The sequence below is a fragment of the Malus domestica genome, chromosome 11 (genome assembly GCF_042453785.1).
Source record: "Malus domestica chromosome 11, GDT2T_hap1".
In the NCBI taxonomy this organism is placed as follows: Eukaryota; Viridiplantae; Streptophyta; class Magnoliopsida; order Rosales; family Rosaceae; genus Malus; species Malus domestica.
In genome coordinates this window covers 8,495,140-8,639,318 of record NC_091671.1, presented here as the reverse complement: position 1 = coordinate 8,639,318, position 144,179 = coordinate 8,495,140, and the positions used below count along the sequence as shown (strand labels likewise).

Below are 144,179 nucleotides of genomic sequence, written 5' to 3'. Positions count from 1 at the left end.
ACCGGCCCTGCTTGCATTAGATGCAGATTGTTCTCGTCCCTGATTTGGTGGAGTTTCACTTCCCATATTTCCTTCAGTGGTATGCTACAAATTATCAATAAAAGAGTTACACATACATTTGTCTATAAATACAAGACTAAAATTTAAAATACCAAAGTTTTCAATGAGCACACCATTGTGTTTGCCCACTTTAAGTAGTTGGTGGGTTATGGCCAATTTCATTGGCCGCACAAGTTTGTCCTATCCCAGCTTCTCCATAGGCCTATGAGATGATATTCCCCAATTTATAACAACCATATGTGACTTAAAATGCAGATAAATGGCACTTAGATAATGTCCTAACATAAGATCTGCTCCAATAACATGCTGGTTTGTCATCAAACCAACTTATAGCCAATCCATCTTCAACTTCCATCTTAGTCACCTCTGCTTTAAATCTTGGAATGGTGGTTGCTCTAGCTGCTGACCAAAGAATTTGTTTCAATGCAATGCCAACGTGTGTTTTCTTGAAATTGTTATATAAGTGTCGAACACAATGTATGTGTTCAGCAGTTGGAATAAGGTCCTTCACAGCTTTTATTAACCCTTTTTGTTTTTCTGACATAAAGACCCAAGCAAGCCCATTTTCAATACCCAAATCAGCGATGAGTAGCTCGAGAAAAGTCCAAGTTCTTCTATCTTCAATTTCAACAATTGCATATGCTACTGGATACTGGATACATGCCATTGTTGGCATCTATACCAATGGCAGCAAGCAACTGGAATATGGCATCCATCCAATCCCACCACTGGCCTACAACCTTCCAAAAAGCCCTTTTTCCAATGCTACAAAGCATAAAAACAACCTCTGAAACCTAGGCCTTCCTCCTTCCATTTCAATCTTCACCAAAATTGTACATCCAGGATTTCTTCGCTCGAGCTCCTCACAATAATCCCATAACCTTGCATATTGCTCCACATAAGCACCTTCACTCTTCTCAGCTGCCAATGACCGTGCTTTATAAAGTTGAGCCAGTGTTACATGCAAATTGTATTGTTTATGAACAGTTTGTTGAAATTTTAACACTTCCAATTTAGGATTGTTAAGCAAATCCTCAGCATACCTATGTGATAACCAAGTTGAGGTGCATAGTCTGAGCTTTTCCTTTCTCGGGCATGTATGGACATCATTGAGTGTCTTCACTCTAAGTGCAGAGCTCCCATCTATTTTGCTTGCATAAATCACCCATGGACATCCCTCCTTTGTATACTTACCCTACTTTATAACGCTCTCATATTGGGAATCTTATTTTTCTTCCATTCACACAACCATAATATGTCACTGCTTGTCTGAACTCTTTTTTATTGGCAAATATCATTCCAGTTCGGTTCTTGATATCCATATCACTTCTAAAAGGAATGAGTTTGGGCATTTTCTTCTTTCTTTTCCGCTTCACTGGTTGTTCACCTTCAAATGATGAGCTAGAACCACTTCTAAAGTCATCAGAATCTTCGGAGTCTGTTTCAACATCTCCAAATCCTAAATCAGGGAAGTGTTGATTATTGACTCAAACATGTAGTCAAAGTCTAAATCTTTGGGCTACTTTGTGGTAATGGGAGGCAAACAAGATTTGTGCCTAATTTGTGCCTAACTCCTTTTGACTTGATGGTAGGCATTTGGCCATTGATGTCTTTGAGAAGCTTTTCTTTGGCTATAAAAGGAGAGCAAGGTGCAACCCATAAGCATGGAGAATTAGAGAAGAACAAGGAAGAGAGAAAAATAGCAAGAAGCCATTTGGCATAAAGAAGAATTTTCTCAAATTGTCTTGCTTTGTATTTTTGGTTTTCTCTTCCTATTGTAAGTGTGAGAGCTTGGGGTTATTTGGGTCTTTGGGAAATTGAGTGATAAACACTATTGTATGTTCTCATTGATTATAGTGGAATACTCCGTTGTCTCCAAACTGGATGTAGGCATTGCCGAACCAGTATAAATCTTGGTGTTCTTGTTGGTGTTGTTTTTATTCTGTTCTGTCTTACTATTCACTTACAGTCGAATGCCGCTTCCGCACAACAAGTGGTACCAGAGCCCAGTTCCGTGAATAGTGTTGGCGCTACAGTTCCGTGAACAGTGAACTGCTACAGTATCTGTGAACAGTATTGTACCTGTGAACAGTGCCGTATTTGTGAATAGTGCCGAGCAGATGGCTGGAGATAAAGATGAATCTGTAAAGAAGGGGTCAGCACCGTCTTCATCCAATAGACATCCAACCACTACTACAAGGTTAGAGGTTGATAAATTCAATGGCTCTAATAATTTTGGTATGTGGCAATGTGAAGTTATGGATGTGTTGTATCAACAAGAGTTGGATATGGTTCTGGAAGATAAACCAGAAGATATTGATGACAAGCAGTGGACGCGAATTAATCTTCATGCTTGTGCTGCTATTCGATCGTTCCTTGATAAGGAGTTGAAATACCCGTATATGAAGGAAACTTCTGCTAAGGAGTTATGGACCAAATTGGAGGAGAAGTATATGACCAAGAGCGCAAAAAATCGTCTCTTCCGATTTCAGTATCGTCCAGGTATCTCTATGCACGAACACCTCAATGATTATAATAAAATACTTGCTGATTTAGCAAACCTTGCTGTGAAAATTCTTGACGAGGACAAGGCACTATGTTTGTTAATTCATTGCCTGATGATTATGATCATTTGACAACTACTCTGTTGTATGGAAAATCCGAGGTGAAACTTGATGAGGTGTCTGCGGCATTGGTGAATCATGAGTGTCGTAAGAAGGAACTGAAGACTCACAATTCACAAACCGAGGCATTTGTTGCAAGGGGTCGAACAGAGGAAAGAAAATCTGGGAAGCGGGGAAAATCTCGTTCAAAGTCACGAGGGAAGTTTCCTGCTAAAGATGAATGTTCTTTTTGTCGCCAAAAGGGTCATTGGAAGAAAGACTGCCCCAAATTGAAGAACAAAGAGAAGGAGAAAGCGGTTTCTGAAGCAAATATTGCAAAATCTGGAGATGATGATTTCGAGTTTGCTTTGGCTAGTTCATATGCTGATGGTTACTCCAATGAGTGGATTTTGGATTCAGGTTGCACCTATCATATGTGTCCCATTCGGGAATGGTTTTCTAATTTCGAGGAGCTGGATGGTGGAGTTGTTTTGATGGGTAATAATAATGCCTGCAAAACACAAGGGATAGGCAAAATCTATTTGAAGATGCATGATGGAACAGTCAGAGAATTAAGTGATGTTCGGTATGTACCGGATATGAAGAAAAATCTCATCTCACTGGGTGCATTGGAATCCAAGGGTCTCAAGATCACCATGGAGGGTGGAGTTCTTAAAGCTGTGTACGGGGCACTGGTGGTGATGAAAGGTACAAGACGAAATAACTTGTATTTCTTGCAGGGGAATACAGTTATTGGTGGAGCAGCTGTCACCGAAGTTGCTGACGCAGATAGCTCAGACACCACGAGGTTATGGCATATGCGTCTTGGGCATGCTGGTGAAAAAGTGTTGCAAGGATTGGTGAAGCAAGGCTTATTGAAAGGTGCAAAGGCATGCAAATTAGAATTCTGTGAGCATTGTGTGTTGGGTAAGCAAACTAGAGTAAAATTTGGCACTGCTATTCACCACACTAAAGGCATTCTTGATTATGTTCACACTGATGTTTGGGGACCTTCCAAGAATGCATCTTGGGAAGGTAGCCATTATTTTGTCTCCTTTGTTGATGACTTCTCTAGAAGAATATGGGTGTACACCATGAAGCGTAAAGATGAAGTCTTGAAGATATTCCTGAAGTGGAAAAAGATGATTGAAACGCAAAGCGGTCGAAAGATCAAGACTCTCAGATCAGACAATGGGGGTGAATATAAGTCTGATCCTTTCTTGAAAGTTTGTCAAGATGAGGGTATTGTGAGGCACTTCACGGTTAGGGAGACACCGCAACAGAATGGGGTGGCGGAGCGCATGAACCGTACTTTGCTTGAGAAAGTTCGGTGTATGTTGTCTAATGTTGGATTAGGCAAGGCATTTTGGGATGAGGCAATCACTTATGCAAGCCATCTCATTAATCGATTACCAGCGGCTGCGAATGAGGGCAAAACGCCCATGGAGGTATGGTCTGGTAAACCTTGTACTGATTACAAGTTTTTACACATATTTGGTTGTTCTGCTTACTATTATGTCAGAGAAAGCAAGTTGGATCCAAGAGCAAAGAAAGCTCTATTTATGGGCTTTAGCACTGGCGTGAAGGGATACCGACTCTGGTGTCCAAATGAGAAGAAATTTGTTGTAAGCAGAGATGTGACTTTTGATGAGGCTGCTATGGTTAATCAGAACAAGCATGAAGGTGAAACTAAAGCGACCGAGACCATAAGTAGCTCAAAGCAGGTGGAGTTACTGAAGACTCCAGTTGTTCCAGTAAGGTTTGATGTTACAACCACTAGTCCTACAGTTAATTCTGATGATGAGGACGAGGATGATGAAGAGGAAGCACTTACCCAAGAGCCTCCACAGCAACAAGACTATATTGCAACCAGAAGATCGAGAAGGGAAATTCGAAAGCCTGCTCGATTTACTGATATTGTGGCATATGCACTTCCTGTTATTGAAGATGATATTCCATCCGCCTACAAAGAAGCTGTCATGAGTTCAGACTGCGAGTTGTGGAAGAAATCTATGGATGAGGAGATGAAATCTCTTCATAAAATGAGACTTGGAATCTGGTTCAGTTACCAAAGGGGAAGAAAGCAATTGGTTGTAAATGGGTGTATGCCAAAAAGATGGAATCTTTGGGAAAAGACAATGTAAGTTTCAAAGCCAGATTGGTAGCTAAAGGCTCCGCTCAGAAGGAAGGCATCGACTACAATGAGGTATTTTCTCATGTAGTAAAACATTCTTCTATTCGTATTTTGTTGGCTTTGGTTGTGCAGTTTGACCTTGAGTTGGCCCAACTTGATGTCAAGACTGCGTTTTTACATGGTGATTTGGAGGAAGAGATTTATATGTCTCAACCAGAAGGTTTTAAGGTTGCTGAAAAGAAAAATTGGGTTTGCAAATTGGAAAAATCATTGTATGGCTTGAAGCAGTCTCCAAGACAATGGTACAAACGATTTGATCGATTTATGATCGGGCAAAAGTACACAAGAAGTCACTATGACCATTGTGTATACTTTCGCAAACTAAAAGATGGAACCTTCATTTATCTGCTTTTATATGTTGATGATATGCTTATAGCATGTAAGAGCAAAGTGGAGATTGAAAGGTTGAAGACTCAACTAAGTAATGAATTTGAGATGAAGGACTTGGGAGAAGCTCGGAAGATACTAGGTATGGAAATTGAAAGAGATAGAGCGAAGGGCAAGATTAGTCTGTGTCAGAAGCAGTATTTGAAGAAGGTACTACAACGTTTCAGGATGAATGAAAATTCAAAACCGGTTAGTACACCTCTTGCCTCTCATTTCAAACTTAGCGCTTCTATGTCTCCTAAAACTGTTGAAGAGAGTCAGTACATGGCTCAAATTCCTTATGCAAATGTTGTTGGTAGTTTGATGTATGCTATGGTGTGTACTAGGCCTGATATTTCACAAGCTGTTAGTATTGTCAGTAGATATATGCATAATCCAGGAAAAGGGCATTGGCAAGCTGTGAAATGGATTCTACGGTATATTCTGGGTACTGTGGATGTTGGTTTATTGTTCCAGTAGGATAAAGTTACTGGTCAATGTGTTGTTGGATATGTGGATTCTGATTACGCAGGTGATTTAGACAAGCGTAGGTCCACTACTGGTTTTGTATTCACTATTGCTGGAGGTCCAGTAAGTTGGATGTCGATTCTGCAATCTACAGTTGCTTTGTCGACTACTGAGGCAGAATACATGGCTGTGACAGAAGCTATAAAGGAAGCCATCTAGCTTCAAGGGTTGCTTGATGACTTAGGGGTTCAACAAGACCATGTGGATGTTCATTGCGACAGTCAGAGTGCTATTCATTTAGCAAAGAATCAAGTTCATCATGCACGTACGAAACACATTGATGTGAGGTTCCATTTTGTTCGTGAGGTTATTGACGAGGGAGATATTCTTCTTCAGAAGATTGGGACCGCTGACAATCTTGCGGATATGTTAACAAAGCCAGTTTCATTGCACAAGTTTAAGCACTGCTTAGACTTGATTGGCATTTGTAAAATTTGTTGATTGCCCCATGGGGGATTGGGAGACGACTATTAAGAGTTCTACTTAGAGGGTTTGAGTCAAGGTGGAGATTGTTGATTATTGACTCAAACATGTAGTCAAAGTCTAAATCTTTGGGCTACTTTGTGGTAATGGGAGGCAAACAAGATTTGTGCCTAATTTGTGCCTAACTCCTTTTGACTTGATGGTAGGCCTTTGGCCATTGATGTCTTTGAGAAGCTTTTCTTTGGCTATAAAAGGAGGGCAAGGTGCAACCCATAAGCATGGAGAAGTAGAGAAGAACAAGGAAGAGAGAAAAATAGCAAGAAGCCATTTGGCATAGAGAAGAATTTTCTCAAATTGTCTTGCTTTGTATTTTTGGTTTTCTTTTCCTATTGTAAGTGTGAGAGCTTGGGGTTATTTAGGTCTTTGGAAAATTGAGTGATAAACACTATTGTATGTTCTCATTGATTATAGTGGAATACTCCGTTGTCTCCAAACTGGTTGTAGGCATTGCCGAACCAGTATAAACCTTGGTGTTCTTGTTGGTGTTGTTTTTATTCTGTTCTGTCTTACTATTCACTTACAGTCAAATGCCGCTTCCGCACAACAGGAAGGGTTCAGTATTACGTGATGCTTACCTATTTCCATTGCATTTTCCACTGGTATATTTCCCTTTAGTTTTCTCTACGTTGTTGTCAAATAAGTTGTCATCGACATCACTTTGTTCATAGTCTAAGTCTCGATAATCTGAATCTTCCGAATTGCCATCATCATCTTTCTCTTCATTTTCCATGTTATGTATACCTACCTCAACAAAATTGTCTTGTTCCCGATCTCCTTCATAAGCTTGCTCCAAAAATCCCTCAAATATGCCAAAAGGATCAGACATGTGAGGAATGTCAAAAGAGTTTGTTGAAGCTTGAATTTCAATGTTTGGGGCTGACATGTGAGGAATGTCAAAAGAGTTTGCTGAAGCTTGAATTTTGATGTTTGGGGCTGAATTGATCAGTTGGACATCATCAACAATGTACACAAGTACCACTCTATTTAGGGGCAAAACAGTAGCTAAAGTCCAAAAATCACTATCAGCAACCAAGGCTTGTAAGTTCTGTCATTTGGCAATGTGTAATAGTACTTAGCAATCTTAGTATACCCTAACTTCTTGGCACAATCCTCAATATCCCACCTGGACATTAAATCACAGTTCATATTGTCAAACCAAGGAACATGACCACCAACATAAGTCATTGTCCCATTACAGGCTTCTATAAAGTGACCTCCATGGTGCAATTGTAAATAACTCAGATTTATCTGTACAAGATAACTGATCAAAGTTTAAGCAATTGGTAAAATGACAAATTAAATAAACATTCCCTACTTAGATACAAAGTAACCATTGCATAAAAGTGCATGGACATGAAAATAGGTTTCAGTACTTTAAATTTTGAGATTCAGAGTGTTCAAGTCACACTAAAGTCTGACTTGCCCCCACAATCACCAACTTTCATTGGACGCCATTTATATGTCTGAAAAAAAAAATATAAAAACTCTCAATTTCTTGTCTCGATATGACACGCTCCGACCCTGATATTCCTCGAATACCAGGACCGACACGTGCTGGCCGACACCCGGGGGTGACGAAAGCCATTAATTGATACAAAAGCTAAGAATAAGAAATAAATAAAGGTTAGAAATTTGAAATACAATGAATTAACAATTTAGGAACGTGTTCAGAGCATACAACTAAACCTAGTCACTAACAAGAATTAAGATAAGATTGAATGAACAAAGGAGTGGGTCCTACCCCGAGAGGACTCGAAGATGCTGCTGCGGAAGTGCCTTGACGCTGGGATTATGTGCCTTGATTCTAAGTCCTGAATTGGGGCGCAAAACAAAGGTGAGTGAACCAAGTTTATATATAATATAATAATAAAACAGTTATCAAGATACTAACCCCCACAGTTATATAATGAAAACTACTAGCATAATAAATGATGGATTTAATAAAAATCCTAGCATGCCAAAAATATCTCAAAAGCCATATCGCGGAAACTCATCGTGGAAATCAAAACAGTAAGCGTCTCATAAATCGTCTCGTAAACGCGGTGTGCTGCTAGTAAGATCACCGAATAAATATAACTCCCGGCCCAATGCCTGCACCTAAGTCTCTGCGCCCGTAGCCAGAGATAACTACCACCCGGCCCAATGCCTCTTCATGTCCCTCAGCCCATAGCTAGGGATTATTTCTCCCGGCCTAAATGCCAACACCAGATCATCGCCCCAGGCGGCATAGTGTCTACTAGGTACGCACAAAATGCTACGCCTCTCGTAAATACCACTTCATAGCGTAGGTTATCGATCATCGTCTACACTATAAAGAGGGGTTCAAAAACATGTTCTAGCATCCTATCGTCATCTATCAGATAGTCTACCAGTTCATGGTTTTTTTATAGAAAATATGATATATTAAAATATAGCTCAATATAGGCTAACAATTTATTCCTCACAAAAACACGAGATGAAAAATCAATATATTAAATCATTAGGCTTCACATAAATCACTTCATAAATTCGTAGGCATGCTAATCATTTATGCAATTAAATTATCAAATCATGAAATTTTAGAAGGGGTCCACTCACAGTACTTAGTTGCCAAAAGCTGCGCCACTAGCAAAGACGAAAACGTCACAATAATTGCCCCTAAGCACATAAAGAGTCCAATAATTAAAACTATATAATAACAATTGAATTTGGGAAAACGGACATTGCAAACGGATTCAGAACGTCGAATTACCCTAAGAAGGGTCCCGGACGAAAACTCGAAAAGTCAACTCTAAAGTCAATGTTGACCGGAGGTCAACGGTCAAATTAGGTCTAATGGGTTTTAGACTTGAAATCCGGATTAGGGTTTAGGTTAAATAGGATTAGGATTTATTGGGTTTTGATTTTAGGGTTCTAAGGTTAAAAGGGTTTAGGGTGAAAATGGGTGGTTTGGGCTTAAGCCCAAACCCAAACAACTAACACACACACACACCTAATACACACACATAAAGCCTGGCCCTAAGGCCTCACAAAAGGGCTGGGCTCGGCAGGGAAGGCCCAAAGCCTTGGGTTTTGGTGGGTCGCCGGACCCAATGGGAGAGAAAGCCGGAAATCGGCCGGAAAACCACACTTGCTTTAAACGGCCATAACTTTGTCAATACTTAACGAAATCAAGCGAGACAAAAACGAAAGTTGTAGCCCTGGAAGAGACGAAGAGAATGATACCTCACACGACGTCTAACTCGCCGTGGTTTGGCCGGAAATTTCCTCGAAAGCCTCGGAGGTCGCCGGAAACTGGTAAGATTCAAATGAGTATAACTTCTTCAATACTCAATGAAATTGAGTGAAACAAAAAGGAAAGTTATAATACTCGACAAGACGAAGAGATTGATACCTTGCACGCCGGCCAACCCGCCGTGGTTTGGCCGGAAATGACCTCGAAAGTCGTCGGACTCGCCAGAGGTTATTTTCTTGGTTTCGCCGAGTTGCGCAGAGGCAAGAGGGAGAGGAAAGGGACGAGGTTTAGATGGTGAGTTCTCAGCAGATGGCGTGGCTGAGTGTTGATCGGGGAAAAGAGTTGCAGCGAGGGAGAGAGATGAGGTCCGAGAGAGAGACACAGGAGAGTGAGGTAGAAAAGAGAGCTGAAAGAGGAGAGAGACCGGGGAAAAACCAAAAAAAAATCATAAGGTGGGCCCCACGGGCTCACCAATTAAGGCTTTAAAACAATTTTTTAAAGTATAAAAGGGGTTGGTGTGCTTCACGATACATAAAATGTTAAACAAGAGACCTTGTCCTCACAATCCAATCCGCCCTTTGTAAACAGACCAAATCATGTTGATTTATGTCATCTTTTATTTGAGATATAGATGGGAATACTTTGTATCCCAGTAGGACTCTTTGTAATCCAATATATTTATACACTATCAATGAATGAATATGAGCTACGGCTTCTACAATTCAATTTCCATGTTACAAGTTTTCTACATAAAAGCATTAAACAAAACACATGAAGACATTAATATAAAACAATTAGTCGACATTCTACACACATACATTATTTATGTGCGCAGGGTCTTTGATTGGTGGTGACCCAGAGCAACAATTTGAATGTGTTGTGAATGTTTGCAGATGTGCTTCAACGTTGAGGTCAATTAATTTCTAAACTCATGATTACATTGACTAGCCTAATAGCTAGGTATAATGCGAAAGAGTGTAGCCTTAACCACACATGTGCATAACGTTGTTTTTACTAACCGAAGCAACTGCTGACAGTGTTGTAAACTTTGCTTTTTCCTTTATTCTTTCAACGTTTAGGATTATTTGGTTGTTTGTATACAATCAAAAGTTGGTCATGAAACATGAGTGATACGTTTCTATACAAGTTTCGGTAGGGCACCCATAAACAAATTTTCTGTTAGTGTAGCAATGTAGTTGAAAGCTACCATATTTTCTGTTTATGTTGAGCAAAACTATGATCAACATCAGCTATATCCATAGAAAACAGATCATCCATCGTGTCCTTATTTGTTATGCTACTTTTTTACAGTTTCATAGAAAACAAATTGATCGCTTTCACTTTTGAAAGCAACCAAACTGTTTACCAAATCAAAATCTCTTTTTCAAGTTTTAATATTTCACTTTAGCTTTTTGTTTTTGCCTTTTTGTTATTTTGGAGACTTGCTACATGAATGCATTTATACATTGTTGTACTAACAAATTATAAATTTTCAATTTCATATCGAAATGAGTATATTTCCAATCCAAAGTCTGGGTCCATTTGAAGCTAGCAAAACATTTAGAGTTTTTGTTTAGCAAAATGTGGAGACAAAAAGTTTTCAAATCTGATATTCAGTTTTCTCATTTGCACTGCATATTGGTTGATGCATTGGTAAGAAAAATATTTACTTACACTATTCAAATGTAAATATTAGTTAACTATTTTTTTAGTTTAATGGCTATTTGGATGCAGAAAAATGTTTTTTTGTTCAAATGTCTTTTTGAATGGATAATCAAATCTATATAGTATCTTACTTATTTGAGCTAAACGCAAATCCCATTATTACATAGTTAAGCCCTGAAATTAGAACACAATTTCTTTACATGAAACTAAAGTTTTCTCTAATTGAGAACTCTCTTTTTGTTCAAATTGCATTACAAATTTTGTGTTTTGTTTTCTTTTTCTTTTAACAAGTGGACTTAAAAGAGATCAAGTATGCAAGGGATTGGTAATATCAACATATAAGAGGTAGAGGTCAACTCTTTGTGATCTTTTTGTTATTAAATTTTGGTGGAAACATTGTTTAGTATAAACCTTATCACAATACAATAGGAAGATGGATTAGAGAGGTGTTAATTTGATTTTCTTTTTTACTTTAGTGATTCTGGATAATGATCATGAATGTTGGTGATATTGCATCTCTGTTTTTTCTTTTTACACCACGATTATGCGTATTGTTTATTTCAAGCATGTTATTGTTATAGCTAAATGATTCATATTGCAGAACATGCTTAAAAAATTATAGCTTTAACTGATCACTCATCTTTAATCTCTTTTCCTCCCTCTCACTATTGCAGTAACTCCCGTTGTATTCCGTTTGCTTTTTTTGATGCCGGTCTACAAGTAAATCTTTACCTTTCATATAAAGTTTGCATTTTTCTATTCCTGATACAATTATTTGACACTATGTTTTCTTTCAAGTTGGTGTGTGAGTGCATCTTCCACTGATCTTTCCGTTGAACTCTCACTATGTTCCGATTTTGATCACAATATTTTTTGAATTTTCTCCTCTGTCCTACGTCGTATTCCACTTATTTCAACTTTTAATTTCTCCACATTAAATGTTAATGGTATAAGGCCATTGTTCTAATATTATATTATTTTATTTATTTTACGAAAATTGCAGACAGTATACTTCTTTCAAAATAAGAGAAAAAAAGTGTGATTGTCTGCAAAGCACTTACCAAAGACAGAAATATAATATGTATGTATATCTTTTGTATGTTTACATTTTAAATTTACCAGATTGGGTATTGAATATGATTGAATTTATTCCAGCAGCTTCTATCATGCAAATATGATTGATGAACTTGACGTTTATCCCATTAACCTTCTCTGCAATGCATGACATGTTTTTGGTTTTCTAGCTGCTGAGTATGGAACGCCAAAGAACCCACTTAATCAGGTAGCTCCACATATTTTGGGAGATATTTCTTTAAAAATTTATTTTTGGTTAGTTGTATATTTCGATTTTGCTTCTCTTGAGGCAAAAATGAGATTATCGACTCTCGCTAAATAAGTGTCTTTCGATTTGTTTTTATTTTATGTGTTCCTTGGATAAACAGCTACATCAACATCAACGGTGTGTTGCCAATTCAATTTGCAAGGAAGTGTTTGAAAATGCTCAAGGAGGAGGAGAGGTCAGAAATTTCGTCTGGATTTTATACTTTGGAAAATGTTCTATTCCTGTGCATATTTGATTTTTATGAGGTCAAATAGGTTCTGTATTAGTTGTGTGTGTTGATGTGGAGGTGTTGGGTTGTTTGAGTTGATCCTAGCTTATTTTGATATTATTGATTCCCCAATGTAATTAAGTTGATTGAATTCGATTTTGAAGCTTGGGAAGAGAATTGGGTTGTTTCGTTTTTGGTTTAGTCAATTCTTTGCTGAAAGGTTGTATTCCGTTGAGCTACGATTTTTTGTGTGTCGCCTTTTATCGATTTAATCTTTGGTACATGAACATCTTTCTAATGTTTTCAATGTAAATATTATTAATCTTCTATCACAATGAGCAATCTTTTATATCTTTCAAACAAAATTTTTCTTACAATTTTTTATCCTACAGCAACGCGCATGTAGCAATTTCTAGTTATCTATTCTAAAGTTGAGGAATGAATTGACTGTAGCTTAAAAATTACAATTCTTTATCCCGCAGCAACGCGCATGTAGCAATTTATAGTTATTACTTTAGTCTAAAGAAGGTTTTTCAATTGCACTGTACAAATGAACAGTGTTTTGAAGCAGAAGCACATTTCAGTTTATTTACAAGATTACCACTCGGATGCTTTTAACCACCTTTCACTTAATTTACAAAATTGCCACTCAGGCCTAAAAACCTATTTTCAACCGTTGGCTGCATTTCACGTTTGACTCTACGACGGAGAAGGGAGGGGAACATCACGCCTGACAAATTGCAGAGAGACAATCGCTCCCATTTTTTACTCGAAGACAACTGGGTGTGCCTCTGGCGAGCGGAGAAAAGGAGATAGAGCGACTACAGAGGAGGGAGACACAGAGCCTGACAGATTGGAGAGAGATGGGAGCTACAGGTTTGGATTGAGTGAGAGAGATATTTAGGTAGGTGCTCTACCAGGCTCTCTCTGCCGCTAATCTTGATGCACACGTGTTGATGATCGTGGGAAGGGAAGAACGATGGTAAAGCTGGCCTTTTCCATTTCCTTCTCAAACCCTCATTGCCTCTTCCGTCTCGCAGACCCTACGAGAACGACGGTCTCGCCTCCATCCTATCCTTCAGTCGTCGCCGTCTCCCTTCTCTAGGTAGGGTGTTGTGCGTGTGCAGTTATGCTTGATGATCGTGGAAGCCAGCGATTCAGCTTGTCTACGACATAGCCTCGACTCTGCTTCCATCTCCATTTTCTCTCCTCGCCTTCTCTCTCAGAAATCACCAACGAGCTTAAAAACCACCAAGCTGTTAGAAATCTCTTTGATTCTCTCTCAGAAACTACGAAGCACAACGACCTCTTGCTGAAAAACCGTGAATTTAGTCCCATTTCGAAGGAAATTTTAAGCCCATAAAAGCCTTGGTTTCCTGGTGAGTTCTCCAGCCGATTTGGAGTAGGTAATTTTGTGATTTGCAGTTTATTTTGGGAAATGATTGACTGGTTGGCAGTTCATTTTACCATTTCTAGAATATTTGCAGTTTATTTTGGGGGTTTACACTAAAATTGAGGAAGCATATATGAACGCAAAGGTTCGAGGATGTACGACAACTTGGATATAATAGGGTACAAGCTATGACATTTCTGCAAATTCAGTTTTTTTTTTCTTTTCATTTTAGGGATTTTTTTTACTGTTTAGGTTTTGGGTTTTGTCTAATTTTTGTGGTCTGCTTTATAGATTGTTCTATTTGGAAGCTTCTTTCCAGCCTTGAGCTTCTTCTTGCCTGGTGCCTTCTCATTGAATATTGGAGCATTAAACCACATGTGTGTGTGTTTTGTCAATGTAAGAGCAACTCCACCCTTGGAGCCCTTCCCCCTGGCAATTCACTATTGAATCCACCTTATTAAACAGTAACTACCTTTAATGAATAGTAACTACTATTAATGAACAGTAATTACCTTTTGCATCTCCACCCTTGGAGCCCTCCCCCTGGCAATATGTAATAAAATATTAGTTGTTTTTGTTTGTTTAAATAATATAAAATATAAAAAAACATTGGAAATGGGGCTGCAGGCCCACGGGCTGACACAAAAAAAATTAAATAATGCCTGGCCCTCGGGCTATAGGCTGGTGGATTCCTCACGGGCCTTGTGCTCGGGCTCCCACCCTCACTCGGGCTCTCCATGACTGGAGCACTGTCCACCGGGCCTCAGGCCCTTTCTTCTCCCATGTCCCCCGAGCAATCCACATGGGTGGAGTTTCTCTAAGAGGAGAACGACATAAGAACATTCGTCTTTATATATATATATATATATATTGTGCTTTTTCTAACCCATCAATTTCTTTTGAGTCAACCAAATAGTCCCAACTTGCAATTTATGTTGTGAAGTATAATTGTCTGAAAAATTAAGTATGCATGTATATTTTATGTAAGCATAAATTTAATGATTTACAGAAACTTTTAATTGTTCCATCCTAAATATCTTCCTTTATTCTTGATGCCATGCTACTTGCTCGACCCTTTCTTGCATCAGCTGTGTCACCTAAAATTAAAATGAAATGAAATAGTTTCCCTACATGCTTAATGTTGTGAATGCTGGTGATGTTAGAAATTTAGTGATTGTTGCTCTCTATAATATATCCGTACTCATGTGTTTTACAGACGCTCAGTTCAAAAGAACTGGTTGCTACTTGGGTGAGAGGTGTATAATTTCATTAAAAAAAAAAAACTGTTTTGGTTGCTGGTGGTGGTTTATCTGTATTTGATTGGTAATTTCAACATTTGATGATTCAATAATATTTTGAACTTCCATGTCTGTTGTCAGAAGATAATGTCTCCATCTCGATTATGCATGATCAAAATGTATGTTTGGCTAAGACAACCATGCTTTTACAGGTAGAAAGGAAGCTGCAATTAGAAACAATGTTGAGTGACATTTAAGTCTTCATTTGACAAAAATAAAATAAATAAATAAATAAATAAATAAAAAATAAAAAAAATCTTTGATTCAGATATCTATATTTGTTGTTTTATTCTATTGACAATTCGTTGTTTGATTGGTTTTGTTTCTTTCCTCCACTTTTTAACTCATATTCGTTAATCTACATATTTTATTTGGGTGATAAGTTCACTCTTTTAATCTTATTAGCTAAATGAAGATATAGGGTGTGGTTTTGTTAATAGCGGTGGATGATCTGGAAGAAAGTATGTATCTTGGGGATTTTTTTGCTTGCAGTTGTTTAGGCCTAGACTGAAGAAGTTTTGTGGAATGAGATTCTTATCAGATTCTTATACCAAATTGTTTCTCCGTTTATAGCAGTTAATAAATGTGGTCCAACCAGTGGCTGATAAAATGTCATTGTATATATGCTTTTGTTGATTTCTGCTACGATAATGAGGGAATACAGAGGATCGAGGCCAATCGATCTGAGGTTTGTGCTACTCTATCCCTTTCTTTCTCTCTTTCTGTGAATTTCTTGAAATTGACGACCCACGTTCTGATTCTTGTTGTGTTTGGGAGATGAGAAAGCTCTAGATTGGCTTTGACCACTTGAATTTTTTCTTATTTAGTTCAGCACAGTCGGACTACATAATCCTACCATTGGGCTATTTCTAGGGAGGGTTTATGTTTACTTTTGTTAGTTTGTTGACAGTTTGGTATGTCTATCATATTGATGGAACTAAATTGTGAGTTAATTATCGTTTAGGTTGTTAATAGTGTTTGTACAGTTAAGACAACATGTGTGCTTTATGCACAAAGTTCAAAGGTTTTTGTTCCTGGCTTAGTTTTAATGTCGAATAATCATTCTTTGATTACATTGTATTATTATTAGTATGTTATTTTAATGATTTCATATGCTTCTCTTTACGTTAATTGTGTTAGATTTCTACATTTTTGGCTTTTGTTTTCTTTAATTAAATGAAGTTTGTAATGTATCTGGACAGGTACCAATCTTCTTAATGAAGATTAGAGCAATCAAATGGAGCGTCACTGGATAAGTTTGTGAGGGTGAGTTTTTTTTTTTTTTTTTTTTTTTTTTTTTTGTTACTGTATTTTTTTCCTTCGTGGCATGCTTCTTGATGGTTTTACTTTTACTTAAGTATTCATTTCGGTTCCTTGCCCAGGTTATACAGAACTCAGTTGGTGCAAACCTTGCTGTAGATGTATGGAGTCTTGGGTGCATTGTCTTGGACATGGCTACGACAAAAACCACCTTAGAGCCAGTATAAAGGGGGATGAATTTAGATCTGAAACGAATACTTTTGTATATTTGGTTTTGTAGTTAATTTCACCTTTTGGGTTTATGTTGGGTTTTAGTACAATTTTAAGGGGAGGTATAATCTGGTGAGGTTTCTCAAGACCATGCAGAAGGCAGGGCTCTATGCTCGCCTTCGCATTGGCCCTTATGTTTGTGTTGAGTGGAACTTTGGGTAATTTTTATTCTCTAGATCTATAATTTTGGCTTTCTTTCTTTCTTATTTTTTAGGATTTTCCACTCTTATTCTATTTTCCTCTCCTAATTTTAGAAAAAAAATAATTTAATTTTTCTGATTGTGTGGTTTGTAGGGGTTTTCCTATTTGGCAGAGGCAAGTTTTGATTTTTACTTTTCTTTTTTCTCACATGGGACTCTCGGAGAAGCATGTAATGGAGACACCACTTCTGTCATTATCTTTGGAAGTATTTGATGGTCGACTGGATGATCCTATTAGTGTGTCCATCCGAGGAGGTTTGTATTCATCTGTCCACTCTTTTTGGAAAAATGTTTAGAAATCATAAAGATGATTCTGAAGATACGTAAGCAACAATTTCCAAAATTTTAGTGTAATCTTTTTTCATTATGAAGTTGTCCTAATGGTAATTAGTGATTTCAAACAAATTATGTGAAGTGAAAAGTGAAATTTTGTATGTTTATCATTCCAATTTATCTTTATGCAGACTTTTTCTGTTGAATGGAAAGCATACGTTTTTTTGTCTTTGTTTTTTATTTTTTAGTTTATTGGTTGATGCATTTTATAATTGTTGATATGCAAGATGAAAAGATAATTTCTTTGTTTCTATATATTGTTACTATAATTCTACCAATAGAAACTGGTATTGCGATTGTGGCAGTAAATGAACCAAGTCATTGCGGCAGCAGATGAACCATAACCATGCCAGTTTGTAGCCTGCGATTCTACGTGTGGTGGTTTAATTTAGTTCTGTTTTCAGTTTCAAGAGACCCTGGTTTTTCATTCTTTGGGCCTTTGTTTACAGCCTCCGAAGTTGTCTCTGCTCATGCCTTATGATTGCAGTGGTGAGCTTCCCTTTCAAATTTTTTTTCTTTCCAGTATTTAGGGATTATGAAGTGATTTCTCTGCTTAATATGGGATTAGGGTTACATTTTTCTTATAATAAAAATCTCTGTATGCCATTCGGAAGCTTCCCTTTCAAAGATTCCTTCTTTCTAGTATTTAGGGATTATAAACTGATTTCTCTGCTTAATTTGTTCCAAAGTATTATGTAGAGATTGCTTTAATATCTTGGCTTATTGGCTGTATGTCGGGTGTCTGAGATAGGATTTAGGAGATCTGGTTTAGGTTTTGCAAAGAGAGAGAGAGAAAGAGATAGGGGGTGTCCGAAAGAAATGTGAGAGGATTTAGGCAAGGGATTTCAGGGATTTGTTTAGGGTTTCTTTTCTGCAATTTGCAGACAGAGAGATGGGACAAGGGTGAGAGAGAGATGGGAGGATTTTCTGTGAGGGTAAAGGGGCATTTCGTTTTCCATTTGCTTCATGAAACCCGAGGGATTTCTGCGATTGTAGAGAGAGAAGGATGTGGGTGTCCGTCAGGTGCCCTTTAATTGTCACTTTTGTGATTTGTCCATCCTTGATTGTTGTGTGATTCATTCTCATGAACGTTCTATGCACAAGGTTTCATATTATTCCTTCCTTTTAATTTTGATATTGTTGTGCTTAATTATGTTCTGTTTTATTGGGTGATTAGATTAACATACCTTGGATATTTTGGTATAATAATTTCACATCACGTGTTGTCCTTTTGCATCACCATAATTGTTCGTCAGATGATGTTTTCCTTGGGTCAGTCTCCATCTGGTAAATTTGTCCATCCTTCTGGAGTGGAGCACTATCTTTCTCACAGCATAAATGCTCTGAGAAACTGCTATGGAGACAAACACTTGTTTACTCCGTTGTAGGTATGTTTTTCTTTAGTATTTTAGAGGGATTCTTAACTCTTCCCCATTGTAATCTTAATGTTTGTATCTATCTCTCTCAAAAGACGATGAGAGTAACAACTGTTGAAAAGCAAATTCTCAGATGTATCTAAGCTTATACATACATTGGATAAAAACCGAATCTTAAATTGGGGCAGTGAGTTCTGCAACATCCTGGTGCTGCATATATTGTCACACTTTTAAAAGTTGTATATCTCAGATATATTGGGAATTTAATTAGTTTTATGTCATTTTTGTAGGGCAATTTAGTAGAGTTTAGCACATAAAATAAGATGCGTGAATCAATACAATTAACCTAATAGTGATTTGGTTCAACGTAAAGACCACTGCTAGGGCACTCAAGTCATTTTCTTAATTTATGCGCATATATATTATACGTAACCAACACATGTTTTCAAAGGCTGTTAGTGTTCAAGCTCTGCTGATATTTTATTATGTTCATTTTGATTTTGTTTTTCAATTGTGGTTATAGGATTGTTTTGTCTCTTTTTTTTTCTTTTTTTTTCCCTTATGTACAACTTTTCTAAAATTCAAATGTTCTCAATTTGGTTATTTGAACCGATGCCAGTTAGGCTGTGCCTTTGGTATGTCTCACTGCTTTTAAAGTTGAATAGTGCTAACTGAATATAATGCGTTCATTCTTCAGTGTGTGTAAGCGTATGTGTATGCAGTGTATGTGAGTGCATGCAGTGTGTGCAGTGTGTCACTTGGGCCGTTGGCTTTTTGAGGTATGCTCATTTATAGAGATTTTGTAACTGTATTGTTGAATTTTTAATGTATGCTTGGATTTTAAAGGGGCACCGTACTTATGGGTTGTTATACGATTCTAGGGAGATATAAGGGATTGAGAGGTCATGCTAAGGAGAGTATATTACTTGTCACTGAGGAATATACTTCATATAATAGCAATGTGATGATGTGTGGCATGCTTTAACTAAGGGATATTTTTTTGTAGTAAGAAAGCCATATAGAGAGTCACATTTTTGTTTTTTTTTTGGATTTGGTAACTGAAATTTTGTGTGAACTTATGTTTCTTCTGTTTTTTAAGGAAACAGAACTTTTTTGGAAACCATCTCTTTCTAATCAAAGACGTTCAGTTTCTTCCCACTCATTGTACAATGTGTTTATATGCCAGCTCACTTGAATGTATATAAAAAAACTATTTGTTCATAATTGTGTTGAATTTATTCAACTTAAATGTGTTTTATTCATCCGATTACACCTGAAACAACAGGTTCCCGCAGCAATGCGCGAGCATATTTTCTCGTCTATTCTAAAGTTGAGGAGTGAATTGACTGTAGCTTAGCTACAGTCAATTGTTTGCCACTTGAGTTTACTTTATTTACGCCACTGCCATCAAATTGGGGCTGGGTGGGTAGTGTGTTTTGGGGGTTGGGTTACTTTGTTTTGGGCCGCCCATAATGTGTTTGATGGGCTTTCCTAGATTCTTCATAAGGCCGGCCCTTAGGGTGCTAAAATGGTGGAAATATCTATCTAGGTTAGGATCACGCGGCTGAAATTGAAGGGCTGCAAGGCATTCGGATCGATGGGTAGGGGATTATAGAGCAGACAGAGGAGGAGAAAGAGACAGAGAGAGTGACAGAGATTTGGTGTGAATCTTCGATTTCGGAGTGGGAGTGGGGTAATGAAATTATCATTTTCCCTGCTTGATTCCACATCCAACGGCCACAAGTTGTGGGCATTTCTGTAATTCGCGCTTAGGAGGTTTGTTCCGTCGGTCTCAATCAGAGTAGGTTGAGGGCAGTTCGCAAAGTGACAGAGGGTGGGGGAGGGGATTTTCGGCGATTTCCGTCTGGCATGGGTTTAAGGGAGAAAGAATAAGGGAGAAGTATGGGGGTAGGCTGATTTCTAGGAATTTCTTTTCACCCCAAATTCAAAATCTCTGTAAATCCTTTTCACCCAGCTGATCGATTATTCCATCCGGCTCTCTTCTTCACTGCAAGAAGTTGCCAGAAAAGTAAGTCCAAATCGTGATGCATAATTTACTTTCATGTACTCAATCGAGCACTGCTGATATCCTTCCCCTGTTTTTGTCAATTGTTTTATGCTGTAACATACATGAATGATTTGGAACGGTTAGAGAGGGAAAGGAACATAAGGCTGGATCAAGAAATTGATGCATTTATGAAGGTTTGTTATTATAATTTAATTTTGACACAAGAAAAAAGAAAGAATTGAATTTTGCATTTTGTAGTTGTTTTAGTTTAAATAAAGTTTTTATTTTATTTTGGTCCTTTTCATTGCAGAGTTTGCAATTGGGGTGTGTATACACGTGTTCTGTATGCTGTCTTGAAACATGTGATCATGTTTACCTTTTTGATAAGGACTATGATGATGCAAAAGATATCTACGGGAAATCCATGCGTTGCAAATTCCCATATGATCAGAGAGGTCAACTTATCTTGGAGGTAATGCTAATCAAAATATGCCACTAACCATCAGTCTCATCTCTCTAATTCCACCATGCTTTTATGGGTGACGTGCCGATTTAGTCTTTGAATTATCACCTTAGTGAAAATTAGGTCCCTAAATTATTTTTTTGGTAAAATAAGTCCCTAAATTCATTAGAAATTGCTAATTTCATCCATACTATTATATTTAGAGCTATTTTATCTAATTTTTTGTCAAATTAAGTCACTTGACACACTTTAGAGTGTAATATCATCATTTTCTCGTCTGTAAGTGCCTAACATTTCATATATGTTGCAAATTTAATGTCTAATTTACCCTCAAAAGTTAACTTACACTATTTCTTTATGAAAAACTACCAACTTCTCCTCCAAAGTCAATTCCATACACTATTTCTTTATGAAAAACTACCAATCTACCTTCCAATATGTATCATATGCAAGTAACGTGACTTAAATTGATGAAAAATTGAATATAGTAACTTCGAATATAACATTATGGATGTAATTGACAGATTTTTATAATTCAGGGACTAATTTTTCTGAAAAAATAGTTTAGGGACCTAATTTTCACTAAGGTGATAATTCAGGGACTAAATTGGCAGTTTACCCTGCTTTTATAGTGTTGCCTTTGATCACATATGATGGTGGTATGCTCTCCATTGTTGGAAGTCTTTAACTTCTTTTTCATTTTGCTTGATAGCCATTTATACCCTGGAAAGCAATAATTATGCCGTGTTGCAAACAAGCACATAAAAAAACATAACTTTGATTTGGTGGTTTTTATAAGCTCAGGATGTTTTCTATATCGAAGATTGATTTTTCTGTCTTAACCATTTGCTAGATAGGAAAATTGCCTGAGATAGTTCCCACTTAAATCATGCTCTCTCTCTCTCTCTCTCTAAAATAGAGACATGATTCAAAATTAACATCACAAATATTGTTGAAAGACATGTTGTTAAGATCCTGAAAGATTGAACAAAGTTATTTCTACATGATTATATCAGTTTTAATATTACCAACTACCCAATATTTGAACAGTCAATGCTTGGATAAATAGTACAAGACACGTGCATGAGGCAGCACAGAGGAAAATCCTTCCAGCTTCTTCCATGCTCTGGGTTCGCAACCTCTGCCGCTTCCAGCTCCGAACTCGGGTCTGAAGGCCTCATGGGTGGGTATATTCGCTCACACTTCTCTCTCTTATTTCCCTGCTAATCATTCCAAATTTCATTTTTTGTGTCGAATTTTAAATTTTGAAATCAGGGTAGATTACAACCATGTGTTACATATTTGGGATTTTGAGTACATATAGTATTTCTATGTTTTCCCTCTTTGTTTTAGAGATAATCAACTGTTATTAAGCAGTATTTGAACTTCCTTTAAAACTAATGAATCAAGTGATAGCGAGATAAGCTAATCGAAACAGCACAAATATGAAGGAAAACAGGTTCTTCTTTCTTAAGGTTTCAAACTTTTTCAAGTTTGGAGGCTTATGTCAATCTCTAACAATTGTTCGAATTGTTGTATCTCTTACATGGCCGGTCCCAAGCCCGGATAAAGGAGGAGGGGGAGGGCGTCAGGTAGTCGACAGCCGGCACTCCATGATCACGTCGAATCCTTATGAAAATGTTGTATCCAAGTATGCATTATACATTCAATTGAGCCAATGAAGCATGTGTGCCAATGAATTTTGAAGAGTTCAGCTTGGTTTTCTCTCTTTGGTCTTTAATATTTAAGTGTGAGGCATCTGTTTGTTGACTAATTGAGTCCCTTCTCTAAGTTTTTAGTGGATATTGTGTAATTTGCTTTTATGAGCACTTTTTTAAGCTGTCATGTTCCCAAAATGTACAAAGAGATATCAAGTTTAACAAGTCACGAACTGTGATCAATCCAAATGCAGTGAAATTAGGGATTTTACACTTAAAAACTCAGTTAGCTTTAGACCATATATAGGATTAGCATTTTGTACATGTGAGTATCATTGACTTGCTCATTTTATTTTTCTGGATAGAAACAAACTGTCATTGAAGGGAGAAGAAAGTGTGCAAAAACAAAGTTTATGTAAGCTTGCACTCATATGCCTAATATTTTAATTTCTTTTCTTGGCAGGTATTTTCTCTGATATTAGAGGCTATTACTTGGTGCTCAACACTGAATGGCCTATTTTTGAGAAAGGCATGGATTACTTTCAGGCATTTTCCATATACAATTGGGTCATGATAATATTTTGAGGCATTTCAAATTATTCCACATGTGAATAGTTTTGAATTCAAAGTTTAGTTTTTCGATTTCAATCTGGCATATGATTTTTGAATAGCATAAGCATTGCCAATGTCATTCTAATTTTCTAAAAGGTAACTAAGTAAAACAATATTTTGTCATTTTTCTTCAGGTAAATAAAACAATGTTTCGTAATCTTTTGTATGTAAGTACTATTGTCGATCCAAAGCCACAAGAAATACCATTCAAAAGGGACTCAAGAAAAGCGATATTGTTGTTGGAACTGAATATGAATGGTTTCTTATAGCATGTATATTCATATATAGCAATCAAAGTTTCACTTCATTGGTTCTTAGTGTTGGACCGTCTTTTTAGTTACTTTCTATGAAAATTATTCACGCCTGTTGTAGATAATGATTTCAAAACCCGCAGCAAAAGTGCAGGCAAATTTTCTAGTTCAAACTAAACAAAGAACCAAATAAAAAACCATTCAATCTCATGGTAAAACACCATTCCATAAAAAAAGAATGCAAATAAACATAGAAAACGGGACTAGCTACAACTAGAAGAATCAAATTTCTTATTGTCGCAGACAACCATAATAAATAATTTCATCCAATTAGCCATAATAAATAATTTCATCCAACTTTATCATATAGATTGGAGGGTTCGCAATGACTCTATTCTTGAGCCATCTTCAATTCGAAACACACATAAGCGCCATTGTTCTCCTTTTTGAATGAAAACTCTTAGACCAAGCATCGTATATTAGTCTCTTTTTGTGGCTTTAGAAACCCTGTAATTATTTTGATTGAATGCAACTTAATAGAAGGAAGTGAGGTGTTAAAATGACAGAAATAACCCTGAACACAAGTCATGTGCCTCGCATATGACTTATTTTGAATGAAAAACTTAACGGAGTTAGGATGAGATGACAAATTGATGATTTTAGAAAGTTAGTGTGACAAATTGCTTAAAATTTTAGTTTTTTTGACAAACTGAAAAATACGTACAAGTTTATATGACATTTCAAAAATTTTTCCCTTCCTCAAAGGAAAATTAATGAAAAGAGTTTGAAAATTTTGAGTTTTAACGATAAGGATAAAATAAAGGGTAAAGTGAATAGTACTAGGATTGACTTTTTAATGTAAAAATATGGTTTTTCGTTAAAGTGAACAATACCGGAAGATTTTCGTTAAAGTTCTATTTTCTCGAATTATCTATTATAAAGTTGAGGAGTAATTGATAGTAGCTTTGCCACTCAATTTCACGCTATTTACAACAATGCCAGCGAAATAGGGCTGGGTTGGGAGGGTAATTCTCAAAAGTTGATAGGATAATTTTGTCCATATGGTTTAGAACGGATTGCGATGGGTTAGAACGCGTGCGCTCTTCCTCTCATCTCTCACTCTTCCTGTTTCTGTCCTTCTCTACAATCTTTCATTTTCCTCTGCTTTTCCTCTCTCTCCGCTCCCCCATATCTCTCGACATGAAGCACACAAACCAAGTAGTGACGGTCGAAAGCCTCAAACATGGCGGAGACAAAATGGAGGTACAGTGACGGTCGACAACTGCCTCCGGTGTCGATGAATTTGGCCATCAGAAAGCGTCCTCGCCCCCGATTATGGCATGTTGAATTTCTCAAATTACCCTTTATTTGAGTCTCCTCTCTCCTTTTGCGTTTTATAAATTAGGGTTCTTAGGGATTTTAGGGTTTTCTCACTTTTTTTTTCCTTCAGAAATTGCACTGTATTTCTTAGATCGGAGCTGTTCTTATTTTGAAAAAAATGGACTAATGTTGATTCTAGCTTTCGTCTCTCTGGTAATTACTCTGAACCCCCAAATGATTTGAAATTTCTGGTAATTGTTCTCATTGTTTTTGACAATTTGCTGTTAGAATTTGTATAAATTGATGCCATTGTGTTGTGTTGTGAAATGTTATGATTATTTCAAAGAACACCGATTCTATCAATTGCAATTCTTCATTTGAAGGTTTGTTCGATCTTAAATATGTGGAATATGTGGATATGCAACTCCAAATGTTCAATTTTATCAAATGAGTGTTGGTTGGTTGGCTATTTTAATCATGAAAAGCAATTTATTTTAGTTGAGCAAACATTATGCATGGACTTGGAACTTCTTCCTTTGAATTGTAGTTGGAAGGGTGTATGATAAATTTAGTGGGATTTGAGCATAAGCCGGTTGCCAGCCCAATACAACTGATTGCATCCTTTAAATTTAAATTGAGTGGGATTAATTTATCCACATTGGAGAATTTCTCATTATACAATTCTATTGCATTTTTTTTTTCAAATTTAAATTTAAATTTTAAAATTTTGGTTTTGATTATGCAGTCTGTGGATTCCGTGCTGTTGCGGTATATTTAAATGCTGCTTTCCTCCACTGTTTGAGCCTAGGCCTCCTCCACCACCATAGTGGTACATTTTCTTAGGAGCCTACTTGGCATGAATTATTTTATGTAATTGGTTGACTTAATTCTTTATTTGATCTAACTATTCCAATTTGGCTAATTTGTTTTTTTAATTTGGATGCTTAGAAAGATAGTAATTTACTTTTGTCTTTGATTTTTCGCTAATGGCTAATGGGATGTTGTGATGGGGTTTAGTAATTTTCAGTATTCTTCAATTATTTTGAATTTGCAAAATCAAATAACTTATGGAAATAAATTAATATTTCATTAATCTGTATGTAAGAGGACTTTACAATATGTCATCAAGTTTAGACCGACAACAATGAATGGCAAACTTAGGATTAATGCCTCTATTAATTTGTTGTTTTCTCATGGTCGAGAAATATATACAGCTGTCTTATTTATTGGACAACATTATTCATCCTCTATATTTAATATTAATTGCTTTTCTTAATCTATTTTTCCGTCAATCTTTTCTGCTACATAATCTCATTTGGTTTTCGATTTCGTGAAATGTTTTGGAAGCGAGAGTGTGTGAAATGTGTTGATGCTGATGATAGTGCCAATTTGGTGACACTCCTCAACTTAGCAGAGCAGGTAACAGAGCTTATTCCAACTCAAATTTAATGATTCAAGCTGCCTAAGATTTGCATAACATTCCCAAGTTGTAGTCGATGTGCCTGAGTGGTTGAGTGCTTGACTAATGAATGTCTGTGTTATGTGTGTATTGATTGACGGATGAAAAAATGTAGCCATAAAATATTGATTTTCACAATTTTTGATTTTGAGATTGCCTCTTTATATAATGTAAATTTTTGTAGTTGCCTTCAATGTTATTGTCATTAGCTCGGGTGCTCAAAAGATCTATACAATGTCGTTTTGCCAATAATGTGGGTATTGGGTTGAATATCATAAAACTGAACATCTGTAAGTTCTAGACTTGGCATTTTCAACCCGATCCGTTAATCTGACCCGACCCTGTTAAAATTAGTATTCGGGTGAGTGCTAAACGGGTTGGGTGGTTAACGGGTCAACCCGTTAAATAACAGGTCTTTTTGGGTGAACCCGCGAAACCCGTTAATCACCCGTTATTGAGGACTTTTGTGTAATTTCAATATTCTTAATAGAAAACCCTCACTCTCTGTCGAATTTCGTAAACCTAAGACTACCAAAAAAAAACGAAAACAAGAACTTTAATTAGCACTAGGAACTCTGCCTGGAACCTCAGGTCCTCAACCTCAAACTCCACTGGAACCTCAACCTCAGAACCCAAATCCCTCTCTCTCTCTCTCTCTCTTTCTCTATCTCTCTTTCTCTCTTCATTGTAAAATCTTTTGGGTGTCTCTGAAATGCTGAGACTTTTGCTGTTGCGATAGAGAGAGAGTACAAATCTCAGTGTTACAAGCAAAGAACTGAAATGCATAAAAATATAATATATATGTATATATATAGAGGTATATATATGTATATTATAATGATATAAGAATTGGAGGACGAAGTAAAGCGTACCGGGACAGGGTCAAGACTCGGGTTTTGAATCGCATTAAAGAGATTGGTTGGCGGTGATGGAGTCGGCTGCAAGGGAGACTTGGGTTTTGAGTGAGGTAGCAGAAGAAAACAACTGAAAGCACCGATCTTTTCTTGGTTTGGATGAAATATGAAAGCAAAAAAAAAAAAAAATTGTTAACGGGTGAAATGGGTAAAACGGGTGACTTAATAGATTAACAGGTTGTGTTTGGATGACCCGTTAGTTTAACGGGTTGGGTTCGGGTGACCCATTAAATTAATAGATCGGGTCGAACCTGATCCAAACCCAATGAACCCGACTCATTTACAGGTCTATCTATAACGATAGATCTGCAAATGTTTGGTAGATAGAGCAATTTGGGAATTTGTTACCAAAACATTGATGGATAACATGTATATCATTTTTTTTAACTTGAATGCTGAATATTGAATGCCTTACCATTTTGGTTTTTAACATGCCATTGTTTATCGATATCCAAAATGAGTCTGAATCTTTTCAAATAAATGTTACTTTCTAATTTGAGAAACTGTAATTCACTTTTTATTGATCTTTTCCTATATATTTGATTTACAGAGCTCTTGTGTTGTCAATTGTGACTGGAAATTCTACTCCTCACATGAATCATAGGTAAAAAACACTATGTTCTTTTCTTATTACTTTTCCTTCAAATGTGTTTTATTCTGAGATTGTCTCTTTATATTTTGTAAATTTCTAGCACTTATGCAAATTTCAGAGCATATAGGAAAGCAAATGTTTTCCATTTTAGGTACAAAGAAACAAATATGTTATCTATGTCTTCAATGAAATGCTTTAGTGTTATTGTTTTTAATTGTTTAGTTTTAACTGATGTTTGGATGCTTAAAAATATAGGAAAACTAATAAAAAGGGCTTGAAAACTTTGAGTTTTAATGATAAGGACAAAATAAAGGGTAAAGTGAATAGTACCGGGATTGACTTTTTAGTGTAAAAATATGGTTTTTCGTTAAAGTGAACAGTACCGGATGCTTTTCGTTAAAGTTCCCTAAAAATATTCTTCGTTTTGTCTTTTTGAACTTGAACGGATAATCAAATTGGAATAGATTCTATTTTTTTAGTTCATTTTGCTTATCAATTTATCTTACTTCTTAGAACCAAATGCAAATTCCAATCTTGCATTGTTAAGCCCTGAAATTAGAACAAAAAAACTTGCATGAAATTGAAGTTTTCTTTGATTGAGAACTCATTTTTTTCTACTTGAAGTTTTCTCTTATTGATTTCTGAATAATTTAGAAATTGTATGTTAAATTATGGGTTACGATTTCAAAACCCGCGGCGGAGCGCGAACATTTTTTCTAGTATGAAACCTATTTGGCACAACCATTAAGAAGCTTGCTAAAGACCAACTATCACACCAACTAACTTAACTACTACTTATATTATTGGGGTGATTTTTAATCATCACCCTCAAGTGGTGGCTTTATTTGCTTTGATAATTAATATTTTGGGTAACAATTTATGATGAGATTCATTAAATACTAACAATTAGAGGATGATATTAATTGGAGTGCGTTAAAGATAGGGCAATAAGTTAAAAGGTCAGTGACATAGCTATAAGCAAGGATTTAAATATCGAAAATATCGGCGAAATTCGTTTTTTTGAGTTATCGATATTTTAACAAGTATCCAATGAGTTATCGTCAAAATATCGCGATATTATCGATAATATCGCGATATTAACATAATATCGCGACATTAGTTATAATATCGCGATATTATCGCGATATGACATCCAAAAATTCTTAAAATTTTCTGAAAAGTCTCAATTTTGAGACTAAAGGGATTCGAACCCCCTCCCATTTGAGTCTTAACGCCTTAACCACCATATCACTTATGTTGTTGTATATTGTTTTGTTTTGAATTCTTTTTACAAGAAACAAATTTGCACATATTTATGTATATTGTTTTGTTTTGAATTCTTTTTACAAGAAACAAATTTGCACATATTCCAAATTTTTTGTGGTATTATATTTTAAATTGTGTCAATTAATTACTTAGTCAATGGCATGTGGTTTTTAATTTTTCTATTTTTTATTTGGTCACTTACATAGGGCTGGAAAAAATTCTCGAAAATCCCAAACAAAACCGAAAAAGTCCCAAACCCAAACCGAAAAATCCCAAACCAAAACCATCCTGAAGTTCTGGAATCCCATCCCGAAAAATACCGAAATTTTCGATATGGGATTGGTTTCCAAATCCCATTTGTTTGGTAATCCCGAAAAATACCGAAGTATTCGGTTTCCTATTGACTTTTGGGTTTTGGTTCTTGAAAACCATTGCCATGGTTGCTGACTACTCTTCACAATACACTTACTCTACAAATAGAGATGATGAAGATAGTGAAAATTTTGAATCTCATAGGAACTCTATGTGGTACTAAGTCACTCATGTATCTTACCATGCAATTTATAAAGTGTAAAATATTGTACTAATTCATTATATATAAATGATTATGGTGTGTTTAAACTTCTTTCATTAATTACTACATATTTTCTACATTCACAATGTTTGCCATCTCGCTATATAATCAACTTAAATCAGTTAAATCCATCATGCAATGCATTTCCTTCCAATTTTTTGTGATAAACTAATAGATAATTGACTAAATAAACATCCTGCAAAGTTTCAATAAAAATTTCCAAGTTTTTCTTACAATTTCCGTGGTTTCCATATAATTTTTATCGATATCGATATTATCCCGATATTTCCATCGATATTTCCGTGTTTTCGGACTACCGATATTTCCGATATTACCGATATTTTCTTCCTTGGTTATAAGTGACATTATCGTGACATATCTTTGTACTAAAAACAAATTTGTTAGTATCCTATTGATTGCCAAAAAAAAAATCTCTATCAATTGTAATAAATCTAAATTCAAATCCATTAATGAACGGCTGAGAATTTTCATTTTTGCAGGTTTAATACAAACATTTTCATGCCACTTAGTACTACGGTCTAGTGATATTTTCTTCACTTGTAAATGCGAGGTCTTGGGTTCGATTCTCGTCAAAGACGAATTTGAACAACATTATTGTTAGCCCATTATAAGGTTCAACTTATCTCCTTCCTCTTAGTATAGGTAATATCATTTGTTCGAACAAAAAAATAAAAACTCTTTTAGATTAGTAGAACGACTGCTAAAGCCATTAGATTAGAATTCAGAATGCCAGAATGCGCATGGGAGAATCTTGATAACAACAATGCTAGAAAACCTTGATTTGTCAGCCCATGGGCTTTAAAGTTGGGGTTAAAATTCTACAAGTAGGGGTTAAAATTCTACAAAAAATGGCCATTTGCAAACCCTATTAACCATACCAACCAACTTGAACCCAATTCCCTTCACTTATATGGAGGAGTTCATATAAGTAACAGTCTGAGATTAGTCTACTTTCAAGAAACATGTCCAGTCAACTTAGTGTTTAGAAGAATATTGTTTGGCTTTAGATCACAATGAATTTTCCGTGTTTTGCTATGGTTATGAAAATAATCCAATGCATAATAGCAACACCAATAACAATATCTAGCCCTTGAAAGAAGATTTTAAATTATTGGATGTATCGAGCTCTTGCTCTTCAATTACAGGAGGGGGATGCAACCACTCCTCTAAGCTCCTTTGGTGTGCATCAACTCATAAACTAGAGCCTTGAATCATCACTGCGAAAAGATGCAGATATGACCTTGACGAGATTTTGATGCTTGATATTTCTAAAAGCCTCATATTCGGCTATGAAACTCTTTGATGCTCCGTGACTTTAACATGTTAAGCACCTTCATACAAACTCGAAACTGCCAACACCAGTCAAATTAACTGAAGAAAACCGATCATTGGCTTTTGAGAAAGTAGCATATGACACTTGCAAGTAGAGCAAGTCCGAAAACTAAAGGGATTGTTAATTTCAAGCTATGAGCTAATCTTCTTTTCTTGGAGCTCCTTAGACTTGCCAATTGGGCAGCCTAAGATTAGGAATTCCCTTGCAGAATCTAGTGTTGTCAACAATTGAAATAGCACTCTGATTTTTTAAAACACCTTACACTGATAGTGGTCAAGTCTGATAGGAAACTCAAATCACCATCTTTACCGCTTCCAAGATGATTTTGTTGAATGTAAGTTGAGGGTCTTGAGGTTATGAATCTTTCGAAATTTGGAATCTGTCAATGTGTATATTCAACAATTTCGTGGCACGTACTAGACGTTAATAGATGTGAATATTACACAAAAATACCAAGTACAAGAAGTAGTAATACACTCTTCACACAATGAACCTCATTGGTGATTATTTACGTTGCAAACTTCCACATCTACTGTGGTAACATAAAAGCTAGACTTCACAAGCAGTACATGAAATATCTCTATTACAAAAGCACATTAAAAAGAGTTTCTATTCCAAGAAAAGTATTCCTAATGGAATGAAGTTCAGATGCAGCATCATTGATATTCTTTAGTCGATCTGTTGCGGATTCAGCAGAACAAGCAATTCCAATTCTAAATATTGAACTCAAGCACACCTCAACTCTATGAATTCTCACTCTGCATTGATTGAGATTCTCGTTCATGCCTCCTTGAAGAAATGGTGCATCTATAATCTCAGTAACTTGCTTGGGGAGAGCCATCTTGACAAAGCTGTAGACATCACCATTCGTTGACACCTCACTCCCCATGCCATACTCTACAATTCAAACATCACATTTTTGAATTTTGTAAATTAAATACTCCAAAATAAAAAAGGAAATATATATCTAACATATATATACCTGGAGCTGCATAACCAACCGTCCCTCTTATTCCAACGGAACTTGTCTGACTCTGAATTTCTGAAACATTACTCGTTACTTGTGAGAGAATCCTTGCTAATCCAAAGTCAGAAACATGGCCAGTCAATTCATTGTCCAAGAGAACATTGCTTGGCTTGAGATCACAATGAACTATTGGCGTTTCACAATGATTATGAAGATAATCCAGTGCGCAAGCAACACCAATGGCAATTTCTAGCCTCTGAAGAAGACCTAACTTCTTGGGTACATGATCTCGTAACTCTTCAGTTCCAGTAGGTGGATGCAGCCACTCCTCTAAGCTCCCGTTGTCCATGAACTCATAAACTAGAGCCTTGAAATCATTACAATAAAAATCAACACTTGAACACACGGTTATAATCTTGACAAGATTTCGGTGCCTAATATTTCTCAAAGCTTCACATTCGGCTATGAAACTCCTCGAAGCTCCATGGCGTGACAAGTTAAACACCTTCACGGCAACAAGTTGAGCTTTATCATCCTCATCAAGAACTCCTTTGTACACACCCAAAACTACCAGCACCAATTAAATTAACCTTTGAGAACCCGTCAGTAGCTTTGAGTAGAGTAGCATATGACACTTGCAAAATAGTGTTCCCGAAAGTGCTCAATGAAATTTCTTTCCCTTTCTTCCCTGACGAACAAAGAAAGAAAAATGAGAACACCATGGCTATTCCTAGAAGAGTAAGTCCAAATACTAAAGGGAGTATTTGTTTCAAGCTACGAGACAATCTTCGTTTCTTGGTCTCTTTAGACTTGCACTTGGGAAGCCTTAAATTAGCAACAGGGCTGCATAGATTAGTGTTGCCAACAACTGAAATAGCACTCGCATTTTTGAAAACACCTCCAGTTGGTACCACTCCCCAAAATTGATTGAATGATACGTTCAGATTATTCAGGATTCTAAGGTCTTCTAAAAAATGTGGAATTTCCCCTGAAAAATTATTGCGAGAAAGGTCTAGATCTCGAATCCCTCTTACTGAACTCATAGACAAAGGAATGGACTCGTTGAAGAAGTTTCCTTGCAAATGCAGGACTTCTAAACTCTCACAACCACCAAGGCTACTGGGGAGTTCTCCAGATAACATGTTATCAGAAAGATCCAGTTCACTCAGACTATGGAAATTCCCAACCTCCAGAGGAAGGGAACCTGTGAAGCGGTTATTATTCAAGTGCAAAGCAATCGATAAGGAGGAGAGTCTAAAAACTTGTTTGGGTATTGTGCCATTTAGGAGGTTATAAGAAAGATACAACAATTGCAACCCATGGCATTCCCCCAGACCTGAAGGAATGCTACCCTCAAGATGATTTCTATTCAGTGCAAGATAGAATAACTTGGTTAAATTTCTTAAGGAAGACGGAATATTTCCTGATAATTTGTTCATGAAAATATCTAATTCTCCAAGGTTTGAAAGCTTACCCATGTCAGAGGGGATGTTACCTGTGAAGCTATTATTCCCCCAACGCAACGATAGCAAGCTCACCAGATTCCCTATCCCGGATGGGATGCTTCCATATATTTGGTTATTTAGAACCCAAAACATTTCAAGTTTGGTTGAGAGATTGCATACTGACATGGGCAATGTCCCTCCAAAATTGTTGTCGCTAATAATCAGCCTTTTTAACTGGGTGGCATTGGTCAAGGTCGAGAGAAAACTTAAGTCACCATCTTTACCGCTTCCAATATTATTATATTGAATGTTGAAAATCCGGAGGTTGTGAAGCTTTTGGAGATTCGGTACCTGTCCGATTAGGTTGTTAACCCCAACTTCAAATAATTGAACACTTGCGATGTTGAATATTGAGGGAGGTATGGACCCAGTGAGTTGGTTTAAGGCGACGCTGAAGATTTCGAGATTAGGAAGACTTTTGCCAATATCTGATGGAATACTCCCTTGAAGTTGGTTACCTGGCATGGAAAATGTAACAAGAGAAGAGAGGTTATAAATGGAGGATTGGATGCTACCAGACAACTGATTTAACCCCAATCCCAAGAAGGTTAATTTTTTCAATTGGCCAAGAGAACTAGGGATGGTTCCCCAAGGAATGAGGGACCTGTCCCGTTACATTATTATAGAATGATGCAAATTTTTGCAGTTTTGACAGCAATCCAATTTCTGAAGGAATTTTACCCACCAACTTGTTCCGAGAGAAATTCACATGGATAAGGTTGAAGCAATATGATATATTGTGTGGAATACTGCCACTAAACGAGTTAATGTCTAATCGCAATACCTGCAATCTACGCAAATACCTGCAATCTACGCAAATTCCCAATTTGTGGACTACTGGGACCTATTGTCTGGCACTTTCCGTACGCCAAGGACCAAGACCATTAAAGCACCTTGACTCCAGAAGCTGACTGGAAACATTTGGCAACCATCCAAAATGAAAAAAACAAATACAAGGAATCCTATTTTTGGTTACATCAGACGTCACGCTGGTGTCGATATGAAAGTTACCTTGCTAGGTGACCCTAGCTATGAATGGAAATTTTGAAGTCTACGTTTTTTGAGGGGCTGGACTGTGAGATTGCTGATTTTCTTATAGTTCCCCTAAAGTACCATTGCAAGAAAGCTTGGTGTGGATGCAACCTTTCTAAAAATTGTAATAGTTACTAGTGAGATCAAGCTTTCTTAATTTTTAAACTTCATGGGGGCCTCAAGACTCGAGAACATTGATTGAAAATTGTAACATGAAGGTTTAAGTCCCCATTAAACACGTTGTCAGTGGTTCTCTTCCTTGTAAACTTCTCCTACAAGAGAATTTCAAAACTGTAGACATATCCAGTTATCAACGCCTCACTTCCCATACCATACTCTGCCATTCAAATATAAGAAAATATTGTTAGCAAACTAAGAACAAAATAGTTTAATTATGCAACAACAACAAAGCCTTTTTCCATTAAGTAGGGTCGGCTATATGAATCCTAGAACGCCATTGTGCTCGGTTTTGTGTCATGTCCTCCGTTAAATCCAAGTACTCTAAGTCTTTTCTTAGGGTCTCTTCCAAAGTTTTCCTAGGTCTTCCTCTACCCTTTTGGCCCTGAACCTCTGTCCCGTAGTCACATCTTCGAACCGGAGCGTTAGTAGGCCTTCTTTGCACATGTCCAAACCACCGTAACCGATTTTATATCATCTTTCCTTCAATTTCGGCTACTCCTACTTTACCTCGGATATCCTCATTCCTAATCTTATCCTTTCTCGTGTGCCCATACATCCAACGAAGCATCCTCATCTCCGCTACACCCATTTTGTGTACGTGTTGATGCTTCAACGCCCAACATTCTGTGCCATACAGCATCGCCGGCCTTATTGCCGTCCTATAAAATTTTCCCTTGAGCTTCAGTGGCCTACGACGGTCACACAACACGCCGGATGCACTCTTCCACTTCATCCATCCAGCTTGTATTCTATGGTTGAGATCTGCATCTAATTCTCCGTTCTTTTGCAAGATAAATCCTAGGTAGCGAAAATGGTCGCTCTTTGGTATTTCCTGATCTCCGATCCTCACCCCCTAACTCATTTTGGCCTCCATTTGCACTGAACTTGCACTCCATATATTCTGTCTTTGATCGGCTTAGGCGAAAACATTTAGATTCCAACACTTCTCTCCAAAGGTTACGCTTCGCATTTACCCCTTCCTGAGTTTCATCTATCAACACTATATCGTTTGCGAAAAGCATACACCAAGGAATATCATCTTGAATATGTCCTATTAACTCATCCATTACCAACGCAAAAAGGTAGGGACTTAAGGATTGTTGATGCACAAAATCAGTGAGGACTTTGGTACAACAGAAAGTATTAAGTTTGTGATCTTCGCTAGATTGCTCCGGTCATTAGTGTGGATAAGTATGTAAATGGATAGAGACAGGAAAGCAAACACAAGATGTACGTGGTTCATCCAGATTGGCTACGTCCACGGAATAGAGGAGTTCTCATTAATTGTGAAGGGTTTACACAAGTACATAGGTTCAAGCTCTCCTTTAGTGAGTACAAGTGAATGATTTAGTACAAATGACATTAGGAAATATTGTGGGAGAATGATCTCGTAATCACGAAACTTCTAAGTACCGAAGTGTGGTATCGTCTTCACTTGCCTTATCTGTCTCATAGGTACATGTGGCATCTTCTCTGGAAGTACTCTTCCTCCATCCAGGGGTGGTATCTTTAACTGGTGGAGATGCACAAGGTAATGTATCAATTTCACTTGAAGCTTACTTGTAGTTTCAGGCTTGGTCAAGCGCGATACAAACCATGTAGTAGGAGTCCCCCAAGTCGCAGAGCTAGGGGATCTGTTGAAAGAGGTGACAAATAAGGTAAGCAATCAGAGCTCCAAGCAATCAGTCCCAGATCAGAAGTTTGATTTCGAGTTCCGGCTGATTGTTCTCATTCTCCATATCTTGCAGGCAGCATGAAGGATAAAGAGAAGAAAAAGGAGAAGAGATGATATGAGATACTTTTTCTTTTGAAGAAGTAACTTTCCACAAGCTTATTCTTGAACTGGGCTGGAGGGTTTTCTGGTTTCCTCCAAAGTATAAGGCCGACTGAAGAATTTGAGGGTCAAAACAAGTCCATCAAATCTAGAGTACGTTCGACCCTGCTGATATGGGATACTTTTGCTGTTGACGAAGTAGTGGATGTATCGGCACATATTCTGTTACGCTTGTCTCCACATGCTTCCTTGTATTCTTCTCACTTGCCTTATCTGTTCCTCAGGCAGATGTGGTATCTTTTTTGGAAGCATAAGATGTTGAAGATGAGTACTCGAGAGCAATGTCAAGTAAGTAATCAGGTAAGGGGTTCCAGGCAGTCAGTTCCTGACTGGAAGCTTAATTCCAAGTGCTGACTGATTGCTCTCTTTCTCCTTGTCTTGCAGGTAAGAACAAGGCCAAAGGAAAAGATAGAGAAAAAGCATGATATGGGATACTCTTGCTTTTAACCCTGATGATATGAGATAGTCTTGCTCTAGTGTAGCTTGTTTACAGAGGTATTATCGGGGGGAAAAAAAGCTGAGTATTTCGAGAGGCTTCGTTGGGAGTGCCCTCCCAGATATGAGGAAGGGTTGAGCATTTTTGCAGGTCTGCCTGTCCGTTGGGGATGGAGGTCGACATATATAGGAGTCTCTCTAACAACAAGTAGTAATGCTATTCCTTTATCCTGCTTGGTCATAGCACGGTAGTGGGAGCTGCCAGCTTCACGTGTTTTAACTCTGTCAGAGCACTTTGAAAAAGTGGTCTGCGGTATCTGGAAAGCTGATGTTGCGTGTGACGATTATAGACAAGCTTTATCCAATGAGATTTGGCTCTCGAAGTTGAGAAAGTGGTGCCTCTTCGGTTTTTGAACAAGCAATCCTGTCGGGGATCTGGCTCTCGAGATTCGGAGAACGGTGCCTCTTCGATTTTTGAGAAAGCAATCTTGCTAGGAGTCTGGCTCTCGAGATTCAGAGAGTGGTGTCTCTTCGATTTTTGAGAAAGTACTCATGTTGGGAGTCTGGCTCTCGAGATTCGGAGGGCGGCGCCTCTTCGATTTTGGAGCAAGCAATCTTGTTGGGAGTGTTTTCTCGAATGTGAGTAAAGGTTGGGCATGTTTGCTAGTCTACCTTGCCACGGAGCACAAAGGTTGACACACAGGGACTTTCCAATTATCCAGCAGTTGTGCTGTTCCTTTACCCTTGTGGGTAATAATATAGTAGCTAGACCTTCAAAATTTATGTGTCTAAACTTTGTTAGTGTTGTTTCTTTACTCTTCTTTTACCCTTCTTTGGCAAAGTTATCTGTGGTACCCATGAGCTAATGTTATCTGTGGTACCCGTGCTTTCTACTTCACCAGAAATCTTCGACAGCATGCCTGTAATTTCCGCAAAGCTGAGTGTGCATATGACAGGTGCTGACAAGGCTGAAAAAGCAGGTGCCTCTTCGATTTCTGAGATCGGCCCTTGTGGTCTCTGAGCAGCCCAGCTTTTGAGAAAGCAAACGCCTCTTCGATTTCTAAGATTGGCCTTTGTGGTCTTTGAGCAGCCCAGCTTTTGAGAAAGCAAACCCTCTTCGATTTCTGATATCGGCCCTTGTGGTCTCTGAGCAGCCCAGCTTTTGAGAAAGCAAATGCCTCTTCAATTTCTGAGCAGGCGCCTCTTCGATTTCTGAAGCTCCGTCGAGTGTAGATTTTTATGGGGGCTGGCATTAAGTTCCAAAGCACACTTGAATCTCCACCAATAGAAGCTCCATTCTTGCACTTCTAAGATCCTGATTTGTCTGACCTCTTCTCTCTTCAACACCTTTGAAAATGTCTGGCCCCTCCGACCGTCGTTTTGACTTGAACCTTGTTGAAGAGGCAGCCACGCCTTCTCCAGACAACATATGGCGCCCATCCTTCTTATCCCCTACTGGTCCTCTTACCGTTGGGGATGCCGTGATGAAGAATGATATGACCGCTGCGGTGGTGGCCAGGAACCTTCTCACTCCCAAAGATAACAGACTACTTTCCAAACGGTCTGATGAGTTGGCTGTTAAGGATTCTCTGGCTCTCAGTGTTCAGTGTGCAGGTTCTGTATCTAATATGGCCCAACGCCTATTTGCTCGAACCCGCCAAGTTGAATCATTGGCGGCTGAAGTGATGAGTCTCAAATAGGAGATTAGAGGGCTCAAGCATGAGAATAAACAGTTGCACCGGCTCGCACATGACTATGCTACAAACATGAAGAGGAAGCTTGACCAGATGAAGGAATCTGATTGTCAGATTTTACGTGATCATCAGAGGTTTGTGGGTTTGTTCCAAAGGCATTTATTGCCTTCGTCTTCTAGGGATGTACCGCATAATGAAGCTCCAAATGATCAACCTCCGATGCCTCATCCTTCTAAGGTTCTGTCCAGTACTGAGGCTCTGAATGATCCCCCTCCGGTGCCTTCTCTTTCTGTGGCTCTACCGACTGCTGAGACTTCTCCTAAGCAACCTTTGTGAAGGCTCCCTCTTGTTTGTTTATTTTGACTCATGTATATGTACATATTTGTAACTTATCGGAGATATCAATAAATAAGCTTTGCTTCATTTCAACGTATTGTGTTAAATACCCCAAAGGCTTCGTCACTAAGTTCTTTGAATTTTTCTTTTGTTGAAGCTTGTATGTTGAAGCTTTGTGAGTGGAGCATGTAGGTTGAGGTAGTGTTCCCTTAATTTCCCAAGTAAGGAAAACTTCTCGGTTAGAGACTTGAAAAATCTAAGTCACTGAGTGGGGTCGGCTATATGAATCTTAGAACGCCATTATGCTCGGTCTTGTGTCATGTCCTCCGTTAGATCCAAGTACTCTAAGTCTTTTCTTAGAGTTTCTTCCAAAGTTTTCCTAGGCCTTCCTCTACCCCTTCGACCCTGAACATTTGTCCCGTAGTTGCATCTTCTAACCGGAGCGTCAGTAGGCCTTCTTTGCACATGTCCAAACCACCGTAACCGATTTTCTCTCATCTTTCCTTCAATTTCGGCTACTCCTACTTTACCTCGGATATCCTCATTCCTAATCTTATCCTTTCTCGTGTGCCCACATATCCACCGAAGCATCCTCATCTCCACTACACCCATTTTGTGTACGTGTTGATGCTTCCCCGCCCAACATTCTGTGCCATACAGCATCGCCGACCTTATTGCCGTCCTATAAAATTTTCCCTTGAGCTTCAGTGGCATACGGCGGTTACACAACACGTCGGATGCACTCTTCCACTTCATCCATCCAGCTTGTATTCTATGGTTGAGATCTGCATCTAATTCTCCGTTCTTTTGCAAGATAGATCCTAGGTAGCGAAAACGATCGCTCTTTGGTATTTCCTGATCTTCGATCCTCACCCCTAACTCATTTTGGCCTCCGTTTGCACTGAACTTGCACTCCATATATTCTGTCTTTGATCGGCTTAGGCGAAGACCTTTAGATTCCAACACTTCTCTCCAAAGGTTAAGCTTCATATTTACCCCTTCCTAAGTTTCATCTATCAACATTATATCGTCTGTGAAAAGCATACACCAAGGAATATCATCTTGAATATGTCATGTTAATTCATCCATTACCAACGCAAAAAGGTAAGGACTTAAGGATGAGCCTTGATGTAATCCTACAGTTATAGGGAAGCTTTCGGTTTGTCCTTCATGAGTTCTTACGGCAGTCTTTGCTCCTTCATACATATCCTTTATAGCTTGGATATATGCTACTTGTACTCATTTCTTCTCTAAAATCCTCCAAAGAATGTCTCTTGGTACCCTATCATACACTTTTTCCAAATCTATAAAGACCATGTGTAAATCCTTTTTCCCATCTCTATATCTTTCCGTCAATCTTCGTAAGAGATAGATTACCTCCATGGTTGAGCGCCCTGGCATGAACCCGAATTGGTTGTCCGAAACCCGTGTCTCTTGCCTCAATCTATGCTCAATGACTATCTTCCAGAGCTTCATTGTATGACTCATTAGCTTAATACCCCTATAGTTCATGCAATTTTGTGCGTCGCCCTTATTCTTGTAGATAGGCACCAAAGTGCTCTTTTGCCACTCATTTGGCATCTTCTTCGTTTTCAAAATCCTATTGAAAAGGTCAGTGAGCCATGCTAAACCTATCGGTATATCGTCTGAGCCCACTGCTTTTCTATGCTTCATCTTCTTTAAAGCTACAACCACTTCTTCCTTCCTGATTCGACGATAAAAGGAGTAGTTTCTACACTCTTCTGAGTAACTCAACTCCCCTAAAGAAGTACTCCTTTCATGTCCTTTATTGAAAAGACTATGAAAATAACCTCTCCACCTGTCTTTGACCGCGTTCTCTGTAGCAAGAACCTTTCCATCCTCATCCTTGATGCACCTCACTTGGTTTAGGTCCCTTGTCTTCTTTTCCCTTGCTCTAGCTAGTTTATAGATATCCAACTTTCCTTCTTTGGTATCTAGTCGCTTATACATATCGTCATAAGCCGCTAACTTAGCTTCTCTCACAGCTTTCTTCGCCTCTTGCTTCGCTCTTCTATACCTTTCACCATTTTCATCGGTCCTATCCTTGTATAAGGCTTTACAACATTCCTTGTTAGCCTTCACCTTTGTTTGTACCTCTTCATTCCACCACCAAGATTCCTTTTGGTGTGGAGCAAAGCCCTTGGACTCTCCTAATACCTCTTTTGCTACTTTTCGGATACAACTAGCCATAGAATCCCACATTTGGCTAGCTTCCCCCTCTCTATCCCACACACACTGAGTGATTACTTTCTCTTTGAAAATGACTTGTTTTTTTCCTTTTAGATTCCACCATCTAGTCCTTGGGCATTTCCAAGTCTTGTTTTTTTTTTCTCACTCTTTTGATATGTACATCCATCACCAACAAGCGATGTTGATTAGCCAAGCTCTCCCCCGATATAACTTTGCAATCCTTACAAGTTATACGATCCCCTTTCCTCATTAGAAGAAAATCTATTTGTGTTTTTGATGACCCGCTCTTGTAGGTGATCACATGTTTTTCTCTCTTCTTAAAGAAGGTGTTGGCTAAGAAAAGATCATATGCCATTGCAAAATCCAAGATAGCTTCCCCATCCTCGTTTCTCTCCCCAAAACCATGGCCACCATGAAAACCTCCATAGTTGCCTGTCTCCCTGCCCACGTGTCCATTTAAATCTCCTCCTATAAATAACTTCTCCGTCTGAGCAATTCCTTGCACCAAGTCTCCAAGGTCTTCCCAAAATTTCTCCTTTAAACTCGTATCCAACCCTACTTGAGGTGCATACGCACTAATCACATTGATAAGTTCTTGTCCTATTACAATCTTGATTGCCATGATTCTATCTCCTACCATCTTGACATCTACAACATTTTGTGTCAAGGTCTTGTCCACGATGATGCCAACACCGTTTCTCATTCTATTTGTGCCCGAATACCAAAGTTTAAATCTTGAGTTTTCTAGATCCTTTGCCTTAAGACCATCCCACTTAGTTTCTTATAGGCACATAATATTTATCCTTCTCCTCACCATAACTTCCACTACTTCCATAGATTTTCCAGTTAAGGTTCCTATATTCCACGTTCCTAAACGCATTCTACTCTCTTGAACTCTACCCTTCTGTCCTAGCTTCTTCACCCTCTCCTGTCTAATAGGATCAAAGTACTTCTTTTGTGTGTCCCGTGTAAAGTTGATAGGAGCATATGCTCCCAAACAACTTTGAGTGGAGTCGTTCGAAAAGAAGTTTCTATGGTCCCCTTACTCATTTACCACTGCATCCGGGTGCCGATGGAGATACAGCGACCCTTGCTCACTTATCACTGTGCTCGGGCCACACAGCGCGCCACTTACGGGTGACGCCCTAGCTTTAGCGCGATTTCGTTCTGGATTCATTTTCATAAGGATTCGACGTAACCGTGGAGTGCCGGCTGTCGACTACCTGACGCCCTCCCCCTCCTCCTTTATCCGGGCTTGGGACCGGCAATGTAAGATAAACTTACATAGGCGGAGTTTAGTTGAATTATGCAAAATTTAAAAATTAAAAAAAAAGGATATTGTGGAGAGAATTTGAATATTTACCTAAAACCATATAACCAATCGCTCCTGTTATTCCAGCGGAACTTGCTGATTTGTTGAAGCTTTTATACTGGTCAGTTGTGAGAACCTTGCTAGTCAAAGTCAGAAACATGTCCAGTCGACATGTTGTCCAAAAGAACAGTACTTGGTTTCAGATCACAATGAACTGGCGGTGTTTCGGAGTGATTATGAAGATAATTGACTAATTGAGAGCACAAGCAACATCTATGGAAATGTTGTGCCTTTGCAAAAGATTTAAACTCTTGGGTGCCTCTCTTGCTTCCTCAATATCAGTCGGTGGATGCAGCCACTTCTCTAAGCTTCCTTTTTCCATGTACTCATAAACCAAAGCCTTGAAATCATTACCAAGAGAATCAAAACTTGAACATGCAGTTATACTTCTCTAAGCCTCACATTCATATAAAGAACAATATGTCAGTACAAAACCAATTTATAGTACTAACAAAGTACATTGTAAAAGCAATTTCCTGACTCAAAATTTCGTGAGTCATTTCTTAAATTACGTTTCTTGAAGGCATTAGATTAAACGGCATGCCAAACTAGAACGACTGAATGCAACCATGATCGTATTAATAAGCAAGCACTTCTATCTATCAAATATTAAGGCGGAAGTTAATTTACCAAACAATAAATATTTTGTGACTTGCAATTCCATTTTGACGTAGGGACACTGCTCAAATAATGACACCAGGAACAATGATTGTTCAGATTGACCCCTCGAAAAAGAGTAACCAGGCCAAGAGTACACCTGTAAAAAACATGACGTTTGTTAGAAAATGCCTGCATATTCTGATACTACTTAGATACGAGGAAAATGAACCTTTACTTCCAATAACAAAACAACAACCTGCCAGCACATACAACCCAAAACAACAAAGTAGAAGCCGCTATCAACAAAGTGACCAATTAGTACTACATAGAGAACAACGATAACAATAACACAATGCCTTCTCCAAACCATTCTAATCAGAAACAAGCAGATACAGAGACTATTCACAATGACAATAATGAAGACATATTACAGGACACATGATATCTACATATCTACACAAAATCCAGTTCTTTGATTTGATAGAAAGAAAGAAAAAAATGTGCACGCGCCAACTGTGGCTACCAGATTCTCATGCAGGGAATCGATTAGGTTCATGAAGTTAAAAAATTAAATCAGAGATCGAGGAGGAGCTTACCCAACAATCAATAGTATCAAAGAGAGGATCCACAATACAAAAATCCAAGAAGAAATCCGGGGACAAATCCTCCAATATGAGCAAAGTTGTCCGCGTGTGGTAGAATTCCACTGCTAAGTGTATTATGATGAAGAAAAGGAGAGTAACCAATGCTGCTAACTGCGGGTAGAAACCTGAAACTGTAAGATCAAAGGGTCGTGCACATAAAGAGGTGCATCATTGAGTATACAGAAACTTTATTTACCTTATTTACATACATTTTCCAATTTGATATGGCTCTGAAAGCATGCTTCCTAGTAAACCAAAAAGTGCACCAGAAGCACCAACAGAAATACCATATTGAAAGCATGCTTCCTAGTAAACTAATTTATTATTCTACAACTAATGTCGTGTGCTTTATCTTTTTACTACAAACACTTATGGATATGGCCATACATGCATGATAACATACATGAAGCTAAAAATCCAGATGCATACCAAATCCAAATTCTTGCTCAAGCCAAATTCCAACGAATACAAGACTCAGCATATTGGCAAGCACATGGAAAACTCCAGCATGTAACCACATACATGAGATCAGCCACCATCTCTGGTGTTGATGAACCACTCTCTGTGCGTCTAGAGCACCCATCTTTTCTAACCTTCAGGATGAAAACACATGAGAAACAAGTTAGATATGTAACTGAGACCTATTGACCCTTATGGGGCATGTCTATAGCTTTTATTTCCAAACAGATGATAGCTCACTCGCCCTTGTAGTGCATACTGAAATGAGCACATTAAACATCTTAAAAGAATGACAAACAATTTCATTTTTCCTTTAAGAATGCGTACTCGCTCTTACCAGAGATATTAAGACAAAACAATTTCATTTTTCCATGATGTTCTACCATTGGCCTCACAGACCAAGGAAAGTCGAACGAAAATTTTGAAACCAAGTCGCTAAAGAACACTAATGTAAAACTTTAAGGGTGCGTTTGTTGTACCAGACTGTCTCGGAATGGACTAGCTTCAGGGATTAAGCTGGACTGGCTTAGACTAGACTAAGCTGAACCAGCTTAGTGAAGCGTTTGGTGCAGTGTCAGACTAGAAAGCAGGATAATGAAAACAGTACTGTCACCAGTTTCTCTTCGTGATTATACATCGTATATTATAAGTCATAACCTTTGCTGCTGAACAACTTTAAAGTAATTTTCATATAGGTATCTCCAAGATAAATAAAAACAGAGGAATTAGAATTCTCTGCTTCGAATGATTAACTCATGGAATCGTGCCATGCGAGGGAGGTTAAACCTGACGTTATATCAGTAACAACTTTCGTGTGATTATTAACCCATGAAAAGGGGAAGGCAAAATTCAAGCAAAGGGTTCATTCTACAGGTTCGACTATTAATCTTTTACAGTAAAGAAATTTGAAGAGAAAACTGACAGCAGCCAAACATGGGCATATGATGCATATGCTTAGGAGTCAAGACTATGTTTCCGCCCCAGTCTCAGCAAATGAAGCATTAGTTGCAGAAATCTGGGCTTCTAATAGCTTCGCTTGGCGTTCTGCATGTTCTCTTTCACACTGAGCGATTCCCATTATAATGTCAAGCATGGTACATGTTGTGCCGAAGAACACAAGCAATGCTAAAGTTTCCTTTTTATCCCCACTGGAATCGCTAACAAAGCCCCTGCTACGGAGAAAACCCAAGTGCCCATTGCGCTGCAGATAGCCATGCACAACATCATTCAACTACACTTTAAGCTAGCAAATAAATCAGAATAAACTTAAATGGAAAAGACTGTATCTACGATGCCAAAGAGAAGTACGGCCTGTGAACCATAAGGTGAAATTTGTCATGTTCTAATGAAGTTGAGTGATGTATTGCTGGTTTAGCCAGATTTTTCTGATAAACACATAATTTCTCTCTTTCGTGTAACAGCATGGGTCAATGAGACAATTAAAACAATTAAACTGAGTAGAAACCTCTGCAGAATTGCAAACCATAAAATTGTGGAAGAAAACATCACAGAAACTGTGTATGGAGTCCAATGAGTTAATAACTAATACTGACGAGAGCAAAAACATGCTTGAATCACTTGTACAAGTTTTAGTATGTTGATGCACAAAATCGGAGGGGTCTTGGAACAACATAAATATGACCGTGAATCTGCAAGAAAGTAAAGAACACAAGATGTATCGTGGTTCACCCCAATGTTTGGGCTACGTCCACACTGATGTTGATATTGTTTCACTCTGAATGGTGAATATACAAGAAGGCTAGAGGCAGTGTGCTCTCTAGCCTATTTTCTGTGTTTGCCCTCTCTGAGATGTTTTCTCTCTTCCCATGGCCTAAACCTTCAACCCCCTAATGAGGGGAGTGAAGAGTCATTTTATAGAATAAGGGCTCCTCACTTATTACATATTTGCCCTTTCATTTATTACATAATTACATTTGAGTCCCCCGAGTATTTATACGAGGTCTAAATACGGAGGCCCTAAGTATGGTACAAACAGTAGTCCCCCAAGTCTTCAATCAAGAGAGTCTTTTGGCTGGAGACTTGAAATTCAGTCCATGTGTGGGCCGAAGTAACTAGATGTCGTCTAGAACTGATACTCGATATGAGGCGGTGCTCAATCTGAAATGATACTCAACTAGAAGTAGCACATGTTGCGAGGCTGCTCGGTTTGTGGCTTATGTTGCCTTGGTTGCGGTCTTTGTATACCATGCACTGAAGCTTTGTAGGTGAAGCTTTCGAAGTTGGAGATTTTGTAAATGAAGCTTTCGAAGCTGGAGCTCTTGTAAATGAAGCTTTCGAAGCTGGAGCTCTGTAAATGAAGCTTTCGAAACTGGAGCTCTGTAAATGAAGCTTTCGAAGCTAGAGCTCTATAAATGAAGCTTTCGAAGCTGGAGCTCTATGAATGAAGCTTTTGAAGCTGGAGCTCTATAAATGAAGCTTTCGAAGCTAGAGCTCTGTAAATGAAGATTTCGAAGCTAATTGACATGAGTGATGCTCATGAATGTTTATGTTGATTGACATGAGTGATACTCATGGATGTTGACATGAGTGATGTTCATGAATGTTGACATGAGTGATGCTTATGTATGATGGTGATTGTCATGAGTGATGCTCATGTATGATTTTTTTAAGGATGGGTTGTACTTTTGATCACCTGGTTAATGATAATAACAGCAGGCTGCCGAATAATATTGGAGTACTAGACGTACTTTTGATCACCTAGTTGGTGATAATAAAGGGTGAACCTTAAGTGGAGGGATGGAGGTTGGAGTTTGAAGCCATAGGGCCTGGCTTTTTTGTGCATATGGGCCTTCACCCTTCACATAACATTCCAGCCCACTATTTTGGGCTTGCCGACATTATTTATTTATTTTTTTTTGGCATGTTGCCTTCTTTACACATCAGTATCACTATATAATAATTGCTCCAGTTTGCAGAAGACAACTTAATAAAATATTCATCAATGACAGTGGGTAAGAGCTGTAAAGATAAGAGTCTTATCTTTGTGGTTGTTTTCCATGAGTGCAAATGAATGATTGAGTGTGGCAGACTTGATAGTGGTGGACTATGGCCTCCCCCATAACAAACCTCATCATTTTCTCCATCTCCAGACATCATTTTCCTTTTTCTATTCTTTTCTTCTTTTGCTTTTGTTTCCCACTTCATTTCCTGCAACTTTCAAAACTTTGGCGACGAGATATAGATGCGGCCGTAGTTGTCCAGAATCCATGTCCGACTGCCATGGCAAAGGCCGGATGACAAAGATCGGTCCAGCACTTCGGCCCTTCCACCGAGTCTTTCGTCCCGATATCTTATACATCCATCTGAATTCAACCCATAACCCCAACCCAAATCCCACGATATAAAAGCTTCAGTCTCATGAAATTACAACCATGAACCATGACCCTTTGGTTAAGATTAAACATGTTTCAGCCACCACGAGATCGAATTGGATCAGCTGCTGAAATGCCGCCGAATACTTGTAATCTCTTCCGATTTGGTTAGAGCTCTGTCTGCGAAATCTTTAAATTCGAATCGAAGAGCGACGAACATAGAAGCTCGAGCTGGTAAAACCAGCTGAATTCAAAAACAGCTCAAACCATCACCTCACAATCTCAAACCACCATCAACGCGTAGATCGTGACACGATCGACGCGAATCTGATGGAAATCGACATAGAAAATAATCTATGGAGCGCAAATCTGGAGAAGAACTCTGGAGGCGCATGAAGTTGTGAGAGGCGAGACAGAATATTTGGTGGCGTGAACCTTGAATTGAGGACTGCAGCCGCTGAGATGGTGGAAGATAGGCCATGTGAGCAGAGAGGGAGAGTCTGGGTAAAATTCTTTCGCCACAGTAGCAACACAGCATCCATCCCGAGGCCATGAAGTAGCAGGTAAGTTTCGTCTTTGAGATTGAAAACCACAGCGGACCGGAATGCTTTCAATGTTATCAGTAACTTCGAATTGTTCCGGGACTGGTTGCGGTGGTTGAAACTGTGTTTGGTGAGCGATCTGGGATGCGGTAGGGTCCATAAACAGGTTGGGAAGCTGGGATCGGTGGTAGGGATTGTTCTGAGATGGGTTGTGGCCGTTCATGGCGACGGAGATGGAGATGGATCGCCCGTTTGTGTAGAAATTAAGGACGCCACCACCACCTCCTCCGCCGTTGAAGCCTCATGATTGCAATTTTTTTTCTTCTGGGTTTCTGAGAGCGAGGAAGGGAAAAAGGCTAGAAGTGGTGGGTTATGAAGAAACGCATGGAAGGAGAAGAAGAGACAGTTTATGTTTCTCTCTCTTATTATCGCCTTGAATTCATTTGTAATTGCGATGAAATTGATAACTCGGCCAAACTCTAGAGAAAGAAAATGAGTAGAAAGAGAGAAAGCTAGGAGTTTTCTAGAAAAGCCCAAGGAGGGAGGTTCTGGGTTCTTGGGTTGTGCAGATTCACAATGGTAAGATGAAAAAAATGAAAGAGAACCAACATAGCTTTTCGTGTCGTTTCTCACAAACGGCGCCAAATGTTGATGCACAAAACCGGAGGTGTCTTGGAACAACATAAATCCGACCGTGAATCTGCAAGAAAGTAAAGAACACAAGATGTATCGTGGTTCACCCCAATGTTTGGGCTACGTCCACACTGATGTTGATATTGTTTCACTCTGAATGGTGAATATACAAGAAGGCTAGAGGCAGTGTGCTCTCTAGCCTATTTTCTGTGTTTGCCCTCTCTGAGATGTTTTCTCTCTTCCCATGGCCTAAACCTTCACCCCCCTTAATGAGGAGAGTGAGGAGTCCTTTTATAGAATAAGGGCTCCTCACTTATTACATATTTGCCCCTTCATTTATTACATAATTATATTTGAGTCCCCCGAGTATTTATACGAGGTCTAAATACGGAGGCCCTAAGTATGGTACAAACATAGTAGACAAGTCTAAATTCTCCATGATAACTAGAAGTCACTATAGTTAAATGTACAAGTATCCTGGTTTATAACAAAATCTTAAAGTTCAACACGAAATTGGTGATCTCCTAGCTCCACGAGGATTTGTTAATATCAATTTGTTTGATATTCCTTTTGATAGGTGAACTCAAATATGTATAAAATTATAATGATTAAACTGTCCAAGATATGCATAAGAGTATCTGAATAATGAAGAAAAACTTTTGGATCAAAATAATAGAACATCTATGGTGATGTGCAACAAGCAGAACCTTCCAATAAGATAAATCCGTTGATGAAAGCTTCAGAAAATGATTACTCACAAAAATTTCCAAAGAGAAGCTTCCAATATATATTCACTAGAAAACAAGTGGCACCCTCAAGGGCTGAAGAAACGGTTAAATACTCGAATACAAAGCTCGAAAAAGATCAAGTATGATCAAAACAGGTAGAGAGGCTTCTTCTTAAATCTTAGCTCATCGCATAATTGTTCAACACATCCAATCCAACTAGATACCCCGTCACTGCCAATACAATACCAGTCATCATGGACATGATATATCCCTAATCCACTACTAAGATCTCCACAAAAGGGTGAATAAGAACCAGAAAAATTGAAAACATCCATAAGCTGTGAATGGATTCCCTAATGTCAAATTCTTAATAAGTATATCCAAAAAACAAGCTGCTGTCAGTGACCCAGTGCCGTTATACTAAATTTGATAATTATGAATGTTGGATTATAGTTAATCACCAAAAACCCTAAAGAAACTCGAAAATCCCATTGAAATGCATAAACAAAACCGAAAGGAATGAACAAAAAGCAATTGAATTTGGAAAATTAAAAAAGTACCCATTGAAATGCAAGGAAAATGAAGCTCACCTGATCAGACCATCGCCAGTGATACAGGTCCGTCATCTATTGTTTATATGTTGGACGGCTACGAGGTGGTGCGACAAGGAAGGAGAAGGGAAAGGGTGAAGGTGCGAAGGGACGAGGAGCAAGTTGCAGTTGCTGCGGTTGATGTCCGAAGGTGTGAAAGAGAAGTGAGATGACAGGATTAGAGGGCGGCTTAGCAATCCTCTCCGAATTGGGGGGCTCGCGAAGACCCGTTAGCGAGGGACTCAGTCGAGGCGAGTCCCTCCTAATCCCATTAAACTTAGTCCGGGTAGGAAACAAACACAGGACTGGACTAAAACTTAGTCCAGTCTAATCTAGTGAAAGACAATGAGTCCAAACAAACACACCCTAAGCCTATAACATACTACAGGAGACATTTTGATTAACATAGCAATCTAATCAAACCAAGTAGTTCACTACTGTAGCTCTTCGAGCACCTTTCTTTATTGTTCAAGCATTTCTGATACGCCGAAATGAAATAGACATCAAGCATTGCCTTAGTGTCACTAAATACCTAAAACCCTCATTACCCCTTAAGCTTCTTTAAGTTTCTCAACTAATCGTAGATTCGCTTCTATATTCACTAGGATTCCCAAGTCCAACATTGATTAATAGCAGAATTACATCAAGCTTCATGCAGTTCAACTATTTTCTTTACACATATATCTAATATAACCAAAATTCCAAATCCACCAAGTCACAAAATTTGCCAAAAAATTTATAAAAACATAACTTTCACAATTACTCTTACCTAAAAAAGTCTCAACCTTGATCGATCCCACTCTAATTTCACAAAAAAAATAAAACCAGTCCAACTATCCAACCCTCCTAATCAGTATTTCACCAAAAACACACAAAGTACATGAAATGGGACCACCACTGTGTCAGTTCCCCACAATCCGCAACTAAAATTTTCCAAATTTCCACATGTGAGCACCCAACAAATCCCAAAACACAAATTTCAATCCAAAACTGCAAACCCCAACAATTTTAAACACATAAACTAATAACAGAGTGAAGCTTTATGTGGTTGAAAACGACCCAAGAAGCGGGTTTTCCTTGAAGGGCTGAAAGGAGAGGCGATGAGATTTTCAACGGAAAGGACTCCGGATCATTTCCACCAAATCCATCAAGTCCGGGTATCCGATTCTTGAAATTTGATCCAACATATTATAATTTTTAAAGTGGGTCCTTATTTGTAGCCGTTGGATCAATTTCAATGATCTGAATCCTTGAACTTGGTGGATTTGGTGAAAGGGAGCCGGAGAGTATCCCTTTCCATTTTTAACCACTTTCATCGCATTACGTGTCATTATCTATTAGTAATATCAGCTTAGATTTTTGTTTAAGTGTGAAATTTGAAGGTTTTTTTAGATATTTTTTGTTGTACGTTTTTTCTAATTTTTTTTTCTTTTTTTTTTTTTGGATTTTTTATCATGGGATTAATCCTGGCTGTTGAATTTTTCAAAATTTTAATATCAAATACGCCACAAAGTGCCACGTGGCACAACATCATCTTTTTAAATTTCTTTTATCGTTTGAAATTTAATGGTTCGGATCAACAAACTGTTGAAAATCCAATAGCTATGGGGTGCCCAAATTGGAGCTGTTTGGTTCACTTCAGTGTACGGGGTTGGGGCCAGCCTTCTGCTACTTGACGTCAGGCACATCGTTACTTATTGCCAATGGGTTGCAAGGGTAGTTCAACAAGCTTCTTGGAGCCCCCCAATTGCCTGCCCAATTTGGCACCGATGGACCATCATTTTTTTTGTCAAGGGCAATTTAACCCAATTGCCTGGTGTGGCAAGAATTATGATGAGCATGGTAGAATTTTCAGCAATGGAGTATACACCTAAAATAGTCGGGAAGAAGCTGTATTATGTCTTTTGTTTGAACTTATAATTTATACAAATGTTTTGTAGGAATAATGTTATATTGTCAAACAATATTTAAATGCAACATTGTCAAAACAATTTTTGGAACGACAGACTATTTAATTTTAGAGAGTTTTAACGAAACACTCCGGTATTGTTCACTTTTAACAAAAAATCACATTTTTACCTTTCTCTGGTACTATTCACTACACATTTATTTGTCATTTTTCATTAAAACTAAAGTTTTTTTTGAATTTTTCGTTAGTTTTCCTTTAATTTTAAAATCAATTTTAGAGCAACCCCTCATAAAGCTTTACTTATAGTTGTACTTTTGTTGTGGGTGGGTTTTTTTTTATTTTTTATTTTGGGGGGTGGGGTTGGGTTTCCCTTATTTTTTGGGCTAGCTACATGCACAGTAGAAAAGCTACCCTATTTGGAGTCAACATCTTCTCCAGATTTTTGTTTTTGAAGTTCAAGAACTCGGATATCCAGGTAGTTAAAGAGAGTGAGATCTGAACTCGTGGTTTGTGTAAAGAAAACCAGTAGAATGAGCTAATGAGAACCGTATGATTTAAAATGAGTACTCTGGATCTCTATGTTTATCAGCTTCGAATATAGAGATCAAGAGAAGATCTCCCTTATTTGGTGCAGTTCATTTAACGGGAAGCTTCATCGAATCACAATAATATGCAAGGGTACAAAATGATTGAAAGGAGCCCTCCTAAATTCGCCTTTTGACCTAATTATGTGAGGGTGGTGGTGGTGATTAGAATTCAATTAAACTCCATACGTTTTGGAGGTTTTCATTTAATCTTGCAAGCATACATACTTAATAGTCGATAGATTTTGGCCTAGGTTTCGTGGATCTCGCATCGACGGCTTCGAGGACACCACCTGGGTGATCTGTCACTCCAGCAACCTTCACCATCGATGACCACCACCAAAAGACTTCTCTTAAGGTCATGAACAAACCCCAAACCAGTTTGGAGGTAGCGGAGTAACAGAGATGGCGAATTGAAGTACACCTATTTTTAAGGTTTCCGACGGATCGAGGGTGTTTTCAGGAGTTTCTCAGCCGAATTGGACTTCGACCCATGTATGAAAGTTCTTCCCCTTGATGAGCTCTACATTCCTGTAAAATTTGGTAATTTTTGGAGTTGGTTGGAAAATTGGGTTTTTGTTGCTGGAAACTGCCACATGCGGCGGTGCGTGGCCTTTTGGGCCACCGTCCCATGGCGGCTAGTGCGGCGGCACGTGGGGTGGGATGGAAGAACCCGAGGTCCCTCCTTAGGGTTTTCGACGTGCCGAATTCGAATCTGCTGTCTGTTTTCCCAAATTCGACCATTTTAGTAGAGTTTTATTAAATGATCTCTATTTATGTTTAGGTGGTCGGTGGGAAGTGACACCTTCCTCTCTAGTTCTAGCGGTTCCCGTGCAACAAAATATATGTGAGTGGAGCCCTTCTTAACTTGCATGTTTTTATAAAATACTAGGCGCAAATTCACAAAAAGCATGATTTCATGATTTAACGTTTTATGCATTATTTATGATTTATCGAGTTTACATTTTACGAAAGATTAGGAATGATTGGATTTTCATATATGAAATTATACGGATTTACGCATATGTTTTATTATGGATTTATGCGATGATGCTTTAAGCTTTTGAGCTCCGGTGATTTGATACGAGTTTTTGAGATATGTTTTCGATGCTTATCTAGTGGGTTATCATACAACACATCCACACAACACGGGTATGTAGACGTCTATGGCCATAGGACACAGTTGAGGATATTTATGTCATACTCCCAGCTTCATTGACGAAACCAGTGTCGGACAACTTCACTAACCACAGCTAGTGTCAGTGAGTGATGTTACATGTATATGTTTCTTCTTTGGCATATCCCAGAGTCGTACAACTTCACCTTTGGGTGATGGATATGTTATGCCTTAGGGAGACTATGATACCCCTAGTGAGTACATCATTGATGAGATTTACGGATTTGCCTTCGGGCGGCGATATCAAATTTATTGAGCATTGTTTTATACGTACATATTTTACGAATGTTTTCATGGCATGTTAGAGTTTTCGGAAAACCTACTATGTAGTACTATATATGTGTTTTCAAAACAGGGGGTTAGTATGTTCAGAAAGAAAATGGTTTTCTTATTATTAGTATTAGTATTATAAACTTTGGTCCACTCACCCTTTGTTTTGTGGCCCCTTTAGGAGTTAGAGTTGCGGCATTCGATCTCAGCGTCAGGGCATTTCTGCATAGATATCTTCGAGTCTTCTCAGTGTATGACCTATTCCTTTGTTCGTACCTTTTTATAATAATTCTTTCACATTATTCTTAATTAGTTGTATGCTCTGAACATGTTCTTGCATTGGCATATTTCTTTCTAATTATATAATTTAATTTGCATGCATGTTTAAAATGGCCTTGTCACCCTGGGGTGTCGATCAACACGTGCCTATCCTAATATTTGGGGATTTCGGGGTGTGGGTGTGTCATTAAATTTGCCTTTTGCCCTAATTAAAATTCGATTTCTCAACCTGTTTCTCATATAACAGAGCCTATATAAAATTCGATTTCGTGACAACCATAAGAGAATGCAATGCCTGATCATGGAGATCACTAGAGATAGAGAGAAGGGTTTGGTCAGTTTGAATCAAAGACAATACCTTGAGAAGTTGATTCGGAAGTTTGGAGTTCATGATTCAACCAAACCGGTTAGTACCCCTTTGGCTCCTCATTTTAAATTGAGTTCTCTACAGTGTCCTAAAACTGATAAAGAGAAGCTGCAAATAAAAAATATACCATATGCAAATTTGGTTGGTAGTTTGATGTATGGAATGGTATGCTCTAGACCGGATATTGCTCATGCAGTTGGCATGGTGAGTCGATATATGCATAATCCAGGTAAAGAGCATTGGCAAGCAGCTAAGTGGATATTGAGATATCTCCATGGTACTCGAGATGTTGGTTTATGCTTTGAGAGGGATGACTCTGGTATTGGTCATTTTGCAGTTGGTTATGTTGATTCAGATTATGCAGGTGATCTGGATGGAAGGAAGTCTACTACAGGCTATGTGTTTACTATGGCTAAAGGACCAGTTTGTTGGAGGTCCATTTTGCAGTCGTCTGTTGCCTTGTCTACTACAGAGGCTGAATATATGGCAGTTGCTGAAGCTATAAATGAGGCCATTTGGATACATGGGCTGATTAGAGATTTGGGGGTTGATCAGAAGCAGGTGAAGGTACATTGTGATAGTCAGAGTGCCATTTATTTGGCTAAGTATCAGGTTCATCATGCGAGGACCAAGCACATAAATGTGCGTTATCACTTTGTTCGTGAAATTGTTGGTGAAGGGGAAATCATTATCCAGAAGATTCCAACTAAAGACAACCCCGCTGATATGTTAACTAAGGTTGTTGGTGTAGCCAAATTTGTTCATTGTTTGAACTTGGCTCACATTATGCCTATATAAAGAAGGCGTTGAGCAGTAGGAGTTTTGGAGCATTTGGCTCGGCATGAGTTGTTCTCTTGCTAGTGTTTGGGAGTGATGTTGTGTGTTATTGTGTTGGTTGGCTTATCATGGCTTTTTTTTCGGAACTTGGCCAAGGTGGAGATTGTTGGAGTATGTGGCCAAGTGGCCAACTTTTGGCTATAAAAAATTATAAAGAAAAAAAAAGAAAGGACAACATGATTATGTTTCCTTGTTTTATGGCTTGTTTGTGGCTTTTTCAAAGCAATAATATGTTTGGTTTCGGAGAAGAAAAGAGAAGAGGATGAGTGCACTAATTTTCAGTTTTAGTAGCCCATCTTTGAGAGAGCAAAGAGAGCTGCAGAGAGCAGAAAACTGAGAGCAGAAAGAGAAGAAAGAAAGGTGATTTCTTTCTTTGTTGGTACTTACTCAATCAAAGTTGTATTTGTGTATTAGCTTTGAGCTTTGTATAGAGAGGAAATTATTCACTATATTTCCCTCTCTATTTGTTTCTTTGGTGAGTGAGAGTTATTGGGTGTATTGGGTTATTTGGGTTGTGAGATTGCCAACACTTTGTAAACTCTCATTTGGTTGATAGTGGATTATTGGGTGAGCTCTTACTGCTCCAAAGACGTACTCCAGTTACACTGACTGTTGAGGAACCTCGTTAAAATCTTGGTGTCTTTAATATTTTGTTCTTGCATTTCATTTGATAAATTTCTTGTGAGTTAGCTTGAGTTGGTTCCAACGGGTTTGGTGCTATCCTAGCACAACAACCTGGATGTGGACCTTTAATATGGCATCCATCCAATCCCACCATTGGCCTACAACCTTCCAAAAAGCCTTTTTTCAATGCTGGAAAGCATACATACAACCTCTGAAACCTAGCCCTTCCTCATTCCATTTTAGTCTTCACCAAAATTGTACTGCCAGGATTTCTTCGCTTGAGCTTCTCACAACAATCCCATAACCTTGCATATTGCTCCACATAAGCTCCTTCATTCTTCTCAGCTGCCAATGACCGTGCTTTATAAAGTTGAGCCAGTGTTACGTGCAAATTGTATTGTTTATGAACAGTTTGTTGGAATTTTGACACATCCCATTTAAGATTGTCAAGCAAATCCTCAGCATACCTATGTGATAACCAAGTTGAGGTGTGTAGTCTAAGCTTTTCCTTTCTCGGGCATGTATGGACATCATTGAGTGTCTTCACTATAAGTGCAGAGCTCCCATCTATTTTGCTTGCATAAATCACCCATGGGCATCCCTCATTTGAACGCTTACCCTGAACTTTATAACGCTCTCTTATTGGGAATCTTATTTGTCTTTCATTCACACAACCATAATATGTCACTGCTTGTCTGAACTCCTTTCTATTGGAAAATATCATTCCAGTTCTAAATTGTGGGTTCTTGATATTCAAATCACTTCTGAAAGGAATGAGTTTGGGCATTTTATTCTTACTTTTCCGCTTCATTGGTTGTTCACCTTCAGATGATGAGCTAGAACCACTTCTAAAGCCATCCGAATCTTCGTAGTCTGTTTCAACATCTCCAAATCCTAAATCAGGGAAGGGTTCAGTATTACGTGATGCTTACCTATTTCCATTGCATTTTCCATTGGTATATTTCCCTTTAGTTTTCTCTACATTGTCGTCAAATAAGTTGTCATCGACATCACTTTGTTCATAGTCTGAGTCTCGATAATCTGAATCTTCCGAATTGCCATTGCCATCTTTCTCTTCATTTTCCATGTTATGCATACCTACCTCAACAAGATTGTCTTGTTCCCAATCTCCTTCATAAGCTTGCTCCAAAAATCCCTCAAATATACCTAAAGGATCATACATGTGAGGAATGTCAAAAGAGTTTGTTGAAGCTTGAATTTCGATGTTCGGGGCTGACATGTGAGGAATGTCGAAAGGGTTTGCTGAAGCTTGAATTTCAATGTTTGGGGCTGAATTGATCAGTTGGTCATCATCAACAATGTACACCAGTACCACTCTATTTAGGGGCAATACAGTAGCTAGAGTCCAAAAATCACTATCAGCAACCATAGGCTTGTAAGTTCTGTCATTTGGCAATGTGTAATAGTACTTAGCAATCTTAGGGCTGGTTTGGTATTGCTGTGCTTTGAAAAAAATTGCTGTGAGAATAAGCGGCTGTGAAATAAATTAGCAGAGTGTTTGGTAAACTTTTTTTGTAAAAGTGCTTTTGCAAAAAAAAAAATCTCATAGTGGGTATTTTCATTAAAGGAGCACTGTAGCTCTGTGTATTTTGAAAAAAAAACCAGTTTTCCAAAGCTGCAAATAGCAGCTTCAGCTTTTTCCTTTTATTTTAGCTTATTCTCACAGCAGCTTCCAAAATAAACTTTTTTTTTAGTTTACCAAACACCTAAAACCCTCACAACTTTTTTTCATAGGTGTTTTTTTTAAGCACCTCACTCCCAAACCATCTCTTAGTATACCCTAACTTCTTCGCACAATCCTCAATATCCCACTTGGACATTTAGATCGCAGTTCATATTGTCAAACCAAGCAACACGACCACCGACACAAGTCATTGTTCCATTACAGGCTTCTATAAAGTGACCTCCATGGTGCAATTGTAAATAATTCATATTTATTTGTACAAAATAAGTGATCAAAGTTTAAGCAATCGGTAAAATGACAAAACAAATAAACATTCCCTACTTAGATACAAAGTAACCATCAGCATAAAAGTGCATGGACATGAAAATAGGTTTTAGTACTTTAAATTTTGAGATTAAGAGTGTTCAAGTCAAACTTAAAGTCTGACTTGCCCCACAATAACCAACTTTCAATGAACGCCATTTATATGTCTAAAAAAAAGATAAAAACTCTCAAATTCTCGACTCAATACATAAAATGTTAAACAAGAGACCTTGTCCCAATCCAATCCACCCTCTGTAAACAAACCAAATCATGTTGATTTATGTCATCTTTTATTCCAGTAGGACTCTTTGTAATCCAATATATTTATACGCTGCCAAGGAATGAATATGAGCTACGGCTTCTACAATTCAATTTTCTTGTTACAGCTTTCTACATAAAAGAAATAAACAAAACACAGGAAGACATCAATATAAAACAAGTAGTCGACATTCTACGCACAACATTCTACACACAAACACTATCTATTCTAAAGTTGAGGATTGAATTGACTGTAGCTTAGCTACAGTCAATTGTTTGCCACTTGATTTTACTTTATTTATGCCATTGCCATCAAATTAGGGCTGGGTGGGTTAGTGTGTTTTAGGGGTTGGGTTACTTTGTTTTGGGCCGCCCATCATGTGTTTGATGGGCCTTCTTAGATTCTTCGTAAGGTCGGCCCTTAGGGTGCTAAAATGATGGAAATATCTATCTAGGGTTAGGATCACGCGGCTGAGATTAAAGGGATGCATGGCACTTTTGTCATCTTAAATCATGCTCTCTCTCTCTCTCAATCTAAAATAGAGACATGATTCAGAATTAACATTGTTAAAATGCATGAAATAAACATGTTGGAATAATGGTGAAATTAGGCTAGTCAACTTTCTTGTTCAAAGTTAGGCAAGTTAGGTTAGTCAAGCAAGATAGGTAAGTTAGGCAAAATTAGGCTTATGATATTTTTCTTCCCTATATATATGTTTCATCTTGTAATTGTTTCATAAAGCAAATATACATCAAAATTCAATATGGTATCAGAGCTGTGATCTGGGAAAAATCACAAAACACAGCTCTAAAGCAGCCACGAGGTCAACCATTCTAGGCATGGCCTCTCATTCAAAATGGGAAAATCCCAACCACCCGCTCTATCTCCACCACTCGGATCAACCTGGTGCAATCCTCGTACCACAACCATTGGTGGAAGACAACTACAACACTTGGGTTCAATCCATGAGTATGGCCTTAACGGTCAAGAACAAACTTGGTTTTGTTGATGGAACGATCAACAAACCAAGTGAGGATAATTTTGAGGAGCTGCAGCAATGGAATCGCTGCAACAACTTGGTCAATACATGGCTACTAGGCTCCATGTCAAAGGAGATTTCAGGGAGTGTCATCAACTACAAGGATGCTCGACAAATGTGGACCGATCTGCAGGAGAGGTTCTCACATGTGAATATAGTTCAGCTGTTCCATGTTGAGAACGAGATCCATGATTGCGTCCAAAGCAATATGAGTGTAAGTTCTTACTTCACTAAACTTAAAAGTTTATGGGATGAACGTGATACTTTGTGTTCCATTCTAGCATGCAGTTGTGGAACAAAGAATGAGATGAACTCATATGTTGAAACTCAGAAAACCATGAAGTTCCTTATGGGACTGAACGAATTGTATGCTACGGTTCGAAGCAATACTCTTCTTCTCGAACCACTGCCTACGGTGAACAAGGCATATGCGTTGGTCCTTCGACATGAACGCCAGGCAGAGGTTTCCAATGGGAAAAGCACACAACTAGAAACTGCTGTCTTTGCAGTGAAGAATCTGTTGCGAGAACCTACACCTGAAGACAAGGAGATGCGATGTGGAAAGTGCAATAAAACCAATCACATCACCAAAAATTGTCGTGCACATCTCAAGTGCACTTTTTGCGGATGGAAAGGCCACACCTTCGATTTCTGTCGAAAACGGAAAGCAGCCACAGAGACCGAATCCAATCGTCTCTTTTCTTCAAAGGGGAATCAAGTTTCACAAAGTAACAAGCAAGAGACAGTGCCTAATTTCCCGTTCTCTCAGGAGGACTGCAAGCAAATTCTTCAGATGTTGAACAAGAACAAATCATCATTTGCCAATCAAGTCAGTAATCTTCCTAGTCATGAAGAACTTTCAGGTAAAGCCTTCTATTTTTCATGTAAAGGAACCAAAAGTATTTGGATCCTGGACAGTGGTGCCACAGATCATATAGTTTGCAGTCCTAGTCTCCTTACACACTCACGAGCTGTTGAAAATCATACAGTTGAATTGCCAAATGGTTCAGTTGCCAAAGTCACTCACATTGGACAAGTTGTTTTCTCTCATAATCTTATCCTTGAAAATGTCCTATGTGTGCCGTTCTTTAGGTTGAATTTAATATCTATCAGTAAACTAGCCTATGATTCCTTATATGTCACCATTTTCTTCACCCAATTTTGTGTCATTTAGGACCTTCGCTCGGGGAAGATGATTGGGACAGGAACTGAAAGGGATGGACTTTACTACCTCGACCCATCAAAGAAAGGAACATGCAACAATATTCAAACCGTCTCACCAAAGCTTTGGCACCAACGCCTAGGACACCCATCTCATAAAGTCACTTCGTTATTACCTTTATTTAACAATAAGGCTTGTGATTTGGAAAAATGTTTAATTTGCCCATTGGCCAAACAAACAAGATCACCCTTTCCTTTGAGCTCTATTTCTACCAAATCATGTTTTGAATTATTGCATATTGATATTTGGGGTGGTTATCAAGTTGCTTTTATTTCAGGTGCCAAGTATTTCCTTACCATCGTAGATGACTACACTAGAAGCACTTGGGTTTATTTGATGAAACATAAATCTGACACAAAAGACATTTTAGTCGGATTCATTCAAATGATTGAGACTCAATTCAATACCATAGTTAAATCATACGAAGTGACAATGGCCCTGAGTTTAAGCTTGAGCAATTTTATGCTCTCAAAGGCATCATACATCAATCTAGTTGTGTCAACACACCACAACAAAATGGTGTTGTCGAACGTAAACACATGCATTTGCTCAATGTTGCTCGGGCTTTGCTCTTTCAAGCTTGTTTGCCAAAACGTTTTTGGGGGGATGCAATCTTAACCTCAGCCTACCTCATCAATAGAACACCCACTCCACTTCTCCAAGGTAAAACACCTTACGAAAAACTGTTTCACAAAGCACCTAACTATTCCCATTTAAAGGTTTTCGGTAGTTTATGTTTTGCTTCTACACACGCCCAAAGGCCCTCTAAATTCGACCCCCGTGCAATCCAATGCATTTTTCTTGGGTATCCTTATGGTAAAAAGGGTTATAAATTGTTTGATATAAAACACAATAAGACTTTTGTTTCTAGGGATGTTGTTTTTTTTTAAGATCATTTTCCATTCCAAAATCATACCACTTCCGCTGCCCCGTCTCCATCAAACATTACACCCTCACCCATCACGTTTGACTTGACCTCTCCCATTGAGTCGCACTCAAGCCTTGCACCCGAAGAAATAAACATTACCTCTCCCACACTTGCCGACATCACCCCACTCTCATCTCCTTTACCTACTACAACTCCACCACCAGATACCTTATCAACACATTCACATACCCTACACTCTTCACCACCTCCAACCACTCCATCACCAGACCAACCACCTCCACTCCGTCGTAGCACTCGACCGACCAAAACTTCCACATTTTTGCAGGACTTTCATGTTGAGGTGGCCCTCCCTTCCCGTGTTGCTCCCACATCTTCCACAAGCATGGTCCAGTCATCAGGTACATCTCACCCCATATCTCGTTATTTATCTTATGACCATGTATCCCCCACTCACAAAACCTTTCTCACCACCCTCACCATTATCAAAGAACCCACCAGTTTTTCGCAAGCTGTTCAGGATCCAAAATGGCGTGACGCCATGCAAAAAGAGATTGTTGCCCTTCATGACAATCGCACTTGGACTCTTGTGCCCTTACCACCTCACAAACATCCCATCGGTTGCAAATGGATCTATAAGGTGAAGCTTAAACCTGACGGCAGTGTTGAACGCTACAAAGCTCGTCTCGTTGCTAAAGGCTACAGTCAAATTGAGGGGCTTGATTATCGGGAAACTTTTGCTCCAGTTGCCAAGCTCACCACCGTCCGCGTCCTCCTGAGTATTGCCTCCATACGAGGCTGGCATCTTCATCAACTTAATGTGAACAACGCATTTTTACATGGTGACTTATACGAGGAGGTTTATATGTCCTTGCCTCCTGGGTTCGGACGAAAGGGGGAGACACGAGTATGCAAATTACACAAATCCATTTATGGTTTAAAACAGGCCTCAAGACAATGGTTTATCAAGCTGTCTAGTGCTCTCAAGACTGCTGGTTTTCATCAATCATGGTCAGATTACTCATTGTTCGTCCGAAACCGTCAAGGCAGTTTTATGGCATTACTTGTGTATGTTGATGACGTGATACTTGCAGGTAACAATTTGAGAGAAATTGAAGAGACTAAACTCATCCTTTCCCAACATTTTAAACTAAAGGATTTGGGAAAACTCAAATACTTTTTGGGGATAGAAGTTGCAAGATCTAAACAAGGGATTGCCTTGTGCCAACGCAAATATGCGTTGGAGATACTAGAAGATGTTGGGTTCCTTGGTGCGAAGCCCTCACGATTACCAATGGAACCAAACCTGTCCCTTACACAAACTGATGGGACGCTCCTACATGATCATTCTTCATACAGGCGACTCGTAGGGAGGCTGATTTACTTAACCATCACGCGGCCTGACCTGACTTATGTGGTTAATATGTTGAGCCAATTCATGGATAAGCCACGACAACCACACCTTGAAGCGGTGCATAAGGTTCTCAGGTACATCAAACAATCTCCTGGATAGGGAATTCTTTTGCCTTCTACAGGTTCACTACAATTACAAGCCTTTTGTGATGCTGATTGGGCTCAGTGTAAAGACATTAGAAGGTCAATAACCGATTATTGTATCTTCCTTGGACAAGCACCGATATCTTGGAAAACGAAGAAACAAAGCACAATATCTCGTTCTAGTGCAGAGGCAGAATACCGTTTTATGGCTACTACTTGTTGTGAAGTTATATGGCTAAGAAACATTTTGAAGGACTTGCAAGTAAATCATGCACAACCAGTCACAATGTTTTGTGATAATCAAGCTGTCATGCACATTGCTTCGAACCCAGTGTTTCATGAACGAACGAAGCATATAGAGATAGATTGTCACCTAATACGTGAGAAGATTCAAATGGGAATGGTGCAAACAGCTTACATACGGACCTCGAATCAACCTGCAGACTTGTTCACCAAACCACTAAGCTCGGCACAATTTGAGGTCTTAATTAGCAAGTTGGGTGTCATCGACATTCACACTCCAACTTGAGGGGGAGTGTTAAAATGCATGAAATAAACATGTTGGAATAATGGTGAAATTAGGCTAGTCAACTTTCTTGTTCAAAATTAGGCAAGTTAGGTTAGTCAAACAAGATAGGTAAGTTAGGCAAAATTAGGCTTATGATCTTTTTCTTCCCTATATATATGTTTCATCTTGTAATTGTTTCATAAAGCAAATATACATCAAAATTCAATAAACATCACAAATATTGTTGATGCCACATCTTTTGTTGAGAAGTCATGAAACAAAAGACATGTTGCTAAGATCCTGAAAGATTGAACAAAGTTATTTCTATATGATTATATCAGTTTTAAGATTACCCACTGCCCAATATTTGACACAGTCAATGCTTGGATGAATGGTACAAGACACGTGCATGAGGCAGCACAGAGGAAAATCCTTCCCGCTTCTTCCATGCTTTGGGTTCATAACCTCTGCGCTTCCAGCTCCGAACTCGGATCCAAAGGCCTCATGGGTATATTCGCTCACACTTCTCTCTCTTATTTCCCTGCTAATCATTCCAAATTTCATTTTTGTGTCGAATTTTAAATTTAGAAATCAAGGTAGATTACGACCATGTGTTACACATTTGGGATTTTGAGTACAAATAGTATTTCTATGTTTTCCCTCTTTGTTTTAGAGATAATCAACTGTTATTAAGCTGTTTTCGTAGTGATTAGAACTTCCTTCAGAACTAATGAATCAAGTGATAGCGAGATAAGCTAATCGAAACAGCAAAAATATGAAGGAAAACAGGTTCTGCTTTCTTAAGGTTTCAAATTTTTTAAAGTTTGGAGGCTTATGTGAATCTCTAACAATTGTTCGAATTGTTGTATCAAGTATGCATTATACATTCAATTGGGCCAATGAAGCATGTGTGCCAACAAATTTTGAAGAGTTCGGCTTGGTTTTCTCTCTTTGGTCTTTAATATTTAAGTGTGAGGCACCTGTTTGTTGACTAATTGAGTCCATTCTCTAAATTTTTAGTAGATATTGTGTAATTTGCTTTTATGAGCACTTCTTTAAGCTGTCAAGTTCCCAAAATGTACAAGGAGATATCAAGTTTAACAAGTCATGAACTGTGATCAATCCAAATGCAGTGAAATTAGGGATTTCACACTTAAAAACTCAGTTAGCTTTAGACCATAGGATTAGCATTTTGCACATGTGAGTATCATTGACCTGCTCATTTTATTTTTCTGGATAAGAAACAAACTGTCATTGAAGGGAGAAGAAAGTGTACAAAAACAAAGTTTCTGTAAGCTTGCACTCGTATGCCTAATATTTTAATTTCTTTTCTTGGCAGGTATTTTCTCTGATATTAGAGGCTATTACTTGGTGCTTTACGCTGAATGACCTATTTTTGAGAAAGGCATGGATTACTTTCAGGCATTTTCCATATACAATTGGATAATGATAATATTTTGAGGCATTTCAATTTATTCCACATGTGAATAGTTTTGAATTCGAAGTCTAGTTTTTCGATTTCAATCTGGCATATGATATTTGAATAGCAAAAGCATTTTTAGTGTAATTCTAAATTTTTTGAAGGTAACTAAGTAAAACAATATTTTGTCATTTTTCTTCAGGTAAATAAAACAATGTTTCGTAATCTTTTGTATGCAAGTACTATTGTCGATCCAAAGCCACAGGAAATACCATTCAAAATGGACTAAAGAAAAGCGATATTGTCGCTGGAACTGAATATGAATGGTTTCTTATAGCATGTATATCCATATATAACAAGCAAAGTTTCACTTCATTGGTTCTTAGGTGCTAGACCGTCTTTTTAGTTACTTTCTATGGAAATTATTCTTGCCTGTTGTAGATAATGGTTTCAAAACCCGCAGCAAAGTGCGGGCAAATTTTCTAGTTCAAACTAAACAAAGAACCAAATAAAAAACCATTCAATGTCATGGTAAAACGCCATTCCATCAAATAAGAATGCAAATAAACATAGAAAACGGGAGTAGCTACAACTAGAAGAATCAGATTTCTCATTGTCGTAGATAGTCATAATAAATAATTTCATCCAAACAGCCATAATAAATAATTTCATCCAACTTTATCATATAGATTGAAGGGTTCGCAATGACTCTATTCTTTAGTCATCTTCAATTTGAAACACACACAAGCGTCGTCGTTCTCCTTTTGAACGAAAACTCTTAGACCACGTATCGTATATCAGTCCCTTTTTGTAGCTTTAGAAACCCTATAATTATTGTGATCGAATGCAACTTAATAGAAGGAAATGAGGTGTTAAAATGACATAAATAACCCTGAACACAAGTTATGTGACTTTGAATGGAAAATTTAACAGAATTAGGATGAGATGACAAATCGATGATTTCGGAAAGTTGGTATGATAAATTGCTGAAAATTTTAATTTATTTGACAAATTGAAAAATATGTACAAGTTTATATGACATTTCAAAAATTTTCCCTTTTCCCAAATTATTACTTTAGTCTAAAGGGTGGGGTGGGGAAACGGCACTGTGCAATTTTAGCTCAATTTCACGTTATTTACGAGTTTGCCACCGGGCTGATTTCAGCCCAAATTTCGCTTCATTTACAAGATTGCCACTGGGCTTAAGAACGGGTCTTCACTCTTTGGGTTGGATTTGGGCTTTGACTCGGGGAGAGAGAGGGAAGGGCGACAGAAGGGTTGAGAGGGAGACGTTGGCCGGGATTTCGGGGAAAGGATTTTCGGGAGGGACATGCGGGTGGGTTTCGGGGATGGGAGGCCATGCCGCTACTTTTGATCCACGCGCGTGTGAGCTGCTTCAGCCAAAACAGGTGCTCTCTCCATTTTTCATCTCTTCCATACTCAAACCCTAGCAGCTCCACCTCTCTCTCCCTCACACAAGCAAACTCCATCTGAAAGCCGAAGAATCCAAAGGTAAATCCCTTCGAACTCTTCGATGATCAACCAGATTTCAGATTGTTTTTGGGATATACACTACTATTTCATATAGTGTTATTTCAAAAGTGTAATCCTAAGACCTATGCCTCTTTTGTAGGCACAACAGGGATTGTGGACTACACAAACTTAGAAGATATGAAGTATGCGGTAAGTCCTTTTACTTTCTCACTCCAGAGTCCAGACATTCATATTTTCTGTAACCTTCTATGAAGCATGGGTACTAGGTTGTTGAATATTGCTTTTTCAATATGTCGATGTGTCTGAAGCGTCTATAAGAATCTCAAACTTCATAAATAATTTCCTGCAGATCAAAAAGCTTGATGGCTCTGAGTTCCGAAATGCTTTTGACCGCCAATCTGTTCGCGTATGAATCTTACAAGTTGAAAATTTATATTCTTTCCTCCTGTATTTTTGTTTATCTTTTGCTCTGTTGGGTTTTTTTTTTCCAATAACTCAAAGGGCCGAAAGGTATTCCCTTTTCATATTCTTCTCTCCCAATTTATTTAGGGTTAATTTCAATTTTCTTATGCTATTTGCAGTGGTGCTTTTTAGGGTTTAACTATTTGATTTCACAGATTCATTTCGGACACAGCAAATAGTTACATTTTAAATTCGTATTTCAGAACTCGGTTGCTTGATTCTAATGTCAATTCGTTACAACATAAGTGAACTTTTTCTTTCAATAATTTAATCTGATGTAACTCTGTTTTTGTTCTCTTATGTCTAGGTTGGTCAAGGACATGAGGAGAAGAGCACTTTGGAAATGGGTACGAAAGGAAATAAACTTGCTGAACTGCATTGGCATCTATTGTTCTGGCTTTTCTTTGATAAGTTAACTTGCTCTCTCTTTGCAGTAAGGTGCACAAATATGGGAAAAGCACGACAGGGGAAAGCTGGGATATTGTTGTGGATGAGGAGACCTATTACGAGTAAGAGTCTGGACTTGGTTCTGGTTCTGTCTGCATATAGTATGTTGAAGCAGTCAAAAGGATTTCAGGGGAACCAAATATAAAGAATTTAGATTACATTTTCTGGTATTGCTCTTACTGTAAAAGTAATTTTGATCTTTCACTTTTTGATGAAGGGCTGAGCCGCATTACGGGTGGGCAGATGTCGTTGGTGACTCTAGCCAATTGCTGTCAATTAAACCTCGAGAAAGGCCACCTGGCTTCTACCCCGCTCTTGATTTTGGATCATCATCGCCTTCAATTGATGAACCACCAGATGAATTTTCTCCAATATCGTGCGGCTCAAAGGATTTTGTATGTATTTACACTTTTTGCGATTTGATCGGAGATCTCGATATGAACCGTTGATTTTGTATTTGTGTTTAATTTTCTGTAGACCTGTTGGTTGCATGTCCAAGAAATTCCTTTTTTAGGAATGTTCATTGTCCAAGTGCTTAATAGGTTTCTGAATCCGTTTATTTATCATTTCTCCGTCAATGATTTTGACAGGCTGGTTCATGAGTTTCTCTGTCTTGATTATACTTATCATCAGTGTAAGTGAAAAAAAAATATAAAGTTGTACTCCGAACTTGACTTTTGAAAAGATCACCACCAAGCTTTGTTTGATATTATGCACATATCTCATCTTTATTTGTGTGTCTGTTGGTTTCTGATTTTCATAGGTTGAAGAGTAAACGTGGAGATGCAAGGAGGTTGAGAAGGATCCGAACAAGCTTAAGAGGCCTGCAAGTACCTTATTCGTTGTCATGTACGTTTTGTTTTTCCAATGATTTAATTTTTGTAATTTTATATTTATGAATTTTTCGTTCAATTTTATCTGGGGAGGATGTTTTTGTCTAAATTTTTTTAAGATTTATATTCCACTTTGTTTCGATTTTTTGACCTCTTGGTGTTTCAAAGACACAACCCACATATTAATAACATTATCACCCTTAACTGTTAATTTTGTTATTGTTTTCAATTATTCTAGATAAAATTTGAGGCCAAAGTTCGCTTTTTTCAGTTTTTGCTGCTGCTCCCCTGCCTTCAGTAATGAACTCTTCTTCTCGAAATATCTCTTCTTCTGATTGTATAATGGTTTTCAATTGGATTCTCTCTGTTGGTTCTGTGTTAGAAGTTGGAAAATATATATGTTGCTTTTACAGTTCGATTAACAATTCTTAATTAGAATTGGCCGATTCTTTTACTAAGCATTCGTTTGTACTCATATTTCTAACGTTAGAGATTATTCTAATTTAAGATGGAAATTGATGTTATGAAGAACCCCTTTTCTCAATTTCTTAATTTCTGATGCAACTGAACATTTGAGATGGAGATTTAAGCTAATTTAAGATGGAGATTTATTAAATATATATGATGCAACTGAGCTTCTCAATTTCTTAATTTCTGAACATTTGAGGTACTCTTCTTCTTAACAACCCCTTTTCTCCACTTATCATCTGTTTGGTCACCAAGAGAGTGGAGAATAATTTCCTAAGTTCTCTTGCGTTGATTATTTAAGACTGAAACTAATGATGATTTTGTTGAGAAATAAGCTTTTAAATGAAACTAAGCTGCAGAAACAAAGTCCAGGGTAAGTTGAGGGGTTTGAGAGAGTAAAAGTGGGATTATGAAGGGTTAAAGAAGAAAGTAAGGGTGGGATTAGATGAAGGGTTTGATGGAAGCTAACTCTTAAATATGATGCCGTTGATGGATATATTCTTACACGTATTTGGAATACAAAGTAGTATAATACGTGATATATGTGGTTTATTCTTTCTATACTTTTTCTTATGTCTTTTGATGCCTTGGTCCAATTACCTTTTGAATTCAATCTGTTTTTTTTTTTAGAAACTTGGTTGCAAGAAAAAATTGGAAGGCAACATAATTGGAAAATTGGGTTACCACAATCACCCTCTAAACAGCAGAGGAGTCTGCATTTGACATTATTTTCGACTGGGATGAGAAGATTGGAGTCCCGAGAGCATTCATAATTAGAAATGAGCATCATAGTGAGTTTTATTTGAGTTCACAACTTACCTTTATGTGCATTTTTGGTTTGGCTCTTATTTGAAATATTTTTCTAATTGTGATAATTGTGCCTCATGTTTTGTTATAGGATTTTGATATTCTAATTTCTTCTCGATAAGATATCGATTTTTGTATAAGATTGGTGTATGTTTTGGGAATTTCGGGTTTAGTCATTTTTTGTGTACTATCACAAGATTTGTGCTTGCACTCGCTATTCTCTTTTGCTACATTTGTATATATATATGATACTGATGTGATTATAAGAAATATGAAAGTGACTTCAAATGCCCAGTTTATTTGAGTCTTATCTTTTCCGTGTGAATATTAATAATCAGACCAAATTCTTTGAACTAAGCTGTAAATTTTGTGGGTTTTAAAAATAAACCCTGTGAATTATGTGAAGTGGAATGAAATCATAGGTTTTTGTAATACATTAGGAAACGAACATTATTATGCTTTTGTAATATGATACTCTCTTAATTTTATTATGTATTTGCTTCTGTAATACGATGATCTCTTAACTTGCTTTTGCAGATCTTCTTTGGTTCCTATGCTAGCTCTGTGTGTCTCCGTCTTCAAATAATATAGTTGAAAATCATTAATACTCATGGAAATTTGAAAGGGTTTTGGTCTTTGGATGGGTATAAAATGTTTGTTGGTGGTTGGTTGTATTGCTATCAAATATTTGTTGGATAGTTTGGAATGGAGTAGTTGGTTGATTTATAGAAACTGAATACACATGGAAGTTTCGGTCTGTGGATTGGTTTAAACTACTTTCTTGACAATCAAGAGTATTGGAGGGAATTTTTGGTGTTCCATTTAATAATTTTTGTCATATTTTATCAATGTAAATGACACAATATTTCTTAACATTTTTGCATGTAAATAGCCCAAAGTTTCATAATCTTTTGTATATAAGTACTGTTGTCGACCGAAAATTACATAAACTACCCAAGTGGAATGTCTTGATCTAATATTTTATGTACATAGATAGCCAAAACTTCTACGATTTTTAAGTGGAGTATCAATTAAATATAGCAGTGAATTGTACAACTTTTATATCTTTCAAACATAATGCTTTTTATGACTTTTAATCCCGCAACAACGTGCGGGTAATAATTTCTAGTTATCTATTCTAAAGTTGAGGGGCAATTGACTGTAGCTTAGCTACAGTCAAATCTTTGCCACTCAATTTCACGCTATTTACAACAATGCCAGCCAAATGGGGCTGGGTTGGGAGGGTAATTCTCAAAAGTTGAGAGGGTAATTTTGTTGTTTAGAACGGATTGCGATGGGTTAGACGCGTGTGCTTTCCTCTCATCTCTCACTCTTCCTGTTTCTGTCCTTGTCTACTGGAAAACCCACAAGCTTTCATCTTCCTCTACTTTTCCTCTCTCTCCGCTGCCCATATCTCTCGACATGAAGCACACAAACCAAGTAGTGACGGTCGACAACCGCCTCCGGTGTCGATGAATTTGGCCGTCGGAAAGCGTCCTCGCTCCGATTATGGTACGTTGAATTTCTGGATTTTCCCTTTATTCGAGTCTCCTCTCTCCTTTTGCATTTGTTTAGGGTTTATAAATTAGGGTTCTTAGGGATTTTATGGTTTTCTCGCTTTTTTTTCTTCAGAAATTGCACTGTATTTCTCAGATCGGAGCTGTTCTTATTTTAAAAAAATTGGACTAGTGTTGATTTTAGCTTTCGTCACTCTGGTAATTACTTTGAACCCCCAAAAGATCTGAAATTTCTGGTAATTGTTCTCATTGTTTTTGACAATTTGTTGTTAGAATTTGTATAAATTGCTGCCATTGTGTTGTGAAGTGTTATGATTATTTCAAAGCACACCGATTCTATGTGATTATTTCAAAGCACACCGATTCTATCAATTGCAATTCTGCAGATGGCTAATGAAATAATGGCCTGCAAAAGGAAGGAAAAAAAAAAGCCTAGAAAACACCATCGGATGATGTTTTAATCAATTGAGAAAACTGTAATTACTCACATTTTAACAAATTAAGGTTTCTTATTTCACTTCTTTGCAGGAAGCTATTAATTCTGCATCATCGGTGACTCAATCCTTAAGCGGAGAAGTGGCTGACGGTCAACGTAAGCTCATAGCTCTTGCAGCTGCACGAGGAAACTCAAGTGCAGTAAATCGTGTGGTCACACAACTTACTAATGGACCTTTGGGTGGTCTTCATGAGAAGGTTTGTCCGATCTTAAATATGTGGATATGTAACTCCAAATGTTCAATTTTATCAACTGAGTGTTGGTTGGTTGGCTATTTTAATCATGAAAAGCAATTTATTTTAATTGAGCAAACATTATGCATGGACTTGGAACTTCTTCCTTTGAATTGTAGTTGGAAGGGTGTATGATAAATTGAGTGGGATTTGAGCATAAGTCGGTTGCCAGCCCAATACAACTGATTGCATCCTTTAAATTTAAATTGAGTGGGATTAATTTATCCACATTGTAGAATTTCTCATTATACAATTCTACTGCATTTTTTTTTCAAATTTAAATTTAAATTTTAAAATTTTGGTTTTGATTATGCAGTCTGTGGATTCCATGCTGCTGCGGTATATTTAAATTCTGCTTTCCTCCACTGTTTGAGCCTGGGCCTCCTCCACCACCATAGTGGTACATTTTATTAGGAGCCTACTTTGCATAAATTATTTGTGTAATTGGTTGACTTAAATCTTTATTTGATCTAACCATTCCAATTTGGCTAATTTGTTTTTTAATTTGAATGCTTAGAAAGATAGTAATTTACTTTTGTCTTTGATTTTTCACTAATGGCTAATGGCATGTTGTGATGGGGTTTAGTAATTTTCAGTATTCTTCAATTATTTTGAATTTGCAAAATCAAATAACTCATGGAAATAAATTAATATTTCATTAATCTGTATGTAAGAGAACTTTACAATATGTCATCAAGTTTAGACTGACAACAATGAATAGCAAACTTAGGATTAATGCCTCTATTAATTTGATATTTATTATATACAGCTGTCTTATTTATTGAACATGCCAAAATAGAGTTAATTCCTTGATTTATTTGATGATTTTCTCATTACAAGATGAACATATATATAGGGAAAGAAAGAAGACATAAAACCTAACTTTGCCTAACTTGCCTAACTTGCCTAACTTACCTAACTTGCCTAATTTACATAAAGAAAGTTGACTAGCCTAACTTCACTAGCCATCCAATACTCATGGCTGCTTTTAGTTGACACTCCCCCTCAAGTTGGTGCGTAAATATCTCGAATGCCCAACTTGCTGAGTGAAAGATGGAAAATCCTACTTGACACTGCCTTTGTTAAAATATCTGCTAGCTGGTCATCACTCTTCACATAAGGCAAGTTAATGGTACCATCAACCAACCTTTCCTTAATAAAGTGCCTATCCACTTCAACATGTTTAGTACGATCATGTTGAACTGGATTATGAGCAATGCTAATGGCAGCTTTGTTATCACAATAAAGTTTTGATGGCTTTGCAGAATTAAAGCCTAATTCTCTCAACAAAGTCCTGAGCCATAACAATTCTTGCACACCATGTGCCATACCTCTAAATTCAGCTTCGGCACTGGATCTAGCCACTACATGTTGCTTCTTACTGCGCCAAGTAACTAGATTTCCTCCAACAAATGTAAAGTATCCAGAAGTCGATCTGCGATCAGTTACTGACCCAGCCCAATCTGCATCAGTGTACCCTTCAACTTCTTGATGTCCATGATTGGAAAACATCAAGCCTTTTCCAGGGGCAGACTTCAAATACCTGAGAATACGTTGTACAGCATCTATGTGGGCTTCGCTTGGCCTGTGCATAAATTGACTCACTACACTTACAGCATAGGCTATGTCAGGTCGTGTATGAGACAAATAAATCAACCTCCCAACTAATCTTTGGTACCTTTCCTTGTTAGCCGGAACTTGATCATGATAGTCTCCCAATCTATGGTTTTGCTCAATTGGTGTGTCTGCAGGTTTACAAGCTAACATCCCAGTCTCAGTTAATAAGTCTAAAACATATTTCTTTTGAGAAAGAAAAATGCCATGCTTTGATCTTGCAACTTCAATACCCAAGAAATATTTCAGAGTACCCAAGTCCTTCATTTCAAATTCCTTGGCTAGATACTTTTGAAGTTTTTGAATTTCCTCGACATCATTACCTGTAACCACCATATCATCCACATAAACAATTAAGGCTGTAAGTTTACCTCTATCATGCTTAAGAAATAAGGTATGGTCAGCTTGAGTTTGCTTGAACCCATAACTTCTCATTGATTGAGCGAACCTGCCAAACCATGCCCTTGGTGATTGTTTCAATCCATACAAGGACTTTCTTAACCTGCATACTTTGCCAATATCGCAAGTGGTAGTGAATCCTGGAGGAAGATCCATGTATACCTCTTCATCCAAGTCTCCATGTAAAAATGCATTTTTTACATCAAACTGTCGTAGAGGCCACCCTAGATTTGCTACCAATGACATAAGAACCCTGATAGTGTTGATCTTTGCTACCGGAGCAAATGTCTCCTGATAATCAATGCCATAGGTTTGAGTATAACCTTTGGCTACCAGTCTAGCCTTGTACCTTTCCACTGAACCATCAGCTTTATGCTTTACTGTGAACACCCATCTACACCCAACAGGTTTCTTGCCTTCAGGAAGTGCAATCAGTTCCCAAGTGGAGTTTTTTCGAAGCGCTTCCATCTCTTCAATCATAGCCTTTTTCCATTTTGGATCTTTAAGAGCATCCTGTAACTTATTAGGAACTGAGACTGATGACAATTGGTTTGCAAAAGATATATAAGAGTCTGACAAGCGATGAGATGAAACAAAATTAGATATAGGATATTGAATACCCTTTGTAGAAGAATGACCATAACGAACAGGGGGTATCCCTCGATTTTCTCGAATAGGATAACGAGAACCCTGAGACTCATGATGTGGTTCATTTGAATCATTTGGATCATCACTTAATGAAATCTCATGATTGGACTCATCAAATATAGTAGGCTGAAGAGAGGGAGAATGAGTGGTTACCTCAGGATAATTCGTACGAGTAGCAGCTGATTGGTCAGAGAGTTGGTCAATGTGGGGATCTGTCTGTGGGTGGTCTATCTCATCATCCCTTTTTTCTTTATCTCCCTTTTTTCTTGTCCTCTCATACACCTTCAATATTTTTTCACCTTGTGCCTCATCATTAGGCAAATCACCGACATCAGACAAGTGTTCATCTAAAAAATGCATACCACCAATGCCAAGGGGCAACTTCTCTTCCTCCTTACTCCATATCTCCCCCTGAAGAGAAGTGGCCAAATCTTCTTTTGAAAAAAAAGCCTCGTGTTCCCGAAAGGTAACATCCATAGAGACAAAAAATTTCCCAGTGGGAGGATAGTAACATCGATACCCTTTCTGAGTAGCAGAATAGCCAATAAACACACATTTGATGGCTCTAGGATCCAACTTATCACGATTTTGCATGGGGACGTGAACATAGCAGACACAACCAAACACTTTTGGAGGAATATGAAGGAGTGAAGGAAGAGAATGATATTGGGAAAGGGTCTGGATAGGTGTTTGAAATTGGAGAACACGTGATGGCATGCGATTGATAAGAAAAACAGCTGTGTGAATGGCATCACCCCAAAAACGTTTAGGAACGTGCATAGCAGAACATAAAGAGCGAGCCACATCCAAGAGATGACGATTTTTACGTTCTGCTATACCGTTCTGTTGAGGAGTATGTGGACAAGATGTTTGATGAATGATACCGTGTTGTTGAAAAAATGTTCCAAGTCCATAATTCAAATATTCTTTCCCATTGTCAGATCGAACAACTTGAATTTTAGCATGAAATTGGGTTTGAATCATTTGATGAAAGATTGGAAAAATAGTCATAACCTCACTCTTATTTTTGAGTAAGTATACCCAAGAAACTCGAGTGCAGTCATCAATGAAAGAGACAAAGTATTTAGCACCAGTATAAGTAGGAATATGAAATGGTCCCCAAAAATCAGAATGAATAAGAGAGAAAGGAACATTACTTTTATGGGAACTTAAAGGAAATGAGACACGATGATTTTTAGAAAGAATGCAAGTTTCACAATGGAAATCAGAAACCTTGACTTTAGAAAATAAAGAAGGGAATAGATATTGCAGGTACTGAAAGGAAGGGTGTCCCAATCTTTTGTGCCATAACCAAATTTTTTCAGAAGCTTCAAATTGTTTGGCCTCCACTTGACAACTGTAACTTGTCTTCTCACAATCTGGTGGTAAGTCCAAGTAGTATAGACCTCCCCTCTCTCTACCATGACCAATCAATGCTTTCGTTCGAATATCCTGAAACCAACAATGGGTAGGAGAAAAGATGGCAAGACAGTTTAGTTGATTTGTAAGTTTACCAATGGAAAGCAAATTGTGAGAAAGATTAGGAACATGTAAAACAGATGAGAGAGATAAGCCTGGTGTTAATGAGATGGAGCCTGCTCCAAGCACTGGAGTAGAAATACCATTAGCAACTTTAACGGTATTTAAAGGTGGAGTAGTGTGAGAAACAAACCATGTAGAGTCATTGGTCATGTGGTCAGAAGCCCCTGAATCAATGATCCAAGGTTTATTGGGAGGAACAATTGTAGTGTTCAAGGCAAAACCAAAGTTACCTGCATCGACTAAGGAAGTAGAAGCAGTAGTAGGAGAAACTAAGTGAGCAGATTGATCCACCCGAGGTATGGAAGGCTTTGGTGTCAAGTGTGCTTGTGATCCACCAATGCCTTTCTTTTTATTTTCCTTCTTTTGAACCCACCAATCAGGATATCCATGCAGCTTGAAGCAAGTGTCTCTAGTATGCTTATCCTTGTCACAATAAGTACACTTCCTTGTATCAGTAGTTTTGGATCCACCTAATCGAGAATTGGAGATTCCACGGGGAAATCGAGACGGAGCAGCTACCATGGCGGATCCTTCCACTTGTGGGCCAACCAACATAATGGTTTGCCTACTTGCTTCAGTATTCACAAGAGCATAAGTAGCACGAACAGAAGGCAGAGTTGTTTGAGTCAAAACTTGACTGCGAACATGATCTAAATGAGGATCAAGACCAGCCAGAAAATCATACAATCTTTCTTCCGAAATTTCTGTCTCTCGGGTAGCAATATCATCAGCGCACTTCAATTTACCAGGACGCAAGAAATCAATTTCTTGCCATGTTTGCTGAAGTTTACCATAATATGCAGATAAAGGTTCTCCATTCTGGCGAGTCGCCAGTGCTTGACGGCGAAGTTCGTATAACTTTGATGCATCTTTTTCAATTGAGTAAGTTTGGGTTACAGCATCCCAAACATCTTTTGCAGTAGAGAGTCGGAGAAAAATGGCTCGTACATCTCTGGTCATGGAGTTGAGTAACCAAGATTGAACCATGGCATTCTCTTCCTCCCATATAGCATACAATGCATCAGCTTCTGCTGGTGCCATTTTTGTTCCACTGACATAAGACCATTTACCTCTGCCAGTGATGTAGATGCGGACACTTTGGGACCATGAGGAATAGTTGGACCCATCCAACTTGTCTGGGGTGATATGTAGAGACATATCACTTTGAGTAACAGTAGCTGAAACAGTGGTCTTGGAGTCACCCATTATTACTGCCTCAGAGGTTATGGGTAAATTTGTTGGGTGATTCCAACGGGTATGGTTTATGGGGTATTGGGTAGTATATTTTTTGTGTGGAAAGATTTCTGGGTTTTGCAGAGATACTGCAAATGGGAAGAATATGGGAAAAGATGCAGCGGAATATGTATGGTTAACAAGCTGGATATGGGTAATAATGTTGGCAGATATGGCCAAATGAAAAAGAGTAAGATTGGATTGGTATGAAAGTAGAAGACCTGCAGAATAGCAGGTATTGGTATGAAAGTAGAAGACCTGCAGAATAGCAGGTCTTATTGGGTAGATGGCAGTAGTGCCAGTAAGTGAATCAGAATAGAAACTCTTTTTGGATCAGAATGGCTCTGATACCATGCCAAAATAGAGTTAATTCCTTGATTTATTTGATGATTTTCTCATTACAAGATGAACATATATATAGGGAAAGAAAGAAGACATAAAACCTAACTTTGCCTAACTTGCCTAACTTACCTAACTTGCCTAATTTACATAAAGAAAGTTGACTAGCCTAACTTCACTAGCCATCCAATACTCATGGCTGCTTTTAGTTGACAGAACAACATCATTCATCCTCTATATTTAATATTACTTGCTTTTCTTAATCTATTTTTCCATCAATCTTTTCTGCTACGTAATCTCATTTGGTTTTTGATTTTGTGAAATGTTTTGGAAGCGGGAGTGTGTGAAATGTGCTGATGCTGATGATAGTGCCGAATTGGGTGACCCTCCTCAACTAGCAGAGCAGGTAACAGAGCTTCTTCCAACTCAAATTTAATGATTCAAGCTGCCTAAGATTTGCATAACATTCCCAAGTTGTGGTCGATGTGCCTGAGTGGTTGAGTGCTTGACTAATGAATGTAACCACTAAGATTTGGATTGTTTTTGGGGGTTAAGAAATAACATTGCTAATTTCGGATTTATGGGTTTGAATTTTTGTCAAGTATGTGATTCCGTGTTCTGTGTGTATTGATTGACTGATGAAAAAATGTAGCCATAAAATATTGATTTTGACAATTTTGATTATGAGATTGCCTCTTTATATAATGTACAATTTTTGTAGTTGCCTTCAATGTTATTGTCATTGGCTCGGGTGCTCAAAAGATCTATATACAATGTCGTTTTGCCAATAATTTGGGTATTGGGTTGAATATCATAAAAGTGAATATCTGTAACTATAGATCTGCAAATGTTTGGTAGATAGAGCAATTTGGGAATTTGTTACCAAAACATTGATGGATAACATGTATATCATTTTTTTTTACGTGAATGTTGAATGTTGAATGCCTTATCATTTTGGTTTTTAACATGCCATTGTTTATCTATATCCAAAATGAGTCTGAATCTTTTCAAATAAATGTTACTTTCTGATTTGAGAAACTGTAATTCACTTTTTATTGATCTTTTCCAGTATATTTGATTTACAGAGCTCTTGGGTTGTCAATTGTGACTGGAAATTCTACTCCCCACATGAATCATAGGTAAAAAATAGTATTTTCTTTTCTTATTACTTTTCCTTCAAATGTGTTTTATTTTGAGATTGTCTCTTTATATATTATAAATTTCCAGCACTTATGCAAACTTCAGAGCATATAGGAAAGCAAATATTTTCCATTTTAGGTACGACCTAAACCAAGTGAGGTGCATCAAGGATGAGGATGGAAAGGTTCTTGCTACAGAGAACGCGGTTAAAGACAGATGGAGAGGTTATTTTCATAATCTTTTCAATGAAGGACATGAAATGAGTGCTTCTTTAGGGGAGTTGAGTAACTCAGAAGAGTGTAGAAACTACTCTTTTTATCGTCGAATCCGGAAGGAAGAAATGGTTGTAGCTTTGAAGAAGATGAAGCATAAAAAAGCAATAGGCCCAGACGATATACCAATCGAAGTGTGGAAACTTTTGGGAGAGACAGGTATAACATGGCTCACTGACCTTTTCAATAGGATTTTGAAAACGAAGAAGATGCCAAATGAGTGGCGAACGAGCACTTTGGTGCCTATCTACAAGAATAAGGGCGACGTACAAAATTGCATGAACTATAGGGGTATTAAGCTAATGAGTCATACAATGAAGCTCTGGGAGAGAGTCATTGAGCATAGATTGAGGCAAGAGACACGGGTTTCGGACAACCAATTCGGGTTCATGCCAGGGCGCTCAACCATGGAGGCAATCTATCTCTTACGAAGATTGATGGAAAGATATAGAGATGGGAAAAAGGATTTACACATGGTCTTTATAGATTTGGAAAAAACGTATGATAGGGTCCCAAGAGACATTCTTTGGAGGATTTTAGAGAAGAAAGGAGTACGAGTAGCATATATCCAAGCTATAAAGGATATGTATGAAGGAGCAAAGATTGCCGTAAGAACTCATGAAGGACAAACCGAAAGCTTTCCCATAACTGTAGGATTACATCAAGGCTCATCCTTAAGTCCTTACCTTTTTGCGTTGGTAATGGATGAGTTAACAGGACATATTCAAGATGATATTCCTTGGTGTATACTTTTCGCAGACGATATAGTGTTGATAGATGAAACTCAGGAAGGGGTAAATGCAAATCTTAACCTTTGGAGAGAAGTGTTGGAATCTAAAGGTCTTCGCCTAAGCCGATCAAAGACAGAATATATGGAGTGCAAGTTCAGTGCAAATGGAGGCCAAAACGAGTTAGGGGTGAGGATCGGAGATCAAGAAATACCAAAGAGCGACCGTTTTCGTTACCTAGGATCTATCTTGCAAAAGAACGGAGAATTAGATGGAGATCTCAATCATAGAATACAAGCTGGATGGATGAAGTGGAAGAGTGCATCCGGCGTGTTATGTGATCGCCGTATGCCACTGAAGCTCAAGGAAAAATTTTATAGGACGGCAATAAGGCCGGCGATGCTGTATGGCACAGAATGTTGGGCGGTGAAACATCAACACGTACACAAAATGGGTGTAGCGGAGATGAGGATGCTTCGTTAGATGTGTGGGCACATGAGAAAGGATAAGATTAGGAATGAGGATATCCGGGGTAAAGTAGGAGTAGCCGAAATTGAAGGAAAGATGAGAGAAAATCGGTTACGGTGGTTTGGACATGTGCAAAGAAGGCCTACTGACGCTCCGATTAGAAGATGCGACTATGGGACAGAGGTTCAGGGCCGAAGGGGTAGAGGAAGACCTAGGAAAACCTTGGAAGAGACTCTAAGAAAAGACTTAGAGTACTTGGATCTAACGAAGGACATGACACAGGATCGAGCACAATGGCGTTCTAAGATTCATATAGCCGATCCCACTCAGTGACTTGGATTTTCCAAGTCTCCAACCGAGAAGTTTTCCTCACTCGGAAAATTAAAGGAACAGTACCCCAACCTACATGCTCCACTCAGAAAGCTTCAACATACAAGCTTCAACAAAAGAAAATTCAAAGAACTTAGCGAAGAAGGCTTTGGTGTATTTAACACAATACGTTGAAATGAAGGAAAGCTTATTTATTGATATCCCCGATAAGCTACAAATATGTACATATACATGAGTCAAAATAAACACACAAGAGGGAGCCTTCACAAAGGTTGCTTAGAAGAAGTCTCAGCAGTCGGTAGAGCCCCAGAAAGAGAAGGCACCGGAGGGGGATCATTTGGAGCCTCAGTACTGGACAGAACCCTAGAAGGAGGAGGCATCAGAGGTTGATCATTTGGAGCTTCATTACGCGGTACAGCCCCAGAAGACGAAGGCAATAAATGCCTTTGGAACAAACCCACAAATCTCTGATGATCAAGTAAAACCTGACCATCAGTTTCCTTCATCTGGTCAAGCTTCCTTTTCATGTTTGTAGCATAGTCATGTGCGAGCCGGTGCAACTGTTTATTCTCATGCTTGAGCCCTCTAATCTCCTGTTTGAGACTCATCACTTCAGCCGCCAATGATTCAACTTGGCGGGTTCGAGCAAATAGGCGTTGGGCCATATTAGACACAGAACCTGCACACTGAACACTGAGAGCCAGCGAATCCTTAACAGCTAACTCATCAGACCGTTTGGAAAGTAGTCTGTTATCTTTGGGAGTGAGAAGGTTCCTGGCCACCACCGCAGCGGTCATATCATTCTTCATCACGGAATCCCCAACGGTAAGAGGACCAGTAGGGGCGACAAAAGATGGGCGCCATATGTTGTCGGACAAATCAAGATCTTAGAAGTGCAAGAATGAAGCTTCTACTGGTGGAGATTCAAGTGTGCTTTGGAACTTAATGCCAGCCCCTATAAAAATCTGCACTCGACGGAGCTTCAGAAATCGAAAAGGCACCTACTCAGAAATCGAAGAGGCGTTTGCTTTCTCAAAAGCTGGGTTGCTTAGAGATCACGAGGGTTGATATCAGAAATCGAAGAGGTGTTTGCTTTCTCAAAAGTTGGGCTGCTCAAAGACCACGAAGGCTGATCTCAGAAATCGAAGAGGCGCTCGCTTTCTCAAAAGCTGGGCTCCCCAGAGACCACGAGGGCCGATCTCAGAAATCGAAGAGGCACCTACTTTTCCAGCCTTGTCAGCACCTGTCACACGCACACTCAGCTTTGCGAAAATTATGGGCATTCTGTCGAAGACTTCTAGGGAAGTAGAAAACACATGAATCTTACTGTTCAATCACCCATTTCCCACACGCAACAATAGCTCATGGGTACCACAGAAAACTTTGCCAAAGTTCTCTGCCAAAGTTAAGCACGTGAAGCTTGCAGCTCCCACTACATCGCTCTGACCAAGAAGGGTAAAATAATAGCAAAGAAACAGCACTAACAAAGTTTAAACCCATAAATTTTGAAGGTCTAGCTACCATATTATTACCCACAAGGGTAAAGGAACAGTACCACTACTGGATAATTGGAAAGTCCCTGTGTGTCAACCTCTGTGCTTTGTGGCAAGGTAGACTAGCAAACATGCCCAACCTTTACTCCCATTCGAGAAAACACTTCCAATAAGATTGGTTGCTCCAAAATCGAAGAGGCACCGTCCTCCGAATCTCGAGAGCCAGACTCCCAACATGACTACTTTCTTAAAAATCGAAGAGAGGGTAAAGGAACAGTACCATTGCTGGATAATTGGAAAGTCCCTGTGTGTCAACCTCTGTGCTTCGTGGCAAGGTAGACTAGCAAACATGCCCAACCTTTACTCACATTCGAGAAAAAACTCCCAACAAGACTGCTTGCTCCAAAATCGAAGAAGCACCGCCCTCCGAATCTCGAGAGCCAGACTCCCAACATGATTACTTTCTCAAAAATCGAAGAAACACTGCTCCCCGAATCTTCGAGAGCCAGACCCCCAACATGATTGCTTTCTCAAAAATCGATGAGGCATCGTTCTCCGAATCAATCGAAGAGGCGCTCGCTTTCTCAAAAGCTGGGCTACTCAGAGACCACGAGGGCCGATCTCAGAAATCGAAGAGGCACCTACTTTTCTAGTCTTGTCAGCACCTGTCACACGCACACTCAGCTTTGCGGAAATTATGGGCATTCTGTCGAAGACTTCTGGTGAAGTAGAAAGCACATGAATCTTACTGTTCAATCACCTACTTCCCACACGCAACAATAGCTCATGGGTACCACAGATAACTTTGCCAAAGTTCTCTGCCAAAGTTGAGCACGTGAAGCTTGCAGCTTCCACTACATCGCTCTGACCAAGAAAGGTAAAAGAATAGCAAAGAAACAGCACTAACAAAGTTTAGACACATAAATTTTGAAGGTCTAGCTACCATATTATTACCCACAAGGGTAAAGGAACAGTACCACTGCTGGATAATTGGAAAGTCCCTGTGTGTCAACCTCTGTGCTTCGTGGCAAGGTAGACTAGCAAACATGCCCAACCTTTACTCACATTCGAGAAAACACTCCCAACAAGATTGCTTGCTCCAAAATCGAAGAGGCACCATCCTCCGAATCTCGAGAGCCAGACTCCCAACATGACTACTTTCTCAAAATCGAAGAGAGGGTAAAGGAACAGTACCATTGCTGGATAATTGGAAAGTCCCTGTGTGTCAACCTTTGTGCTTCGTGGCAAGGTAAACTAGCAAACATGCCCAACCTTTACTCACATTCGAGACAACACTCCCAACAAGATTGCTTGCTCCAAAATCGAAGAGGCACCGCCCTCCGAATCTCGAGAGCCAGACTCCCAACATGATTACTTCCTCAAAAATCGAAGAGACACTGCTCTCCGAATCTCGAGAGCCAGACCCCCAGCATGATTGCTTTCTCAAAAATTGAAGAGGCATCGTTCTCCGAATCTCGAGAGCCAGATACCACAGACCACTTTTTCAAAGTGCTCTGACAGAGTGAAAACATGTGAAACTGGCAGCTCCCACTACCGTGCTATGACTAAGCAGGGTAAAGGAATAGCATTACTACTTGTTAGGGAGACTCCTATATATGTCGACCTTCATCCCCAACGGACAGGCAGACCTGAAAAAATGCTCAACCCTTCATCATATCTGAGAGGGCACTCCCAACGAAGCCTTTCGAAATATTCAGCTTTCTTTCCCCCCGATAATACCTCTGCAAACAAGCTATACTAGAGCAAGAATATCTCATATCATCAGGGTTAAAAGCAAGAGTATCCCATATCATGCTTTTTCCCTGTCTTTTCCTTTGGCCTTGTTTTTACTTGCAAGACAAGGAGAAAGAGAGCAATCAGTCAGCACTTGGAATCAAGCTTCCAGTCAGGAACTGACTGCCTGGAACCCCTTACCTGATTACTTACCTGGCATTGCTGTCGAGTACTCATCTTCAACATCTTATGTTTCCAGGGAAGATTCCGCATCTGTTTGAGGAACAGATAGGGCAAGTGCGAAGGATACAAGGAAGCATGTGGAGACAAGCGTAACAGCACACGTGCCGATACATCCATTACTCTGTCAAAAGCAAAGGTATCCCATATCAGCAGGGTGGAACGTACTCTAGATTTGATGGACTTGTTTTGACCCTCAAATTCTTCAGTCGGCCTTATACTCTGGAGGAAACCAGAAAACCCTCAAGCTCAGTTCAAGAATAAGCCTGTGGAAAGTTACTTCTTCAAAAACAAAAGTATCTCATATCATCTCTTCTCATTTTTCTTCTCTTTATCCTTCATGCTGCTGCAAGATGGGGAGAAGGTGAACAATCAGTCGGAGCTCTGATTGCTTACCTTGTCTGTCACCTCTTTCAGCAGACCCCCTAGCTCGGCGACTTGGGGGACTCCTACTACATGGTTTGTATCGCGCTTGACCAAGCCTGAAACTACAAGTAAGCTTCAAGTGAAATTGATACATTACCTTGTGCATCTCCACCAGTTAAAGATACCACCCCTGGATGGAGGAAGAGTACTTCCAGAGAAGATGCCACATCTACCTATGAGACAGATAAGGCAAGTCAAGACGACACCACACTCCGATACTTAGAAGTTTCGTGATTACGAGATCATTCTCCCACAATATTTCCTAATGTCATTTGTACTAAATCATTCACTTGTACTCACTAAAGGAGAGCTTGAACCTATGTACTTGTGTAAACCCTTCACAATTAATGAGAACTCTTCTATTCCGTGGACGTAGCCAATCTGGGTGAACCACGTACATCTTGTGTTTGCTTTCCTATCTCTATCCATTTATATACTTATCCACACTAATGACCGGAGCAATCTAGCGAAGATCACAAAAAGCGACCGTTTTCGCTACCTAGGATCTATCTTGCAAGAGAACGGAGAATTAGATGGAGATCTCAACCATAGAATACGAGCTGGATGCATGAAGTGTAAGAATGCATCCGACGTGTTGTGTGACCGTCGTAGGCCACTGAAGCTCAAGGGAAAATTTTATAGGACGGCAATAAGGCCAGCGATGTTGTATGGCACAGAATGTTGGGCGGTGAAGCATCAACACGTACACAAAATGGGTGTAGCGGAGATGAGGATGCTTCGTGGGATGTGTGGGCACACGAGAAAGGATAAGATTGGGAATGAGGATATCCGAGGTAAAGTAGGAGTAGCCGAAATTGTAGGAAAGATGAGAGAAAATCGGCTCCGGTGATTTGGACATGTGCAAAGAAGGCCGAATGACGCTCCGGTTCGAAGATGTGACTACGGGACAGAGGTTCAGGGCCGAAGGGGTAGAGGAAGACCTAAGAAAACTTTGGAAGAGACTCTAAGAAAAGACTTAGAGTACTTGGATCTAACGGAGGACATGACACAAAACCGAGCGCAATGGCGTTCTAAGATTCATATAGCCGACCCCACTTAGTGGGAAAAGGCTTTGTTGTTGTTGTTGTTGTTGCTTATCAGTTTATCTTACTTCTTTGAACCAAAGGCAAATTCCAATCTTGCATTGTTAAGCCCTGAAATTAGAACAAAAAAACTTGCATGAAATTGAAGTTTCCTCTGATTGAGAACTCATTTTTCTTCTACTTGAAGTTTTCTCTGATTGATTTCTGAATAATTTAAAAATGGGCATGTTAAATTGTGGGTTATGATTTCAAAACCCGCAGCGGAGCGCGAACATATTTTCTAGGATGAAACCTATTTTGCACAACCATTAACAAATTGTTTGCACCTTTACGTAATCTCCATTAGAAAAGCCACAAGTTTCTCAACCAAGCAAATTGGCATCATAATATCCGAAGGGTGCAAATTAGCCTTTTCTTATTTTTTTATATTTTCTTTTAAAAAAAACACCAAGAAGCAGGCGGCTAGCACCATCACTATGCCTGTTGCAACATCAAATGCCCCTTTCTTTCTTTTTCTTTTGCAAAACGGCCAAAGTACCCAGATTCTTCTTTTCTATAAGAAGCTTGCTAAAGACCAACTACCACACCAACTAACTTAACTACCTCTTATATTATTGGGGTGATTTTTAGTCATCACCCTCAAGTGGTGGTAATGCTTATAACCTTATTTATTACCGTTGTATGGGTTTAAATTTTGAGATTTGTGTTTATCCAGGGTATTAAACTCATAACGGTGATAAATAAAGTAGTGAGTATCACCATCATTTGAGTGTGGAGAACAAAAATATTCTTATAATATTTTACGCAAAAGGGGAAAATATCCTAATTGCAAAAGCAAAATAGAGAGGTAATAATTAAAGAGTTTTAAGCTCTTAATTAATGATATTTAATTTGCTTGGTAACGAGAATTATTTGGGAGTCAGTCACCTACCGTATGCATGCAAATTGGAGGAGACAATTCATGGGGCAAATTACACCACCGTATCCTTTGGAACTTCACTTATAGCCCCATGTTCACTAGGAAGACATGAAAATTATGAACAAAATTGATTTTTCTCCGAACCATGCCAACTGGATCATGATAAATTTATAACTCAATCAAGTTTATTTGCTTTGATAATTAATATTTTGGGTAACAATTTAGGATGAGATTCATTAAATACTAACAATTAGAGGACGACATTAATTGGAGTGCGTCAAAGATAGGACAATAAGTTAAAAGGCCAATGACATAGCTATAAGTCACATTATCGTGACATATCTTTGTACTAAAAACAAATTTGTTAGTATCCTATTGATTGCTGAAAAAAAAAATCTCTTATCAATTGTAATAAATCTAAATTCAAATCCATTAATAAACTGCTGAGAGTTTTCATTTTTGTGGGTTTAATAGAAACCCTTTCATGTCACTTAGTACTATTCTTTTCACTTGTAAGTGAGAAGTCTTGAGTTGGATTCTTGCCAAAGACGAATTTGAACCACATTATTGTTAGTCCATTATGAAGCTAAACCTATCCCCTTCCTCTTAGTATAGATAATATCATTTGTTCGAACAAAAAAAAAAAAAACTCTTTCATTGTCAAGATTAGTCGAAAGATTGCTAAAACCATTGGATTGGAATTCAGAATGCACATGAGAGAATATTGATAGCAACAATGCTAGAAAACCTTGATTTGTCATAGCCCATGGGCTTTAAAGTCGGGGTTAAAATTCTTTAAAAAATGGTCATTTGCAAACCCTATTAACCATACCAACCAACTTGAACCCAATTACCTTCACCTCTATGGAGGAGTTCATATAATTAACAGTATGAGATTAGTCTACTTTCAATAAACATGTCCAGTCAACTTGGTGTTTTGAAGAACATTGCTTGGCTTTAGATCACAATGAACTATCCGTGTTTCACTCTGGTTATGAAAATAATCCAGTGCATAATGGCAACACCAATAACAATATCTAGCCCTTGAAGAAGATTTTAAATTGTTGGATGTATTGATCTCTTACCTCTTCAATTACAGGAGGCGATGCAACCACTCCTCTAAGCTCCTTTGGTGCATCAACTCATAAACTAGAGCCTAGAAATAATCATCGAGAAAACATGCAGATATGACCTTGACGAGATTTTGATGCTTGATATTTCTCAAAGCCTCACATTCGGCTATGAAACTCTTTGATGCTTGATATTGTTAAACACCTTCATATCTACAAGTACAAGCCGAGCTCTATTGTCAGTATACAAACTCAAAACTGTCAAATTAGCTGAAGAAAACCAATCAGTGGCGTTTGAGAAAGTAGCCTATGACACTTGCAAAGTAGAGCAAGTATGAATACAAAAGGGATTATTAATTTCAAGCTATAAGCTAATCTTCTATTCTTGGAGCTCTTTAGATTGCAGCTGGGCAGCTTGAGATTAGGAATTCCCTTGCAGAATCTAGTGTTGTCAACAATTGAAATAGCACTTTGATTTTCGAAAACACCTTACACTGATAGTGGTCAAGTCTAATAGGAAACTCAAATCACCATCTTTACAGCTTCCAAGATGATTTTATTGAATCTTGAGGGTCTTGAGATTATGAATCTTTAAAAAATTTGGAATCTGTCAATGTGAATATTCAACAATTTCGTGGCACGAACTAGACTTTCATCAATGTGAATATTACACAAAAATACCAAGTACAAGAAGTAGTAATACACTCTTCACACAATGAACCTCATTGGTGATTATTTACATTGCAAACTTCCACATCTACTGTGGTAACATAAAAGCTAGACTTCACAGGCAGTACATGAAATTTCTCTATCACAAACGCACATAAAAAAAAGTTTCTATCCAAGAAAAGTATTCCTAATGGAATGAAGTTCAGATGCAGCATCATTGATATTCTTTAGTCGATCTGTTGTGGATTCAGCAGAACAAGCAATTCCAATTCTAAATATTGAACTCAAGCACACCTCAACTTTATGAATTCTCGCACTACATTGATTGGGATTCTCGTTCGTGCATCCTTGAAGAAGTGGTGCATCTGCAATCTTACTAACTCGCTAAGGGATAGCCATCTTGACAAAATTATGAAGGTTCAAGCTATCATCAAACATGTTGTCAGTGGGTCTTTTCCTTGTAAACATCTCCAACAAGAGAATGCCAAAGCTGTAGACATCACCATTCGTTGACACCTCACTTCCCATGCCATACTCTACAATTCAAACATCACATTTGTGTATAAATAGTTCAGTTTGAATTTTGTAAATTAAATACTCAAAAATAAAAAAGGAAATCTAATGAAGTGTATATCTAACATATATATACCTGGAGCTACATAACCAACCGTTCCTCTTATTCCAACGGAACTTGTCTGACTTTGAATTGTTGAAACATTACTCTTTACTTGTGAAAGAAACCTTGTTAATCTAAAGTCAGAAACATGGCCAATCAATTCGTTGTCCAAGAGAACGTTTCTTGGCTTGAGATCACAATGACCTATTGGCGTTTCACAATGATTATGAAGATAATCTAGTGCACAAGCAACACCAATGGAAATTTCTAGCCTCTGAAGAAGACTGAACTTCTTGGGTACATGATCTCTTAAGTCTTCAGTTCCAGTAGGTGGATGCAGCCACTCCTCTAAGCTCCCGTTGTCCATGTACTCAAAAACTAGAGCCTTGAAATCATTACCATGAAAATCAACACTTGAACACACGGTTATAATCTTGACGAGATTTCGGTGCCTAATATTTCTCAAAGCTTCACATTCGGCTATGAAACTCTTCGAAGCTCCACGGCGTAACAAGTTAAACACCTTCACGGCAACAAGTTGAGCTTTATCATCCTCATCAAGAACTCCTTTGTACACATACCCAAAACTACCAGCACCAATTAAATTAGCCTCTGAGAACCTGTCAGTAGCTTTGAGTAGAGTAGCATATGACACTTGCAGAATATTGTTCCCCAAAGTGCTCAACGAAATTTCTTTCCTTTTCTTCATTGGCGAACAAAGAAAGAAATAGGAGAACACCATGGCTATTCCTAGAAGAGTAAGTCCAAATACTAAAGGGAGTATTAGTTTCAAGCTACGAGACAATTTTCGTTTCTTGGTCTCTTTAGATTTGCATTTGGGAAGCTTTAAATTAGCAACAGGGCTGCACAGATTAGTGTTGCCAACAACTGAAATAGCATTCGCATTTTTGAAAACACCTCCAGTTGGTACCTCTCCCCAAAATTGATTGAATGATAAGTTCAGATTATTTAGGATTCTAAAGCCTTCTAAAAAATGTGGAATTTCACCTGAAAAATTATTGCGAGAAAGATCTAGATCTTGAATCCCTCTCACTGAACTCATAGACAAAGGAATGGACCCGTTGAAGAAGTTTCCTTGCAAGTGCAGGACTTCTAAACTCTCACAACCACCAAGGCTACTGGGGAGTTCTCCAGATAACATGTTATCAGAAATGTCCAGTTCACTTAGACTTTGTAAATTCCCAACCTCCGGGGGAAGGGAACCTGTGAAGAGGTTATTAGACAAGTCCAAAGAAATCGATAAGGAGGAGAGTCTAAAAACTTGTTTGGGTATTGTTCCATTTAGAAGGTTATAAGAAAGATTCAACAACTGCAACCCCTGGCATTCCCCTAGGCTTGAAGGAATGCTGCCCTCAAGATGATTTCTATGCAACGCAAGATGGAATAACTTGGTTAAATTTCTTAAGGAAGACGGAATATTTCCTGATAATTTGTTCATGGAAATATCTAATTCTCCAAGGGGCCTCAGAAGTAATCACATGACGCAAGTTCAGAGTTGTCAAATAGAACAACATTTTATGTTGTCAACGTTTGAAATCAACAACCTTGAATTTCTCAGGTTTCTCAACGTGTTGCTTGACGACACCAACATTTGATTGATCCATGGTTTCATAATGAAAATTTCTGTCTTAGAATGTTGGAAACCAATCAAATGTCACTGACACAATATATATTTTGCACAGTTTATTTCGAATGCTAAATTCAACAACAAATACTATAAATATCAAAATACAAACACTTAAGTAAATTGCATATAAAATCACAAATCATTGACTTGTTCTTGAAGATAAAGGCTTGCAAATGCAATCACCTAAGACAGAAATTCACCCCTACACCCATGCAATAGTTCAACGGACATCTATCTTGCAGGATACAACTATCTAATCCAAGTTCTTGCACTCGAACTTGGATTCTTGGCGAATTGGTTGTGCGTTTCTCTGTGTAAGATGAAAAGGAAGCGTTGGAAATTCTATGTTAAGTTTCTGATCTTATTGCCATATATATAATGGCATAAATTGAACAGACATAACTGTTCATTCTTATCAGTTATAAAACTGACATAACTGTTCAATCAGTTTTATCCTTTCAGAAAAAAAACTAAATCCCAAAAATAAAAAACGTAACTTGTGTTTTCGTCCATCCGAGCACCATGGCCCAAGGCCCATCTTTGACATTTAATATATACACCTAAACCTTCCAAGCCTAAGGCCCAAGGTCCATGGCCTAGGCCCAATTGTTTTCAAACCATAAGTGTGAGGACACACTTATAAAGATAACTTTAAGATGGGAAATGGGCGATGCGGGACTCCCAATCCCACATATTCACAAAAGTTCCAACAATACCCCACATTTTCTATTCAAACTCTAGCAGCAATTAGGCAGCTTGAGATTAGAAATTCCCTTGCAGAATCTAGTGTTGTTAACAATTGAAATAGCACTTTGATTTTCGAAAGCACCTTACATTGATAGTGGTCATGTCTGATAGGAAACTCAAATCACCATCTTTACCGCTTCCAAGATGATTTTGTTGAATATAAGTTGAGGATCTTGAGGTGATGAATCTTTCGAAAATTTGGAATCTGTCAATGTGTATATTCAAGAATTTCGTGGCACGTACTAGACTTTAATAGATGTGAATATTACACAAAAATACCAAGTACAAGAAGTAGTAAAACACTCTTCACACAATGAACCTCATTGGTGATTATTTACGTTGCAAACTTTCACATCTACTGTGGTAACATAAAAGCTAGACTTCACAGGCAGTACACGAAATTTCTCAATCACAAAAGCACATAAGAAATAGTTTCTATCCAAGAAAAGTATTCCTAATGGAATGAAGTTTAGATGCAGCATCATTGATATTCTTTAGTCGATCTGTTGCGGATTCAGCAGAACAAGCAATTCCAATTCTAAATATTGAACTCAAGCACACCTCAACTCTATGAATTCTTGTAGTGCATTGATTGAGATTCTCGTTCGTGCGTCCTTGAAGAAGTGGTGCGTCTGCAATCTCAGTAACTTGCATGGGGAGAGCCATCTTGACAAATTATGAAGGTCCAAGCTATCACCAAACATGTTGTCAGTGGGTCTTTTCCCTGTAAACATCTCCAACAAGAGAATGCCAAAGCTGTAAACATCACCATTCGTTGACACCTCACTCCCCATGCCATACTCTGCAATTCAAACATCACATTTTTTAATTTTGTAAATTAAATACTCCAAAATAAAAAAGGAAACATAATGAAGTATATATCTAACATATATATACCTGGAGCTACATAACCAATTGTTCCCCTTATTCCAACGGAACTTGTTTGACTCTGAATTGCTGAAACATTACTCGTTACTTGTGAGAGAAACCTTGCTAATCCAAAGTCAGAAACATGGCCGGTCAATTCGTTGTCCAAGAGAACATTGCTTGGCTTGAGATCACAATGAACTATCGGTGTTTCACAATGATTATGAAGATAATCCAGTGCGCAAGCAACACCAATGGCAATTTCTAGCCTCTGAAAAAGACTTAAATTCTTGGGTACATGATCTCTTAACTCTTCAGTTCCAGTAGGTGGATGCAGCCACTCCTCTAAGCTCCCGTTGTCCATGAACTCATAAACTAGAGCCTTGAAATCATTACCATGAAAATCAACACTTGAACACACAGTTATAATCTTGACGAGATTTCGATGCCTAATATTTTTCAAAGCTTCACATTCAGCTATGAAACTCCTCGAAGCTCCAAGGCGTAACAAGTTAAACACCTTCACGGCAACTAGTTGAGCTTTATCATCATCATCAAGAACTCCCTTGTACACAGACCCAAAACTACCAACACCAATTAAATTAGCCTCTGAGAACGCGTTAGTAGCTTTGAGTAGAGTAGCATATGAAACTTGCAAAATAGTGTTCCCCAAAGTGCTCAATGAAATTTCTTTCCTTTTCTTCCTTGACGAACAAAGAAAGAAATAGGAGAACACCATGGCTATTCCAAGAAGAGCAAGTCCAAATAGTAAAGGGAGTATTAGTTTCAAGCTAAGAGACAATCTTCGTTTGTTGGTCTCTTTAGACTTGCACTTGGGAAGCTTTAAATTAGCAACAGGGCTGCACAAATTAGTGTTGCCAACAACTGAAATAGCATTTGCATTTTTGAAAACACCTCCAGTTGGTACCTCTCCCCAAAATTGATTGAATGATAAGTTCAGATTATTTAGGATTCTAAAGCCTTCTAAAAAATGTGGAATTTCACCTGAAAAATTATTGCGAGAAAGATCTAGATCTTGAATCCCTCTCACTGAACTCATAGACAAAGGAATGGACCCGTTGAAGAAGTTTCCTTGCAAATGCAGGACTTCTAAACTTTCACAACCACCAAGGCTACTGGGGAGTTCTCCAGATAACATGTTATCAGAAATGTCCAGTTCACTTAGACTTTGTAAATTCCCAACCTCCGGGGGAAGGGAACCTGTAAAGAGGTTATTAGACAAGTCCAAAGAAATCGATAAGGAGGAGAGTCTAAAAACTTGTTTGGGTATTGTGCCATTTAGAAGGTTATAAGAAAGATTCAACAACTGCAACCCCTGGCATTCCCCTAGGCTTCAAGGAATCTGCCCTCAAGATGATTTCTATGCAACGCAAGATGGAATAACTTGGTTAAATTTCTTAAGGAAGACGGAATATTTCCTGATAATTTGTTCATGGAAATATCTAATTCTCCAAGGTTTGAAAGCTTACCCATGTCAAAGGGGATGTTACCTGTGAAGCTACTATTCTCCAAAAGCAACGATTCCAAGCTCACCAGATTCCCTATCCCAGATGGGATACTTCCATATATTTGGTCATCGCCAACCCAAAACATTTCCAGTTTGTTTGAGAGATTGGATATTGACATGGGCAATGTCCCTCCAAAATTGTTGTTGTCAATAAGCAGCACTCGTAACTGGGTGGCATTGGTCAAGTCCGAGAGAAAACTTAAGTCACCATCTTTACCGCTTCCAATATTATTAAATTGAATGTTGAAAAAAAGGAGGTTGTGAAGCTTTTGGAGACTCGGTACCTGTCCGATTAGGTTGTTACTCCCAACGTCAAATCTCCCAACACTTGTGACATTGAATATTGAGGGAGGAATGGACCCAGTAAGTTGGTTAGAGCCGACGTTGAATTTTTCGAGATTAGGAAAACTTTTGTCAATATCTGATGGAATACTCCCTTCAATTTGGTTGATTACTATGGAAAATGTAACAAGAGAAGAGAGGTTATAAATGGAGGAAGGAATGCTACCAGACAACTGATTGAACCCCAATCCCAAGAAGGTTAATTTTTTCAATTGGCCGAGAGAACTGGGGATGTTTCCCATCAAGTTATTACTAAGAAGACTTAGTCCCCGGAGAGACGAAAGGTTCCCTAAGGAAGGAGGGACCTGTCCCGTTACATTATTATATTCTAATGCAAAATGTTGCAGCTTCGACAACAATCCAATTTTTGAAGGAATTTTACCCACCAACTTGTTGTAAGTGAAATTCATAAAGATAAGGTTGAAGCAATATGATATATTGTGTGGAATACTGCCACTAAATGAGTTCATGTCTAATCGTAATACCTGCAATCTACGCAAATTCCCAATTTGTGGAGGAATTTCATGACTGAAGCTGTTGTTTTGCAGCCACAGCTCCCTTAGCAAGCTTAGATTTCCAATGTTTGGGGATAGTTTTCCTACCAGATTTTGAGATTGCAGGTCCAGGTTAGTGACCCTTTGGCGATGTCGTCGACTGCACGTCACACCATGCCACATGCAAAAGTGCATGGATTCGTTCCAGGAGCTCATCACATTGTAATTATGGAGATCTTGCTTTATTTGAGCTTTGATGGCTAGCAGCGCCAACCTATCCGTCGCATTCCTTCCGAGTCCCGATTGCAGGGAGCTCCAACAGCAAACGAACACTGCACTGATAAGCTAGTATATTAAGATCAATTTCAAAACCAAAACCCCCATTCCTGATCTGGTTAACTATATAATTAGAAAGAGAAGCAGAAAGAAATAGAGAGATGGCTGTTGAGTTGTGAATTTGGTGAGTTCCATTGTTGCTTGACAAGGAAATTTATAGAAGGATAGGATCATAGGAGGAACTTACACCACAATTTCTGGTTCTTGAAATTCAAATATGAAAAGGAAGAAGTCCAAGTAAATGACAACAACTTTGGCTTGTTTTTTTAGACGACTTCACTAGCTTACTTCCACTACTGGGAACTGTTGTTTGGCACTTTCGGTGAACGCCAAGGAGCAAGACCATTAAAGCACCTTGATTCCAAAAGCTAACTGGAAACATTTGGCAACCACCTATTGTCTGGCACTTTCGGTACGCCAAGGACGAAGACCATTAAAGCACCTTGATTCCAGAAGCTGACTGGAAACATTTGGCAACCACCTATTGTCCGGCACTTTCGGTACGCCGAGGACAAAGACCATTAATGCACCTTGATTCCAGAAGCTGACTCGAAACATTTGGCAACCATTCAAAATGAAAAAACAAATACAAGGAATCCTATATTTTGGTCACATCAAACGTCACGCTGGTGTCATTTAATATGAAAGTAACCTTGCTAGGCGACCCTGGCTATGAAAGGAAATTTTGAAGTCTCTATGTTTTTTGAGGGGCTGGATTGTGAGATTGCTGATTTTCTCATAGTTCCCCTAAAGTACCATTGCAAGAAAGCCTGTTGTGGATGCAACCTTTCTAAAAATTGTATCAGTTACTAGTGAGATCAAGCTTTCTTAATTTTTATTCTTCATGGGGGCTCAAGTCTCTAGCAAGAGAATTCCACCACTGTAGACATATCCAGTTATTAATGCCTCACTTTAAAGTCCAACTTCGCCAAAAACCAAAGTAATTCATACTTGTTTTGTCATCTAATTGTTATCCAATAAATAAATGAACTATGTTTTTCAATTAAATACTGAAATTTTGACAATGTTAATTAAATGGTTAAATGATTTTTTATTTAGTTGATTTTTTTTTCAAAGCTGGTCTCTAGAGGATGAACTACAAAGTATACATATGTCCGATCATCTTGCAACATTGCAGAATGAGAGAGAGACGAGAAGGTACAGAACAAAGGTCCGATTGAGAGGATCCATAACATCCCACATTCAACAAACTTAGGTATGGGTAAATTGCATGTTTGAGTAGTTTTACATGGCAAGTAAATTTCATAATTATCGGTATGGGTTTCAACTGTTATGAATAGTAGAAAAGAGGTACAAGGGCAGTAAAAGAATGAAAAGAATAATGACAATGAGAACCATTGCTTGGTGAATACAAATGACTATTTTACCCAACAAAAAACAAAAGAAAGAGAAAGAATACTTACTACAAGAATGAAGCATATCAATCAACATTCTATCAACTCTGAAATCTGTACATGTATGGTCAACTACAAAGAGCAGCATATAGCTGCTGAGTCCGGGAGGGGCTGGGATCCGACAATGAATATGTCCCATTTCTACCATTGCTTACGCACGTTAAGTTCAGCTGATTCCCTATCTGGCTCGACTGCAAGATTGGTGCATATATGCATATAAAGAACAATATGTCAGTACAAAACCAATTTATAGTACTAACAAAGTACGTTGCAAAAACAATTTCCTGACACAGAATTTCGCGAGTCATTTCTTAAATTACTTTTCTTTAAGGCATTAGACTAAACGGCATGCCAAACTAGAACGACTGAATGCAACCATGATCATTTTAATAAGCAAGCACTTCTGTCTATCAAATATTAAGGTAGAAGCTAATATGCGCAGAAAAGTACAACATATTATCAGACAATAAATATTTTGACTTGCAATTCCATTTTGATGTAGGGACACAACTCAAATAATGACACCAGGAACAATGGTTGTTTAGATTGACCCCTCGAAAAAGAGTAACCAAGCCAAGAGTATACTTGTAAAAAACATGACTTCTTTCAGAAAATGCCTGCATATATTGATACTACACAAATACAAGGAAAATGAACCTTTATTTCCAATAACAAAACAACAAAGTATTTGTGAACACGGAAAATTCCTGAAACGAAAGAGATAAGAACAACGTGCACAAACAAATATTTGTATTTTTGATGGTTTTGGGTTACAATCTCTCTTAAATTTTGATCCTCTGATTCGATCTTCGTAAGGTGTGTATTTGTGGATGTTTCGTTGATCTAAGGGCCGTCAAAGCTTGATCTTGGATGAACTGTTGGAAGTTTCTTCAAGGGGCCGTGGACTTGATCTTGAAGGTGGATTTGAGCGGATCTTCAAAGGGGCTTTTGGGCTTGATCTTTGAAGAACAGTGACGAACGGATCTCCAAGGGCTTTTGGGCTTGATCTTGAAGAACAGTGATGAACGGATCTTCAAGGGCTTTTGGGCTTATTCTTGAAGAACAGTGATGAACGGCTCTTCAAGGACTTTTGGGCTTAATCTTGAAGAACGGTTGGAATGTGTGGATTTGTCGACGTTGTTGGTCCAAATGGCCGTTGGGGCTTGATCTCGGATGAACAGATGATGAATGATGGTGCCTTCTTCAAGGGCCGTCGGGGCTTGATCTTGAATTGGTGGAAGTTCTTCAAGGGCCTTTAGGGCGTGATCTTGAATTGGTGGATTGTTGATCCAAGGGCCGTCGGGGCTTGATCTTGGAAGAACGATGAACGAAGAACACTTTCTTCAAGGGCCGTCGGGGCTTGATCTTGAAGGAGGATTTGATGAAGAACGAAAAGGGCTTTCTTGATCCTTCGGGATTTGCTTGAGAGCTTCGGAGTTTCAGAGCTTCAGAGCTTCAGAGCTTCAAGGTGTAATTTGAATTGGTCCCTTTAAATGAATGAATTGGCCTTCTATTTATAGAAATTTCTATAGCCTAATTTTGAATATAATATTCCAGATGAAATAAGTTGTTTCTGCCAGGTGTTGACACGTGTCCTGTTTTTGATGACTTTTCCAACTCATTTCAATTTTCGTTGAGTCACACGCTACGTGTAAAATTTATGTAATACATGAGCGTTGACACTTTGATTTATCGGTCAACATTTATTTACCGAAATTTCGATGTCTACAGTATTGCCAACACATGCAATCCAAAATAGCAAAGTAGAAGCCGCTATCAACAAAGTGATAAATTAGTATTACACAGAGAATAGCGATAACACAATGCCTTCTCCAAACCATTATGATGAGAAACAAGCAGATACAGAGCCTATTCGCAATGAAAATATTACAGGACACATGATATCTACATATCTACACAAAATCCAGTTCTCTGATTTGATAAAAAAAAAATGTGCACACGTCAACTGTGGCTACCAGATTCTCATGCAGGGAGTCGATTAGGTTCATGAAGTCAAATAGTTAAATCAGAGATCGAGGAGGAGCTTACCCAACAATCAATAGTATCAAAGAGAGGACCCACAATACTCATATTGATACGTCTTGTGTTTAGATTTAACTGGAGTAGTAACACGTCCAGGGGGAGCATTCCGTTGGGTAAGCCATTTAAACTGGGGATGGATCAAAAACAAAAATCCAAGAAGAAATCCAAAGAAAAATTCTCCAATACGAGCAAAGTTGTCCACGTGTGGTAGAATTCCCACTGCTAAGTTTATTATGATGATGAAAAGGAGAGTAAGCAATGTTGCTAACTGTGGATCAAAATCTGAAACTGTAAGATCAAAGGGTCGGGCACATACTATAAAGAGGTGCATCATTAAGTATACAGAATTTTATTTACCTTATTTACATACATTGTCCAAAAAGTGCACCAGAAGCACCAACAGAAATACCATACTGAATAAAAAGAGTTGAAAGAAAACTCCCACCAAAACCAGACATGAGATATAGAAACCAATTCGAACTGCAGAATATCCAAAACAATCTTTGTTCCCACAGATGTGATAGAAAACTGAAATAATCTCTCAGCTTTTGTTTCAAGCAATTTTATTCTGTAAAATGGAATACTATGTCTAAAACTAAAGTTTGAACCCCATCTTCGGTCTATAAACTCTTTTCTTTGCTCACCGCTAAATAAAACATCCTCTTGTTTCCATCAAACCAAACAACATACTGGTGTAAGTTATAATGCAACCCGCACTACATGACCACTACTCTAGGATTACAATTCAATAAACAAATGCATAGAAATCCTCTGTAGATTAATCACAAGGTAGCTAAAGCCATCCGGAAAGTGTTTCTCTTCTAGATTTATGAAAGAAGTTTTGCACTTGGTAACTAATTTATTATTCTACAACTTATGTCGTGTGCTTTATCTTTTACTACAAACACTTATGGATGTGGCCATACATGCATGATAACATACATGAACTAAAATCCAGATGCATACCAAATCCAAATTCTTGCTCAAGCCGAATTCCAATGAATACAAGACTCAGCATATTGGCAAGCACATGGAAAACTCCAGCATGTAACCACATACATGAGATCAGCCGCCATCCCTAGTGTTGATGAACCACTTTCTGCGCGTCTAGAGCACCCATCTTTTCTAACCTTCAGGATGAAAACACATGAGAAACAAGTTAGATATGCAACTGAGACCTATTGACCCTTATGGGGCATGTCTCAACCTTGATTGATCCCACTCTAATTTCACAAAAAAAATAAAACCAGTCCAACTATCCAACCCTCCTCATCATTATTTCACCAAAAACACACAAACAAAAGCAACCTACATGAAATGGGCGTCAGTTCCCCACAATCCACAACTAAAATTTTCCAAAATTCCACATGCGAGCACCCAACAAATCCCAAAACACAAATTTCAATCCAAGACCGCAAACCCCAAGTGAAGCTTTACGTGGTTGAAGACGCCCAAGAAGTGGGTTTTCCTTGAAGGGTTGAAAGGAGAGGCGATGAAATTTTCAACGGAAAGGATCCATCCCTTTCACCAAATCTATAAGACCGGGATCGGGCCATTCAAATTTGATCTATCCTATTATAACTTTTACAGTGGGTTCTGTTTGTAACAACCAAATTTCAATGGTTCCTATGGATTTGGTGAAAGAGAGCCGGAGTGATTCCTTTTCATTTTCATTAAGTCATTATCTATTAGTAATATCAGTTTAGATTTTTGTTTAAGTATGAACTTTGTAAGTTTTTTTAGATATTTTTTGTTGCAAGTTTTTTCTTATTTTTTTGGATTTTTTTTACCATCAGCTTAATCTGTCTGTTGAAATTTTCAAAATTTTAATATCAAATGCGCCACAAAGTGCCACATTACACAACATCATCTTTTTAAATTTTTTTTATCGTTTGAAATTTAATGGTTCATATCAACAAATTGTTGAAAATCCAACAGCTATGGGGCACCCAAATTGGAGCTGTTTCGTTCGATTTGGTGCACGGGATTGGGGCCAGCCTTCTGTTACTTGACATCAAGTCCGTCGTTACTTATTGCCAACGGGCTGCAATGGTAGTTCAACGAGCTTATTGGAGCCCACCAATTGCCTGGCCAAGTTGGCATCGATGGACCATCATTTTTTAGGTCAAGGGTAATTTAACCCAATTGCTTGGTGGATTGGCAAGATTTATGATGAGCATAATAGAATTTTCAGCAATGGAGTATAGACCTAAAATAGTCAGGAAGAAGCTGTATAATGTCTTTTGGCTGAACTTATAATTTATACAAAAATTTTGCCCAGAATAATGTTTTATTGTCAGACAATTTTAAATGCAACATTGTCACAACAATTTTTGGAATGACGGACTAGATAATTTTAAGATCAATTTTAGAGTGACCCCTCATAAAGCTTTTCTTATAGTTGTACTTTGTTGTGGGTGGTTTTTTTTTTGGGGGGTGGGGTTGGGTTTCCCTCATTTTTGGGGTAGCTACATGCACAGTAAAAAAGCTACCTTATTTGGAGTCGAGATACTCTTTGGATTTTTGTTTTCGAAGTTCAAGAACTCGGATATTTAGTAGTTAAAAAGAGTAAGATCTGAACTCGTGGTTTGTGTTAAGAAGGTGAGTAGAATGGGCTAATGAGAATCATATGATTTAAAATGAGTTGTGTGGATCTGTGTTTGTCGGGTTCGTACACAGAGATCCGGAGAAGGTTGCGCTCATGTAGTTGAAAACTCCAACTGCGCCATACCTTAGGGTTGCGAGGACACCTCAAGGCTCAACGCTATTTTCATAAGATATGCAGAGGGTTCCATTTCTAATGTCTTTGTGGGTTTTCAGAGGTGCAGATCCTGATTGACAAGGAAGAACAAAAACAAATATAACAACAGTGAGACCAAATGGGAGATCCAATGAAAAAAAAAAACAGCAACGGATCAACCGAGGCCTATAGATTCCAACTGCCTCACAACTGCCGCCAGAGAGGTCAGATTGTCTAGAGCGCTGCCTCTTCCTCCGCCAACACCGCTGTGTCAGATGTTAAGCTGCAACTCCAGGAGGAGGACCGCAGCAATGGCTTCAATCCCATTTCCACTTTTGTTTATGGTGAGTGTATTTTAAGCGATGTTGCCAAAAATCTGCTTATTTACTTGGTTTTTGTGGGTTTTATTAAAATCGTATGGTTGTTGTTGTAGCGTAAAAAAGTTTGCATCTTTGCGTTGATATTTGAGCAACATACGGTATTTGGATTTGGGGTTGTGTAGAAATTGAGTAATTGAAATTTATTAGATATCCAAAGGAAAATTTCCAGTTATTAGATATCTCGTTTGATATTTGGCGGTTAAATTTCCATTCTTTGGATTAGGGTGCACAACAGTTGATAAGAGGATAAGTCAGAAATGGAGTGATGAAATGTATTAACTTTTATGACTAATTTCCAAAGAAATTGCAATCTGCCAATCTAAAACGGTCAGTTATTTAATATACGGTTTCATTTATAGTAGAAAAGGCAATGGATAAGAGAGATGATGGTTAAATTTGTATTTGTTATGTTAAGTATTTGAAGTCTAGAATCTATAAGTTAATATATTTGACGTGCTGCTATAATTCAATTTCTCTTTTATGTGTTCGTGCGTGGTCCGAATTTGCCAGGAATGTATCCGGTGAATGGGATGGCCATGGAGCAAACTTCACAAGGGAAGGGTGCCCAATAGAACTTCCCGAGAATGTTGTACCTACAGCTTACAGGGAGTGGGAGGTTAAGGTTTTCAAAGTAAGATGTTAACTGAAACAAGCCTATGTTGAAATTTATTTCATCGTGTTTTGTTTTTCGTATGAAATATTTATTGTTGAAATTTTCTTGGTGCATTGTTTTATAAAAGATTCAGGATGGGGATAATTTAGCTTTCATTGATTGGCATCGTTTATTAAGTTTTGTCTGTGCTTTTGTTTGTAGGATCAACTTGGGAAAGAACAGAGGAGAGCACAAGCATTATCAATTTATTTGCTATAGTATTGTCCCTCTTCCTCTGGCCTCCTGAAGTGTTTCCATTCCAGTGTCACAATCTTTTGTTTCATTCATTTGTAGAATATATTCTTCTTTTTTTCTATACCTTTATTACCTCCTTTTAACTTTGATTATCTTTACTTGATGAGTATTATTAGACCCATTCTCAAAATTTTGCATCCCCTGCTTCTTTCTTATGGTCCTTATACTCAAACATGTGCAAGTTTGTATTTTTCTGATGGATTGGACTATTGGGAACTTAGGTACTTTTACTTTTTATATATTTTTGTTGGGTTTTTTCTTTTTTGGAAAATGAGTATTTGATTAATCGCTTGATTTTCTCCTTCAAAAGGACTGTTAGAAGTTTGGTGTCAATTTGGTTGTGATGGTAAGATTACTTTATGTAACATTGTATTGTGGCATGCGAGTGTCGAACTTTTTTCTTAATTTAATTTCGGAAAGAAATGAGTTTAACGGTAGTCCTATATAATGAAGTTAGCATCCTTATAAGTTGGGAACCTAAAACAGGAGTGGTGTACTCATAAATTCCTACTTTTCTCTGCTGCATTCCCCTCTACTTGCATCAATTGTGACTTATTTTCTTTTTTGGTTCTATCTCAAGAGTTTGTCAGGGAGAAAGCTTGTGAACGAAGGAAATCTAATCGAGAGGTATTTTCTTTTTGGCACATATCATGAATTATGTTTGGGTGTTTAAACAATATTTGCCTAAAAGTATACTCTGTTTTTTGGTGGTATTTCAAATAAGGTAACTTCCCCAACATTGATATTTTGGTTTTCTATTGGTATGTGTGAAACCAGCTTGATTCAGGTTACAATGTCCGAGATAGGATTTAGGAGATTTGTTTTACGCATTGCAGAGAGAGATAGGGAGTGTCCAATAGAAGTGTGGGGGGATTGAGGCAGGATTTTAGGGATTTGGTTTAGGGTTTGTTTTCTGCGATTTGCAGAGACAGAGAGATGGGACAAGGGTGAGAGAGAGATGGGAGGATTTTATGCGAGGGTTAAAGGGAACGGGTAAGGGAGGTATGGGTATGGGTTTTTAGGGCCGGTTTCTAGGGAGGTGGTCTGCTGTCACTGCCTTCACAGGTGGGGGTGTGATATGGGGGAGGAGAGGGGTTTGGTTGCAGAGAGAAGGTGACGGCGGGTGCACGATTAGGGGGACAGAAAGAGAGTTGATTGGGTACAAGATTTGAGGGTAGGGTTGAGGGAATCAGTGTGTTGGCTGCGGAGAGATGGTGGGGTTGAGTAAGTATCTCTCCCTCTCTGTCACTTCTCTCTTCCTCCATCTATGACATCTTCGTTTGAAATTTGAGTGTTTTATTTATTTATTTGGGTTTTTGTAGCTGATACATATTAGGTTTTGTGTTTCTGGGTTTTATCAAGTTGTTGATGCATAAACCCATCAGTTCCTCTGTATTTCGTTCAGGTTTTCATTATTTTTTTCCGATTTGTTTTGTCAAAATTGAAATGGAATTTGTTGGCTTGATTTTGTGTTAGGTTGCCAGAGGGTTCTGTTTTTAGGGTTTTCTCTCCGTCCCACTCTCTCTCCCTCTCTGTTTCTCTTCTTCAATCAGTCTGACATAGTTTTTCATTTTAGGGTTCAGTGCATTTCATTCTTTTTTACTGGAATATACATACATATAAATGTCTAAATTTGTTCAATTTTTCTATACACAGGCTGGGTTAATTTGATTCTTAACCTATGATTGGATATTATATTACAATTGTGCGTTCTGTTTTTAGGGCTGGATGAAAAGAAACACCCATCAGAGCTTTCAACAACTCGAAGGTCAGTGATTTCTTCCTTGTCTCTAATTCTGTTTCTGCTATTTCAATTTGTAGGATTTAATTTAGGGTTTTAAGTTGGAAAATTTAATTAAACATTTTCAGTTGGAGAGCATAGTGTATAGTGTATACAGCAATTAGGGTTGTTAATTTTGATTGCTGGTCTACTAAATGTTTTATAACATGTAAAGAGGGAGTACATACTTTGTATGCCATGGATAGGGAATGGATACGTAATTAGATCAATTGATGGGTGCTGCTGTTTTGGATATCTACATCCAGCAATACCTGGTATTCTGTGTTTTGTTGTAATGGATTGGAATTTCTACTAGAATTATTATTATTATTATTATTATTATATATTTAGAGATTTTGTATGTGGTTTGGGTTCTGATTTTGTTTAGATAGATGATGCTTGATTGTGGTTTAAATTTTTTTAGTATATTCCCTGCACATTGCAAAGTTCTGGTACTATTTGGGTGTTTTGGTGTTGAAAGCCTAGGCTTTAGCGTTTAGGGGAATGAAAAGAAGGGATGTATGCGTTTCTGAACTCTTATGCAAATCTAATTTGAAATCATGAAACACATTTCCTATGTTTCTCAAATCTCAGCAACAAATTTTAGAACCCTGAGATCTAAGTAAAGGTGCATCATTCCTATTTTCGTGTTTTTTTAATTCCTATCATCATGGCCACGATTAAACGTGAATATGCATGCCAACCTTGCATACTCGGTGATTAATTTCTGGATGAATTTTTCTTTAGACGAGGGTTTGCAGATATGAATACTTGAGGGGCAGATGGTCACCATGTTGGATCCATTGATACTGATGCAACTTGGGATGTAGTTGGTTATATTCAAATCAGAAATAAAATTGTTGTGTATATTCCGCATTTGATTGAAAATCTGTAATTTTATGAATCATTTATTCGGATTTAATTTCAGTTAAATAGAAATTATTCTTCTTCGATATCACTGTGCACAACACATAATTTCAATTAGGGCTAGGTTCGGTTCAAATCGGTTCGGTTTTTTGCCAAAATCGAAACCAAACTGAAATTTCGGTTCGGTTCATTTTTTTTCCATTTGGTTTTTTCCGGTTCGGTTTCGTTTTTTTTTTCAAAAAATGAAAAAAACTGAAGTCTTAAATTTTAACATTTCCAACACAATCATAACATAAATATTCCAATTAGAATCAAAGACAAAGATTTAGAGTTCAAGTAGAATTATAACATAAAGGTTTTTTTTTTAATATTTTGTGTTTAAAATTTAACTGTAAATAGATTTCTTTTTAGAAAAGTAAAATTTTCTACCATTTTCTTCACACCTCAACTCTTAACTATGAATAATATAAAGAGCTGGTATAGGTTGGTGGACATGAGCTGAATTATTTTATCACGATAGTAAGTACAATGAGAGCATTATCATACTATAACCCACTTTGAACCAACGAGGATCATATATCGATTATGCTCTCTTTGTATGTATTATCGATCATTTAGTAATATGATTTCCTATTTAGTAGCAAAAGGGAATACACTTGATCAAAACCAATACCTGATCACTGCATATAACAATAAGCAATGAAATACTGAATAAGCATACAAATACTTGAAGCAAGAAGCCAGATTAAACAACAATAAGGAACTAATAGTACCGTGTCAAGAGTTAGCACCACACTATTGAAGGTCCTGCTTTTTTATACGACTTCTTCCTTGTAGTTATAGGAAAAGTAGCAGATGCATTTGGAATTTCTGATTTTGGGCAACACATTGAGCTTACAAATTGGGTTTAAAAAATAATACCCAAAACAAATAATTAAATAAATAAAAAAAATATTAATTTAATTAATTCGGTTCGGTTTCTAGACCACTAAAACTGAACCAAACCAAAAGAATTCGAACCCACCCCAAATATCAATTAGTGTTTTTTTTTTTTTTTTTTGGTGCGGTAAAATTCCGTATAATTAACCTCTACAATTTTATTCACGTGTTCATGGTCACCACTTAGTTAATTAGTGATTGGGTGTTGACCACCGAATGTTTCTTTTTTCAGTTCGAAGCTTGAATCTCACCGAGCTCCAGGTATTTTGCTTTAATTTTTTTCTTCTCTTTTGTCTTCTTTTCTGTTTGATTTCTTTCCTTCTTTTTATCCTAAATTCTGAGTTTTCATTTTGTTTAAAGTAGTTTTCTCTTGGTCTACTGATATTTTTAATTTTTTATAGTTATTTCCTGTTCTCCATTATCAATTTTTTTTGTGTGCTAATTAATCAATTTTATTTGTAACATTGTGCATTTCATATGATATTTCTGAAATATTTTGAGATTTTACTATAATGTAAACGGTAAATATGAAGGTGCTATTGTTACTTTTTGAATCTTTTGCACATTTTTTTTTGTTTATTGTCATATATATGAATCTGTACTAATTAATAAAACACTCATTTTCAATCAAAACCCTATGAAATTACCATTTTACCTTCTAATTAAAACAGAACATGAATAAAAAATATGGGGCAGAAATGTAATTTCACACAATCAAATTTTGTTGTTTTTTTTCAAAATCTCACCTACATGTAATCCTAACATATCTCTAATTAAAAAAAAATTAAAAAAAACCTTCCCACTCCCACATTCTCTATCACTCTCTTCCTCTCTCCTTCGATTTCAAAAACAAAAATAAAAAAAAATTTCTCACACACTTTGTGTGTGCCCATATGATACTAAGAAAGATGATAAGAAATGTGTTGTTGGTTGGGAAATAGGAGGAAAAGAAGCGAATCAAAAAGGATATATGGAGACTTACTGATAATAATTTTGGAATGTTAGCAGACTCAAGATTGCAGGTTGGCAACCGATGGTGCTAAATGATTTGTTAGATTATTCAATAGTAATTTTTTATTTTTCCTTATCAGTTATTGTTTCAAGGGGTGAAAAAGAGTGAGGGACACGGGAAGAGGGGAGAAAGAGGACCAAAGAATGGTTTGTGCTACTTTCAATGCTTTGGGTTAAAAAAAAAGAAAAAAGGTTCACTTCACTAACTTTGATTGAACTTTTCGTTTTCTTAAGTTTCTCTTGCTATATATGTAGTGTGTATATTTCTTATTTATGTGTTTCTGATTCTAAGATTGTGTCTCTTTTGCAGAGCATGTGGTGTGGAAACACACCAGCGAGGCCTCACTTTCAATGTCGAACTCAAGTGTGGCTCTAATCTAACCCCCGAAATTCCAAGATAGCATTTAGGAATGCTAATGTTTTCCTGTGTGATCTTCATACAAAGGTACGAAGAACTAACTATTTTTAGTTTAATGGCTTTTTGGATGCTTAAAAATAAATTTTTGGACTCCATTCTTAGAAAATTTTGGCATTTTCATCAAATGAGGTTCTTTCTGTTTTGAACTGTGGGTTAGAAGTATTAAGACACTGACGTTTGAGTGTTTGAAAATTAGGTGCAAGACATATGAGCTTCTAATCAAGAAAGACCTGCTTTTAAAGTGCTGGATGGGTTGTGCTTTTACCAACCCCAATAAAATTATATTTGAATCATGCTGTCTGATAACTCTGTTTTTCTTTTTTTCTTGTTTGTGGTTTTTAGTCTTTGTCATTTAATTGATGTAGCTTTGCTAGGATCTCTGTTCTTGTAGTGTGTGATTAGTGCTAATGGAATTTCAGCACTGTTTATGAGCTATTGTTCGAATTGTTGTATCTAAGTATGCATTATACATTCAATTGGGTCAACGAAGCATGTGTGCCAACGAATTTTGAAGAGTTCGGCTTGGTTTTCTCTCTTTGGTCTTTGATATTCAAGTGTGAGGCATCTGTTTGTTGACTAATTGAGTCACTTCTCTAAGTTTTTTAGTAGATATTGTGTAATTTGCTTTTATGAGCACTTCTTTAAGCTGTCAAGTTCCCAAAATGTACAAGGGGATATCAAGTTTAACAAGTCACGAACTGTGATCAATCCAAATGTAGTGAAATTAGGGATTTTACACTTAAAAACTCAATTAGCTTTAGACCATAGGATTAGCATTTTGCACATGTGAGTATCATTGACCTGATCATTTTATTTTTCTGGATAAGAAACAAACTATCATTGAAGGGAGAAGAAAGTGTACAAAAACAACGTTTCTGTAAGCTTGCACTCATATGCATAATATTTTAATTTATTTTCTTGGCATTACTTGTTGAAATGGCTGCCTTCACTGCAGGACACATATTATGTGTGAACTATATGTTTCTTCTATTTCTCAAGGAAACATAACTTTTTTGGAAGCCATATCTTTCTAATCAAAGACGTTCAGTTTCTTCCTACTCATTGTACAATGTGTTTATATGCCAGCTCATTTGAATGTATATAAAAGCAAAACTGTTTATCTTATCGACCTCATTCACTCATGTATCCCTTTGTCTGTTCATAATTATGTTGAATTTATTCAACTTAAATATGTTTTATTCATCTGATTCCGCGTGAAACAGCTGGTTCCCGCAGCAATGTGCAAACGTAATTTCTAGTCTATTCTAAAGTTAAGGAGCAATTGACTGTAGCTTAGCTACAGTCAAATCTTTGCTACTCAATTTCACGCTGTTTACAACAATGCCAGCCAAAGGGAGATGGGTTGGGAACTTGGGAGGGTAATTCTCAAAAGTTGAGAGGGTAATTTTATCCGTATGGTTTAGAACGGATTGCGATGGGTTACACGCGTGCGCTCTCTTCTCATCTCTCACTCTTCCTGTTACTGGAAAACCCACAATCTTTCATCTTCCTCTGCTTTTCCTGCTCCCCATATCTCTCGACATGAAGCACACAAACCAACTAGTGACGGTCGAAAGCCTCAAACATGGCGGAGGCGAAATGGAGGTACAGTGACGGTCAACAACCGCCTCCGGTGTCGATGAATTTGGCCGTCGGAAAGCGTCCTCCCTCCGATTATGGTATGTTGAATTTCTCGATTTTCCTTTTATTTGAGTCTCCTCTCTCCTTTTGCGTTTGTTTATAGTTTATAAATTAGGGTTCTTAGGGATTTTAGGGTTTTCTCGCTTTTTTTTTTCTTCAGAAATTGCAATGTATTTCCCAGATCGGAGCTGTTCTTATTTTGAAAAAAATGGACTAATGTTGATTTTAGCTTTCGTCTCTCTGGTATTTACTCTGAACCCCCAAAAGATTTGAAATTTCTGGTAATTGTTCTCATTGTTTTTTGACAATTTGTTGTTAGAATTTGTATAAATTGATGCCATTGTGTTGTGAAATGTTATGATTATTTCAAAGAACACCGATTCTATCAATTGCAATTCTGCAGATGGCTAATGAAATAATGGCATGCGAAAGGAAGGAAAAAAAAAAGCCTAGAAAACACCATCGGATGATGTTTTAATCAATTGAGAATTACTCACATTTTAACAAATTAAGGTTTCTTATTTCACTTCTTTGCAGGAAGCTATTAATTCTACATAATCTGTGACTCAAACCTTAAGCGGAGAAGTAGCTGACGGTCAACGTAAGCTCATAGCTCTTGCAGCTGCACGAGGAAACTCAAGTGCAGTAAATCCTCTGGTCACACAACTCACTAATGGACCTTTGGGTGGTCTTCATTTGAAGGTTTGTTCGATCTTAAATATGTGGAATATGTGGATATGTAACTCTAAATGTTCAATTTTATCAAATGAGTGTTGGTTGGTTGGCTATTTTAATCATGAAAAGCAATTTATTTTAGTTGAGCAAACATTATGCATGCACTTGGAACTTCTTCCTTTGAATTGTAGTTGGAAGGGTGTATGATAAATTGAGTGGGATTTAAGCATAAGCCGGTTGCCAGCCCAATACAACTGATCGCATCCCACAAGATTAATTTATCCACATTGGAGAATTTCTCATTATACAATGCTATTGCATTTTTTTTTCAAATTTAAATTTAAATATAAATTTTAAAATTTTGGTTTTGATTATGCAGTTCGTGGATTCCGTGCTGCTGCGGTATATTTAAATGTTGCTGCCCTCCACTGTTTGAGCCTGGGCCTCCTCCACCACCATAGTGGTATATTTTCTTAGGAGCCTACTTTGCATGAATTATTTTGTGTAATTGGTTGACTTAAATCTTTATTTGATCTAACTATTTCAATTTGGCTAATTTGTTTTTTAATTTTTTTATTATATTGGAGTTGAATTTGGTATTTTGGGTATGCTATCTTTGGATGCTTAGAAAGATAGTAATTTACTTTTGTCTTTGATTTTTCACTGATGGGATGTTGTGATGGGGTTTAGTAATTTTCAGTATTCTTCAATTATTATGAATTTGCAAAATCAAATAACCCATGGAAATAAATTAATATTTCATTAATCTGTATGTAAGAGAACACTATGTCATCAAGTTTAGACAGACAACAATAAATGGCAATGTTTGCACTTAAAATGTGCCCGTTTTTACTTATTTGGGCCATTGGGGGTAAAATATGGTATTTGAAGGATTAATATGCAAGAAAGCTAACTTAGAAAGATATTTGGCTGCAAGTGGATGAGTTTTTACACTATAATATTGTTTCTCCAATTTGTTTGGGTGGTGGAGATTTGCCAAGTCAACAATTGCATGCTTTCCCATTACAAATGGATTGGAAAGCATACAGACATACTGCAGAGAACATGTGAAAGAAGCCAACTTGTTTATTTTAATTGTTAGTTTATTACAAGTTGGGGAGACATGTGCTAAAAACATGTGGTGGAGATGTAAGTTTCCCTTTTAAATATTATTTCTACATGCAAGTTGGCAAAAGCAATGCAAGTTGGCAAAAGCAATGCAAGCTGCCCAAGTTTCTTTCGGGCAAGTACAAGGTTCTCAGCATGTGGCTCTTTTCAGATCTTTATTTAAAGGGGCAGATGCACAAGGATTATGGACATTCAATCAACAACAACAACAACAACAACAAAGCATTTTCCCACTAAGTGGGGTCGGCTATATGAATCCTAGAACGGCATTGCGCTCGGTTTTGTGTCATGTCCTCCGTTAGATTCAAGTACTCAAGTCTTTTCTTAGGGTCTCTTCCAAAGTTTTCCTAGGTCTTCCTCTACCCCTTCGGCCCTGAACCTCTGTCCTGTAGTCACATTTTTGAACCGGAGCGTCAGTAGGCCTTCTTTGCACATGTCCAAACCACCGGAACCGATTTTCTCTCATATTTCCTTCAATTTTGGCTACTCCTCCTTTACCTCGGATATCCTCATTCCCAATCTTATCCTTTCTCGTGTGCCCATACATCCCACGAAGCATCCTCATCTCCGCTACACCCATTTTGTGTACGTGTTGATGCTTCACCGCCCAACATTCTGTGCCATACAACATCGCTGGCCTTATTGCCGTCCTATAAAATTTCCCTTGAGCTTCAGTCGCCTACGATGGTCACCCAACACGCCGGATACACTCTTACACTTCATCCATCCAGCATTCTATGGTTGAGATCTCCATCTAATTCTCCGTTCTCTTGCAAGATAGATCCTAGGTAACGAAAACGGTCACTTTTTGTGATCTTCGCTAGATTGCTCCGGTCATTAGTGTGGATAAGTATATAAATGGATAGAGATAGGAAAGCAAACACAAAATGTACGTGGTTCACCTAGATTGGCTACGTCCACGGAATAGAGGAGTTCTCATTAATTGTGAAGGGTTTACACAAGTACATAGGTTCAAGCTCTCCTTTAGGGAGTACAAGTGAATGATTTAGTACAAATGACATTAGGAAATATTGTGGGAGAGTGATCTCGTAACCACGAAACTTCTAAGTACCGGAGTGTGGTATCGTCTTGACTTTCCTTATCTGTCTCATAGGTAGATGTGGCATCTTCTCTGGAAGTACTCTTCTTCCATCCAGGGGTGGTATCTGTAACTGGTGGAGATGCACAAGGTAATGTATCAATGTCACTTGAAGCTTACTTGTAGTTTCAGGCTTGGTCAAGCGCGATACAAACCATGTAGTAGGAGTCCCCCAAGTCGCCGAGCTAGGGGATCTGCTGAAAGAGGTAACAGACAAGGTAAGCAATCAGAGCTCCGACTGATTGTTCACATTCTCCCTATCTTGCAGGCAGCATGAAGGATAAAGAGAAGAAAAATGAGAATAGATGATATGGGATACTTTTGCTTTTGAAGAAGTAACTTTCCACAGGCTTATTCTTGAACTGGGCTGGAGGGTTTTCTGGTTTCCTCCAGAGTATAAGGCCGACTGAAGAATTTGAGGGTCAAAACAAGTCCATCAAATCTAGAGTACGTTCGACCCTGCTGATATGGGATACTTTTGCTTTTGACAGAGTAGTGGATGTATCGGCACGTGTGCTGTTACGCTTATCTCTACATGCTTCCTTGTATCCTTCTCACTTGCCCTATCTGTTCCTCAGGCAGATGCGGTATCTTTCCTAGAAGCATAAGATGTTGAAGATAAGTACTCGAGAGCAATGCCAGGTAAGTAATCAGGTAAGGGGTTCCAGGCAGTCAGTTCCTAGCTGGAAGCTTGATTCCAAGTGCTGACTGATTGCTCTCTTTCTCATTGTCTTGCAGGTAAGAACAAGGCCAAAGGAAAAGACAGGGAAAACGCATGATATGGGATACTCTTGCTTTTAACCCTGATGATATGAGATATTCTTGCTCTAGTATAGCTTGTTTACAGAGGTATTATCGGGAGGAAAGAAAGCTGAATATTTCGAAAGGCTTCGTTGGGAGTGCCCTCTCAGATTAGAGGAAGGGTTGAGCATTTTTGCAGGTCTGCCTGTCCGTTGGGGATGGAGGTCGACATATATAGGAGTCTCCCTAACATCAAGTAATAATGCTATTCCTTTACCCTACTTGGTCATAGCACGGTAATGGGAGCTGCCAGCTTCACAAATTTTAACTCTGTCAGAGCACTTTGAAAAAGTGGTCTGTGGTATCTGGAAAGCTGATGTTGCGTGTGAAGATTACAGACAAGCTTTATCCAAGGAGATCCGACTCTTGAAGTTGGGAAAGTGGTGCCTCTTCGGTTTTCGAACAAGCAATCCTGTCGGGGATCTGGCTCTTGAGATTCGGAGAACGATGCCTCTTCGATTTTTGAGAAAGCAATCCCGCTGGGGGTTTGACTCTCGAGATTCGGAGAGCGGTGTCTTCGATTTTGAGAAAGTAATCATGTTGGGAGTCTGGCTCTCGAGATTCGGAGGGCAGTGCCTCTTCGATTTTGGAGCAAGCAATCTTGTTGGGAGTGTTTTCTCGAATGTAAGTAAAGGTTGGGCATGTTTGCTAGTCTACCTTGCCATGAAGCACAGAGGTTGACACACAGGGACTTTCCAATTATCCAGCAGTGGTACTGTTCCTTTACCCTCTCTTCGATTTTTGAGAAAGTAATCATGTTAGGAGTCTGGCTCTCGAGATTCAGAGGGCGGTGCCTCTTCGATTTTGGAGCAAGCAATCTTGTTGGGGGTGTTTTCTCGAATGTGAGTAAAGGTTGGGCATGTTTGCTAGTCTACCTTGCCACGAAGCACAGAGGTTGACACACAGGGACTTTCCAATTATCCAGCAGTGGTACTGTTCCTTTACCCTCTCTTCGATTTTTGAGAAAGTAATCATGTTGGGAGTTTGGCTCTCGAGATTCGGAGGGCGATGCCTTTTCGATTTTGGTGCAAGCAATCTTGTTGGGAGTGTTTTCTCGAATGTGAGTAAAGGTTGAGCATGTTTGCTAGTCTACCTTGCCACGAAGCACAGAGGTTGACACACCGGGACTTTCCAATTATCCAGCAGTGGTACTGTTCCTTTACCCTTGTGGGTAATAATATGGTAGCTAGGCCTTCAAAATTTATGTGTCTAAACTTTGTTAGTGTTGTTTCTTTGCTATTCTTTTACCCTTCTTGGTCAGAGCGATGTAGTGAGAGCTGCAAGCTTCACGTGTCTCAACTTTGTCAGAGAACTTTGGCAAAGTTATATGTGGTACCCATGAGCTACTGTTGCGTGTGGGAAGTGGGTGATTGAACAGTACGATTCATGTGCTTTCTACTTCGCCAGAAATCTTCGACAGAATGCCCATAATTTCCGCAAAGCTGAGTGTGCGTGTGACAGGTGCTGACAAGGCTGGAAAAGTAGTCTCAACTTTGTCAGAGAACTTTGGCAAAGTTATATATGGTACCCATGAGCTACTGTTGCGTGTGGGAAGTGGGTGATTGAACAGTACGATTCATGTGCTTTCTACTTCGCCAGAAATCTTCGACAGCATGCCCATAATTTTCGCAAAGTTGAGTGTGCGTGTGACAGGTGCTGACAAGGCTGGAAAAGTATGTGCCTCTTCGATTTCTGAGATCGGCCCTCGTGGTCTCTGAGCAGCCCAGGTTTTGAGAAAGCAAACCTCTTCGATTTCTGAGATCGGCCCTCGTGGTCTCTAAGCAGCCCAGCTTTTGAGAAAGAAAACCTCTTCGATTTCTGAGATCGGCCTTCGTGGTCTTTGAGCAGCCCAGCTTTTGAGAAATCAAACGCCTCTTCGATTTCTGAGATCGACCCTCGTGGTCTCTGAGCAGCCCAGCTTTTGAGAAAGCAAACGCCTCTTCGATTTCTGAGCAGGCGCCTCTTCGATTTCTGAAGCTTCGTCGAGTGCAGATTTTTATAGGGGCTGACATTAAGTTCCAAAGCACACTTGAATATCCACCAGTAGAAGCTCCATTCTTGCACTTCTAAGATCTTGATTTGTCCGACCTCTTCTCTCTTCAACACCTTTGAAAATGTCTGGCCCCTCCGACCGTCGTTTTGACTTGAACCTTGTTGAAGAGGCAGCCCCGCATTCTCCAGACAACATATGGCGCCCATCATTCGTCTCCCCTACTGGTCCTCTTACCGTTGGGGATTCCGTGATGAAGAATGATATGACCGCTGCGGTAGTGGCCAGGAACATTCTCACTCCCAAAGATAACAGACTACTTTCCAAACGGTCTGATGAGTTGGCTGTTAAGGATTTTCTGGCTCTTAGTGTTCAGTGTGCAGGTTCTGTGTCTAATATGGCCCAACGCCTATTTGCTCGAACCCGCCAAGTTGAATCATTGGCGGCTGAAGTGATGAGTCTAAAACAGGAGATTAGAGGGCTCAAGCATGAGAATAAACAGTTGCACCGGCTCGCACATGACTATGCTACAAACATGAAGAGGAAGCTTGACCAGATGAAGGAATCTGATGGTCAGGTTTTACTTGATCATCAGAGATTTTTGGGTTTGTTCCAAAGGCATTTATTGCCTTCGTCTTCTGGGGCTATACCGCGTAATGAAGCTCCAAATGATCAACCTCTGATGCCTCCTCCTTCTAGGGTTCTGTCCAGTACTGAGGCTCCGAATGATCCCCCTCCGGTGCCTTCTCTTTCTGGGGCTCTACCGACTGCTGAGACTTCTCCTAAGCAACCTTTGTGAAGGCTCCCTCTTGTTTGTTTATTTTGACTCAAGTATATGTACATATTTGTAACTTATCGGGGATATCAATAAATAAGCTTTCCTTCATTTCAACGTATTGTGTTAAATCACCAAAGCCTTATTCGCTAAGTTCTTTGAATTTTCTTTTGTTAAAGCTTGTATGTTGAAGCTTTGTGAGTGGAGCATGTAGGTTGAGGTAGTGTTCCCTTAATTTCCCGAGCGATGACAACTTCTCGGTTGGAGACTTGGAAAATCCAAGTCACTGAGTGGGATCGGCTATATGAATCTTAGAACGCCATTGTGTTCTGTCCTATGTCATGTCCTCCGTTAGATCCAAGTACTCTAAGTCTTTTCTTAGGGTCTATCTCAAAGTTTTCCTAGGTCTTCCTCTACCCCTTCGGCCCTGAACCTCTGTCCCATAGTCTCATCTTCTAATCGGAGCGTCAGTAGGCCTTCTTTGCACATGTCCAAACCACCGTAACCGATTTTCTCTCATCTTTCCTTCAATTTCGGCTACTCCTACTTTACCCCGGATATCCTCATTCCTAATCTTATCCTTTCTCGTGTGCCCACACATCCAACGAAGCATCCTCATCTCCGCTACACCCATTTTGTGTACGTGTTGATGCTTCACCGCCCAACATTCTGTGCCATACAGCATCGCCGGCCTTATTGCCGTCCTATAAAATTTTCCCTTGAACTTCAGTGGCATACGGCGGTCACACAACACGCCGGATGCACTCTTCCACTTCATCCATCCAGCTTGTATTCTATGGTTGAGATCTCCATTTAATTCTCCGTTCTTTTGCAAGATAGATCCTAGGTAACGAAAACGGTCGCTCTTTGGTATTTCTTGATCTCCGATCCTCACCCCTAACTCGTTTTGGCCTCCATTTGCACTGAATTTGCACTCCATATATTCTGTTTTTGATCGGCTTAGGCGAAGACCTTTAGATTCCAACACTTTTCTCCAAAGGTTAAGCTTTGCATTTACCCCTTCCTAAGTTTCATCTATCAACACTATATCGTCTGCGAAAAGCATACACCAAGGAATATCATCTTGAATATGTCCTGTTAACTCATCCATTACCAACGCAAAAAGGTAAGGACTTAAGGATGAGCCTTGATGTAATCCTACAGTTATGGGAAAGCTTTCGGTTTGTCCTTCATGAGTTCTTACGGCAGTCTTTGCTCCTTCATACATATCCTGTATAGCTTGGATATATGCTACTCGTACTCCTTTCTTCTCTAAAATCCTCCAAAGAATGTCTCTTGGGACCTTATCATACGCTTTTTCCAAATCTATAAAGACCATGTGTAAATCCTTTTTCTCATCTCTATATCTTTCCATCAATCTTCGTAAGAGATAGATTGCCTCCATGGTTGAGCGCCCTGGCATGAACCCGAATTGGTTGTCCGAAACCCGTGTCTCTTGCCTCAATCTATGCTCAATGACTCTCTCCCAGAGCTTCATTGTATGACTCATTAACTTAATACCCCTATAGTTCATGCAATTTTGTACATCGCCCTTATTCTTGTAGATAGGCACCAAAGTGCTCATTCGCCACTCATTTGGCATCTTCTTCGTTTTCAAAATCCTATTGAAAAGATCAGTGAGCCATGTTATACCTGTCTCTCCCAAAACTTTCCACACTTCGATTGGTATATCGTCTGGGCCTACTGCTTTTCTATGCTTCATCTTCTTCAAAGCTACAACCACTTCTTCCTTCCGGATTCTACGATAAAAAGAGTAGTTTCTACACTCTTCTGAGTTACTCAACTCCCCTAAAGAAGCACTCCTTTCATTTCCTTCATTGAAAAGATTATGAAAATAACATTTCCATCTGTCTTTAACCGCGTTCTCTGTAGCAAGAACCTTTCCATCCTCATCCTTGATGCACCTCACTTGGTTTAGGTCCCTTGTCTTCTTTTCCCTTGCTCTAGCTAGTTTATAGATATCCAACTCTCCTTCTTTGGTATCTAGTCGCTTATACATATCGTCATAAGTTGCTAACTTAGCTTCTCTCACAGCTTTCTTCGCCTCTTGCTTCGCTTTTCTATACCTTTCACCATTTTCATCGGTCCTATCCTTGTATAAGGCTTTACAACATTCCTTCTTAGCCTTCACCTTTGTTTGTACCTCCTCATTCCACCACCAAGATTCCTTTTGGTGCGGGGCAAAGCCCTTGGACTCTCCTAATACCTCTTTTGCTACTTTTCGGATACAACTAGTCATGGAATCCCACATTTGGTTAGCTTCCCTCTCTCTATCCCACACACACTGGGTGATTATTTTCTCTTTGAAAATGGCCTGTTTTTCTTCTTTTAGATTCCACCATCTAGTCTTTGGGCACTTCCAAGTCTTGTTCTTTTTTCTCACTCTTTTGATATGTACATCCTTCACCAACAAGCGATGTTGATTAGCCACGCTCTCTCCTGGTATAACTTTGCAATCCTTACAAGTTATACGATCATCTTTCCTCATTAGAAGAAAATCTATTTGTGTTTTTGACGACCCACTCTTGTAGGTGATCACATGTTCTTCTCTCTTCTTAAAGAAGGTGTTGGCTAAGAAGAGATCATATGCCATTGCAAAATCCAAGATAGCTTCCCCATCCTCGTTTCTCTCCCCAAGAGATCATATGACATTCAATCAAACAAACAAATACACAAACTCTGCTCAAGCCAGATTTGCATACAAAGCTGTAGTCAACACCAAGCCTTCATCTTTTTCAGGATCAACCTTCATCAAAAGCCTTCTTTTATCTAGTTTATTAGCTCTGCTACTCACTTGCAGTATCGATCTCCTTTGTAGTTTTCATGTACAACTCATCTTCAGTCATTTAATTTACAAGCAATCTACAATATTAGTCATTCACTTTCCTTTGTCATTTACATATTGTTCTACCTCTCCATATAAGTAAAGTCCTTATTTTTAAGGCAAATAAAGAACCTTGATTTGAGTCACTCCCATTCAATGGCACAATCTCTTGGTCAGAAGTCGAACTCAGGTGCAACCTCAATCATTCAAAATCCGTCTACTAGCGGCATCTAGTAGTGGCACGCCCGGACCCCACCAATCTCGTGTTTGAATAAATTTCTGGTATGCCCGCGAGGCCTATTGCGAATTTAGGGAGCAAATATATTTTGGCACGCCCAGTGGGACCCTTATATAGAGTTAGATTATGAACAATCCTTATGTTCATGATTTTTCTCAATATGCTTTTTCGGAGTATGAGGAGGATGACGGTGTTGAAGAGCGCCCAAGCTATGGCTATCACATAGAGCCAACCTATGAGTTGCCAACTTATGGGTACATGGCTGAAGAGTACTTAAGTCCCATGGAACATGATTGTCGGCCAACTAATGGCCATCAAATAAATAATAATCTTGAAGATTGGCCAACTTATGGCTATGATGAAGATTATTATTCTTTTAAAGACAATCACATTCATGAATACTATGATAGGCCAACAAATGGCTTTGAGTATCAAAATGCTTCAAAAGAGCCAATATATGAGATGTCAACTCATGATCATCCGAATGAAAAGCTTTACAAAGAGGATGTGGGCAAATTAGAGAAGGTGTCCAAACTCCATGTGGCAAGCATCGAGTATGGTGAAGAGGTGACTAAGTGTTTTAAAAGGGTGGAGGAAGGCTATACAACTTTTGGAGAAACTTTGAGAAAGTTGATAGATCAAATATGTCAAATCCGCTCTACAAAGCTCACTCACCCTACTACAACCAAGGAAGAACAAATCATACACATTGATGAAGGCCAAACAATGGCCCCACCTAATGAAAAATCCATGAAAATGGATATGGTTGTAGAAGACCAAGCCGTTGTAGGCCAAACACCAACTCTTGGGGGGCTCGAACTCACACCTCATGTGGAGCCCGAAGAAGAAAAAAAAAGCTCGTACACTCCTCCCCACCAACACAAGCATGTTGCTCGCATCGAGATCTCGAGAAGGACAAAGCTTAGGATCAAACTTGAATGACCACCTCCTTTGATTCCCAAGCTACATAGTATGGCCAATTTAAAAGGTGGATCTGATCTTTCTATACTTAATTTTAAGAAGAGAAAAAGATTTGAGTGTTAAGAGAAAAATAACACATGGGTAGCCAATAGGCTCCTACAACTTGCCCGAATGGCTTTCCCTTCTATTATCCTCCTGTACATTTTTTCTTAGTTCCTTTCTTTCTCATTTTCTCATTTTCTCTTTCTTCCCTTTTTGTCTGAAAAGGCCTTTCTTTGGCTTTTTGAGTTATCAGGCAACAAAAAACAAGAATATATATATATATATATATAACCTTTTCTTATACTCTGCCCGAAAAGGCTGTAGTTTATGTTTCTATTGCCCGACAAGGGCTTTCTTTTTGTTGTTTTGATTTGTCCGAAAGGGCTCTCTCTCTCGGTCTTTTCCCTTTTGTTTCCTTTCTTTCTTTCTCTTTTCCTTTCCTTTTCTTTTTCTTTCTACTCCTCTGTTTTGCTTACTTGCCCGACTTGGGTAGATGTTGTCTTGCCCGACTGGGTTATCTTACCCAATGAGTGGTTGCCCGACGGAACTACAATTTTGCCCAAGGGACATGATATATTCTCCACTACAATTGATTTAGATATTGTCAATCAAATGTGGGGCCCCACATTCGATCTGGCAAACATGAAGTGTTCTTGTTACATACTACGCTGGTTGCTCTGTTTCTTGCCTACCCTCTTTGTTATGGTCCCTTGATAACTGCTGGTCATCCCCCTCCAAATGCCATTTATCTGAGTTTCATTCGTGGATCAGGACTCAGTTTCTCTGCGGGTAGTGCGTTTGCAATAAACTCTTCTCATGCTCTTGCTGTTGCCGCATCATCAGTGGAAGCTTCAGCAGATCCATCCCCGATCAAAACAGACCCTGAAAAGCAGAAGATTGTTGATATACCAACAACTACAGCAGCAACCACAACAAGAGCATCTGACTTTGCTGCCCATTCTCCTCACTTTGTACTGCTTGAGGTGTCTAAAACAGTGGAAGGAGACACAAGCCATCTCGATCCCTCAAAACTTCACCATGGGTTACCACAGCATGCAGTCATGAGATCTAATTTTCCCAGTTATCGTGAAGTAATCTTGGTCAAAATATGGAGAAGGATGCAAGAGAGGATGACCAATTCCTAGAAAGAAAAATCATCTCAAAGTGAGCAAGGACCTTCCCGTAACAAGAGTGGCTTACTTTAAAAAAAAAATGTTATGGCTGCTTGCGCATTTGATCTCATGTTCCTTTATGTCTTGGCTGGTTAAGAAGGATCTGCATCAGATTTACAAGTTTTGAATTCTACTCTCACAAGACAAAACAAATTACAAATGTTAGAAGGTAGTCATTCTGCTTCTGCTCTCCCATTGGCTCCATTGGTTGCAACTTGCAACATCCAACCAGCAGCTCACAGCCGCCTGTCGTTACCTCCCAACATGCAGCCAACATAGCAGCTGCAGCTTCAAAGCCAGCCATTACACTTCAGCCGTCATCTTCAACTCACCACTAGTTGGAGGAGGTGTGCAGAAATTTACTTTTGCAGCTCACCCAAATGCCCGGCCTGGGCTCAGAGGCAAAGTCAGAAAACAAGATGTGTTTCGATTATAATGCAAAGAACCAGACTTGGGCATCAATTACATATGGGATCTTTCTCTGCATCGATTGATTCGGCCGTTCATTGCAATCTCGGCGTTCATATCAAGCTTTGTTAGATCTACAAATTGAGACTCGTGGACTCTTAAGCAACTGAGAATAATGAGCTTCGGGGAAACGACTGTGCACAAGAAAATTGTGAAGACTGGGGGGCTTGGTGCTCGCAAACTTACTGCACAGACAAATGAAAACCTATACGATCAGGAACCGGAAATCCAGGTGTCCTAATACCAGCACCGTCCTCAACTAACAGTACTCCAACAGCTTGATCATCCTTTGCATCTCGATTTTTGAATTTTGGGATGGACAGTAACTTCCCCAAGAGAACTATTTCAAAATACCTTAGGAGTTCAAAATCAGAAGTCTGATGAAGCAAGAAAGAAATTCACAAATGCAGAATCTATCCCTTCCGCACAAATTTCTAGGTGACCAAAGCAGATTTGCTGATGTTGATGCTCAAACCTCCTTGCAGAAGTTCTCGAGCCCTGCAGCCATTTCCAGTGCTGACCTGTTTGATTTCCATTTCGTTTTTTTTATATCCTTCTCCCTCTTCCTCTTTATTTTTTCTTTCCCTCTTATCTCTTCTGTCCCTTTCTTGCCCGAAAGGACACCCTCTTTCTCTTTTTCTTTCTCTTTCTCCCTCTCTCTCTTTCTTCCATTTTGCCCAAAGGTTTCTATATATATATATATATATATATATATATATATATATATATTATATGTCTTTATATTATATTATATATAGAGGGAAGAAAAGTCACCCAAAGTGGCTGTCGTCTATCTTTCCTTTTCCTTCTTCTTTCTTCTTTCTTTTTTCTTTTCCTTCCTTTCTCTTTCTTCCTGTCTCTTTCTGTTTTGGGTTGCCTGAAAGGGCTTTGGGTTTTTATATATATATATATATGAAAGTTATATTATATATTATATGAAAAGAGGCAAAAAAGAAAAAGAACAATAAAAAGAAAAGTTGCCCAAGTTTCTCTCTTCTCTATCTTTTTCTGTGTTTTCCAGTTTGCCCGACTTCGGGCATTTTTCCAGTTTACTATCTCTGTAACCAATGAGGATGCTTCCATGTTGTTTTGGTATCAACAAGAAGGAGCACAAGTCATACAACATTCTTTCCAATGCTAGTTGTACTACCAATTGCCTTGCTCATCTTGCCAAGTTTATCAACGACAAAAGGACCGAAGGGGTAGACGTGCCTCTTCCTTCAATGACATTCCTGGCAACACTGGAGAGCAAACAAAGTTGATGTTCGTCTAGAGGAGTTCAAGTTTTAACCCAAACAATTGCCCTTTGAGATCAGTGTTCTTCATGCTCAATTCTCTTATGCCTGCTATATCCTCCATTTCGAGAAGAGCTTATTGGAGTCGTAAGTTTCACAAACTTTGCTCAAATTTATAAAACTTGGGGGGCTTCTGTTTGCACTTAAAATGTGCCCAATTTACTTGGGCCATTGGGATAAAATATGGTATTTGAAGGATTAATATGCAACAAAGCTAACTTAGAAAGATATTTGGCTGCAAGTGGATGAGTTTTTACACTATAATATTGTTTCTCCAATTTGTTTGGGTGGTGGAGATTTGCCAAGTCAACAATTGCATGCTTTCCCATTACAAATGGATTGGAAAGCATACATACATCCTGCAGAGAACATGTGAAAGAAGCCAACTTATTACAAGTTGGGGAGACATGTGCTAAAAACATGTGGTGAAGATGTAAGTTTCCCTTTTAAATATTATTTCTATATGCAAGTTGGCAAAAGCAATGCAAGCTGCCCAAGTTTCTTTCGGGCAAGTACAAGGTTCTCAGCATGTGTCTCTTTTCAGATCTCCATTTAAAGGGGCAGATGCACAAGGATTATGGACACTCAATCAAACAAATACACAAACTCTGCTCAAGTCAGATTTGCATATGAAGCTGTAGTCAGCACCATGCCTTCATCTTTTTCAGGATCAACCTTAATCAAAAGCCTTCTTTTATCTAGTTTATTAGCTCTGCTGCTCACTTGTAGTATCGATCTCCTTTGTAGTTTTCATGTACAACTTATCTTCAGTCATTTAATTTACAAGCAATCTACAATATTAGTCATTCGTTTTCCTTTGTCATTTACATATTGTTCTACCTCTCCATATAAGTAAAGTCCTTATTTTTAAGGGAAACAAAGAACCTTGATTTGAGTCACTCCCACTCAATGACACAATCTCGTGGTCAGAAGTCGAACTCAGGTGCAACCTCAATCATTCAAAATCCGTCTACTAGCGGCATCTAGTAGTGGCACGCCCGCACCCCACCAATTTCGTGTTTGAATAAATTCCCGACATGCCCGCGAGGCCCATGGCGAATTTAGGGAGCGAACAGGCAAACTTAGGATTAATGCCTCTATTAATTTGATGTTTTCTCATGGTCAAGAAATATATACAGCTGTCTTTTTTATTGGACAACATCATTCATCCTCTATGTTTAATATTAATTGCTTTTCTTAATCTATTTTTCCGTCAATCGTTTCTGCTACATAATCTCATTTGGTTTTCGATTTTGTGAAATGTTCTGGAAGCGGGAGTGTGTGAAATGTGTTGATGCTGATGATAGTGCCGAATTTGGTGACACTCCTCAACTAGCAGAGCAGGTAACGGAGCTTCTTCCAACTCAATTTTAATTATTCAAGCTGCCTAAGATTTGCATAACATTCCCAAGTTGTAGTCGATGTGCTTGAGTGGTTGAGTGCTTGACTAATGAATGTAACCACTAAGATTTGGATTGTTTTTGGGGGGTAAGAAATAACATTGCTAATTTCGGATTTATGGGTTTGAATTTTTGTCGAGTATGTGATTCTGTGTTTTGTGTATATTGAGCGACTGATGAAAAAATGTAGCCATAAAATATTGATTTTGACAATTTTGATTATGAGATTGTCTCTTTATATAATGTACAATTTCTGTAGTTGCCTTCAATGTTATTGTCATTGGCTCGGGTGCTCAAAAGATCTATACCATGTCGTTTTGCCAATAATGTGGGTATTTCGTTGAATATCATAAAAGTGAACATCTGTAACTATATATCTGAAAATGTTTGGTAGATAGAGCAATTTGGGAATTTGTTACCAAAACATTGATGGTAACATGTATATCTTTTTTATTTTTTTACATGAATGTTGAATGTTGAAGTTGAATGCCTTATCATTTTGGTTTTTAATATGCCATTGTTTATCTATATCCAAAATGAGTCTGAATCTTTTCCAATAAATGTTACTTTCTGATTTGAGAAACTGTAATTCACTTTTTATAGATCCTTTCCTATATATTTGATTTACAGAGCTCTTGGGTTGTCAATTGTGACTGGAAATTCTACTCCTCACATGGATCATAGGTAAAAAACACTATTCTTTTCTTATTACTTTTCCTTCAACTGTGTTTTATTTTGAGATTGTCTCTTTATATTTTGTAAATTTCCAGCACTTTCGCAAACTGTAGAGCATATAGGAAAGCAAATGTTTTCCATTTTAGGTACAAAGAACCAAATATGTTATCTATGTCTTCAATGAAATGCTTTAGTTTTATTGCCTTTAATTGATTAGTTTTAACTGATGTTTGGCTGCTTACAAATATTCTTCGTTTTGTCTTTTTGAACCTGAACGGCAAATCAAATTGGATTAGATTCTATTTTTTTAGTTCATTTTGCATATTGGTTTATCTTACTTCCTTGAACCAATTGGAAATTCCAATCTTGCATTGTTAAGCCCTGAAATTAGAACAAAAAAGCTTGCATGAAATTGAAGTTTTCTTTGATTGAAAACTCATTTTTCTTCTATTTTGAAGTTTTCTCCGATTGATTTCTGAATAATTTAGAAATGGGTATGTTAAATTGTGGTTTACGATTTCAAAACCCGCGGCGGAGCGCGGGCATTTTTTCTACTATGAAACCTATTTTGCACAACCACTAACAAATTGTTTGCACCTTTACGCAATCTCCATTAGAAAAGCCACAAGTTTCTCAACCAAGCAAAATGGCATCATAATATCCAAAGGGTGCAAGTTAGCCGTTTCTCATTTTTTTCTTATTTTCTTTTAAAAAACACCAAGAAGCAGGTAGCTAGCACCATCACTATGTATGTCCAAACATCAAATGCCCCTTTCTTTTTCTTCTGCAAAACGGCCAAAGTACCCAGATTCTTCTTTTATATAAGAAGCTTGCTAAAGACCAACAACCACACCAACTTAACTACTTATATTATTGGGGTGATTTTTAGTCATCACCCTCAAGGGGTGGTAATGCTTACTACCTTATTTATTACCGTTGTATGAGTTTAAATTTTGAGATTTGTGTCTATCCAAAGTATTAAACTCATATAACGGTGATAAATAAAGTAGTGAGCATCACCATCATTTGAGTGTGGAGAGCAAAAATATTCTTATCATATTTTATGCAAATGGGGAAAAATTCCTAATTGCAAAAGCAAAATAGAGGGGTAATAATTCAGGAGTTTTTAAGCTCTTAGTTAATGGTATTTAATTTGCTTGGTAACGAGAATTATTTGGGAGTTAGTCACCTACCGCATGCATGCAAATTGGAGGAAACAATTCATGGACCAAATTACACCACCGTATCTTTTGGAACTTCACTTATAGCCCATGTTCACTTGGAAAACATGAAAATTATGAACAAAATTGATTTTTCTCCTAACCATGCCAATAAATTTATAACTCAATCAAGTTTATTTGCTTTGATAAGTAATATTTTGGGTAACAATTTATGATGAGATTCATTAAATACTAACAATTAGTGGATGATATTAATTGAAGTGTGTTAAAGATAGGGCAATAAGTTAAAAGGCCAGTGACACAGCTACAAGTCACATTATTGTGACGTATGTTCTAAAAACAAATTTGTTAGTATCCTATTGATTACCCAAAAAAAAAAAATCTATCAATTGTAATAAATCTAAATTCAAATCCATTTATGAACGGTTGAGAATTTTCATTTTTGTTGGTTTAATAGAAACTCTTTCATGCTACTTAGTACTACGATCCAGTGATATTCTCTTCACTTGTAAGTGATATGTTTTAAGTTCGATTATCGTCAAATACGAAATTGAACCACATTATTGTTAGCTCATTACGAGGCTAAGCCTATCCCCTTCCCCTTAGTGTAGATAATATCATTTGTTCGAAAAAATAAAATAAAAACTCTTTCATTGTCAAGATTGGTAGAACGACTGCTAAAACCATTGGATTAGAATTTAGAATGCACATAGGAGAATATTGATAACAACAATGCTAGAAAACCTTGATTTGTCACAGCCCATGGGCTTTAAAGTTGGGGTTAAAGTACTACAAAAAATGGCCATTTGCAAACCCTATTAACCATATCAACCAACTTGAACCAAATTCTCTCCACTTATATGGAGGAGTTCATATAAGTAATAGTCTGAGATTAGTCCACTGTCAACTTGGTGTTTAGAAGAACATTGCTTGGCTTTAGATCACAATGAACTATGGGTGTTTCGCTATGGTTATGAAATAATCCAGTGCATAATAGCAACACCAATAACAATATCTAGCCCTTGAAGAAGATTTTAATTACAGGAGGGGGATGCAACCACTCCTCTAAGCTCCTTTGGTGCATCAACTCATAAACTAGAGCCTTGAAATCATCATCGAGAAAACATGCAGATATGACCTTGAAGAGATTTTGATGCTTGATATTTCTCAAAGCCTCGTATTCGGCTATGAAACTCTTTGATGCTCCGTGACGTAACATGTTAAACACCTTCATAACCAACAATTTTGTTGGTCAAGTCTAATAGGAAACTCCAATCACTATCTTTACAGCTTCCAAGTTGATTTTATTGAATCTTGAGGGTCTAGAGGTTATGAATCTTCAAAAAATTTGGAATTTGTCAATGTGAATTTTCAACAATTTTGTGGCACGAACTAGATTTTAATCGATGTGAATATTACACAAAAATACCAAGTACAAGAAGTAGTAATACACTCTTCACACAATGAACCTCTTTGGTGATTATTTACATTGCAAACTTCCACATCTATTGCAGTAACATAAAAGCTAGACTTCACGAGCACGAAATTTCTTTATCACAAAAGCACATAAAAAAGAGTTTCTATCCAAGAAAAGTATTCCTAATGGAATGAAGTTCAGATGCAGCATCATTGATATTCTTTAGTCGATCTGTTGTGGATTCAGCAGAACAAGCAATTCCAATTCTAAATATTGAACTCAAGCACACCTCAACTTTATGAATTCTTGCACTGCATTGATTGGAATTCTCGTTTGTGCCTCCTTGAAGAAGTGGTGCATCTGCAATCTCCGTAACTCGCCCGAGGAGAGCCATCTTGACAAAATTATGAAGGTTCAAGCTATCACCAAAAATGTTGTCAGTGGGTCTCTTCCCTGTAAACATCTCTAACAAGAGAATACCAAAGCTGTAGACATCCCCATTCCTTGACACCTCACTCCCCATGCCATACTCTACAATTCAAACATCACATATCTGTATAAATAAATCAGTTTGAATTTTGTAAATTCAATACTCCAAAATAAGAAAGGAAAAATAATGAAGTATATATCTAACATATATATACCCGGAGCTGGATAACCAACCATTCCTCTTATTCCAATAGAACTTGTCTGACTCTGGATTGCTGAAACATTACTTGTTACTTATGAGAGAAACCTTGCTAATCCAAAGTCAGAAACATGGCCAGTCAATTCTTTGTCTAAGAGAACGTTGCTTGGTTTGAGATCACAATGAACTATTGGCGTTTCACAATGATTATGAAGATAATCTAGTGCACAAGCAACACCAATGGCAATTTCTAGCCTCTGAAGAAGACTTAAATTCTTGGGTACATGATCTCCTAACTCTTCAGTTCCAGTAGGTGGATGCAGCCACTCCTCTAAGCTCCCGTTGTCCACGAACTCATAAACTAGAGCCTTGACATCATTACCATTAAAATCAACACTTGAACAGACAATTATAATCTTGACGAGATTTCGATGCCTAATATTTCTCAAAGCTTCACATTCGGCTATGAAACTCTTCGAAGCTCCAAGGCGTAACAAGTTAAACACCTTCACGGCAACAAGTTGAGCTTTATCATCATCATCAAGAACTCCCTTGTACACAGACCCAAAACTACCAACACCAATTAAATTAGCCTCTGAGAACCCATCAGTAGCTTTGAGTAGAGTAGCATATGACACTTGCAAAATAGTGTCCCCCAAAGTGCTCAATGAAATTTCTTTCCTTTTCTTCCTTGATGAACAAAGAAAGAAATAGGAGAACACCATGGCTATTCCTAGAAGAGTAAGCCCAAATACTAAAGGGAGTATTAGTTTCAAGCTACGAGACAATCTTCGTTTCTTGGTCTCTTTAGACTTGCACTTGGGAAGCTTTAAATTAGCAACAAGACTGCACAAATTTGTGTTGCCAATGACTGAAATAGCACTCGCATTTTTGAAAACACCTCCAGTTGGTACCACTCCCCAAAATTGATTGAATGATAAGTTCAGAATATTCAGGATTCTAAAGCCTTCTAAAAAATGTGGAATTTCCCCTGAAAAATTATTGCGAGAAAGGTCTATATCTCGAATCCCTCTCACTGAACTCATAGACAAAGGAATGGACCCGTTGAAGAAGTTTCCTTGCAAATGCAGGACTTCTAAACTCTCACAACCACCAAGGCTACTGGGAAGTTCTCCAGATAACATGTTATCAGAAAGATCCAGTTCACTTAGACTATGGAAATTCCCAACCTCCGGGGGAAGGGAACCTGTGAAGAGGTTATTAGACAAGTCCAAAGAAATCGTTAAGGAGGAGAGTCTAAAAACTTGTTTGGGTATTGTGCCATTTAGGAGGTTATAAGAAAGATACAACAATTGCAACCCATGGCATTCCCCCAGACCTGAAGGAATGCTGCCCTCAAGATAATTTCCAACCAACGAAAGATGGTATAACTTGGTTAAATTTCTGAAGGAAGACGGAATATTTCCTGATAATTTGGTCTTGTAAATCTTTAATAATCCAAGGTTTGAAAGCTTACCCATGTCAGAGGGGATGTTTCCTGTGAAGCTATTATTCCCCAAAGACAACCATTCCAAGCTCACCAGATTCCCTATCCCAGATGGGATGCTTCCATATATTTGGTTAGTGTCAACTGCAAAAATTTCAAGTTTGGTTGAGAGATTGGATATTGACATGGGCAATGTCCCTCCAAAATTGTTGGTGTTAATAATCAAAAATTGTAACCGGGTGGCATTGGTCAAGTCCGAGAGAAAACTTAAGTCACCATCTTTACCGCTTCCAATATTATTATATTGAATGTTGAAAACCTGGAGGTTGTGAAGCTTTTGGAGATTCGGTACCCGTCCGATTAGGTTGCTACTCCCAACGTCAAAAAACCAAACACTTGTGACGTTGATTATTGAGGGAGGTATGGACCCAGTAAGTTGGTTGATGCCGAAGTTGAATATTTCGAGATTAAGAAGACTTTTGCCAATATCTGATGGAATACTCCCTTGAATTTGGTTATTTGTCATGGAAAATGTAACAAGAGAAGAGAGGTTATAAATGGAGGAAGGGATGCTACCAGACAACTGATTTAACCCCAATCTCAAGAAGGTTAATTTTTTCAATTGGCCAAGAGAACTGGGGATGTTTCCCATCAAGTTATTACTAACGAGAATTAGTGCCCGGAGAGACGAAAGGTTCCCCAAGGAAGGAGGGACCTGTCCCGTTATATTATTATCTTCTAATATAAAATTTTGAAGCTTCGACAGCAATCCAATTTCTGAAGGAATTTTACCCACCAACTTGTTGCGAGTGAAATTCACAACGATAAGGTTGAAGCAATATGATATATTGTGTGGAATACTGCTACTAAACGAGTTAATGTCTAATCGCAATACCTGCAACCTACCCAAATTCCCAATTTGTGGAGGAATTTCATGACTGAAGCTGTTATTTCGCAGCCACAACTCCTTTAGAAAACTTAGATTTCCTACGTTTGGGGATAGTTTCCCTACCAGATTTTGAGATTGCAGGTCCAGCTTAGTGACCCTTTGGCGATGTCGTCGATTGCACGTCACACCATGCCACATGCAGAAGTGCGTGGATTCGTTCCAGGAGCTCATCACATTGTAATTATGGAGATCTTGCTTTATTTGAGCTTTGATGGCTAGCAGCGCCAGCCTATCCGTCACATTCCCTCTGAGTCCCGATCGCAGGGAGCTCCAACAGCAAACGAACACTGCACTGAAAAGCATGTTAAGATCAATTTCACAACCAAAACCCCCATTTCTGATCTGATTAACAAAATAACTAGAGAGAGAAGCAAAAAGACAGAGAGATAGGTGTTGAGTTGTGAAAGTGGTGAGTTCCATTTGTTGCATGGGAAGACAATTTATAGAAGAATAGCATCATAGGAGGAACTTACATCACGGTTTCTGGTTCTTGAAAATTCAAATATGGGAAGGAAAAAGTCCAAGTAAATGATAACCACTTTGACTGGTTTTTTAGACTATCTGGAAAAAGTCCAAGAATAGCATCATAGTGAGTTCCATTTCTTCCACTACTGGGAACTATTGTTGGGCACTTTCAGTGAACACCAAGGACCAAGATCATTAAAGCACCTTTAGGATCATAGGATGAACCTCCACCACAGTTTCTTTTTATTGAAAATTCAAATATGATAACCACTTTGGATTGTTTTTTTAGACGACTTCACTACTGGGAACTGTTTGGCACTTTCGGTGAACGCCAAGGACCAAGACCATTAAAGCACCTTGAGTCCAGAAGCTGACTCGAAATAGCATTATCATCCATAATTCATTTTGGCAATCATCCTAAATGGAAAAACAAATACATGGAACCCAATATTTTCTCACATCAGACGTTAAAAAATCCAAAAAAATTAGAAAAAACTTGCAACAAAAAATATCTAATAAAACTTTCAAAGTTCACACTTGAACAAAAATCTAAGATAATATTACTTATAGATAATGACATGTGGTGCAATGAAAATTGTTGAACTGCATGAAGGTTGATGTACTTCTGGTTTTAATCAATGTTGGACTTGGGAAACCTAGTGAATATACAAGCGAATCTACGATTAGTTGAGAAACTTAAAGGAGCTTGAGGGGTAATGATGGTTTTAGGTATTTAATGACATTCAGGCCATGCTTGATGTCTATTTGATGTCAGCGTATCGGAAATGCTTGAACAAAGAAGAAAGATGCTCAAAGAGCTGCAGTAGTTAACTACTTGGTTTGATTAGATTGCTATGTTAATCAAAATGTCCCCTGCAGTTTGTTATAGGGTTAAAGTTTTACTTTAGTGTTCTTTAGCGACTTGGTTTCAAAATTTTCGTTCGACTTTCCTTGGTCTGTGAGGCCAATGGTAGAATGATCGTGGAAAAATGAAATTGTTCTGTCTTAATATCTCTGGTAAGAGCGGGTATGCATTCTTAAAGGACTTGTTTGTCATTATTTTAAGCTGTTTAATGTGCTCATTTCAGTATACATCATCCAAAGTCTATAATTGCTAAAAGTAGCACTACAAGGGCGAGGGAGCTATTGTTGGAAATTCAAATTAAAAGCCATGTGATGTCTAACTATCTTTCCATGTGATGCTAGCTTTTCTTTCCAGGTTGTATCCAGCAAATATAAACATCATTGCTCCTCCATCTGTTAGCCGAAAGCAGATTACAAGACAGCAGTGTGCTGCCATGTGATATGCTAGCCGAAAGTGTGTTGATTGCAAGCTGGAAAGATAGCTGCATATGTGTGCTAGATTGTCCAAAGTTCATATGATTTGTTTGTGTGTGCTGTTGTGTTTATTTTATTAAAAGCACTTGAGTGGTCCTTCTTTTCTGCTTGTATAAATAAGCCTCACGTAAGGCTTTAGAATATATATCTCTCTGATTTGTCATTCCATTTAAGAAGTGTGTTTGCAAACTTTTTTAAATATATCAAAGTGCATTGTTTGCCAAAGCTTGTAGCTTCCCTCCTTTCTCTATTTCTTTGTCCAATATTATTGAGAGTGCAAGTGAGAGGTGTGATATAGTTTGTAAACTTATCACCCACATATTTTGGTATTGAGTTAGTAAACTCTTGTGAATACCAACAATTGGTATCAGAGCCAGAATACCATTCTGGCAAGTGCAGCAGTTATGGCGTCCAACTTAGTGCAGCTCCAGGTTCCCACATTGAAGAAAGAAAATTACGAAAGATGGTGCATCCAATTCAAAGCATTGTTTGGATCACAGGAGCTATGGGAAATAGTTAGTAGTGGGTATGTTGTACCCACTGCCGAGCAAGAAGCCGCATATACTGCAGACCAAAGGAACATTCTCAAGGACTTACGAAATAAGGACCAGAAGGCGCTGTATTTTCTATACCAGGGTCTGGAAGATTCAACGTTCGAGAAGGTTGCAGAAGCAACAACGAGCAAGCAAGTATGGGACACACTCAGTACAATCTACAAAGGAGTAGATCGAGTCAAGAAAGTGAGGTTACAGTCACTTCGAGCAGATTTTGAAACTGCTCACATGAATGAAGGGGAGAGCATCTCCGACTATCACTCAAGGCTCATTGTGATAGTAAATCAGATGAGGAGAAATGGCGAGAGACTCGATGAAGTACGAGTTGTGGAGAAGATACTCCGATCACTCACATCTAAGTTTGAGCATGTGGTGACTGCCATTGAGGAATCCAAGGATTTGGAGGCGATGAGCACAGAGGAGCTACTAGGATCCCTCCTAGTTCATGAGCAACGCATTTAAAAGAATGCAAGCCCTACAATGCTAGAGCAAGCTTTGGAGTCAAAGTTGAATATTGACAAACCAAATGGAGGTCGTGGGCAGTGGAACTCACGTCGTGGGAGTTCATCCAACCGTAGCCGAGGACGAGCCCGAGGAAGAGGTCGAGGCTATGCACAAAACCGAGGTCAATCTCAAGAGTGGAGATCAACTCGAGGAAAGGCGCATATCCAGTGTCACAGTTGCAAGCAATATGGACATTATGCCAATGAATGTTCATATAACATTGGTGAGCATGTCAACATGGCAGAATCAAGTGGAAATGCTGGTGAAGAATTTACAGTCTTACTAGCACACCATGATATCAGTAGCCAACAAGATGTTTGGTATTTGGACTCTGGTGCAAGTAACCACATGTGTGGAAAGAAAGAGTTTTTTGCCGAACTCAAAGATGGGCATTATGGATCTGTGAGTCTTGGTGACTCCTCAAAGTTGCCAGTTGAAGGCAAAGGAAAGATCAAAATCATCCAGAAGGATGGTAGAGAAGAATACATCTCCGATACCTACTACATACCAGGTATGAAGAGCAACATTATGAGCATTGGTTAACTGCTCCAGAAATGGTATGTTATACATATGGAGGATATGTTTCTCACTCTCAGGAATGCAAGGAGAAAACTTATTGCACGTGTTCAAATGTCAAAGAACCGAATGTTCTCGTTGAAGTTGAACACAAAGATTGGGAGTTGCAACATCGATGTAATGGAAGATGAGTCATGGAAATGGCATCTTCGATTTGGCCATCTTCATTTCAATGGCCTAAAGTTGCTGTCAAGTGGAGGAATGGTTCGTGGTCTACCCCAGATTGAAGCCACACACCAAGTATGTGAAGGTTGTGTGCTTGGCAAGCAAGCACGACTATCGTTCCCTGTTGGTGATACATGGAGAGCAAAGGCACCACTGCAGTTGGTGCACACAGATATATGTGGTCCATTGTATCCCATGTCTTATGGAGGTAATAGGTATTTTATTACTTTCATTGATGATTTTAGTAGGAAAACTTGGGTTTATTTTCTCAAGGAGAAGTCGGATGCCCTAAGAATCTTCAAGGAGTTCAAGGCACTCACAGAGGCTGAAAGCAACCACAAGCTTGTGGCTGTGAGATCAGATAGAGGTGGAGAGTACACCTCCAATGCTTTCCAAGCATACTGCAAGGAGCAAGGAATTAGGCATCAACTGACTGCTGCCTATACCCCACAACAAAATGGGATAGCCGAAAGAAAGAATCGAACCATCCTTGACATGACAAGGTCCATGCTTAAGGAGAAGAATTTTCCAAAAGAATTGTGGGCAGAAGTTGTAGCTTGTTCGATTTATTTGTTAAATCGATGTCCAACAAAGAGTGTCAAGAGGATGACACCACAAGAGGCTTGGAGTGGATACAAGCCGAATGTTGCACACCTAAGAGTTTTTGGGTGTGTTGCATATGCTTAAGTTCCAGAAGCCAAGATGAGAAAGCTCGATGATCGAGGTGAGAAGTGTGTTTTTGTGGGCTATAGTGAAGAGTCCAAGGCATATAAGCTCTACAACCCACTAACTGGCAAACTAGTGGTTAGTAGAGATGTCATCTTCAGTGAGGAAGAGGCATGGAAGTGGAACAACAAAGAAGTCAGTAAAGAAAAGATCGTCTCCACTGATTTTGAAGAACCAGAAGTTGTACTACCTGTTGAGCAACAGCCTGCTCAAACAAACACAACAACTCCATTGCACAGAACTGCAAAGAGTGGTCCTACATCCAGTGAAGAAAGCAGCTCCTCAACTCCAGTAAGGCTAAGAAGTCTCACTGAGATATATGGACAAGAAGAAGAATAAGAAACCAACTTTTTCTGCTTGTATGTAGACCACGAGCCTCTCTCATTCAATGAAGCTATGGAAGAAGATCGTTGGAGAATAGCCATAGAGGAAGAAATCCATGCCATCGAGAAGAATGACACTTGGGAGTTGACAAAGCTCCCACCAAATCAGAAGGCTATTGGTGTCAAGTGGGTGTACAAGATCAAACGCACTGCAGATGGGAGTGTGGATCGGTACAAATCAAGGCTTGTAGCAAAGGGCTACAAACAGAAGTATGGAGTTGACTATGATGAAGTCTATGCTCCAGTTGCAAGACTTGACACGGTAAGATTGCTAATCTCTCTTGTTGCTCATCATAAATGGAAAATTTATCAACTAGATGTCAAGTCAGCCTTCCTTAATGGAGTTCTTGAGGAAGAGGTGTGTGTGGAACAACTGGAAGGCTTCCAAGTACAAGGAGAAGAAGATAAGGTGTATCGTTTGAAGAAGGCTTTGTATGGCCTCAAGCAAGCACCACGAGCTTGGAACTCAAGGATTGATAACTACCTTCACCAAAATGGATTTCAGAAATGTCCATACGAGCATTCAGTTTACATGAAGAACGGTGAAAAATGGGAGTTCTTAATTATTTGTCTCTATGTAGATGACTTGTTGTTTACAGGGAACAATGAAGCAATGTTCTGTGAGTTCAAGCAATCCATGTTCAGTGAATTCGAGATGACTGACAATGGGTTAATGTCATACTTTCTTGGCATAGAGGTGAAGCAAGAAAGTGACGGTATCTACATCTCTCAACAAAAGTACATGAGAGATATATTGGAGAAATTCAATATGGACAAGTGCAATATTGTCAACACTCCAGTTGCAACTGGCTTGAAGCTGTCCAAGGAAGGAGAAGGTGAGTTTGTAAACTCGACCGTGTACAAAAGCTTGGTTGGAAGCCTAAGATACCTTACAATCGCAAGACCTGATATAGTTTATGGTGTTGGACTCGTGAGTGGATACATGGAAACACCAAGGGAGTCTCATTGGCTGGCCGCCAAGAGAATTTTGAGGTACATAAGAGGTACTCTAAACTATGGTCTGTTTTATAATTTTGGTGAAGATGCAAAATTATTTGGTTATTCAGATAGTGATTGGGGAGGTGATCAAGATGAAAGGAAAAACACAACTGGCTATGTGTTTTTTCTAGGATCAACAACTTTCTCATGGACTTCAAAGAAGCAATCAATTGTTGCTTTGTCATCATGTGAAGCCGAGTATGTTGTTGTAGCCTCAACAGTGTGTGAGGCAATTTGGTTAAGAAATCTATTGAAGTCAGTGTGTCATCCACAAGTGGAATCGACTGTGATTCATGTGGATAACATGTCTGCAATCAAGCTTGCAAAGAATCCTGTTCAACATGGAAGGAGCAAGCACATTGATACCAGGTTCCATTTTCTAAGGGACCATGTGAAGCAAAAGACAATTGAGCTTGTCTATTGTCACACGAAGGAACAAGTGGCAGACATCTTCACTAAGCCACTACCAGTTGAATCATTCCGACTACTACGTGAAATGCTAGGCATGAAGGCGTTTTAATTTGAGGGGGCATGTTGGAAATTTAAATTAAAAGCCATGTGATGTCTAACTATATGTCCATGTGATGCTAGCTTTTCTTTCCAGGTTGTATCCAGCAAATATAAACATCATTGCTCCTCCATCTGTTAGCCGAAAGCAGATTACAAGACAGCAGTGTGCTGCCATGTGATATGCTAGCCGAAAGTGTGTTGATTGCAAGCTGGAAAGATAGCTGCATATGTGTGCTAGATTGTCCAAAGTTCATATGATTTGTTTGTGTGTGCTGTTGTGTTTATTTTATTAAAAGCACTTGAGTGGTCCTTCTTTTCTGCTTGTATAAATAAGCCTCACGTAAGGCTTTAGAATATATATCTCTCTGATTTGTCATTCCATTTAAGAAGTGTGTTTGCAAACTTTTTTAAATATATCAAAGTGCATTGTTTGCCAAAGCTTGTAGCTTCCCTCCTTTCTCTATTTCTTTGTCCAATATTATTGAGAGTGCAAGTGAGAGGTGTGATATAGTTTGTAAACTTATCACCCACATATTTTGGTATTGAGTTAGTAAACTCTTGTGAATACCAACAATTGGTATCAGAGCCAGAATACCATTCTGGCAAGTGTAGCAGTTATGGCGTCCAACTTAGTGCAGCTCCAGGTTCCCACATTGAAGAAAGAAAATTACGAAAGATGGTGCATCCAATTCAAAGCATTGTTTGGATCACAGAAGCTATGGGAAACAATCAGTTGTGTCCAGCCTCTCCTACTTGACATTAGGCCCATCGTTACTCATTGCCAATAGGCTGAAAGGGTAGTTCAACTACCTTTGCCTGCCCAATTTTTTTTTATTTTGGGAAACTAATTGCCGGCCCAATTTGGCATTGATGGACCATCATTTTTTTGGTCAAGGACAATTTAACCCAATTGCCTGGTTGATTGTCAAGAATTATGATGAGCATGGTAGAATTTTCAGCAATGGACTATATATACCTAAAATTGGAAGAAGCTATATAACGTCTTTTGTTTGAACTAATAATTTATACAAAAGTTTTGTCCAGAATAATGTTATATTGTCAGACAATTTTAAATGCAACATTGTCACAACAATTTTTGGAATGATGGACTAGTTAATTTTGAGAAAAATTAATAAAAAGGGTTTGAAAACTTTGAGTTTTAACGATAAAGATAAAATAAAGGGTAAAATAAATAGTCCCAGATTTGACTTTTTAGTATAAAAATATGATTTTTCGTTAAAATAAACAGTACCACAAATTTTTCGTTAAAACATACTTAATTTTAATATCAATTTTAGAGCGACATTGTACTTTTGTTGTGCGTGGGGTGGGGTTTCCCTTATTTTTAGGGCTAGCTACCTGCACGGTAGAAAAGCTACCCTATTTGGAGTCAAGATCCTCTTCGGATTTTTGTTTTCGAAATTCAAGAACTTGGATAGCCAGGTAGTTAAAGAAAGGGAGATCTGAACTCGTGGTTTGTACGAGGAAGGTTAGTAGAATGAGCTAATGTGAATCATATGATTTAAAATGATTCGTCTGATCTCTGTGTTTCTATTTTCAAAAGAAATGCAGAGGGTTCCATTTCTAATGTCTTTGTGGGTTTTCAGGGGTGCAGATCCTGATTGACAAGGAAGAACAAAAATGGATATAACAACAGTGTGACCAAATGGGAGATCCATCAACCGAGGCCTATAGATTCCAACTGCCTCACAACTGCCGCCAGAGAGGTCAGATTGTCCAGAGCGCTGCCTCTTCCTCTGCCAACAGCGCTGTGTCAGATGTTAAGCTGCAGCTCCAGGAGGAGGACCGCAGCAAAGGCTTCAATCCCATTTCCACTTTTGCTTCTGGTGAGTGTATTTTAAGTGCTTTTGCCAAAAATCTGCTTATTTACTTGGTTTTTGTGGGTTTTATTAAAATTGTATGGTTCTTGTTGTAGCGTAAAAAAGGTTTGCATCTTTGCATTGATATTTGGAGCAACATACGGTATTTGGATTTGGGGTTGTATAGAAATTGAGTAATTGAAATTTATTAGATATCCAATGGAAAATTTCTAGTTGTTAGATATCCAGTTTGATATTTGGCGGGTAAAATTCCATTCTTTGGATTAGGGTGCACAACAGTTGATAAAAGGATAAGTCAGAAATGGAGTGATGAAATGTATTAACTTTTACGACTAATTTCCAAAGAAATTGCAATCTGCCAATCTAAAACCATGGGTTATTTAATATCCGGTTTCATTTATAGTAGAAAAGGCAATGGATAAGAGAGATGATGGTTGAATTTGTATTTGTTATGTTAACTATTTGAAGTCTAGAATCTATAAGTTAATATATTTGACGTGCTGCTGTAATTCAATCTCTCTTTTATGTGTTTGGTCCGAATTTGCCAGGAATGTGTCCGGTGAATGGGATGGCCATGGAGCAGACTTCACAAGGGAAGGGTGCCCAATAGAACTTCCCGAGAATGTTGTACCTACAGCTTACAGGGAGTGGGAGGTTAAGGTTTTCGATTGGCAGACTCAATGCCCCACTCTTGCTAACCCATATGAGCACTCTTTTATACAAGAATACAGAGTTACTTCCTGTTGTTGGATGTGAAGCTGATGCTGCCACTTGATGACTCCAGAGATGATTGATGATCCATTCCAAACTGTGAGTTTTCAAGGCAAATAGTCACTCACCATATCCTTTTCCACTTACTAGGATTTTCTTAATTTGAACTTTTTTCTTCAGTTTGATTCAAATTAATTTTTTTTATTTTCCTTTAAATAATTTGGAATTAGGCCTTTTATTTTGTGCGTTTTCTCTGTTATTTCATCCTCAGTTGAAAAGTGGAAGTCCGAACTTTTAGCTCAGAGAAAAACCCTTGGTTGAATCAAATATTGGTATGGTCCCTCACATGAGAAAAAAAAACCAATTTTTTATTTTGTTAATTTCTTTCTTTCCGCAAATTGTTGTTTTTCTTTGTTGCATTTGTCTGCTACCCTCCATAATGAACGACCTGCTAAAGCTAATGTATTTGGTTTGAAAAGAAGAAGACTAATTTTGTCATTAGTATCTGCATTTTCACATCAATGTAAACTGACTGATGCAGAAGAGCTAGCCAATTTAACATGAGCGGATATGAGGGAATCTGATTTCAGTGGTTCAACTTTCAATGGCGCATACATGGAGAAAGCTGTCACATATAAGGCAAACTTTGGGGTAAGAACTTCGCACTGTACAAATAGATACTAAAATGTGAACGAAGCATAAATAGCTTTAGCTACCTATCCTCCAGTATATGTTTGCATCATGAGATCACCCAAAAGACAAAAACCCACCTTCATTGTCAGTTCATTTCCATACAAGTTATCCCTGATTGTTAAGCATTTAGGCCATGCTTAATATGAAGGACTAGATTACAATTGAAGGATTAAGAAGGGGTTGATGTCTAAAGCGTATCCCTAATCTTATCCTCACTAATCCCTTTAAAAATTGTAAGGAGACATATTGAAATTTATGTGTATAAACTTTTTTATAAGAACATATGTAAATTAGAATCATACCTTGGTCAACATACTGGTAGTATATGATTGAACGATGCTAAAGGTTAAGTATGAACTTAGACTATGTGCCGAAAGAAAGTTGCTCATTACTTGCGTATAATTTATTTTGTTTGTGCAGGGAAGAGCACGGTGGCATGTGCTTTGAGTGGGAGTTTGTACTACAGCAGAAGCTGTTGTACATTCTTGATGGGGACAATGTCAGGCATGGCTTGAATTACGACCTTAGTTTTAAAGCAGAACATCGTGCAGAGAACATTCGGAGGATTGGTAGTATGTGTATGCCTCTTTTTAGATTAACTAAACGCTCTTTTTAGATTAACTATGGCTTTCTGCTTCATTATGTATTCATGAAACTAATCTCTGCAGTTTTTCAATTCATCTGGGGTATTTGTGATTTTGAATGACACTAAAATTATTTATGGGTTATAGGAACCACAGGTTAAGAAATGGGTCCTAATTCAGAGCTGCATTTTTCTTCCCTCAAAATAAGAAGAAAACATTTCCTCAGCTCATATTTCAGCACTTCAGGTATATTTGTGTTCTAAAGCTTTCTATTTCTTACCCATATGTTGTTTGTAAAGTGAAAGATTGGATTTCATATGTCTGAGTACTTATGGTTTTGTACAATACAAACTTGAGCTTATTGATCCAAATGGCTAGAACAATATACTCAACCAATTTCATATCCTCTTGGCCAAATGAGAGTATAATACTTGCCACTAAGAAAAATACTTCTATAATAGCAATGTGTTGGTGTGTGGCATGCTCTAATTAGGGATATTTTTGTGTTATAAGAAAGCCACAGAGAGAGAGACGGATAAAGGAGGAGGGGGAGAGCGTCAGGTAGTCGACAGCCAGCACTCCATGATTACGTCGAATCCTTATGAAAATGAATCCAGAACGAAATCGCGCTAAAGCTAGGGCGTCACCCGTAAGTGGCGCGCTGTGTGGCCCGAGCACAGTGATAAGTGAGCAAGGGTCGCTGTATCTCCATCGGCACCCGGATGCAGTGTTAAATGAGCAAGGGGGCTATAGAAACTTCTTTTCGAACGACTCCACTCAAAGTTGTTTAGGAGCATATGCTCCTATCAACTTTACACGGGACACACAAAAGAAGTATTTTGATCCTATTAGACGGGGAAGGGTGAAGAAGCTAGGACAGAAGGGTAGAGTTCAAGAGAGCAAAATGCGTTTAGGAACGTGGAATATAGGAACCTTGACGGGAAAATCTATGGAAGTAGTAGAAGTTATGGTGAGGAGAAGGATAAATATTATGTGCCTACAAGAAACTAAGTGGGTTGGTAGTAAGGCAAAGGATCTAGAAAACTCAGGGTTTAAACTATGGTATTCGGGCACAAATAGAACGAGAAACGGTGTTGGCATCATCGTGGACAAGACCTTGACACAAGATGTTGTAGATGTCAAGAGGGTAGGAGATAGAATCATGGCAATCAAGATTGTAATAGGACAAGAACTTATCAATGTGATTAGTGCGGACGCACCTCAAGTAGGGTTGGATACGAGTTCGAAGGAGAAATTTTGGGAAGACCTTGGAAACTTGGTGCAAGGAATTGCTCAGACGGAGAAGTTATTTATAGGAAGAGATTTAAATAGACACGTGGGCAGGGAGACAGGCAACTATGGAGGTTTTCATGGTGGCCATGGTTTTGGGGAGAGAAACGAGGATGGGGAAGCTATCTTGGATTTTGCAATGGCATATGATCTCTTCTTAGCCAACACCTTCTTTAAGAAGAAAGAAGAACATGTGATCACCTACAAAAGTGGGTCGTCAAAAACACAAATAGATTTTCTTCTAATGAGGAAAGGGGATCGTATAACTTGTAAGGATTGCAAAGTTATACCAGGAGAGAGCGTGGCTAATCAACATTGCTTGTTGGTGATGGATGTACATATCAAAAGAGTGAGAAAAAAGAACAAGACTTGGAAGTGCCCAAGGACTAGATGGTGGAATCTAAAAGAAGAAAACAAGTCATTTTCAAAGAGAAAGTAATCACCCAATGTGTGTGGGATAGAGAGGGGGAAGCTAACCAAATGTGAGATTCCATGGCTAGTTGTATCCGAAAAGTAGCAAAAGAGGTATTAGAAGAGTCCAAAGGCTTTGCCCCACACCAAAAGGAATCTCGGTGGTGGAATGAGGAGGTACAAACAAAGGTGAAGGCTAAGAAGGAATGTTGTAAAGCCTTATACAAGGATAGGACTGATGAAAATGGTGAAAGGTATAGAAAAGCGAAGCAAGAGGGGAAGAAAGCTGTGAGAGAAGCTAAGTTAGCGGCTTATGACGATATGTATAAGCGACTAGATACCAAAGAAGGAGAGTTGAATATCTATAAACTAGCTAGAGCAAGGGAAAAGAAGACAAGGGACCTAAACCAAGTGAGGTGCATCAAGGATGAGGATGGAAAGGTTCTTGCTACAGAGAACGCGGTTAAAGACAGATGGAAAGGTTATTTTCATAATCTTTTCAATGAAGGACATGAAATGAGTGCTTCTTTAAGGGAGTTGAGTAACTCAGAAGAGTGTAGAAACTACTCTTTTTATCGTAGAATCCGGAAGGAAGAAGTGGTTGTAGCTTTGAAGAAGATGAAGCATAGAAAAGCAGTAGGCCCAGACGATATACCAATCGAAGTGTGGAAAGTTTTGGGAGAGACAGGTATAACATGGCTCACTGACCTTTTCAATAGGATTTTGAAAACGAAGAAGATGCCAAATGAGTGGCGAACGAGCACTTTGGTGCCTATCTACAAGAATAAGGGCGATGTACAAAATTGCATGAACTATAGGGGTATTAAGCTAATGAGTCATACAATGAAGCTCTGGGAGAGAGTCATTGAGCATAGATTGAGGCAAGAGACACGGGTTTCGGACAACCAATTCGGGTTCATGCCAGGGCGCTCAACCATGGAGGCAATCTATCTCTTACGAAGATTGATGGAAAGATATAGAGATGAGAAAAAGGATTTACACATGGTCTTTATAGATTTGGAAAAAGCGTATGATAGGGTCCCAAGAGACATTCTTTAGAGGATTTTAGAGAAGAAAGGAGTACGAGTAGCATATATCCAAGCTATACAGGATATGTATGAAGAAGCAAAGACTGCCGTAAGAACTCATGAAGGACAAACCGAAAGCTTTCCCATAACTGTAGGATTACATTAAGGCTCATCCTTAAGTCCTTACCTTTTTGCGTTGGTAATGGATGAGTTAACAGGACATATTCAAGATGATATTCATTGGTGTATGCTTTTCGCAGACGATATAGTTTTGATAGATGAAACTCAGGAAGGGGTAAATGCAAAGCTTAACCTTTGGAGAAAAGTGTTGGAATCTAAAGGTCTTCGCCTAAGCCGATCAAAGACAGAATATATGGAGTGCAAGTTCAGTGCAAATGGAGGCCAAAACGAGTTAGGGGTGAGGATCAGAGATCAAGAAATACCAAAGAGCGACCGTTTTCGTTACCTAGGATCTATCTTGCAAAAGAACGGAGAATTAGATGGAGATCTCAACCATAGAATACAAGCTGGATGGATGAAGTGGAAGAGTGCATCCGGCGTGTTGTGTGACCGCCGTATGCCACTGAAGCTCAAGGAAAAATTTTATAGGACGGCAATAAGGCCGGCGATGCTGTATGGCACAGAATGTTGGGCGGTGAAGCATCAACACGTACACAAAATGGGTGTAGCGGAGATGAGGATGCTTCGTTGGATGTGTGGGCACACGAGAAAGGATAAGATTAGGAATGAGGATATCCGGGGTAAAGTAGGAGTAGCCGAAATTGAAGGAAAGATGAGAGAAAATTGGTTACGGTGGTTTGGACATGTGCAAAGAAGGCCTAGTGACGATCCGATTAGAAGATGCGACTATGGGACAGAGGTTCAGGGCCGAAGGGGTAGAGGAAGACCTAGGAAAACTTTGGAAGAGACCCTAAGAAAAGACTTAGAGCACTTGGATTTAACGGAGGACATGACACAGGACAGAACACAATGGCGTTCTAAGATTCATATAGCCGATCCCACTCAGTGACTTGGATTTTCCAAGTCCCCAACCGAGAAGTTTTCCTCACTCGGGAAATTAAGGGAACACTACCTCAACCTACATGCTCCACTCACAAAGCTTCAATATACAAGCTTCAACAAAAGAAAATTCAAATAACTTAGCGAAGAAGGCTTTGGTGTATTTAACACAATACATTGAAATGAAGGAAAGCTTATTTATTGATAT

The 144,179-nt window shown here is 38.4% G+C and overlaps 7 protein-coding genes, 3 long non-coding RNA genes and 1 pseudogene across 21 annotated transcripts; 5 read left to right on the top strand and 6 right to left on the bottom strand.

Moving 5' to 3' along the window:
- Positions 1 to 7,858: 7,858 nt before the first annotated feature.
- On the bottom strand, positions 7,859 to 9,866 carry LOC139189166 (uncharacterized). The gene is made up of 4 exons (XR_011572798.1): positions 9,608 to 9,866; positions 9,439 to 9,507; positions 8,812 to 8,871; positions 7,859 to 8,045 (listed from the first exon to the last, which is right to left on the bottom strand). It is a non-coding gene; the product is annotated as an uncharacterized lncRNA (long non-coding RNA).
- A 4,084-nt stretch (positions 9,867 to 13,950) lies between these two features.
- LOC139189167 (uncharacterized) lies at positions 13,951 to 14,459 on the top strand. The gene is made up of 3 exons (XR_011572803.1): positions 13,951 to 14,065; positions 14,151 to 14,235; positions 14,348 to 14,459. It is a non-coding gene; the product is annotated as an uncharacterized lncRNA (long non-coding RNA).
- Positions 14,460 to 20,365: 5,906 nt separating this feature from the next.
- On the top strand, positions 20,366 to 23,570 carry LOC114819495 (histone-lysine N-methyltransferase SUVR5-like). Its single transcript, XM_070807554.1, has 4 exons — positions 20,366 to 20,995; positions 21,112 to 21,273; positions 22,315 to 22,447; positions 23,386 to 23,570. Exons 1-3 carry the CDS (start codon positions 20,924 to 20,926, stop codon positions 22,327 to 22,329), a joined length of 249 nt encoding a protein of 82 aa, XP_070663655.1. The 5' UTR covers positions 20,366 to 20,923; the 3' UTR covers positions 22,330 to 22,447; positions 23,386 to 23,570.
- An 8,437-nt stretch (positions 23,571 to 32,007) lies between these two features.
- On the bottom strand, positions 32,008 to 34,201 carry LOC114819722 (putative receptor-like protein kinase At3g47110). Its single transcript, XM_070807787.1, has 4 exons — positions 33,010 to 34,201; positions 32,247 to 32,798; positions 32,088 to 32,161; positions 32,008 to 32,022 (listed from the first exon to the last, which is right to left on the bottom strand). Exons 1-4 carry the CDS (start codon positions 34,199 to 34,201, stop codon positions 32,008 to 32,010), a joined length of 1,833 nt encoding a protein of 610 aa, XP_070663888.1.
- Positions 34,202 to 43,392: 9,191 nt separating this feature from the next.
- Positions 43,393 to 44,662, bottom strand: LOC139189165 (RHOMBOID-like protein 1; annotated as a pseudogene).
- Positions 44,663 to 59,428: 14,766 nt separating this feature from the next.
- Positions 59,429 to 61,132, top strand: LOC139189584 (uncharacterized). The gene is made up of 2 exons (XM_070808568.1): positions 59,429 to 60,574; positions 60,886 to 61,132. Exons 1-2 carry the CDS (start codon positions 59,512 to 59,514, stop codon positions 60,921 to 60,923), a joined length of 1,101 nt encoding a protein of 366 aa, XP_070664669.1. The 5' UTR covers positions 59,429 to 59,511; the 3' UTR covers positions 60,924 to 61,132.
- Positions 61,133 to 66,532: 5,400 nt separating this feature from the next.
- Positions 66,533 to 70,662, top strand: LOC103422586 (uncharacterized). 12 transcript variants are annotated; one of them, XR_011572785.1, is made up of 10 exons: positions 66,547 to 66,756; positions 66,878 to 66,927; positions 67,088 to 67,144; positions 67,508 to 67,547; positions 67,635 to 67,709; positions 67,865 to 68,042; positions 68,238 to 68,281; positions 68,411 to 68,496; positions 69,579 to 69,739; positions 70,293 to 70,662. XR_011572785.1 is itself a non-coding variant. In XM_029088386.2 (8 exons), exons 2-8 carry the CDS (start codon positions 66,916 to 66,918, stop codon positions 70,313 to 70,315), a joined length of 471 nt encoding a protein of 156 aa, XP_028944219.1. In that variant the 5' UTR covers positions 66,540 to 66,756; positions 66,878 to 66,915; the 3' UTR covers positions 70,316 to 70,662. The 12 variants fall into 12 exon arrangements, 8 of the variants coding, with proteins under 8 accessions (XP_070663646.1, XP_070663645.1, XP_070663647.1 ...); XR_003766696.2 differs by lacking the exon at positions 68,238 to 68,281 and having other exon boundaries at positions 66,542 to 66,756; XR_003766698.2 differs by lacking the exon at positions 69,579 to 69,739 and having other exon boundaries at positions 66,546 to 66,756.
- An 18,030-nt stretch (positions 70,663 to 88,692) lies between these two features.
- On the bottom strand, positions 88,693 to 90,399 carry LOC114819719 (probable LRR receptor-like serine/threonine-protein kinase At3g47570). Its single transcript, XM_029089318.2, has 2 exons — positions 88,958 to 90,399; positions 88,693 to 88,844 (listed from the first exon to the last, which is right to left on the bottom strand). Exons 1-2 carry the CDS (start codon positions 90,381 to 90,383, stop codon positions 88,693 to 88,695), a joined length of 1,578 nt encoding a protein of 525 aa, XP_028945151.2. The 5' UTR covers positions 90,384 to 90,399.
- Positions 90,400 to 91,516: 1,117 nt separating this feature from the next.
- LOC103416312 (probable LRR receptor-like serine/threonine-protein kinase At3g47570) lies at positions 91,517 to 130,593 on the bottom strand. Its single transcript, XM_070808362.1, has 3 exons — positions 128,213 to 130,593; positions 92,217 to 92,635; positions 91,517 to 92,121 (listed from the first exon to the last, which is right to left on the bottom strand). Exons 1-3 carry the CDS (start codon positions 130,591 to 130,593, stop codon positions 91,871 to 91,873), a joined length of 3,051 nt encoding a protein of 1,016 aa, XP_070664463.1. The 3' UTR covers positions 91,517 to 91,870.
- Positions 93,349 to 96,509, bottom strand: LOC114819718 (LRR receptor-like serine/threonine-protein kinase EFR). The gene is made up of 2 exons (XM_029089317.2): positions 96,425 to 96,509; positions 93,349 to 95,279 (listed from the first exon to the last, which is right to left on the bottom strand). The coding sequence occupies exon 2, from the start codon at positions 94,764 to 94,766 to the stop codon at positions 93,534 to 93,536; it is 1,233 nt and encodes a 410-aa protein (XP_028945150.2). The 5' UTR covers positions 94,767 to 95,279; positions 96,425 to 96,509; the 3' UTR covers positions 93,349 to 93,533.
- Positions 100,906 to 105,104, top strand: LOC139189168 (uncharacterized). Its single transcript, XR_011572804.1, has 5 exons — positions 100,906 to 101,428; positions 101,975 to 102,095; positions 102,279 to 102,998; positions 104,094 to 104,139; positions 104,899 to 105,104. It is a non-coding gene; the product is annotated as an uncharacterized lncRNA (long non-coding RNA).
- Positions 130,594 to 144,179: the final 13,586 nt, after the last annotated feature.

Coding starts and splice junctions, on each gene's coding strand:
- LOC114819495 (XM_070807554.1), top strand. CDS start 20,924: ATGAATGATTTGGAACGGTTAGAGAGGGAAAGGAACATAAGGCTGGAT. Junction 20,996..21,111: donor AAATTGATGCATTTATGAAG/GTTTGTTATTAT, acceptor TTTTCATTGCAG/AGTTTGCAATTGGGGTGTGT.
- LOC114819722 (XM_070807787.1), bottom strand. CDS start 34,201: ATGCCAGGTAACCAACTTCAAGGGAGTATTCCATCAGATATTGGCAAA. Junction 32,799..33,009: donor CAAGAAACGAAGATTGTCTC/GTAGCTTGAAAC, acceptor TGGTGCTGGTAG/TTTTGGGTGTGTACAAAGGA. Junction 32,162..32,246: donor GGTTGGTTATGCAGCTCCAG/GTATATATATGT, acceptor TTTGAATTGTAG/AGTATGGCATGGGGAGTGAG.
- LOC139189584 (XM_070808568.1), top strand. CDS start 59,512: ATGGCCTCTCATTCAAAATGGGAAAATCCCAACCACCCGCTCTATCTC. Junction 60,575..60,885: donor TAGTCATGAAGAACTTTCAG/GTAAAGCCTTCT, acceptor TGTGTCATTTAG/GACCTTCGCTCGGGGAAGAT.
- LOC103422586 (XM_029088385.2), top strand. Junction 67,548..67,634: donor GAAGAGCACTTTGGAAATGG/GTACGAAAGGAA, acceptor CTCTCTTTGCAG/TAAGGTGCACAAATATGGGA. Junction 68,043..68,410: donor CGTGCGGCTCAAAGGATTTT/GTATGTATTTAC, acceptor TGATTTTCATAG/GTTGAAGAGTAAACGTGGAG.
- LOC114819719 (XM_029089318.2), bottom strand. CDS start 90,383: ATGAACAAATTATCAGGAAATATTCCGTCTTCCTTAAGAAATTTAACC. Junction 88,845..88,957: donor GGTTGGTTATGTAGCTCCAG/GTATATATATGT, acceptor TTTGAATTGTAG/AGTATGGCATGGGAAGTGAG.
- LOC114819718 (XM_029089317.2), bottom strand. CDS start 94,766: ATGAGCTCCTGGAACGAATCCATGCACTTTTGCATGTGGCATGGTGTG.
- LOC103416312 (XM_070808362.1), bottom strand. CDS start 130,593: ATGGAACTCACCACTTTCACAACTCAACACCTATCTCTCTGTCTTTTT. Junction 92,636..128,212: donor GAAGCTTTGAGAAATATTAG/GCATCGAAATCT, acceptor GAAAAATATTAG/GCATCGAAATCTCGTCAAGA. Junction 92,122..92,216: donor AATTGGTTATGTAGCTCCAG/GTATATATATGT, acceptor TTTGAATTGCAG/AGTATGGCATGGGGAGTGAG.